General features: G+C 46.7%; 1 protein-coding gene across 1 annotated transcript; it reads right to left on the bottom strand.

The window, feature by feature from the left end:
• Nucleotides 1-39,691: 39,691 nt before the first annotated feature.
• Nucleotides 39,692-143,334, bottom strand: LOC132827713 (E3 ubiquitin/ISG15 ligase TRIM25-like). Its single transcript, XM_060844398.1, has 10 exons — nt 142,747-143,334; nt 140,089-140,184; nt 138,680-138,913; nt 132,284-132,458; nt 131,505-131,540; nt 131,279-131,320; nt 107,702-107,758; nt 52,390-52,446; nt 52,179-52,294; nt 39,692-39,865 (listed from the first exon to the last, which is right to left on the bottom strand). Exons 1-10 carry the CDS (start codon nt 143,332-143,334, stop codon nt 39,692-39,694), a joined length of 1,575 nt encoding a protein of 524 aa, XP_060700381.1.
• Nucleotides 143,335-144,179: the final 845 nt, after the last annotated feature.

Raw genomic sequence — 144,179 nt, 5'->3', positions numbered from 1 at the left:
AGGGCCTGTTTCCACACTGTAAGTCTAAGTCGTCTGATTATGATGCGGTGATCTGCATTGAATTCCGTGCTCACACAGATAGTAAAGAAGGGGGTTTTATGTATTTGGCATTTTCATCACTCCAGTTCTTGATCGGTTGTTTAAAGCTAATTATTCAACAAAATCAAGCAAGACATTCAAAGATGGAAGGCACTTCCGGTCTCATGGTTCGGTCGGATGGTGCTTATTAAGGTGAATATTCTCCCCCATTTGTTGCACCCTATACGGATGCTCCCCCTGATTTTCGATAAGCAAAAGTTCAGGAGACTGAATGGCTGGTTCAGCTCTTTTATTTGGCATTGTAAGCGGCCCCTTATTAAATAGATCGGGGAATGGATTTCCTGGACATTAAAAACTATCAACTAAGCTCACTTTTATCTTATGAGTGTGATTGGGCTTGTAGGGCCCCTTTTTCAATATGGTTAGATATTGAAGCCACCCAGGCAGGGTGCCCCCTTACTAGCTTGGTGTTTTTGGTCAAAATGAGGACAGTTATGGAATATTGCCATAACCCAATAGCTTTCAATACTGTTAAAGCATGGAGGGCAATTCGGTAGAGGAAAGGCAATATTGGCAAAACATCTTTTCTCAAACCTATATTGGGTATTCCGGATTTTCAATCAGGGATGATGGATTCTGAATTTAAACATTGGGCAGCTAGGGTGTCTTGCATGGGTGACTTATTTCAGGGAGACACAATGATGTCCTTTGATCAGCAGTTAGCATGGAATTCCGAGCTATCTAACAGGAGCCTCTTTCGTTTCTTTCAAGTTAGGGATTTTATTAAAAAGAAAGCTACACTTTTGACTGATCCCTACAAATCCGACATAGAGAGGACAGTGCTCAGTGCTAAGAGTACACTTTCTGTCAGTACTCTATATCATTAATCGGGCAGTGCCCCCTCAGATGTGTTTGATCGACTCTGCAGGGTGTGGGAGAGAGAGAGCTACGTGTTGAGGTCTCCTCAGAGGCATGGGGAAGATATTTGGGAAAACGCAAGAAAGATATCAATTTGCAATAGGACCCTTGCTTTACAGTTGGGTCCACTTGGCTCTGGATCATTTGTCAAAATTTAACCCAGGGGTATCTTCAGCATGTCCCAAAGTGCAAGGTTTGTACAGGCACTCTTACCCATTGTTTCTGGTCCTGTGGTAGGCTTCAAACATACTGGAGTGCTGTGGTGGGTGCAACAGAGGGGATTCTGGGTGTAAGGGTGGAGAAGGACCCAATCTTCTATCTTCTTGGCCTGCCCAGCGTGTTCCCAGTAGATGCGCATAAGAAAAAAACTTTTCAACATCCTCACTTTCTGCACAAGAAAGAATATCTTGTTTGGTTGGGGAAAATCCCCCGGGCCTGTTGGGTTGGCGGGAGATTGTTATGGAGCATATTCCCTTGGATTTTCTCACCAGTATGATACACCACAAAACTGAGAATTTCTATCAGGCATGGGGACCCTCTTTGGAATAGCTGGACACAGATTTGTCTGCCACATAATAAAGGCTTTTATATGGCTGTAACAATTGTGCTTTAAGAGTCCAGTATCCGGGGAGGGGGAGCTGTGAACGTATGAGTGTGTGAAAATTAATGCTCTCGATATTCAAGAGTTAGTGTTTTGTTTGGCTGAGCTGAGTTATTATTATTTATTAGTTTGTTGGTTATTATTTATTTAGTTAAGTAGTTGGAGTTTTTTATATATCTATTTTTCTAAACATATTTACACATTTGTATATGAGAGCAGTTTGGGTTTTTACTTTTTTTTGATGTTCTTTCTTTGTACTGTTTTGAATTGTATTGTTTTGAATTTGTTGTAATATTAAAAAATCTATTTTTCAATAAAACTATATATTTTTTTAAAAAGTTGCCATTAGTGCCAGTGACATGGGAGTTGGAGCTGTACTCCAACTCCTACAGGAAGATGAGGATGGGATTGAACTGCCAGCTGGTTACTTTTCGAAGAAACTCAACATCCACCAGAGGAAATATTCCACGATCGAAAAAGAACTGTTGAGTTGGTACTTTCCTAGCTTCCCACAGAGTTCTAGGGTATTAAATGCGAGCGATCGATGGTTATCGAATCGGCTTGCTCAGGGATGATATGTGGCAAATGAGTAGCTTACATTTGTGAAGGGTTTAAGAAAACTACTAGCTCACACAGTCCTTCTGATACAGTGGCCTAATCCAGTATTTGTCAGAAACAGGAACCATAGGAGGGTTAATCAAAAACTTGTTTCTCATCAGGATGGCCAAGGATTGATTTTTGGTTAGAAAACCCAAGAAATTAAAAGTTTTGGGAGTTCAGCGTAGGCCTAACTGGGATCAGAAGTAAATACAGAATCTCATCGAGAAAGGAGTACAGAACAGTTCGGACATTGTACAGTTACCTTAGTTTAAAAGCAGAGTATTAAAGGCTGAGAAAGTCTAAGCCATCAGATTTGTGACTATTCATGTACAAAGACTTCACAGTTCACAGGAAATGACTGGGGAGAATTAATTAAGAAAATGTAAGGTTTGGTACAGACGGGTCATTTTTATCGATTGGTTGCAGTCTCTATAACAGATTGTATGAAAAAAATGTGTGTTTAAGATATTTCAAACTCTTGTTGGGTTAGCATAGTGGCTTAGTGGTTAGCACTGCTGCCTCACAGCACCAGGGACCTGGGTTTGATTCCAGCCTCAGGCGACTGTCTGTGTGAAGTTTGCACATTCTCCGCATGTCTGCATGGCGTTCCTCCAGCTGCACAAGTTTCCTCCCACCATGTACAGGTTAGATGAATTGGCCATGCTAAATTGCCCATAGTGTTCAAGGATGAGTGGATTAGGTACATTGGTCAGGGGTAAATGTAGGATAATAGATTAGATTACTTACAGTGTGGAAACAGGCCCTTCGGCCCAACAAGTCCACACCGACCCGCCGAAGCGCAACCCACCCGTACCCCTACATATACCCCTTACCTAACACTACGGGCAATTTAGCATGGCCAATTCACCTGACCCGCACATCTTTGGACTGTGGGAGGAAACCGGAGCACCCGGAGGAAACCCACGCAGACACGGGGAGAACGTGCAAACTCCACACAGTCAGTCGCCTGAGGCGGGAATTGAACCCAGGTCCCTGGCGCTGTGAAGCAGCAGTGCTAACCACTGTGCCACCGTGCCGCCCGTTAGGGTAGGGGAATGGCTGTGTTACTCTTCAGGGGGTTGATGTGGATGTGTTGGGTCGAAGGCCTGATTCCACACTTTTAGGGACTCTATGATTCTTGGTATTTAGATAGCTTGGTTTGTTTTTGTCTTTTATGTAATAACCGTCTGTTCTGTTGTTAAAGAAGCTTTACCCTCATGTGACTATGTTTCAGTGACTGGCCAGCATGATAACAAAACTAAAGTGAAATGAAAAGCTTGATTTATCAAGCCAGATTTCATTCTGGGATCTAATTTGTCATCAACTAGGATCATAACAACTCCAATGATGTGGAAAAGACCATTTGTGTTTATAATCGCTTGCCGTACCTGAATGCTAACATTGCCTTCATTCTACCTGTGCACCCTAATCTGTCTCTGAACATTGGCTTTACGGATTTCACAGTTTTTAAAACATACTCTCATACTTTTATTCTTACAACCAAAGTGAAAATCCTGACACTTCCCCACATTATACTCCATCTGCCATCATGTTGCCCACTCACTTAACCTGTCGAAATCTCCGTGTCCTCACAGCTTGCATTCTCACCTAGCTCTATATCAACAGCAATCCTAGATACAATACACTCTGTCCCTTCATCTGAGCCGTCAGAGTTATAGAGATGTACAGTGTGGAAACAGACCCTTCACTCCAACCTTCCATCCCGACCAGATATCCCAACCCAATCTAGTCCCACCTGCCAACACCCGGCCCATATCCTCCAAGCTTTTCCTTTTCATATACCCATCCAGATGCCTCTTAAATGTTGCAATTGTACCAGCCTTCACCACTTCCTCTGGCAGCTCATTCCTTACATGTACCACCCTCTGCCTGAAAACGTTACCCCTTAGGTCTCTTCTTTATCTTTCCCCTCTCATCCTATACCTGTGCCCTCTAGTTCTGGACTCCCTCCCTCCCCCAGGGAAAAGACCTTGTCTATTTATCCTATCCATGCCCCTCATGATTTTACAAACCTCTATAAGGCCACCCCTCAGCCTCTAACACTCCAGGGAAAGTAGCCCCAGCCTATTCAACCTCACCCTATAGCTCAAATCCTCCAACCCTGGCAAATATCGATAGTAAGTAGCAGTGGTTAAATAGCACTGATCATTAATGATACTCCACGAGACACAGACTGTCGATTAGAAAATATTGCATTAATCCCTCCTCTCTACTTCTCCCCCGTTCATTACATCATTCGCTTTTAGTGTTTATCTCTCACCCCTAACTCCACAGACTGGATTTTACCAGGTATTATATTCCCTGCCCGTCAGACCAAGCCCTCGGTTTGGCAGCATTCCTACCTGGCTCCTCACTGATTGTTTCAGAGTGGGACTTCCACCCTCCCACCCTATTGGATACTCTGCTCTGGAGAGATGCCCGATACTCAGATAGGTGGCTGGGTCCTGGTTTGAGAGACTGGGCAAGAGGATAAAAGAGAAGATATGATCTTGTGAGTGTATGTGTGATGGGTTTAGAGATCCTCTTTAAGGCATCCTGACCCCCTTCCATGAAAGCTGCTAGGGTGACGTGCCTTGACTCCACACTTCTCTGTCATGTATTAAACAGTGGTGAAGGTGAAATTAATCCTTTCAGTGACCACATATTGGCCTCAATAGACTTTAAGATGGGCTGGCGCCTGATGCTTTTCCTGCTGACTGTAAGGTGGGAGACACGGTCTGTTGTGGTTGAGATAACAGTGAGAAGGCCACCTACTCTATTTTATGAACCTCCTCAATTCATGGGCATAATTTGATTTTGGTTTATTGTAGACACATGCATTTGAATACAGTAAAAAGCTTTGTTTTGAAAGCAATACAGGCAGATCCTAGCAAACACGGACATACTGATCATACGATGCTTAGACAGAGGGACACATACAAACTTACACCTGCACAGGAGATGCACAAAGTAAGATCAACATTAGGTTTGAAGTTGGAGAGGTCTATTCAGCAGTCTAATACAGGCAGAGAAGAAGCTGTTCTTGTACCTGTTGGTACGTGTGTTCTTACCTCTGTACCTTCTGCCTGACTGACGTCGTTGGAAGAGAGTGTTAAAAGGGCGAAGGGGCTCTTTGATGATGGTGGCAGCCTTTCTGCAGCAACAAGAAATGCAAACGGCATCCATGGATGGGAGATTGGCTTCCCTGATGGTCTGAGACAAAAGGGCTGCAGATGCTGGAATCCAAAGTAGATAGGCAGGAGGCTGGAAGAACACAGTAATCCAGGCAGCATCAGGAGCTGGAGAAGTCGACATTTCAGGTATAATCCTGTTTCAGGTCCTGAAACAGGGTTACACCCGAAATGTCGATTTCTCCACTTCCTGATGCTGCCTGGATTACTATGTTCTTCCAGCCTCCTGCCTGTCTTCCCTGATGGTCCACACAAGGCTGTCATAGAATCACGTCCTACATGGTCTTATCTTCTATATTCACCTCTTCTGTGGCACCTTTGTGAATTATGTTTGGTGATCTACTACATGTATTGGTTCCTCTTTAGTAACCCTATCAGTTATATCCTCAAAAAGCACTAACAAATGTGCCAAAAAGGTTTTCCTTTTCCCAAAACTTCATTGACTTGTTCTAACTATTCTATAATTTTCCAAGGGTATCCTTAAGATTTCCTTAAAACTGGGTTCCGGCATTTCCGAAACAACTGATGAAAGATTAAGTGGCCACAGTTTCCTGTCTTCTCTCTTCCTTCCTTCTGGAATAGCAAGATTACATTTATTAATTTCCAATCTGCTGGGACTTTTCCAGTTTCTAGGGAATGACCCTAATTTTATTATTATTCGTCCCTCGTTGACCTTTATATCCTCTTACAAAGACAAACACAAAATAATTGCTCAATGTCACTGCCACTTCCTTATTCCCCATGATGATTTCTTCTGTTTCTGCTTTTAATCAATCAACAGATATTTTAGCTACTCTCTTCCTTTTTTTCTATATTTGTCAGAACTCTCCAATCTGGTTCCAAATTCTGGCTAGTTTACTCTCATATTCTATTAGTTTCCTTTTCCTAAGTATAATGTTTCATTACTATGCCCCTTATTCTACTCTAATGCTATGTTCACCCTCTATCTAAGCCATAGATGGATCCTTCTTACCTAGTTTTGTTTCACAATGGAATTTATTTTTCTTGCATATGACAATAGACAACAGACAATAGGTGCAGGAGTAGGCCATTCTGCCCTTCGAGCCTGCATCACTATTCAATATGATCATGGCTGATCATCCTTAATCAGTATCCTGTTCCTGCCTTATCTCCATAACCCTTGATTCCACTACCCTTGAGAGCTCTATCCAACTCTTTCTAAAATGAATCCAGAGACTGGGCCTCCGCTGCCCTCTGGGGCAGAGCATTCCACACAGCCACCACTCTCTGGGTGAAGAGGTTTCTCCTCATCTCTGTCCTAAATGGTCTACACCGTATTTTTAAGCTGTGTCCTTTGGTTCGGCACTCATCCATCAGCGGAAACATGTTTCCTGCCTCCAGAGTGTCCAATCCTTTCATAATTTTATATGTCTCAATCAGATCCCCTCTCAGTCTTCTAAACTCAAGGGTATACAAGCCCAGTCGCTCCAGTCTTTCAGCGTAAGGTAGTCCTGCCATTTCAGGAATTGCCCTTGTGAGCCTACGCTGCACTCCCTCAATAGCCAGAATGTCTTTCCTCAAATTTGGAGACCAGAACTGCATACAGTACTCCAGGTGTGATCTAACCAGGGCCCTGTACAGCTGCAGAAAAACCTCTTTGCTTCTATACTCAATCCCTCTTGTTATGAAGGCCAGCATACTATTAGCCTTCTTCACTACCTGCTGTACCTGCATGCTTACCTTCATTGACTGGTGTACAAGAACACCCAGATCTCTCTGTACTGCCCCTTTACCTAAATTGATTCCATTTAGGTAGTAATCTGCCTTCCTGTTCTTGCCACCAAAGTGGCTAGCCATACATTAATCCACATTAAACTGCATCTGCCATGCATCTGACCACTCACAACTTGTCCAGGTCACCCTGTAATCTCCTAACATCCTCCTCACATTTCACCTGCCACCCAGCTTAGTATCATCAGCAAATTTGATAATGTTATTACTAATACCATCTTCTATATCATTAATATATATTGTAAAAAGCTGTAGTCCCAGTACTGATCCCTGCAGTACCCCACCGGTCACTGCCTGCCATTCCGAAATGGAGCCATTTATCACTACTCTTTATTTCCTATCAGCCAACCAGCTTTCAGTCCAAGTTAGTACTTTGCCCCCAATACCATGCACCCTAAGTTTACTCACTAACCTCCTATGTGGGACTTTATCAAAAGTTTTCTGAAAGTCCAGGTACACTACATCTACTGGATCTCCCTCGTCCATCTTCAGAATTACATCCTCAAAAAATTCCAGAAGATTAGTCAAGCATGATTCCTCCTTCATAAATCCATGCTGACTCTGACCTATCCTGTTACTACTATCCAGATGTGTCGTAATTTCATCCTTTATAATAGACTCCAGCATCTTTCCCACCACAGAGGTCAGACTAACAGGTCTATAATTTCCCGCTTTCTCTCTCCCACCTTTCTTAAAAAGTGGTACAACATTAGCCACTCTCCAATCCGCAGGAACTGATCCCGAATCTATCGAACTCTGGAAAATAATCACCAACATATCCACGATTTCTCGAGCCACCTCCTTCAGTACCCTGGGATGTAGACCATCAGGCCCCGGGGACTTATCAACTTTCAGACCTGACAGTCTCTCCAACACCAATTCCTGGCAAATATAAATTCCCTTAAGTTCAGGTCCTTCAGCCACTGTTACCTCAGGGAGATTGCTTGTGTCTTCCCCAGTGAACACAGATCTGAAGTATCAATTCAATTCTTCTGCCATTTTTTTGTTCCCGCAATATATTCCCCTGTTTCTGTCTTAAAGGACCCAATTTTAGTCTTAACCTTTTTTTTTGCTTCTCACATATCTAAAAAAGCTTTTACTATCCTCCTTTATATTTTTGGCCAGTTTACCTTTGTACCTCATTTTTCTCTGCATATTTCCTTCTTAGTAATCCTCTGTTGTTCTTTAAAAGCTCCCCAGTCCTCCGTTTTCCCACTTATCTTTGCTATGTTATACTTTTTCTCTTTTAACTTTATCTGTTTCTTAACTTCCCTCGTCAGCCACAGCCATCCATGCCTCCTCCAAGGATCTTTCTTCCTTTTTTGGAATGAACTGATCCTGCATCTTCTGCATTATACACAGAAATATCTGCCATTGTTCCTCCACTGTCATCCCTGCTAAGGTATTGCACCATTGAACTTTGGCCAGCTCCTCCCTCATAGCTCCATAGTTCCATTTATTCAACAGAAATATTGTCACTTCTGATTGTACCCTCCCCCTCTCGACTTGTAGATTGAAGCTTATTGTATTATGGTCACTACTTCCCAATGGCTCCTTCACTTCGAAGCCCCTGATCAATTCTGGTTCGTTGCACAATACCAGATCCAGAATTGCCTTCTCCCTGCTAGGCTCCAGCACCAGCTGCTCTAAGAATCCATCTCGGAGGCACTCCACAAAGTTTCTTTCTTGAGTTCCAATACCATCCTGATTCTCCCAGTCTACCTGCATGTTGAAATCCCCCATAACAACTGTAGTAACATCTTTGCGACAGGCCAATTTCAGCTCCTGATTCAACTTACATCCGACATCCAGACTACTGTTTGAGGGTCTGTAGATAACTTCCAAGAGGGTCTTTTTACCCTTAGAATTTCTCAGCTCTATCCATACTGACTCTACATCCCCTGATTCTGGGTCCCCCCTCACAAGGGACTGAATATTATCCCTTACCAACATGGCCATCCACCCCCTCTGCCCGTCAGTCTGTCCTTACGATAGCATTTCAAACTGTTCTTTAATATTTTCCCATTGCTTATTTAATGCTGTATGTTTTAGTAACTTACTTGATTAACATTAGTCAGCTCAGCTTTCATATATACATAAATGGCTTTGCTAAAGTTTAAGATTCTCGTTTGGAAGTGTTTTGTGTCATTTTCAGTTTTAATGTGGAATTGTACTTTGATCACTATTTCCATGTGGATCTTTTTAATTTGACTGCACTAATTAACCTTGTGTCATTTCACAACACTAGAATTAAAATAGATTTATTATTTTTTAAAATGTATTCATCTTTGGAGCTGTGGGTCTTGCTGGCTGGTCAGCATTTATTACTTGTCTTGAGTTGCTCTTGAGAAGGTGGTGGTGAGCTGTTATCTTGAACCACTACAGTCCACCTGCTGTGGGTTGACCCACAATGCCCTTAGGGAGGGAATTCCAGGATTCTGACCCAGTTTATATAATGATTAAAGTTATTCAAAACTATCACATTGTCTTTACTGCAATTTCCCTTTTTGTTTTGTTTAATGTTCTGTCCAGTGGTATAATTACAATTGGGAACCTATATATTACTCCCACCAGATTAGTCAGAAGTTGCTTTTGCAAATCGCCACAATTACTGATTGTAGCTCATGGTTTTTTGATCATAGCTCTGCCTTTTTTTGTCCCCCCTGTCCCCTGCATTCATTTTGTCTCCTTGAGAATTTATAGCACAACCTTGGTCATCTTGTAATCTTGTCTTTGCAACAGCAATCTGGTTCTAAACCTTTTGTCTCTATAACAAACTGTGTGTCATCCTTAGATTAGGAACTTGACAACCTTCAGACTTCAATAATTCAACACTTTCTGACCTCAGACACTGCCTTTGTTTTGATCCATACATTTTGCACATTTACCATTGTGTTTTACATTTTCATTTGCATTTAGACGATAGTGGTTTATTATTCCATCATTACCATCTTTATTAAGAACACCTTTTCTTCGGGCATAAGCCCTTCATCAGGAATCCCCCGAAATGTCGATTCTCCTGCTCCTCGGATGCTGCCCGACCTGCTGTGCTTTTCCAGCACCACATTCTCTCCGCTGATCTCCAGCATCTGCTGTCCTCACCTTCTCCTGGAAGTAATTGAAGTCAGTGAGAGGTGGAAAAGGAAAAACGAGTACAAAACTGAAGAGGTTAAATAACAAAAGAGATGCTGGTTCAGGACAAAGGGGAACTGTATGTAATAAGTAAGGAAACAAAAGAAGAAAACGTGTTCTTAATAAAGATGGTAATGATGGAATAATAAACCACTATCGTCTAAATGCAAATGAAAAGGTAAAACACAATGGTAAATGTGCAAAATGTATGGATCCAAACGAAGGCAGTGTCTGAGGTCAGAAAGTGTTGAATTATTGAATTCTGAAGGTTGTCAAGTTCCTAATCTAAGGATGACACACAGTTTGTTTCGCTTTAGTGAATTTCATTGAAACTATGCAGTCAGCTGTGAAAGTCAGTGTGAAAGTGAGGAAGGAACAAGATTAACCATAGAGCCTTTTGAATTCAACATTGACTTCAACAAGTTTAGATCATAACCTCAACCTCCATTTTGTTTCAGGCTGTTCTCCAGACATTCACACCCAAACTAGAGACATCTATACTTTACCCATTACCATTCTCTTTCACTTTTTGTATCAGCAGCATTTTGTCTCTTAACCTCACCTGCACTACACCATCCTGTTTTATCGCCCTCCTTCCCTTTCCCAAACCATTTCTATTTGCTCAAGACTCATTCCATTTCTATCTTCATCCATTCCAATCAAAGGTTATCACTTTGGAACATTAACTCTGTAATCCTCCTGAAATTGGCCAACACTTGTGGAGACAAGTGTGGGACTGTACATGGCACATTGGTATATTCAAGTGGGGGTAGGACATAGGAGTGTGGTTGTGGTAGTGACTGTATAATTACGAGGATAGAAATCATAGAATCCCTACAGTGTGGAGGCAGGCCATTCAACTCATTGAGCCTACACCAACTCTCTGAAGACCATCTCACTCAGAGCCCCCCCCCATATAAATCCACATTTTCCCATGGTTAACCCACCTAGCCTGCACATCTTTGCACTGTGGGAGGAAACTCACACAAACATGGCGCAAACGTGCAAACTCCACATAGGTGATCACCCAAGGGTGAAAGCAAACCTGGATCCCTGGAACTGTGGGATAGCAGTGCTAACCACTGAGCCACCGTGCAGCCCCAAGACAGATATTGTTCTGATTAGATTTCCTATGGAAACAGGCCATTTGGCCCAACTGACGTTCCAAAGAGTAACCCATCCAGACCCAATCCCCCTACCCTATATTTACCCCAGACGAATGCACCTAACACTATGGGCAATTATCATAGCCAGTTCACCTAACCTGCACATCTATGAATTGTGGGAGGGAACTGGAGCACCCGGAGGAAACTCACGCAGACACAGGGAAAATGACTCCACAGAGAGAATCACCTGAGGTGAGGAATCGAACCCAGGTCCCTGGCGTTGTGAGGCAGCAGTGCTAACCACTGAGCGACTGTGCCACCCATTGAGCAGGTAGTTATGCAGCCTAGCTGGTGCCAGGCTTAAGGACATCTCCTCAGGACTGAAGAGGAACTTGGATACAGAGGGGAGGGATCCAGTTGTCATCATCTATGTTGGTACTAGCGACATCTGGAGAACCAGGAAGAAGGTCCCGCTGAAGAATTTTGAAGAGTTAGGAGCTAAGTTGAAAATCAGAACCTCCAAGATAACAACCCTTGGCTTACCACCTGAGCCATAGGCAATTTGCAGAGGATAAATAAAGTTGAGGAGTTAAATGTGGGGCTCAAAGATTGGTTTGAATGCAATGGCTTTCATCTGTGGTAGGTAAGTTACTTCAGAAGATTTTGAGTAATGAGATACACATGCATTTAGAAAGACAGAATTTGATTAGGAATGGTCAGCATGGCTTCGCAAGTGGGAGATCATGCCTCACACATTTATCAGAGTTCTTTGATGAAGTGACCAGAAAAGTAATGAGGGCAGGGCGGTAGACATAGTCTTATGGATTTCAGTAAGGCCTTTGATAAGATTCCACATGGTCGGCTGCTCTGGAAGGTTAGATTATATGGAATACAGGAGGAGCTGACAAATTGGATACACAATTGGCTTAATGTTGGAAGCAGAGTGTAATAGTGGAAGGATGCTGTCAGACTGGAGGCCTGTGACTAGTGGAGTGCCTCAGGGCTCAGTGCTGGGCCCACTGCTGTTTGTGGTCTATATCAATGATTTGGATGAGAATGTCCAAGGCCTGATTAATAAGTTTGCTGATGACACTAAAATAGATGGTATCATGGACAGTGAGGAAGGTTCTCAGAAATTGCAACAGGATCTTGATCAGCTGGGGACGTGGGCTGAGAAACGGCAATTGGAGTTTAATATCGATAAGTGTGAGGGCTTGTATTTTGGAAAGTCAAATCAAGGTAGGAGTTTCATGGTGCATGGTAGGGCCTTAAGGAGTGTAGTGGAACAGAGGGACCTTGGAGTTCAGATGTACAGTTCTCTGAGAGTGGAGTCACAGGTAGACAGGGCAGGGAAGGTGGCTTTTGGTACACTGGCCTTCAGCAGTCAGGGCATTGAGGATAGAAGATGGGAAGTTATGTTGTAGTTATAAAGGATGTTGATGAGGTCGCACTTGGAGAATTGTGTTCAGTTTCTGTTACCTTGTTATAGGAAGGATGTTATTAAACTGGAAAGAGTGCAGCAGAAATTTACCAGGACATTGCCTGGACTCAACGGTCTGAGTTATAGGGAGAGGTTGGACAAGGAAGGATGTTTTTCTTTAGAGTGCAGGAGGCTGAGGGGGGATCTTATAGAAGTGTATAAGATCATGAGAGGCATGGATGGGGTGAATGCAATCAGTCTTTTTCCCAGGGTTGGGGAATGGAGAACTAGAGGCCATCAGTTTAAGGTAGAGGGGAAAGAATAGCAATTTTTTAAAGCAGAGAGTGGTATGTGTATGGAATGAGCTGCCAGTGGATGTGGTTGAAGCGAGTACATTAACAACATTTAAAAGGCATTTGGACAAATACATGGAGAGGATAGGTTTAGAAGGAAAGGATATGGACCAAGTGCAGGGAAATGGGGTTAGCGTGGATGGACATTATGGTTGGCATGGACTAGCTGGGACGAAAGGGCCTGTCTCCGTGCTGTGAGACTCTATGACTCCATGACTCCAAAAGGGGTTCAAACCAACCATGCGTAACAATTTGGATATCCTTACTTGACCCAGCTGAGGTCAGGCCTCGACTGTTCGTCATTTCCATTGCAGTGTTGTAAAGCCAGCCTGTCATTAGGGAACCTTTCCGAAGGGATATGAACTGAGGGTCTGTCTGCTTCCTGTAAAACATCCCACAAAACGTCTGGAAGAAGAAGAGGAGTTTATCTCTGAACTTAAATCAAAGAACAAGTCCTTGGAGAGAAGAAGGCTGAGAGATTTGATAGAGGTTTCCAAGATTATGAGCCGCCTGGACAGAATAGGTAGATCGGGAAGCTGTTCCTACTCATAAACCAGAAAATAATGAGAGGGCATAGTTTTAAAGTGATGTGAAGAAAACCTTCCTCACCCATCGAGTAGTTAAGGAATAAAATGAAGGGAAATGTGGTGGAGATAAGTTCAAATAAGGCATTGCAAAGGTTAGTGGATGATTTTTTGCATATTAACGGGGTTAATATGGGGAAAATGCAGGAGATTAGCACTAGGGGATAGAACCGATGCGAGGACAATAGACAATAGACAATAGGTGCAGGAGTAGGCCATTCTGCCCTTCGAGCCTGCAACTCCATTCACTATGATCATGGCTGATCATCCTTAATCAGTATCTTGTTCCTGCCTTATCTCCATAACCCTTGATTCCACTCTCCTTGAGAGCTCTTTCCAACTCTTTCTTAAATGAATCCAGAGACTGGGCCTCCACTGCCCTCTGGGGCAGAGCATTCCACACAGCCACCACTCTCTGGGTGAAGAGGTTTCTCCTCATCTCTGTCCTAAATGGTCTACCCCATATTTTTAAGCTGTGTCCTCTGGTTCGGTTTAAGCTGGGTCCTCTGGTTTGGATAGGCTGAATAGTCTTTTTCTGCACTGTGACATGTTGGTGACTCAGAGACTACCTTGTCACCTTTACACTGCTGCTTGAGGAGATTACTGTGTACAAATTAAATGCTGAGCGAGGACTCTGAGACATGTTGAGCATTTCCTGTCTCAAAAGGCCACCACTGAGGACCAGCTCTACTAACAACAGCATTGTGTGCTTAACAAAGATCTCCAGAAGTTAACAAACGTCCAAGTGTACCACCCTCCTGTACTGAAGTGGGACTTGAACTGGGTATCAGTGACATGTAAGAACATTGGAGAAATTCCATCAGCGTTATCTCCATCATATTATAGAATATAGAATCCCTACAGTGTGGAAGCAGGCCATTCAGCCCATCAAATCCATACCGATCCTTCAAATAGTATCCCACCCATGCACACCTCCCCTCCCCATATCCTATCCCTATAATCCTACATTTCCCATGGTAACATACCTAGCCTACATATCTCTGGACACTATGGACAATTTAGCATGGCCAAACCACCTCATCCACACATCTTTGGACTGGCATTCTCCGGATTCAATGGGAGGATTATTGATCCCTATCACATTCACGTATTTCTTGAAGCCAGATCATAGGCATTCAAACAAAACTGCAGGAGCAACTGTGATCCTGTCCGGATGACTAAAATGTGTGTCCTGTATTCTCAACTCTCAAATCGCCAGCATTCCAGGGTATGATAATGAAGAGGTTACAAAGATTCTCTGAAATAAACACAGACAGTGCTGGAAAAAGTCAGTCGTACTTGTAGAGAGAGAGAGACGGACAGAATTAGCATTTCGAGTCTGGATTGTCTCTGTCAGAGATGCTCTGTAGCTTTGCTTTGAAGCACAGCAGCATCAATATTCATGACTGGAAGGAGTTTGCCAATGATAGTTCAAAATGGTGACAACTTGTTCATCACGTTGTGTCTCAGTTTGTGTCTTCAATGATGAGGGGAGAATCTCAGCGGAGAATGAAAGAAGAGGAAGCAAATCCTGCTCTCAGAATCGCATGGCTTCATGGGATACCTTGCCTCATGTGCCAAAGAGCTGCAGGCCAGGAACAAGCACAAACACCCACCAGAGAAACTCGTGGCCCTGAGTCTACATTGTCCTCAGACTAAGAGACAATAGGAATCAGTGTGTCTTATATTACACCAGCAAAAGTACTCCATTAACAGCTAGAATGTTTTAAAGGTATTATATAAAAATATTAAATTCAGCTTCTGAATTGGAAGGAGGCCTTTGTTACTGTGGATTTCAGATCACTTCAAATCTCAAGCATGATAGAGGGAACCAAAAGCTTATCCATATTCAAATTATCTGAATTATGTTTAGATTTGAATGTAACAGTGAATAATTGAACAATCATTTTCACTAACTCAAGGCTGTTATCAATTAAACATGAATTACCTCTCCAGAGATAGAACTGGCAGAATTCCAAGAGAGGTGAGTAAGATCCCAGTGCAGTCCAGGTTTCTATGGTCTTAAAGAGACCAAACCTGGAGTTGAAACACCTTGTTGCTACTGATCAATTACAAGGGAAGCTGTCAAGTGAAAACAGTTCTTATTTCTGCCAAAGTACAGTGTGCCTGGAAACATCCCAGCTGGCCTTTCAGCAAAAAGAGGGTGACCTGCTGCGCTTTTCCAGCAACACATTTTCAGGTTCATTCCAATGAAGTCTGGCATAGGAAGGCACATGGATACCCTCCCCACTTTGTGACCAATTGAGAGTCTGAAGTGGGTAATTAGTGCACACTTAAAGGCTTCATCCCACACCCACTGGGTGAGACCTTGACCACATGGAAACCCACAATCAAACCCAGGCTTCCAAATCATTGCCAATCATTCAGTGTCTGATTGAGGGAACTAACAAGAGAGAGGACCACTGATAGTCACTTCCCGACACTTCTGCCACACCAATACTGCCCCCACCAACCCACACCCCCCCCCCCAAGTCAGTGACCCCCCTCCTTGTCATCCCCTCTTTGTAACCCCAGTGCTGCCCTTACCCTCCTGTCACCTGAGGCCTTTGTTGACCCTGTGATTCCAGAGGGTGCCGTTCTGGAACAGAGTCTGGCCTTGTCCCCTTACCTTCACCTGCATCTGACAGAGCTGGCACCAAGGATAAGCCTCTCGCTCCATTTAAAAACTGATCTAAAAGGAAGACTCATCCAATCCTGCTTTCTGGTGGCTTAAATTACCAGGAAAGCTTTGGAGGGTTTTAAAAGCTTAAATTCGCTCCCTGAAGAATGTCCAGTGGGGTCTCCAAATGGATAGCCCTGCCTGAATCAGTCAAGCTTGGTCAAACTGGCGTCCCATGTCAGTTAGAACTCTCCCTGGCATTGAACATCATTTACACTGTGCCTATTTGATGAGGAGTTGAGGTGTCCCAAACCAGACATCCCTCAAGGGATGATTCAGAACCAATCGGAAAGGCTTTGGAAAATGTCCCTTCCATCTTTGCGAAAGTTCGTCAGTCCATAATGTTGGCAGATCAAGTCTTCAAATTAAGCAAATCCCTGAACTTTGGCACAGCAACTAGCACTTACTGCCTCACAGCGCCAGGTACCCAGGTTCAATACCAGCCTTGGGCGACTGTCTGTGTGGAGTTTGCACATTCTCCCCGTGTCTGCATGGGTTTCCTCCGGTGCTCCGGTTTGATTAGATTAGACTCCCTACATTGTGGAAACAGGCCCTTCAGCCCAACAAGTCCACACTGCCCCTCCGAAGAACAACCCACCCAGACTCATTCCCCTAGATTTACCCCTGACTAATGCACCTAACATTACGGGCAATTTAGCATGGCCAATTCACCTGACCTGCACATCTTTGGACTGTGGGAGGAAACTGGAGAACCCGGAGGAAACCCACACAGACACGGGGAGAATGTGGAAACTCCACACAGACAGTTGCCTGAGACGGGAATTGAACCTGGGCCCCTGGCGCTGTGAGGCAGCAGTGCTAACCACTGAGCCACCGTTTCCTCCAACAGTCCAAAGATGTGCAGATTAGGTGAATTGGCCATGGGAAATGTGAGGTTACAGCAATAAGGTAAGAGGTGGGCTGGTCTTCAGTGGGTCAGTGTGGACTTGATGAGCAGATTGACCTGCTTCCACACTGTAGGGATTCTATGATTCTATGAACTCATGAAAAAGATTTGAGCTCAAAGAGCTCAATTGCTGAAACAGACCCACTGTAGAATTTAATGCCCTTTCCCAAAGTGGGGGCAGTTGGGAGGGGGTACCCTGCCACTTCCTGTCTTCATTCCAATGAAAAAATCTTCTAGGAGAAAGTGAGGACTGCAGATGCTGGAGATCAGAGCTGAAAATGTGTTGCTGGAAAAGCGCAGCAGGTCAGGCAGCATCCAAGGAGCAGGAGAATCGACGTTTCGGGCATGAGCCCTTCTTCAGGAATCCTGAAGAAGGGCTTATGCCCGAAACGTCGAATCACCTGCTCCTTGGATGCTGCCTGACCTGCTGCGCTTTTCCAGCAACACATTTTCAGGTTCATTCCAATGAAGTCTGGCATAGGAAGGCACATGGATACCCTCCCCACCTTGTGACCAATTGAGAGTCTGAAGTGGGTAATTAGTGCATATTTAAAGGCCTCATCCCACACCCACTGGGTGAGAGCTTGACCACATGGAAACCCACAATCTAACCCAGGCTTCCAAATCATTGCCAATCATTCAGTGCCTGATTGAGGGAACCAACAAGAGAGAGGTCCACTGATAGTCACTTCCTGACACTTCTGCCACACCAATACTACCCCCCCCAAGTCAGTGACCCCCCCTCCTTGTCATCCCCCCTTTGTAACCCCAATGCTGCCCTTACCCTCCTGTCACCTGAGGCCTTTGTTGACCCTGAGACTCCAGAGGGTGCATTACTAGCAGCTGCCACTGCACTCCCAGTAGCGCTGATGGCAATGACGAATTTCAGCCTCTGATTGGCTGGTAGATTTCCTCTTTGAAAATGTTTACTTATTTGCTGCCAAGTGCCTGACAGGCACTAATTCCAGTGGGCCTTCTGTAACCGCAAAAGGATTCTCTCCATCTACTCAGGTCAGGACAGCAGACACATGGATTAAATTCCACCCCTTGTGCTTCATGTGTACAGTATATTGAAAATAGCCTTTGCTGTGAAACATAGGCCTGCAACATTTATTTTCAGGGAAATTTATAATCTCCATGAAACCTATGACCTTGCAAGTCTGAAAACATCCAACCTTGACTGCTCTTAGTCGAGGGCTCTTGTGGTGCAGTGGTAATGTCCCTACCCTTGTCTAGAAGGTCCAGAGTCAAGTCTCTCCTGTTTCAGTGGTGTGACATCTCAATTCCAACTGTTTCCAATCTCTATGAAGTGTTTTGCATTGACTCTACGTGCTGCTATAAGACACTTGATGTCAGACTTTTCCAAATTCTAATGTCCTCTGTCCACAGAATCCCTACAGTGAGGAATGTCTGCACTCAGAAGAGCACCTCACCTCGACGCAGGCCTTTCCCCTATACCTGTAGCCCCACATTTCCCATGGCCAATCCACCTGACCCGCACATCTTTGGACTGTGGGAGGAAACCGGAGCACCCGGAGGAAACCCACGCAGACACAGGGAGAACGTGCAAACTCCACACAGACAGTCGCCCAAGGGTGGAATTGAGGCACCGTGAGGCGGTAGTGCTAACCACTGAGCCACCGTGCCATCCACATTCAGCATGGGCATTGGAACGGTCTGCTTCTCCTCATTTCACTTCTCCCACCAAGATGGCTCCTTTCTATTGTATCTTCCAGCTCTGCAGCCTATGTTCTGGAGATGCACCTACACTCTAATCAGCTCCACCATTCTAGTTCCCCAAATGTTGTGTCTTTTGCTATTTATATTACTCTGGAAGTAATGAGAGATTTTGTTAGTTTGGGAACAGCTGCTGCTGAGGACAGGTTGATTTCTCACATTCATTTCATGCAGTAAACATCCTGATAGGCAAGTCAGAGAGTGTGTGTGTGTGTGTGTGTGTGTGTTCAATGGTAGGAAGCTGGTGACTTTTAGATCCTCTTTGAGCTGAGATTAATGAAATCAATCAATCAATCCTGCCTCCCAAAACAAAACCAGAAAATCACAGAAACACTCGGCAAATTTAGTGGCATCTTGGAGAGAGAAGCTGCAGTAATCTTTCAGGATGAAAACTTCAGAATTGGGAGAATTTGCAAATTTAATAGTTTGCAAATGTGGATAGGGGCAGGGAAGGGAAAAGGGCAAACTATGAGGGCAGTGGTAGTGTGGAAGGCAGGAGAGGTCGAATAATAAGAGAGAGCAAGAAAACATCAAAATCCAGCAACTTGTGAACTGCTAAACTATAAATGCAGTTGGCTTGGCAAAAACCCTGTTTGGGTTTCCAGGGACCTTCTAGGATGAGAATCTCCCATCCTACGTTGACCAAAGTGTAAGTCACCTCATACTGTATAATGTTCCCCTCAGGTGTGCACAGTGGGATTTGCCTCACCAGTTTTACACATATCAGGAAATTCATTTCTCTTTGTCCCCAGTCAATAACTTTGTGTCCCTGGTTATCACTTTCTCCCTTCATTTGCCGAAAGTGTTATATTCCAGTTCCCTGTCGCTAGCCCCTTGGCACGGCCATCAGTGCCCAGTCTTCCCTGGTCAATCTCAGTGGGCAGAACATGTGACCATGAGCGTCCAATTGGATGATCTTTTGATTGTAGAGGCTAGTGGGATAGAAAGTGTGGAGAATGAGAACTCTCGGGTGTAGGTTTGCTCGCTGAGCTGTAGGTTTGATATCCAGACCATTCATTACCTGGCTAGGTAACATCATCAGTGGCGACCTCCAAGTGAAGGAGAACTCTGTTCCTGTTCTGGGAAGGAGAGAAAGGGGTGAGGGCAGAAGTGTGAGGGATGGGTTGGGTTATAGCTGAGGGTTCTCTCGCTGACAAATGATGGGAAATCTTTGAGGAAATCGAGGGTCATGTCAGAGGCAGCCCAATGGAAGGTGACATCATCAGAACAGATGCTAATGGATCTTCAAGCAGGCAAGCCGTCTCCCAATCAGAGCTATCTCTGAATCTGTACTGGTCCACCAGAGAAAGGATTAGTGCTTCAGAGTTACACTGTGAACGGCCAATCTCTTTTGGTGCTCTTCTGTTCAGAATGTTCAGAATGACATCTGATTAGATTGAGAACTTACTGAGAGGGAGGATATGATCCCAGCACACTCCCGCTTGGAGACCTCTCAGAGAATGGGAGTTCCTGCTTCCTGCTTCACTGCGAAGAGGCTTTTTTAGTTTGTTTGGAATCAGTAGGGAGGGAAACTGCCATCCGAAACGTCGATTTTACTGCTCCTCGGATGCTGCCTGACCTGTTGTGCTTTTCCAGCACCACTCTAATCTAGATTCTGGTTTCCAGCATCTGCAGTCATTGTTTTTACCTCATTGTTTTTACCTGCCATCCTTACCTGATCTGGACTACATGTGACTCCAGACTCACAGCAATCTGGGTGACTCTTAACTGCCCTCTGGGACAGGCAATAAATACTGACCTAGCCAACAATGCCCTTATCCTGTGAATGAATGTTTTAAGACATGAATCCCCCTGTGCCTGTTAAGCTCCTGCTGATTATCATCAAAGATGGGAATCTGATTGACCTGAAAACATTGTGAGGGAGAAAGTGAGGACTGCAGACGCTGGCGATCAGAGCTTAAGATGTGTTGCTGGAAAAGCGCAGCAGGTCAGGCAGCATCCAAGGAGCAGGAGAGTCAACGTTTCGGGCATGAGCCCTTCTTCATTCCTGAAGAAGGGCTCATGCCCGAAACATCGACTCTCCTGCTCCTTGGATGCTGCCTGACCTGCTGCGCTTTTCCAGCAACACATTTTCAACATTATGAGGGAGACAACTACCTCAACACCCTCCTTTCTCCTCCAAACTGAGAACCTCCCCATGGTGCCATTGACAAAGAGGTGAGTGGAGTGTGTGGGAAAGCAGTTGTGGGAGAGACTGGAACTAGAGGAATAAAAACAACCCAAAAGGACAGTGGATGAGGGAAATCAGAAATGAAAGAAACAATTGCTGGAAAATCTCAGCAGCTCTGTTGAGTCCATTCTGAGGAAGGGTCACTGGACCCGAAACATTAACTCTGCTTTCTCTCCACTGATGCTGCCGGATCTGTTGAGCTTTTCCAGCAATTTCTGATTTCCAGCATCTCCAATTTTTTTTGGTTTTTAATCCTTTAATGAAACAGTGCTCTGGGTTTGTCATAATCTGCGTTGTTGCCGTCCCCACATTCATCCATTTCCAATAGGTGTTTCCTGCCCTGATCTATTTTGCAGGGACACGGCATTCCTGCTTTTCCAGTTCATGTTTACAATTCAAGCCCACACTCGCCCATCAACAAGTCATTACAAATAGCAAGACTATGATTCACAATGGCACAGCTTGGCTGGATTGTAACATGGATCCAATCTTCAGGTTGCCACGGTAACACAAAATCATACATAAAGTCACTGTTATTCAGTTCCCAGTAGGTCTAAGAATCCGGTGGATGAGGTGAGCTATCGGAATTGCTAGATGAATGAAGAAGGGAGTGTGGGTAAGAGATCGAACGCCACTGCGGGGGGACACAGCTTCCTGTTCCTTTCTATTGCTGTACATTAGGAAACAATGAGAATGGAGAGCTGTACACAATGAGACAGCAATTATAGAACCTGTCTCCACTTTGTTTCCCCTCAGTCTTGCAATCAATCTTCTCTGGGTAAAAACAGAATTGGAGATGTTGTCGGGAGGTGTTTAATCTCTCTTTCAGCTGGGCTCCTCTGGCCAAACTTGCCCAATCTCGTTTGGAGAGTGATTTCTGTGCAGTGTATCTAATTCCATAGTTTATTAAATAAAAGGGCACACTTACAGCACTGTTTCCTAACTTAACCATGTAAACTCAAAGCAAATCCTCCCAGTAAAGAGAGTGTTGAAAATTCACAATAAATCTGTAGCGTGCCTAATTTTCACAGTGCTGTTGCACATTTCTCCAGTCCTGAATAATTCATGTTGCAAACCAATTACTGCCCCCCCCCGTGCTAAGCACTGACATTGTTAAGTGCATTGTGCCATTACAGTTTTACCAACCGTGCTATACGGGTACACAGTAATGGTGTGATTTATTATTTATGTTTGTCATGTGGTACAGTCCAATTTATCCAGTCTATGTTTTCGAATGAATGCTCAAAACCATGACCAAGATGTAAGAGGCTGCGGCAGCAATTGTTGCAAGATACACTCAACAGGTCACTTCATGAAACATTACCAAATGCTGCCAATCTGAAGCAAGCACAAAGAATGCTGGAGCAACGCAACAGTCAGAGTTAACATTGTGAGAAACATTTCGAGTCTGGTATGACTCTCCTTGAGTAGATGGGTGTGGTACCACGGCCCAGAGCTCTCCCTGAATTTCTCATTTTCTGTCAGAATCTCTGGGTGACCCCCTCCTCCTCCCACCTCCCACCTCATCAACGACTCTTCACAGCTGCCAGAGCATAGCCTGTGTTAAAATGCTGGAAAAACAGTAGCCAGGCTGTGCACAGCAAGATCCCACAAGCCAATAGATTAAATCACCAGAAACTCGGTTCTGGGTGTTTGTTTGAAGGATGGCTATCAGTGAAGGAGATCCTCTCTGCTGTTCTTCATCCCAGTTCTGCAGGAAAATGGAAACATTTTACTTCTGATGTCTTCATTCTCTCTCTTCCCTTGCTGTCTCTCCTTCTCACTTTTGTAGTCAGTTTTCTAATTTGACAGAGATGGTGTGAGATTTTTTTATTTGTAGGTGATGTAGGACCTTGTTTTAATATCATCTGAGAGATGTTGCCTCTGATAGCACAGCACCGGGTTCTCCAAGGTCAACATAGAACTCCTGCTCTAAACCCTTGAAGTGTAACTTCGGCCCACAGCTATCCCTACTAACATAAAGTAATTGATTTATACAGCATGGAGACAGACATTTCAGTCCAACTTGTCCATGCCAGCCAGATATCCTTGATTAATCTAGTCCCATTTGCCAACATTTGGCCCATATCTCTCCAAACCCTTCGTTTTTGTGTTTCCATCCAGATGCCTGTCAAATGTTGCAATTGTACCAGCCTCCACCACTTCCTCTGGCAGCTCATTCCATATACGCACCACCCTCTGTATGAAAAAGTCACCCATCAAATCTCTTTTATATCTTTCGCCTCTCACCTTACTCTATGTCCTCCAGTTTTGGACTCTCCACTGGGAAAAAGACATTAGCTATTCATGCTATCCATACCCCTCATGATTTTATAAACTTCTCTTAGGTGACCCTCGCCCTCCGAAACTCCAGGCAAAATAGCCCCAGTCTATTCAGCCTCTCCCTTTTGTTCAAACCTTCCAACCCTGGCAAGATCCTTGCAAAGCTTTGCTGAACCTTGCAAGTTTCACAACATCTTTCCTTTACCAAGGAGACCAGAACTGATCACAATATTCCAAAACTAGCCTAAACAACGTCCTGGACAGATATAGAAACCAGGAGCAGGTCATTTCTCCTGTAGGCTGTTCAGCCTCTTGCGCCTGCTCCAGTGCCAAGGACCCTGGTTCGATTCCAGCCTCGGGCGACTGTCTGTGTGGAGTTTGCACATCCTCTCCGTGTCTGCGTGGGTTTCCTCCCACAGTCCAAAGCTGTGCAGGTTAGTTGGGTTGGCCACGCTAAATTACCCATAGTCTTCAGGGATGTGTAGGTTGGTAGCATTAGTTAGTAGAGTAATAGGGTAGGGGAATAGGTCTGAATGGATTACTTTTCAGAGGGTCGGTGTGGATTTGTTGGGCCAAGTGGCCTGTTTCCACACTGTAGGGATTCTATGAAGATCATTGCTGACCTAATTATAGTCTCAGCTCCACTTCACTGCACACCTCCAAGAACCATTGATTCCCTTGTTGGACAAAAATCTATCTATCTGTCTTAATAAAAACGTTCCAAGACCCCTGACCCTTGATGAGAGAAGAAATCCTCACCTCAGTCTTAAAAACGAGCCTCCTGCCTTTTAAGTTGTGTCCCCCATTTTGAAAGTAAAAACCAAAACTCAGCAGGTCTGGCAGCATTCATGGAGAGAAAGCAAAGTCAATGTTTCAGGTCTCACGATCTTTCAGATTATTAAATTAGCCCTGAAGATCATTAATGAGCCCTTTTTTTTAATTTCATAATATTAGAATCAAAACAGCACGTGTTTCAGTTGGTTCCTCAATACACTGCTGCAGAAAACCATCCCTAAAATACTCCAGCTATTTCGTCTCCACAGCTTTAAGGTTCAGTTGGTTGACTCACCTTCAGAACAGACTGATTAAGGGGAGGGGATGATCTTGTGGTATTATAGCCGGATAGTTAATCCAGAGACCCAGATAATGTTCCGAGGACCCTGGTTCAAACCGTGCCACGGTAGAATTTACATTCAATAAATATCTGGAATTACAAATCTAATGATGACCATGAATCCATTGTCGATTGTTGGGAAAACCCATCTGGTTCATTAATGTCCTTCAGGAAAGGAAACTGCCATCCTTACCTGGTCGGGCCTACACGTGACTCCAGACCCACAGCAATGCGGTTGACTCTCAACTGCCCTCTGGGCAATTAGGAATGGACAATAAATGCTGGTCTGGACCAGTGACACCTTCACCCTGTGAATGAATAAAAATAAACTTGAAACAATAGTTCCACAAATGCTGCCGATCCTTTTGAGCTTTTCCAGCAATTTCTGCTTTTGGTTCTGATTTCCAGTGTCCTTAGTTCTTTTTTTTAAATTCCTGTAGTTCTGGTCTCTCCCACAAGGGGAAACCACCTTTTAGCTTCCATCCAACAGCTTGTAATCTTTAACACAGCTCCAGAAGTTTATTCAGTAAGCACCTGAAAAGCCTCATGACTAATCTCAAGCCAGTTCTCAACTGCTTTTCCCTATTTTTCCTCCCTAGGGATACTGAGGTCAACTGAACACGGAAACACCATTTTTTAGCTCCTTTGACATAGACACCATTGGTGAATCTATATAACTTTTGACACCAAACGTCAAATAAAAAGGGATACAAATCTGCCAATCTGGTCAGCTCCGATGTCCTGACATTAAAGTAAATCTTAACATTACCATACCATACGGATTACATGTCAAATCTGACAAAAACTTGAATTGATACAGTGTCTTTACAAAACCGCCAATAGGTGCCCAAAAGCTTAGTGTGTGGTGAAACAATTGTGGACCAGAAAAGGTGAGATTTGATGTATGATTGTCCACTTAGAGTCATAGAGTCATAGAGATATACAACACAGAAACAGACCCTTCAGACCAACTCATTCATACTGACCAGATATCCTCAATTAATCTAGTCCCTTTTGCCAACAATTAGTCCACATCCCTCTAATCCCTTCCTATCCATATACCCATCCAGATGCTTTTTAAATGTTGTAATTGTACCAGCCTCCACCACTTCCACTGGCAGCTCATTCCATATTTGCACCAGACTCTGCGTGAAAAAGTTGCCCCTTAGGTCCCTTTTATATCTTTCCCCTCTCAACCTGAACCTATGCCCTCTAGTTTGGACTCCCTCACTCCAGGGAAAAGGTTTTGTCTGTTTACCCTGTCCATGCCCCTCATGATTTTATAGACCTCTATAAGGTCACCCCTCAGCCTCTGACACTCCAGGGAAAACAGCCCCAGCCTATTCAGCTTCTCCTTGTAGCTCAAACCCTCCAACCCTGGCAACATCCTTGTAGAGCTTTTCTGAACCCTTTCAAGTTTCACAACATCACTTGAAAAGATTGACAAAAAAGAGAGGACAGTTGGGTGGGTGGAATGCATTGGGAACCAATAAAGAGAGACAGAGAGTTAGGGAGGGATAGGCTATGAGCAGCTATGTTGGGATAAGGTAGAGGTTATGGTGGGAGGAAGCTGGTACAGGCCCTGCAGTGAAACAGCAAGCCCACAGTACAGGCATGAATGTAATTTTAATTAGGAGCCTCAGAACAGGAGTAAACAATTCAGCCCCTTGAGTCTGTCCTACCATTAATTTGATTGGCGTTGATCCGTACCTGAATCTGCCTTCTCTCCACCTCCTTGCATAATATTACCAAGCGAAAATCTCTCAGCAAAAACAAATTACCGGAGAAACTCAGCAGGCCTGGCCGCATCTGTGAAAAAAGCGCAAAATCAATGTTCCTCTCTCAAAGTCAGGCCTTCCCTAAAGGACGTAGTGAACCTGATGAGGTTTTACAATCATCGGCATGGGGTCACCTAACAACAAGGCTTTTCATTCAACTTTCACCATCGACTTTGGTGGGATTTGAACTCAAGTTCCTCGAACATTATGCGCAGGCTCTGGATTACATTACCATGACCACTCTGGACTAACTGTACTCTGTCCCTCCTTCCTTGAAGAAAAGCATGAAGGCAGTTTCCTTCACATTAACCCTGCACCCCGAGGTTCCTTGGGGAATCAAACATGCAAATTAGAGCCCTATGAATCCACCATACAATGCACTGTCTGTGACATGGGTCAATACTCACTCATTCTCACAGAGCTAAAATCAAACTCATTACTTTGATTAAAAACCTGAGTTCAATTCACCCCTCTCTCAATCTTCCCTGTATAATATGCGGCTGCTTGTACCTACTCCAGCCAGGAGCTCTGCTGACACGGAGCTACAATTATCTATATTGTGCCATCTGCACTCTAGCTCATCTGTGATCACTCTAACTACGCCAAAGGCAACTCCTCGATTTACTGCTTGTTGTGCCTGTCTCATGGTCACTATATCTTTGAGAGACATGTGCATGATAGTATCATTGTGTCATAGCTTGTGACGTGAGGACATAAAGATCTCAGACTCCATCTTAACTCACATGACTTGAAGCATGACATGCTGATGAATGCATGCTCATCTGCTGTAACCAAGTAGCTAAATACTAGTGGAGATACTGATGTGCCTCTGAATAATGTAATAACTGCATGTAATATCCAGCGAAACCAACCTCTATTTGATCCTTTAACACCATGATATCCACCTTCAGTTTTTTTTTATGTTCCAAAGGATAACATAAGCATCGCCATGTCAGTCAAAATACCCTGCTGAAGGCAAAACCCACATCACTGCCCTTCACTTCATCCTCGAGAACAGATTGTTGCAGCTTTTCAGCTCTGAGCGAGTGGTTGAAATACTGATATTTTCTTTTCCAGCTGTCATTTTTTAAGAATTCTTTCTGCTCTTGTGACTTCAAGCACCTCTTCATTTATTAAATGCAATGTAAGGATTAGAGAAACCCAGTCTATTGTAGCCCCTTTGGGACATCAATCACCTTTCCCAAAATAGTAATTATATCATCTGGGTCGGTAATGATTTGGACCAGGCACACAGATCTGAAGTTCTTATTCCTGAAATCTTGAAATCCCAGGAACACCAGGTGGGAATTGTGGGAAGATTCACTCTTTAAGGTGACAGCATTGCCCCTGAGGGGATCAGTTGTTCTGCTCCTATTTTGTTTCTGACTGTCTGTACAATCGATTTGTTGTGTCTTCATAGAACCCCTACAGTGTGGAAACAGGCCCTTTGGCCCAACAAGCTGACATTGACCTTCTGAAGAGTAATCCACCCAGACTCATTCCCTAAGCTATTACTCTACATTTACCCCTAACTAATGCACCTAATCTACACATGCCTGAACACTATGGGCAATATAGCACGGCCAATTCACCGGACCTGCACATCTTTAGACTATGGAAGGAAACCCGTGCACTCACAGGGAGAACATACAAGCTCCGCACACAGTCACCCAAGGCTGGAATTGAACCCAGGTCCTTGGCGCTATGAGGCAGCAGTGCTAGCCACTGAGCCATAGTGCCACCCATCCACCATGCTGCCCATGTGTTGTTAATCATTGCATCTGTCACATAGCTGAGTCAGATGGTCAGTCCTCGCTCTGGGGTCTTCACAAATTGTGGGAGAACTGGAAAAACCTGTGCTGCCTGTGATAGCCTGGCACAAATCCTTGAATTTCCTCAGCCATTAGCATTGTAGACATTTACCAACAGCACCACACAGGCCAAGCTCCATCTACTTGCTTTTCCTTTTTCCTCTTCTCTGTGCGCTTCGGCGGGTCGGTGTGGACTTGTTGGGCTGAAGGGCCTGTTTCCACACTGTAAGTAATCTAATCTAATCTAATCTAATCTAATCTAATCTGTCCATTGTCCATTCTCTGTCCTGTTTCTCTCCCCTTCCTTCTTTTCACTCTGAAACTCAGTTGAGCACACTTTCATTGACAGTCCTCCAGCTATCTCTAATATCCATGACCCCTGATGGTAAGTGTTGATGCCTTGTTGGTCTTACTTACACATGCATTTCTGGCATGAACCATTGGATAAAGATTGGAAGGCAGTGTCCGAGGCTGAATTATTGCCACTCTAACACTAAAGCAGACACTGAGACCAATTGTGACAATCCCACCATTTTCCTGCTGCATCTAGTCGCCATTATGGTGGAAATCAAATGTTGTCAAGCTAGTTATTGAAGGAGGGTTTGAGCTATAGGGATAGACTGAATGGGCTGGGTCTACTTTCCCTGGTGCATCGGATGCTGAGGGGTGACCTTACAGAGGTTTATAAAATCATGAGAGGCATGGATAGGGTGAATAGGCAAGGTCCTTTCCCCAGAGTGGGAGAGTCCAGAGCTAGAGGGCATAGGTTTAGGGTTAGAAGGGAAAGATTTAAAAGGGATCTAAGGAGCAATATTTCATGCAAAGGGTGGTGTGTGTATGGAATGGGCTGCCAGAGGAAGTGGTGAAGGCTGGTACAATTACCGCATTTAAAAGGCATCTGGATGGGTATATGAATAGGAAGGGTTTAGAGGGATATGGGCTAAGTGCTGGCAGGTGGGACTGGATTAATGTAGGATATCTGCTCGGCAGGATTCGACCAAAAGGTCTGTTTCTGTGCTGTACATGACTCTAAGGGGAATCCAATAACAGGGAGTTACCATCGAAAGCTGCTGGAAGAAATTGAGTTGCTTCCTGTGCACCTGTGCAAGAGATTTTGCCCTCATTTTATTTCACACAACAGAAGGTAGTCAGGGTATATACTTTAAGAGGAAAGTACTGCAGATGCTGGAGATTACACTTGGTCAGGCATCATCCAAACATCAAACCATTAGCTTGCTCTCTCTCCATGGATGCTGCCTGACTCACTGTGATCTCCAGGGTAGATGCTAATTGGGTGAATAGAAGGATCTCATAAAGGCCATTTCACATGAGTATGTTTAATTGTAGTTCTTTCTCAGATCCCTTTAAATGCCCTGTTGTCAAATTCTGTACAATGACACTCTTATAAATGATCTTCAGACTTTTTACTATGCTGCCGTCTCACTGCAGGTTGTTGTTAAAGTTCACGATCTGACATTTCTTTTCTTTCTGCTTCCTTCTCATTGTCATGTGATTTATCCTCTCGAAAACTCAAGGTAAGCCTGGAAATCCACTTGTTCTCATGTTGTCTCTCATCACTTAAAAGATGCAATTATGAGGGACATGGATAGGATAAATAGGCAAAGTCTTTTCCCTGGGGCCGGGAATACAGAACTAGAGGGCATAAGTTTAGGGTGAGAGGGGAAAGATATAAAAGAGACCTAAGGGGCAACTCTTTCACACAGAGGGTGGTATGTGTATGGAATGAGCTGCCAGAGAAAGTGGTGGAGGCTGGTACAATTGCAACATTTAAGAGGCATTGGATGGGTATATGACTGGAAGGGTTTGGAGGGATATGGACCGGGTGGTGGCAGGTGGGACTAGATTGGGTTGGGATATCTGGTCAGCATGGACGGGTTGGACGAAAGGGTCTGTTTCCATGCTGTACATCTCTATGACTCTACGCAGTTAGGAAATGAAGGTGGACCAAGGATCTTTGTTGCAGTATCGAAATGGGGAACCCGACTTACCAACACAGTCATCTCCTGACCCCCCAAGAGCCTGTCCACCATCTGCACGTCAGCTGAGTGATGGAATATTCACCACTTGCCTGGATGGGTGCAGCTCCAACAACACTCAAGGTCATCCAGGTACCTTGACTGGTACCTCATTCTCCAACTTTCACATTCATTCCGTCCACCAGCACACATTGGCAGCAGTCTGTATTAGATACACTGCTGAAAGTGCAGCAGACATGATATTTTTATTATTGTTCCTATAATGTCCAACTTGAGCTCTTTTGTAATGTACTTCTACATAATTTATGAATAAAGCATATTTTTGGAAAACTATAAATATTGTAGCTGAAAGGACAGGAGCTGCTTGTAGCTGGGTAGTACATTAACACATCTTCAGACTGTCAGACTCAAGCCACTGCAGTCTTACCTGACCATGGGGCTGCTGTCTCATTACAGAGAGATGACTGGTGGTGGTTTAACCCGTTGGTCACCACTCCGCGGGCAAGCAGAGAGGTTGAGAAGGTGAATTCTTATGGTAACCTCAGCTGGTGTGGGGATTGAACTAATGTGTTGGTATGCAAACCAACCATCCAGCCAACTGAGCTCAACCAACCCCCAAAGGGCACATTGATATGCCAATATGAAGGGATGTGTACAAATGTTCCCTGTAATCTTTGTGATGCCTCTGTGTAGTCTACACAGCGCATGTAAATCAAAGCATCACTGAGTGGATGCTAAGCATCAATGTTTTCCCAGTTTATTAATTATTAGAGGTGTACATTAGTATTACTCCAAAGTTACAGGTGTTCATAGAGTCCCTACAGTGTGGTAACAGACCATTTGGCCCAACAAGTTTACACCGACCTTCCAAAGAATATCCCACCCAGTCCCATTCCCACTGACTAACCCACCTAACCTGCACATCCCTGAACACTATGGACAATTTAGCACAGCCAACTCACCTAACCTGCACATCTTTGGATTGTGGGAGGAAACCGAAGCACCTGGAGTAAACCCACACAGATTCGGGGAGAAAGTGCAAACTCCACACAGACAGTTGCCCGAGACTGGAATTGAACCCGGCTTCCTGGTGCTGTGAGGCAGCAGGGCTAATCACTGAGCCACTCTAACGTGTTCTACCCGCTAAAAGAAATAAACTGATTCACTCAGATCAGAAGTCTGCAGATTTGTTTAGTCAGGGCACTAAACACACCAAGGGCACTAAACACACCAAGGCCACTAAACACACCAAGGGCAATAAACACACCAAAGCCACTAAACAGCATAACAATGGCACTAATAATTTCTTCACTCCTTTCTCAACGGCTTTTTACATCTGTCTTTATTCATTGCCCAATAATTGTGCATTTATATTTTGTTCAGATTAAATTTTCCTTATACTCATTTGAGGAATGTGGGAGTCACTGGCTGGGCCAGTATTTTTTGCCCATCCCTATTTGCCCCTTTGGGAAGGTGGGGGTTAGCTGCCTCCTTGAACCCCTGCAGCCCACCTGCTGTGGGTTGACCCAGATTACCATTAGGGAAGGAATTCCTGGATTTTGACTCAGTAACAGCGAAGGAACAGTGATATATTTCCAAGTGAGGATGGTGGGTGGCTTGGAGAGGAACTTGAAGGTGGTGGTGTTCCCATGTACCTGCGGTCCTTTTCCTGCTGGTTGGAAGTGGTCATGGGTTCGGAAAGTGCTGTTGGTGAATTTCTGCATTGCATCTTGTAGCTAGTACACACTGCTGCTACTGAGTGTCAGAGGTGGAGGGAATGGATACTTGTGGATCTCATGCCAATCAAGGAAGGGTTGCTTTATCCAAATGGATGGTGTCAAGCTTCTTGAGTGTGCACCCACCCAGACAAGTGGGGAATATTCCATCACACTCCTGACTCGTGCCTCGTAGATGATGGACAGGCCTTAGGGTGTCAGGAGTTGCAGGATTCCTAGCCTCTGACCTGCTCTTGGAGCCATTGTGTTTTTGTGTGGTGAATCCAATTGAGTTTCTGGTCAATGATAATCCCCAGGATGTTGATAGTAGGAGATTCAATGACACCACTGAGTGTCAAGGGGTGATGGTTACATGTACAACTTAATTCACATTGAACTGTCCAAGAGATCTATTTCTAATCTCTTTCTGGATTAAGATTTAATTGAGCTCATTAGAGTAAACACACGCTCACAGGCAGCACTTGATGCTTGTGATGTTGCACATTATCCCAAAGAATGGATATTACTTGAAATGGATCAGCTTTTAGGGCATAGTGCACTAAATCACTCAACATCCAAATGGAACCTGTTGTGATGTTTTCTACAAGCACAGGCTTTTTTCTTTTTCTTGGACTTTTATTTGGATTTCAGTTTTATTGTCACATGTACTCAAACACAGGGACAAGAGTACAGTGAAACACCTACAATGTCGCTGAGGTATGAAATCTTCGTGACAGAGGGAGAAAAATAAGAGAGCAACGTTTTAAAAAGTTCAGCACTACAGTTTTCTGAGTATAAAAGTAGAATTTTTTTTAGATCAGACTACTTACAGTGTGGAAACAGGCCCTTCGGCCCAACAAGTCCACACTGACACACCAAAGTGCAACCCACCCATACCCCTACATTTTACCTATTACCTCACACTATGGGCAATTTAGCATGGCCAATTCACCTGACCCGCACATTTTTGGACTGTGGGAGGAAACCGGAGCACCCGAAGGAAACCCACGCAGACATGGGGAGAATGTGCAAACTCCACACAGACAGTCACCTGAGGCAGGAATTGAACCCAGGTCTCTGGCGCTGTGAGGCAACAGTGCTAACCACTAGAAGGAAATAAAGTTAAAAAGTATTAAATCCAAGTATTGTTCACATACCTTTGCAGTCACACTTTCTCCATATTTCTTCCATATGACTGAAATACTTCAGTATCAGTCACATCGCACAGTCATTTCCAAACTCACAATCTGTTGCCTTGGTGATTGCAGCCTGGTCAATTGCAGGCCATTCCCATAATTCCTCTGCTGGAAATCTGCTTTCCAGGTCACACCGCAACTGAACAAATGAATGGTTTGCAGCTGGGTCCACATCACTGTTGAGAACAGCAAGAAGCTTCTTCCCTTCATCTCTCCAATATGCAGGTTCACCTCCATACCTCGCCTTCAGTTTATTGATCTGGCCCTTTGTAAATTGCACAGCTTCAATTGTTGTCAGACAAAATCTCTGCAAGGATTTGCACAGAGATGCCAAGAACATCATTCAGAGCTGCAAACGCATTGTGCTTTGTGAGCACTTTAAGGCACCATTTTTAAAAAATATATACTTTTATTTAACAAAAAGGAATTTTCTCTTTTGAATATTACAATAAATACAAAACCAAACAATTCAAATTAATACTAAAACCAAACCTACTAATTGCATTAATAAACATCAACTAATAACTAAGCTAAAAAAGAAAAGTCTTAACAATAATAATAATAATGATAATAACCACAACACAGCTCTGCAAAACAAAGCAACAGCCCTCGATCATCGAGTGCATACGTTTATACATACTCATATGTTCGTAGTGCCTCCTCTCTGGATACCAGATTCACGATGTAGAATTGCCATGGCTATATAAAGGCTCTTATTAATATGACAGACAAATCTGTACTCAGGTACTCCAAAAAGGGCTGCCACGTCTTATAGAAATTCTCCGTTTTATGATGCACCATACTCGTTATGAAATGCTACATAACCAGCTTACCCGCCAGCCCACCAACCCCAGGATATTGTCTGATACCCACCCTCATAGAATGTTCTTTCTGGCACTGGACACCGAAAAGTCTTTTTTTTGTGTGCGCATCTAATGGACAAGAATTAAGAAAGGCAAGAAGAACAGATGCCGCATCTATCTCCACCTCATCCCCAAGGCCTTCCCTATTCTGCCTGCCACCGAGCTCCAGTATGCCCACAGTCATGTGGCAGGACCAAAGATAATGAGTAAGTATGCCCATGCCCACTTTACATTTAGGACACATTGGAGATGCTCCCGCTTAATATTTAGCGAGACGCTCTGGAGCCAGATGGACCCTGTGGAGAATCTTCAATTACGAGCTTTGGGTCCTGTTGTAAGTCAAGATCCTTCTTGCATTTTCCTAGATAGCCTCCCATATTTCAGAAGACATCTCAGTGTCCAATTCCCTCTCCCATACCCAATAGAGGCATTCAGTCTTGTCTGAGGGACCCTCTCCCAATGGTTGATAAGTGTTGCTGACAGAGAAGTACCCTCAGCACTCAACACACTCTTCTCCATGTAGAACCTATAAGGATCAGTTAGAAGCATGGTCTCTTTCTAATTTGAAAGAAGCAAAAGAGGTCCAAACTGGGCAATTCATATTTCTGAGCCAACTGGTCAAAGGGTATCAGTATGTCCCCTTTAAATAAATGACTCAGGCAAGACACACTCCTAACTGCCCATGTACAAACCGAGAATCCATCATCCCTGGCTGAAAGCACGGCATACCAACTATGGGTGTCAAAAATGATGCTTTGGCAATATTACCCTCACCCTGAAGCATTGCCTTCCTCGCGTTGACAGTATTGATGACCACTGGGCTATGGCAATATTCCTTAACTGTTCTCGCTTTGTCCAAGAACAGCAGGCAATAAGGGGGCATCTTCCTGAGATGCTTCGATGACCAACCAAAGTGAGGGAGGGTCTCCCTGATGGCAATGAGCTTAACTGATAGTTTCTGATATCTGGGAGACTCATTCCTCCCAGTCTGTAAGGGAACTGCAAGTTGGTCAATTTAATTAGAGGCCACTTGTGATACCAGATCAAAGAACTGAACCAGCTGTTCCATCTTCTAAATATTTGCTTAGTAAAAAGCAGAGGAAATATTCGCATTGGGTACAACGGTCATTTTTCTAGATTAGATTTCTTACAGTGTGGAAACAGGCCCTTCGGCCCAACAAGTCCACACCGACCCGCCCAGACACATTCTCCTACATTTACCCCTTCACCTAACACTACAGGCAATTTAGCATGGCCAATTCACCTAATCTGCATACTTTTGGATTGTGGGAGGAAACCCACGCAGACACAGGGAGAATGTGCAAACTCCACACAGAGAGTCGCCTGAGGTGGGAATTGAACCCTGGTCTCTGGTGCTGTGAGGAAGCAATGCTAACCACTGTGCCACCGTACCGCCCACAAATTTCACTGAGGGCTATCCAATCTAATTTTTCTCCCCGTGTCTGCGTGGGTTTCCTCCGGGTGCTCTAGTTTCCTCCCACAGTCCAAAAATGTGCAGGTTAGGTGAATTGGCCATGCTAAATTGCCCGTAGTGTTAGGTGAAGGGGTAAATGTAGGAGTATGGGTCTGGGTGGTATATGCTTCAGCGGGTCGGTGTGGACATGTTGGGCCGAAGGGTCTGTTTCCATACTTTAAGTAATCTAATCTAACCAAGAGAACAGAAACACCTCCCATCTATGAAGGTTCTGCTTGATTCTGTCAAATCGATGGGCAAAATTGGCTTTAAATAGCCAATCAAAAATGAAAGTAATAAATATACCTAAATAGGGAAAGCCCTCCTGTGACCATCTAAAGGGGAACCGAGATCCTCCCTCAGGATCAGGCATTCTTGGGAAACCACCGGGGGCATGGCCTCTGACTTCGCAAAATTGATCTCATAACCTGAGAAGCCACCAAATAAATTGCTGCACTGTATCAGGTGGGGCGCTGAGACTGCTGGGTTTGATAAGAAGACAAGCATGTTCATCCGCATACAGTGCAATCTTATGTGACTTTGTCCCCACTTCTGGAGCGGTTATATTGGGATGCTTACATACTGCCTCTGGCTCGATCAACAATGAAAAAAGCATCAGTGATAAGGGACAGCCCGGTTGACTGCACCTATCAATATTAAAATTGCATGACCTTACACCATTGGTGAGGACTGTGGGTAAGAGGATCCCTATACAAACCCTCCACCCGCCTGACGAAGGTCCCTCCCAGGGCAAACCACTTTAAAGTATGAAAAGATATGGCCACTCGACCCTGTCAAATGCCTTTTCCACATCTAAGGAGATCACCAATCTCTGTACCATTTGCTGTTGACACACTTGGATCATGTTAAGTAATCACCTGATATTTTCCATCGATTTACAACCTTTTACGAACCCCATCTGGTCTCCCTTAATGATGGAAGGCAGTACAGTTTCTAGCCTTCATGCCAGAGTCTTAGGTAGGATTTTGAAGTCAACATTGAGGAGTGAAATGGATCTATAGGAAGCACAGCCCTCCGGGGGCCTTCCATTCTTTAAGAATGAGTGTGATGTTCACCTCTCTTAGAGATGATGGGAGAAGCCCACAATTATTAGATTAGATTAGATTACTTACAGTGTGGAAACAGGCCCTTTGGTCCAACAAGTCTACACCAACCCTCCGAAGCGCAACCCACCCAGACCCAAGCCCCTACACGTGAGTCATTAAACATACTAAGCATTGGCCCTGACAATATACTTATAAATTCCGTATAGAACTCACTGGGGAGCCTGTCAGAACGCAGTTCCTTTCCATTCTGGAGCTGTCTCACAGACTCCTATACCTCTTGCTCTGACAACGGGGCATTGAGGAGAGACTCGTGTTCAGGGGTCACTCCTGGAGGCTCCAAATTCTTAAAAAATACACCATTCTAACACACCCACTTGCACAGCTTTCCAATTGGTATAATTCAGAGTAAAATGCTGCATTAATCCTTTCAGAATCCTAGGTCAAATTTCCAGTGTCCTCTCTGATCGAGGTAATGGGGGGGTTGGGGGGCACTCTTTTTTTTCTAAGAAGATATGCTATGTACTTGCCTGAATTATCCCCGTGTTCAAACAGCCTTTGACTTGCTGTCTATGTGAGCAGGGAGTTCAGTGCAGACCGAAGCACCGTGATCCTCTGCAGTTTAACCAGTGAGAGCCTGTCAAAGTTTGCCTTTTCAGTTACTTCCAGACCCATCTCGAGCAAGTGTTGCTGCTCACCTGTCTGCCACTTCTTCCTGACTGAATACTGTTTCCCATGAATGAATGGGCTACTGAGCGAGCCTGAATTAATATCCAAAAAAGCCCTGAACTCAGTAGAAAAGAAATCAACAAACTTTCTCACTTAAGCATGAAGGGGTCCAGTCACTAGTGCCTCGAGCTTACCACAGTATCCTTACTCTGAACCATTAAATACACGGGGGTGTGATCGGAAATAGGGAGATTACCAATTGTACGTGACATTACTAAGCCCAGATGTGCTGTGGGGGGGTTAGAAAAAGATCAATCCTGGTATACCAGTTATGTGGGTTCGAGAATAACGCGAAGTCCCTGCCATTAGGGTGAAGCTGCCTCCAAACATCTCCCAATCCCGGTTCAGCACACACATCCCTTAATAGTTTAGATCGCAAAGAAGGTATTGGCGGGCCTTTGGGAAATCTGTCTACCGTGGTGTCCATGAGATAATTGAAATCCCCTCCTATGATAATATGTTAAGATGCAATGTTAACCAGTCTAGAAAGGGCGTCTGTCAAGAGTTTAAGGGGGTGGGCCAGGGGACGGTAAACATTTAAGATCCCATGTTCTTCCCCATGTATCGAAGCTTTAAGGATTACAAATCTCCTGTGTGTGTCCTTAATGCACACTAATAACTTAAATGGGGGATTCTTTTGAACTAAAATGGCCACCCTAGATTAGAGTGGTGCTGGAAAAGCACAGCAGGTCAGGCAGCATCCGAGGAGCAGGAAAATTGACGTTTCGGGCATAAGCCCTTCATTAGGAATACTGATGAAGGGCTTTTGCCTGAAATGTCAATTTTCCTGTTCCTCGGATGCTGCCTGGCCTGCTGTGCTTTTCCAGCAACACTCTAATCTAGACTCTCGTTTCCAGCATCTGCAGTCCTCATTTTTGCCTAAAATGGCCACCCATCTACTCTTCATATTGAAAGATGAAAAACAAACCCAGTCAGACCCATTCTGTTGCAACTTCAAATGCTCTGCATCATCCAAGTGTGTTTCTTGTAATAAGGCAACGTCCACCCTCTCCCATTTAAGGCTGGATAGTACTTTCTTCCTCTTTACAAGTGAATGACTCTCCTTAATATTTCAGGTGCACCACTTAAACACACCCTGAGCCATAACCTTCTATAGCACCATTTAGACTTCAGCGAGGAAGAACCCACATTACAGCTTTAATGCAAAAGAGTCCACAAAACCAAAAACTACACAGACTAAAATAACAGCAGCCGACAAATCTGCAAAACTTATTAAAACAATATAGAACAAAAACAGAAAAACAAAAAATCGCAAACGGAGGAATTTACCCCCCCCCCATTCAAAGGGGGTACCTACACATTCCACAACCCTATTAACCATCCCAAACACCCTCTCAACTCCCACCAGCTAAGATTGCACCACATACACTGACCACAGAGAAAAAACACACCCAAGAGCAAAGCTAGTACTATAGACAAGGAGAAAGTGGGGACTGCAGATGCTGGAGTCAGAGCTGAGAGTGTAGTGCTGGAAAAGCACAGCAGGTCAGGCAGCATCCGAGGAGCAGGAGAATCCATGTTCAGGCCCTGGTGAAGGGCTTATGTCCGAAATGTCGATTCTCCTGTTCCTCAGGTGCTGCCTGCCTTGCTGTGCTTTTCCAGCACCACACTCCAGTACTATAGACAAGTAAATTAAAAAATAAATACGTCACCAATCCTTTAACATAACTTAGAGATTAAGGATAAATTCTCTGTCCATCCTGGACACCACTTCACACAAATTATTACCAGAAAGGAGATGCCACCAAGTTCTTTTTAAGGAAGAGCAAACCCTAACAACTCTGTCCTCTTCACCCATTCGGCTGTTGGACTTAAGTCAATGTGTCCACAAAGTTCTTTGCTTTCTCTGGTGAGTCCAACAAATGTATGGACACATTAAGATTGATCTGAAGCACCACTGGATACCTGAGAGAATACTGGATCCTGAGCTCTCTCAATCTGCTCTTGACTCCGTCGGAGGACTTCCTTTTCCGGATCACAGCCGCCGAGAAGTCCTGAAAAAACATGACTGTGGAGCCGCCGCATCCCAATGCCCCAGGACGCTCCCCTGGGATGTAGAGGCTTCCATAACTCCCTGCTTGTCTTTATAATGATGGAACCTCACCAGGGCAGGGCGATGGCACTGATCTACACCTGCCTTTCATGCCGCGATCTGGTGGACTCTTACAATTGTTATCCTTCCCTTCTCAACCGCTAAACCAAGGAATTCTGGGAACCACTTCTCAAAGAACTCCACCAGCCGCTCACCTTCCGTCCCTCTGGTGTCCCAACAATGCGCAGGTTCTTTATCTGCCTCTGTTTTCGAGATCATCTAACAGATCCAACTGACCACGGACCTGTATTTCCAGGGCTTCAATCTGGCTCTTTGAGGAGTCAGTCTCTGCCGCTACCCCTGCAGCCCAGTGCTCCAACTCATCCATCCTTGCTCCCAGGTCTTACAGTGTAGCAGATGCAGGAGCCAGCTTCTCCTTGATGTTTTTGTGGATCTGCCTTCCCAGGACTTCGCGAGATTTGGCCCGCCCCTCACCCAGGGTCTGGTGAGTAAGCAAGCCCGCTGCTTCAGAGGGCAGGCCTATGGCCCTGGCCCTGGGCAAGCTTCCTCCTTTCAGCTGCACGGACAAAAGGAAGTCGATTTTTTCAGGTTTCTATCTCCTTGACTGTGTTTTTACTCCCAGTAAAGTGTTTGGGATGGGTCATGGCTCTGTTGGGTTGGTGTTGAAGCGCAGAGCCCAGCAAAAACGATCCTACCAGGGTGCCACCATCTTGGATCCCCCAAGGCAATATTTGTTTATTGGATCATTGTCCTTATACACTCGCCCCATGCAATATTCGTTCTCGACATTCTAGTTTCACATTAAGGCACTGACTCCAAGGTATCTTTTTTTGAATTCACTCATGGGATGAAGGCATCACTGGCTAGGCCAGTATTTATTGCCCAACCCTAATTGCCCAGAAGCCCATGACGAGTCAGCCATGTTGCTATGGGCCTGCAATCACATGTCGGTCTTGACACCCACCCTTCATTCAGAGGTTAAAATGCCACTGTCCCACACTCTCTGACTTTGGCAAATACTTCAAATTGCCCTTTCTTCACAGTTGACTTGCTGAATATTGTACACACTGTTCTTAGAAAGATTTCAATATCTTGTATAATCGAGACCTGTCTCCAACTATCATCTCCCCCCCAGGTATTCTCTGTGAGGAACACAATGTTGTTCCAACAAATGTGTGATTTCATTTCATTACCAGTCCTCTGTTTTTCCATCTGAGCATAACAGAGGCTCTATCTGATATAAATCAAGGTTCCTGTGGGCATAGAAATTTTTTTTTTGACGTTAAAACATTTTACTTTGACAGTTCGAACAAATAACTCAGCCAGCAAACAGCCCAATGAAAGTTTTTGTACACCAGATGGGTAAGGCCACGGAACACCAACACCCTCCACCCCCAACCACAGAACAGCAACAACACCCTCCACCCCCAACCACAGAACAGCACCAACACCCTCCACCCCCCAACCACAGAACAGCACCAACACCCTCCACCCCCAAACACAGAACAGCAACAACACCCTCCACCCCCCAACCACAGAACAGCAACAACACCCTCCACCCCCAACCACAAAACAGCAACAACACCCTCCACCCCCCAACCACAGAACAGCACCAACACCCTCCACCCCCCAACCACAGAACAGCAACAACACCCTCCACCCCCAACCACAGAACAGCAACAACACCCTCCATCCCCCAACCACAATTTCTTCCAACCAGATCTCAGGGAAGTGAATCAGTAACCCCTCCACCAGCTCACCAGCGCCCAGTGGTACAAATAGTCTCACCTACCCCAAGGTGCTAACTTTTATCTTAGTGCTCCTTTCTTTAGAAGGTCTTTTCACTGGTGGCTGGCAAAGCTGTTGTTGTGTCGCCATAATCCTGCCAAACCATAGGGTTGCTCCCTCATTGGAGAGAGGGGATTGACTGCTGGTGATTTAACCTGAGGGTCACCACACCTCAGGCGAGGGGAAAAGTTGAGGAGGAGAGTCCCTCGTGGTAACCTCAGCTGGAGGTGGGAACTGAACCCACGCTGTTGGCATCACACTGCTTCCCAAACCAACTGTCCAGCCAACTGAGCGCCGGGTACAGAGAAGATCCCACACACAACATGACAACAAACTCACCCAAGACAGTTAGGTCCATGAGACCATAAGTCTTGTAAACAAGTTCAGATTCTGATGGACAGAATTAACATTTCCATTCCAAATGCCGCGCCTACTAACGGTGTATGAACAAACGATTTGTGCAATTGACCCCGGAACTGTTTGTACATGACGACCATAATGTGGAGGTGCTGGTGTTGGACTGGGGTCAACCAAGTCAGCAGTTACACCACACCAGGTCAGAGTCCAACAGGGTTACATGAAATCACAAGCTTTCAGAGCGCTGCCCCTTTGTCAAAGGTTTCTAACCTGGAGTGGTGTGACTTCCAACTTTGTGCAGGACAGAGTTAATGCACTTCACAAATTCAAAGGTGGAATACTGGCTGCACCAGCTCACAGTAATTACCACACTTTGTTAGGGGGGTTATGAATGTCCTGCACAGAAACAAGGCCAGGCTCCTCTTTATTACAAAGATGACCTTATCGTTTCGAACTCTCACCAGATTAGGATAGGGATTGGTCTTTCCTACCGCCCCTACCTCATCAATGTCCCATGTTAGCCTCACACAGCAACTGGGAAACCCCCCACACAGTCAGCCATCCTCCACTTCCGTTGACATTAACTCGGACTCTGCACGGGAGAGAAGAGAACTTAGGAGGACCATTGACCGGAATCTCCTGATCCCCTGGTGTTTCAGTAAGTGTTCCTCAATTTCCACCTTTGTGGTGATTTCATAAACATATAACATGTGCATTTTGTAATGTCCAATTTCTATTGTACCTCTTGGCAGCGCTGAACCCACATCCTGAGGAAACAGTGACTAGGAGTGGACTCGATGGGCCAAATGGCCTTACTTCCACTCCTATGTCTTATGGTCTTATGGTCTTAGGACATGGTCTGTTTCATGAGGAGGGAGAGCCTCACGGTTCGTACTTCCTGCTCAATGACATTCCAGTTTCAATGATCTTGCAAATTCATTCCTCTCTGAAATACACACAGGATTTCTCTTGGAGCTTGAAGGCTCCTTTGCTTTTCTTTGAACATTGTTTTCCTGAAAAATGTAACTTGCTGCTTGGGTCACTTCCCTTGGGAATGGCTGCTTGCTTCCAGAACCTGCTCCTCCTGATCCTCCTGGTCACTGCAGATGGTACTCTCCCTGCTCCTAGAATCTCTGAGTTGGGACCTGGCCTCTTGCCCATCCTTGAACCTACCTCCCACTGCTTCCCCATTCTGGGACTGGACTTAGTTTTAAGCTCTGATTCCATGGCTACATGGGCACTGTGTATGGAGCAATGGTTCAAAGGTGCCATCCTGGCCCATGATCATGGGGTTGTGCGGTGGATAAAGTTGGCGTGGGTGAGTCTCCTTTCATCAATTCACAGCTGTAACTGTCCATGGCCAACAAGGAATCTTGATGGGCACATGTGGATGGAAGGCACATTGCTGAACCAGTGTCAGTTGGGTGGTTAGTTGGCTGGTTGGGTGGAAGGTTAGTGGTTGGTCAGTGGTTGTTTGGTTGGGTGGGGGGATGGTGGTTGGTCAGTGGTTGGCTGGTTGGGTGGGGGGACAGATGGTTTGTGTAGTCACAGACTATCCAGGGGCTGAGACATTTCCAAACTGGGGAGTGGCTACAGTCAGTCAGGCAGCTACTTTAAACAAGAGTAGAGTGTTTCAGTAAAGAGATCAGTTGTGAGAGTTGAGCAAGATCAACCTGTGCCTTGCTGGTTGTTCAATCAAAGATGTTCTATAAGGTTAGTTCACGGACTGGGACTGAATCAGTTCAGGGACTGAGTCTCGGTCAGTTCAGGGACTGGGTCTCGGTCAGTTCAGGGACTGGGTCTCGGTCAGTTCAGGGGCAGGATCTCGGTCAGTTCAGAGACTGGGTCTCGGTCAGTTCAGGGAATGGGTCTCGGTCAGTTCAGGGACTGGGTCTCGGTCAGTTCAGGGACTGGATCTCGGTCAGTTCAGGGGCTGGGTCTCGGTCAGTCAGGGTCATTTTTGATTTTTGTACGCGTGCGTTTGTGTGTTTGTGCATGTGTGCATACACTCGCATGCATGCCTGTGTGCATGCGTTTGTGTGAGTGTTTGCATGTATGTGTGTGCGTGTGTTAGTGTGTGTGTGTTTGTGTATGTGTGTGTGCGTACGTGCATGCATGTGTGAATGTATGTGTACATGAGTGTGTGCATGTGTGCGAGTGTGTGCATGCATATGTGTGCGCGCGCGTGTGTGTCTGTGTATGTGTGTGTTCGTGTGTGTGTGAGTGTGTTGTGTATGTGTGTGCGTGCTTATGTGTGCATGCGGGTTTGTGTGTATGCATGTGCGTGTGTGTGTGCATGAGTGTGTTTGTGTGTGCGCGTGCTTGCGTGTTTGTGTATGTGCGCGTGCGTGTGTGTGTGTTTGTGTGTGTGTGTACATGAGTGTGTGTGTTTGTGTATGTGTGTGTATGTATGAGTGTGTGTGTTTGTGTATGTGTGTGTTTGTGTGTGTGAGTGTGTTTGTGTAGGTGTGTGTGTGCATTCGTGCGTGTGCATGCGTGTGCGTGTGTGTCCGTGTGCGTGTGTGTGTGTGCATGAGTGTGTTTGTGTGTGCATGTGTGTGTGTTTGTGTATGTATATGTGTGTTGCGTGCGTGTGTGTGTATGTTTGTGTATGTGTGTGCGTGCATGAGTGCATGTTTGTGTTTGTGTATGTGTGTGTATGTATGAGTCTGTGTGTGTATTTGTGTATGTGTGTGTGCGTGTGTGTGTGTTTGTGTATGTATATGTGTGTGTTTGTGTATGTGTGTGTGCATGTGTGTGTATGTCTGTGTATGTGTGTGTGCGCGTGCGTATTTGTGTATGTGTGTGTGTGCGCGCGTGTGTGTGTGTGTGTGTGTGCGTGTGTGTGCGTGTGCGCGTGTGTGTGCATGTGTGTGTACGCGTGTGTATGTGTGTGTGTGTGTGTGTGTGTTTGTAGGGTACGGTATGCTGATGACACCATGAAAGCTGTAAGCAGCTCAGCTCTGGCCAATGCCTGGCAAAGTATTGGCCCACTGAGGAAATGTTTAACCCATAGGAGGCAATGAAGGTTTGGATGGGATCTGATGGGATTGGGTGAGGGAATGTACTGTCTTGAAGGGTGTATACTCAATGGAATGGAAGCTGATTTGGCCTTAATCTAGGGAGCATCCAATCCAGGAACAGCGCAGGATGCTCAATTGGGAAGAGCTCCAGGGGAGGGCTAAAAGAAAGGCATTGATTGGATCAATCAAAATGGGGGAAGGGTGAAGGGTTATGGGGTAAACAGGGATCCCAGAATGCAGGGGTGGCTGGGTCATGGTGCTGATTGCAGGCTACAGTCAAGATGGGAGGAGTAGATATTGTTTATGTTCTGAAGGGGAGAGGATTTGATGGCTGAATTATAACTGCCAATTGTCAGGGCTCCATCGGTGACCAGGAGGTCAGAGATCATCCACGAATCAGCTTTAACCTTCAATTCCCATTGCAGTTGCGTGAAATATAAAACAGGAAGATGTACAGAGATATCCAGCGCGGAAACAGACCCTTCGGTCCAACTCATCCATGCTAGCCAGATATCCTAAATTAATCCAGTCCCACCTGCAAGCACCCGGCCCATATTACTCCAAACCCTTCCTATTCATATACCCATCCAGATGGCTTTTAAATGTTGCAATTGTACCAGCCTCCACCACTTCCTCTGGCAGCTCATTCCATACACGTACCACCCTCTGTGTGAAAACGTTGCCCCTTAGGTCTCTTTTATATCTTTCCCCTCTCACCCTAAACCTATGCCCTCTAGTTCTGGACTCCACCACCCCAAGGAAGAGACCTTGTCTATTTATCCTATCCATATCTCCAGCCTGAAAGACAACCCTCCACCACTACTCTCTGTCTTCTACCTTTGAGCCAATTCTGTATCCAAATGGCTAGTTCTCCTTATATGAGATCTAACCTTGCTCTACAGTCTCCCATGGGGAACCTTGTCAAACGCCTTACTGATGTCCATGTAGATCACATCTACTGCTCTGCCCTCATCAATCCTCTTCATTACCTCTTCAAAAAACTCAATCAAGTTTGTCAGACATGATTTCCCACGTACAAAGCTTTGTTGACTATCCCTAATCAGTCCTTGCCTTTCCAAATGCATGTACATCCTGTCCCTCAGGATTCCCTCCAACAACTTGCCCACCACCGAGGTCAGGCTCACCGGTCTATAGTTCCCTGGTTTGTCCTTACCGCCCTTCTTAAACAGTGGCACCACGTTTGCCAACCTCCAGTCTTCCGGCACCTCACCTGTGACTATCCCGTGTTCATCACCATGTCCTGAGTGCATCTGCCTTCTCTGTTAGGCCTCTTGCATTGAAATAAATGCAGTTTAATTTATTAGTTCTACCTTGTTCTCTGCTTTGCCCCTGCCTGCCCTGACGGTTTAACTCGCTGCTTTTCCCAACCGTACCACTCTCAGATTGATCTTTTTCCTCACTATCTCCCTCGGTCTCTCTCTCTCTCTCTCTCACAAGCACACACACACACGTCCAATCCGTCCTTCCTGTACAGGTCACTTCTACCCCAGAAGAGATTCCAATGATCATCTTCTCCCATACACCAGCTCCTCAGCCATGCATTCATCTGCTCTATCCTCCTCTTCCTCCCCTCACTAGCTCGTAGCATCAGGAGTAAACCAGATATTACTACCCTCGGGGACCTCCTTTTTGAATTCCTGCTTAACGTTCTATGTTCTCTCTCCCCTTTCTCATCCTTTTCCCTTTCTATGTCATTGGCTCCAATGTGTACAATGACCTCCTGTTGGTCCCACTCCACTTTGAGGATATTCTGCCCTCTCTCTCTGAGATACTGTTGCACCAGAGAGGCAACACATCATTCTGATTTCTCACTGTCTCCTGCAGAAACATCTCTCTGTGCCTTTGGCTGGAGAGTCCCCTATCACAATCGATTGCTTGGAACCTCACATTAGAGCCTGTCTCCATACCATAAGCTTGGCTGTTTGTGCTACATTCACCTGAAAGTCCATCATCCCCTATATTTTCCAAAACAGCATACTTGTTTGAGACTGTTATTGAATGGCAGATGAGAGTCAATGGGCTGAATGGCCTACTTCTGTTTCTGAGACTTGTGGTTAAACTGCAGCTCTGTCTCTATGCGCTCTTGGGGAATGTTTAGGAAGGACTTGGGAAGTCTCCTTTTTAATCCTGACCAACATTTATCCTTCAATCATTCCCTAAAACAGATGAACTGCTGATTCCTCGAGTAGCGGGATCTTGCTGTGTGTACAAATTGGCTGCTGCATTTCCTGTATTACAACAGGGACTTCGAATGTTATTGCTCGCACATTACCCTGTAGCTCAGGAAACACTCAGGCTCCCTGCGTCACTCCTGGCTTGCCTGTGTTGGGATTGTTGTGGTTGGCTACATCATCAGGCACAACAAATGCAGCAATTCCAAATATTGTTCTCCAATTCTAAACCACTATCTGTGACTCAGCGTCTGTGGACAGAGACACACTGAGATAACGTTTTGAGTCCAGTATGATTCTTTTTTCTTCAGAAGATGAAAAGTTAACTGTTTCTCTCTGCTGCCAAATCTGCTGAGTTTCTCCAGCAATTTCTCTCCTTGTGTGTCTGTATCATCAGCAGTTTGAATAAGTATAAGTTGCATGGCAAAGAAAGAGATGGTGGAAGTCTCTGTAAAAAGACCATGAAGTATCCAGGCAGTACCCACTAGACCAGCTGCTGGAGACCCCACGGGGATGGCATCGTCCTTGAGAGGGGTAATGCCCCTGGATTCAGTTAGGCTGTACTGCCCTCCACTGGTGAAGGTGCAGATGGCATGGAAGAGTAATCTCCCTCCCTGTACTACACCACACACACACACACACAGATACACACACACATTCACGCACATACTGATACACACACACACACACAGACAGACACACACATTCATACACATACAGATACACACACAGAGACACACATACTCAATCTCACACACACACACACACACACACAGACACACATAATCTCTCTCTCTCTCTCACACACACACACACACAGATACACACACACAGACAGATACACACATTCACACACATACAGATACACACACACAAGGACACACAAACTCAATCTCTCTCTCACACACGCACACACAGACACACACACATTCACACACACAGATACACACGCAAAGAGACACGTACTCAATCTCACACACGCATACACACAGACAGACACACACACATCCATACATATATAGATACACACACACAGAGACACACATACTCAATCACACAAACACACATAGACACACACACATTCATACACATACAGATACACACACACACACAGACACTCATACTCAATCTCTCTCTCACACACGCACATACACAGATAGAGACAGACACACACATTCACACACATACAGATACACACAGAGAGACACACCTACTCAATCTCACACACAGACAGACACACACACATCCATACATATATAGATACACACAAACAGAGACACACATACTCAATCACACACACACAGACAGACAAACACACATTCATACACATACAGATACACACACACAGACACACATACTCAATCTCTCTCACACACACATGCAGACAGACACACACACAGATACACACACAGAGAGAGAGACACACACACAGACACACACAGATACAAACACACAGAGACACAGATACTCACTCAGTTACACACAGACACACACACTCTCACAATTATACGCACACACTGTACTCTCACACACACATATACACACTACACACACGACAGGCAGACATACACACGCACACTGCACACACATACAAAAACAAATAACTGGTGACAGAGGATGAGGAGCAGTGACTGAGAGCAGCATCACAAGTGAGATGGAGTCACCCCAGGGGAACTTTGTGAGAGACAAACATAGAACTAAACATCAAGTTTGCTTTCATATAGTGTCTTTCTTGATATCAGAATATCTCAAAATGCTTTGACAGCTAATGGGTTCCTTTGGAGTTGTAGTCACTGTATCTATAGGTACAGATTCCAAAAACAGTATGTCAATTCAACAACCAGCTCATCTCTTTTAACAACGTTTATTTCGAGATTAATATTGTCCAGAAGCCATGGAGAGTGATCCTGTTGTTGTGCTGCTATAGGATCTTTACAGTAACCAACGAGAGACATATCTGTTAAATGATGGGGCTCCCTCTGGCCACACAGCATCATCTTCTGTACAGCACTGGAATATCAGCCCAGATTAGAGTCTTCACCTTCCCATCGAATTCAGAATGCCGAGAAACGCTCCTCCCCGGATCAGATGGGCAGCATGGGAACTGTTCACCTTCCTAACAGCTTTTGGGCCTGTCTTTCAGCACAGCACCCTTCATGATAGCTCCTTCATGACAGCAATCCTCGCAGGGAGAAGTGTGGAGGACCATTGTAGAAGAAATAGCTCCTTTTTAAGGCATTACCTGCTGTATGCTGGGAAGTGAACACAGTGTAAAGGTCCCAAACATCTTTGTGAAGAGAAGGGAAGTGTATAAAGTGCGTGGGTAAAGAAGTCAGATGGCAAATGGGTGGGTGAGGGGACAGATTGACAAATGGGTGAGGGGGTAAGGTAGCAGGTGGGTGAAGAGAGGGGCTCATTGTAAATGGGTAAGGGGTAGGATTGAAGGTTGGTGGTTGAGGAGGCTGGTAGGTAAAGGGGGTATGAGGCAGGTGGTATCTTGTAGATGGTGCACACTATTACCACTGTGTGGGATGGCATGAAGCTGATGGATGGTGTATCCATCAAGTGAATTGTTTTGTCTTGGATGGTTTTGAGCTTCTTGAGTGTTGTTGGAGTTGCACCCATCCAGGCAAGTGGGGAGCATTCCATCACACTCCCCTGACTTGTGCCTTGATGGTGGATAGGATTTAGAGAATTAGGAGATGGATTAATCCTTGCAGAGTTCCCAGTCTCTGATTCATTCCTGTCACCATGGTGGAAGCGCCCAGTCCAGTTTCTGATCAACGTTGACCCCAGCATGTTTTCTGCTGATGGATTCAGCGACGGTAATGTCACTGAATAGCACGGGGAGAGTGTTAGATTCTCTCCTGCTGGAGTTGGTCATTGGCTGTCGATTGAATGTCATGAATGTAACTTGCCACTCATTAGCCAAGGTCTAGATCCCGTGAAGGCCTTGCTGTTTAGGGTACTGACTTCTTCGATATCAGAAAGGGGAGCGAGAAACTATACATTGCACCAGCATCAGCTCTGTCCAGGCCTTGTCCTGCAGGGAACATGATGAAACAGCTGAAGTCAGTTAGACCCAAGGCATTGCCTTGAGAAACTCCTGCAGCAATACCCTGAGATGAAGCAGTGACAAGGCTTTGCAATTATAATGCACTTTTCAAAAGCACTAGATACTTAAAAGTACATTGAATATGGAATAGTTTTATTCTGAGCACTTCTACCGCGATTCCAGCAAAAGCAAAGCAATGCTGTGCAAAAAAAATTAAGCAGAAATGGTCCCAGGAAGTAATTTAGGAATTAAAGAAGGAATTCTCTTCTTTCACAATCTGATGATGTTTGAAAATGCTTTGCAGTCAGTTAAATACTTTTGAATTACAGTCGCTGTTATAATGCAGCTTGCACACAGCTATATCCCACAAATAGCAAATTGTTGTTGTGAATGTAATCTGTGTTTACGATGCTGATTGAGGGACGGATATTGGCTTAGGCATCCTGCTTTTCAAACCGAGTTACATGATTCGATTCCACCCACCGGTCACCCATCTGTGTCACAAGGGATGCTTCCATTGCAGCGGAGTGAACAAGATGTAACAGTAATCCATCTTCTGTGCTCGCTGATATTAAAGGCATGGAGTTCTCGGTGATAAGAGCAGTCTGATTATTGGTGTGCATTCTTCAATGACCTTACAGAACTCTCTTGCAGAGAGGTCTTGGAATCTCCCACAGGGATATTCTCTGGGACCGTGGGAGGTCAGATCCCTTTGTGAGCTGAAAATGTGTTGCTGGAAAAGCGCAGCAGGTCAGGCAGCATCCAAGGAGCAGGAGAATTGATGTTTCGGGCATGAGCCTTTCTTCAGGAATGAGGAAAGTGTGCCAAGCGGGCTAAGATAAAAGGTAGGGAGGAGGGACTTGGGGGAGGGGCTTTGGAGATGCGATAGGTATCCTTGTGAACCTGGGGTTGTGTGATTATGGCTGGGGCTGTTGACTTTATCATCGATAACTATCTGGCACCCTTAACCATTTCTGTGATAACATCTCAGGCAGGTCCTGCTGTGTCAAGTCAAGTCCATAGCCATAGACTTCAGAATTAATTGGCCAGAATATTCACTCAAGGGAATGGACAAGGAGAGGTTTATTTCAAACAGATTTAATATGAAGCATTCATAACTAAATCAGAATGGAAGCATCAATACAGGAATGCACTACAGTCAGCCACTCCGGTTTCATAACCCAGCACACCAGCCTTTGTACATTAATACACCTTGTCATCTCATCACCATGCTGTATATACGCTGTGTAATTGTACAGTACACAGCAGGTACACTGACACTCCATGTCGTACTGCATATCTGTGCAGCAAGCCACAATATACTGCACCACTGATGTTGTCACCAATTGAAATTTTGTACCGTCTGCGTTGGAGAATAGAAGCCAGAGGCAAATCCCCTCACCACTGTTAACCATTCATTAACCATTCATTTAAAACTGTAAGAAGGCTGAGTGCAAGAGTTTACGACAGAAGGTACAATCTCAATGACTGGCCAACTAGGGTCGGATGACATTCACTTAAAACACAGTGATACAGCTGAGGATGTGACGCTGACATTAGTAAGAGAGAAGACGCCAACCTAGAGTGAGCATGTGAGGAGAGAGGTCTTAGACACTTCACTAGCGAGTTATATTTGACATGTACAGATATAATATGTAAATAAAGGAGTGTTGCAGCCCATAAGGATGATGTTAATGATGGGGAGCAGTCATCCTTAGGGACAGGGTATGTATAGGCACCCACAGTCAGTGATACTGCAGCCTGGTATCTCAGTGTGTAGAGAGCAGTCTCGGTTTAAGGTACAGGATAAAGCTGACTGACAGAGGACTGGAGGAACACCTCCACAGCCAGGATCTGACATTCAAACAGAGTCCAAGAGACACAGCTGGCAAGGGAAGAGAAGGCAGAACAGGACGCTGGAAAAGGAGAAGGCTCCAAAGGCAGGGAAAATACCTCGGAAGACTTTAAAGCCTCATGACAAAGCAGCAATACTCTGGAGAGGGTCAAAAAAACACAATCAGATATTTCAACATGAGAGAACAGAAAACCCAAGTACTGACTCCACTCAGTCAGTCACTATTGTCCATAGGAATAGCAGCTCTGGGAGAGACCTTCCCATTATCTCAACCATTTGATAACTTGAATGCTGATTTATTGTCACTTGTTCTCTAAAATGAACAACATCGTAAAATACAGTGAAGAACTCCAACTGTCACCACAACCTGGCACCATTTGAATGCTTTAAGAATAAAAAGATAAAGTTGAAAGTCAATCCATCTCTTGTTCCACCAACTGCACCATGAGCCCTGAGCTGGATGACCAATGTTGGAGTCATCACTCTTCAGGTGTCATCGCTTCATCTCTGAGCCCACCTTGCCAATAGGACGTTGATGCCGGGACCCATGTCGGACCCACACTCATCCCGCAACCAAGAGACCCTGGCTCAAGACCTACCAGGACTAGGACACCCAGGTTCGGGCCTACCACAACCAAGCGAATCCGGCTCCTGACCACCACAACCAAGAGACCCAGGTCCGGGCCCACCACAACCAAGAGACTCAGGTCCGGGCCTACCACAACCAGGAGACCCAGGTCCGGGCCTACCACAACTAGGAGAATCTGGCTCCAGACCCACCATAACCAAGAGACGGAGGTCCGGGCCTACCACAAATAGGAGACCTTAGCTCCAGATCCATCACAACCAGGACACCCAGGTCCGGGCCTACAACAACCAGGGGACTCAGGTCTAGGACCACCACAACTGGGAGACCCTGGCTCCAGACCCACCACAACCAGGAGACCCAGGTCCGGGCCTACCACAACCAGGGGACTCAGGTCTAGGACCACCACAACTAGGAGACCCTGGCTCCAGACCCACCACAACCAGGAGACACAGGTCCGGGCCTACCACAACCTGGGGACACAGGTCCGGGCCTACCACAACTTGAAAATTCTGGCTCCAGACCCACCACAACCAAGATTCGGAGGTCCAGGCCTACCACAACTAGGAGAATCTGGCTCCAGGCCAACCACAACCATGAGACCCAGGTCTGGGCCCACCACAATCAGGAGACCCTGGCTCCAAACCCATCACAACCAGGAGACCCAGGTCTGGGCCTACAACAACCAGGGGAGCCAGGTCTAGGGCCACCATAACTAGGAGACCCTGGCTCCAGACCCACCACAATCAGGAGACACAGACCCAGGCCCATCACTGGGCGGCACGGTGGCACAGTGGTTAGCACTGCTGCCTCACAGCGCCTGTAGACCCGGGTTCAATTCCCGACTCAGGCGACTGACTGTGTGGAGTTTGCACGTTCTCCCCGTGTCTGCGTGGGTTTCCTCCGGGTGCTCCGGTTTCCTCCCACAGTCCAAAGATGTGCGGGTCAGGTGAATTGGCCAAGCTAAATTGCCCGTAGTGTTAGGTAAGGGGTAATATGTAGGGGTATGGGTGGGTTGCGCTTCGGCGGGTCGGTGTGGACTTGTTGGGCCGAAGGGCCTGTTTCCACACTGTAAGTCTAATCTAATCTAATCTAATCTACAACCAGGAGATCCTGGCTCTGGGTCTACCTCAACCAAGTGATCTCAGCTCCGTGCCTACCACAACGAGGAGACCCTGGCTCCAAGCCTACCGCAACCAAGAGATCTAGGTCTGGGCCCAGAACAACCAGGAGACTCCATCTTCAGGCCTCCCACAACCAGGAGTTATTGCTTGTTATGGTAGGCTGCATTGCTGATAACCAGGTGCCCCTGGTTTTCACTACCAAACCAGACCAGGCCAGACCATCGGCTCACCAAGAGTCCCACTCAAGTGGCTCTCTTCCACAGTGTTACACACATGGAATACTCACAGTGAGACCAGCAATAGGAATTCAGGAAATGGCAGTGCCAGCGTTACACCGAGCCTATGCTGTACATCCAATAGGTGATGATGTTCTGATAAGACAAGGCTGGAATATGGAGTATGATGCATTGATTAAAGCAGTCAAGCCAATTCAGTGCTCAGGCAGATGTTGGATAAGGCTAAAGATAACACAAAGGTAAGATAAACTGAGAAGAGGCCTAAGCTGGGCTGCTGTGTGAATAGAGTTACACTGAGTCAGTCAGATCTGCCAAGGGTTAAAACTGCAGGAAACCAGGCTCTATCAGATAAGGCATACAAGTGGACAATACATTCGCGATTGTCCACATGCATGGATAAGTCCAAATAAGAAATGCATTTGCACAAAACTCTCAGGATTAGTCACGTACATGCACAATTACAAATAAGGCACACACTTGGCACAGAGACGTGTGTATAAAGAGCCTGAAAAAATCCTTTTGTTCAACAACACTTTGAAGATTAACGTTGTAAGAGAGGTACCCTATGTCAGGAGGGTGTGGTGAAGACATCGAACAGAGTTTCCGCCTGGCCAGTTGCCAATTCTCCTGAGTAATGATGTTTAGATTGAAGTTACAGACATCAGGGTAGTGAAAGACAGTGATTAAAATAGCTCTAGAAGTTAAAAGGACGTGTTATTCGTTTAAGTACTTAATAGATATATTTTTATTTTCTAGAGCTCTAAGTGTGTCTGTTGTATCTTTGTCTATGTATGCATTGTTGTCTCTCAGAGACAGGCAACACAGACACTGGTCAGTGCTGTAGGGAAACACCATGGATTCCTCTGACACAGTTGGATGAGTTGGCATTGTCACCCTCATGAAAACCTGCTGCAATAACAAATGAGCAGGAGTCTGTGTCATTGACCGTACTAGGGTTTCGTAAGATGTGGGTTTGGAAACACAGGCACACGAATCACAGACACTAAAATAAGGACCACCGGCTGCGAGTATGAGCAACCTTCGAACATACTGCACATCAACAGCACCTTTGTCACCTCAAAACTAAGAAAAGGTTGTGCAAAAGTAACATTTCCAGAGAAATGGAAATCATGCAACAAGATAAAAGCTGGTGGTATTACAAAATACAGAACAAAAGGATGAAAGCTGTATTTTAGAGAGAGGCTAGCATGAGTTAACACAGATCCTGGAGCAGCATCATCTCGCAGGTACAGGGATTTGAAACAGAATTTAAATCCATTACTGGAGCTACTGTCCAGTATGGGGAGACAGATTGCAATGGGTTCCCATCTTTTGGGATAGTAATGGTGTGCAGCGATATGGGGGAAAGGCAGGAGACTGGCCCTCATTAACAATCCCAGACTAGATATTGGAACTGATGCAAGCAAAATGGGCTGAATGGCCTCCTCTGCATCACATCGACTCTGCGATTGGCTGAAGTCTGTGAGAGTCAGCACAGTAAATCTAAAACCTGCAGGTGGGTGAGCACATCATCACAAGCTTAACCACAGCAGGATGAAATGTCAGTGAAACATTCTCGAAAGAGGAGGCAGAATACCAGATTGTTGCACAGAAATGTATGTATTCATCTCGGTCTCTTCACTGAGAGGAGAGACAATCCTTCATAATGAGGATGTGAGGGAATTTCGACAAGAATTTCCAAAGCCACTCAAAGGTTGAGGCCAGTTAAAGCAGGAATATCACATTACGCTGCAGGAAGAAACTACAACCGTGAGCTCATACACTCACAGAAAAATTCCTGACCTTTGATGGGGAAATAAAATCTCAGGCAGTCTGATTGAAAGCTGGGGTCATGTCGCTAATGACAGAACTGAGACAATGGTGCTCCGAGCTTAAAAGTGTTCCCAAAGAACAAAGATTGTGTGTGGATCTCACCTCCATTCAACAAAGAGGGTAGAAGGAAACCCATCCGGTTGATAGCTTGTCAAAATTGGCGATAAGCAAGTTTTTCACAAAACTGGGTGTCAATGCTGAGCCCTTTTTAAATTGCATAATATTATATACAAAAGAGCTGTGTTTCAGTTGGTTTCCCAATATACTGCTGGAGGAAGCCATCCTGAACATTCTACAGAAACATATACTCTGAGATTGTTGACTCCAAGAATTACACCAAATGGATTACTGTGCTCAACAATTTGGGATCTCCTCTATGCCAGAGATTTTCCAAAGGACAAGGTCTAGATTCCTGAAAGGGAATTATTTGGCATCTTGACCAAATCCCAGTAAAAGTCCACTGTCCCAGAGGACCATAGTTCTGCTCTCTCATTAGACAGTATCAAATGGTAATAGTTTAACCTGAGGGTCACCATGCCTCAGGGGAGGAGAGAGATTGAGAAAGAGAATCCTTCCTGGCAATCAGGGCGGCACGGTGGCTCAGTGGTCAGCACTGCTGCCTCGCAGCACCAGGCTCCCAGGTTCAATTCCAGCCTCGGGTGACTGTCGGTGTGGAGTTTGCACATTCTCCCTGTGTCTGTGTTTCCTCCCACAATCCAAAGATGTGCAGGTCAGGTGAATTGGCTAAATTGCCCATAGTGTTAGGTGCATTAGTCAGAGGGAACTGGGTCAGGGTAGATTACTCCTTGTAGGGTTGGTGTGGACTGGATGGGCCGAAGGGCCTGTTTCCACATTGTAGGAAACCTAATCATCTCATAATGTGGGATTTGAACTCATCAGCTCTCCAGCAACTGAGCTAACTAACCCTGTTGCTTTGATAAGACTGAAGAGAAGTTTCTTGATATTTTAATGCATTACAAATGAGTGGAATTCGTTACAGTAGCAATGAATCCAGCATCCATGGAACTAGAAGTTGTCTTTATTCAGAGGATGGACCAAAATTTTCAAGTTTGCACAGCTGGATGGGAGGGAGAATTGTGAAGGTATTGGTTGAAGTTATTTATAAGATGCCAAATTGCACTGATAGTGTGGAGTGCTTTTGGGCTCCATATAAACTGGGTAACCCAACTGAGCAATAAAGCTGTGGAGAATATGTTTCTGTAGAATGTTCGGGATAGCTTCCTCCAGCAGTATATTGGGAAACCAACTGAAACACAGCTCTTTTGTATATAATATTATGCAATTTAAAAAGGGCTCATTAATAGTCTTAAGGGTAATTACTAATCTGAACGGTCATGGGACCCGAAACGTCGACTCTAATTTCTCTCCGCAGATGCTGAGTTTCTCCAGCAATTTCTGTTTTTGCTTTAGAATTAGAGGACGTGGTTTACAAATCAGGAAACATCTTTTTTAAGACTGAGATGGGGATTTCTCCACTGGTTGAGGGTTGTGAGTGTTTGATACTGTTTTCGCCAGAAAGTGGTGGAGGCAGGGCCATTGAGTTTTCTTCAGAGTCGTCGACCTTTTTTTAAGGCTGAGGTGAACAGACCCTTTACCAACAAGGGAGTCAGGACGCTGCCGGACCTGCTGAATTTCTCCAGCAATTTTTGCCTTTGTTGCTGATTTTCAACATCTGCAGTTCTTTATTTTCATTTTCATTAATAACCTTGTCATGGATGAACTTTTAGGGTTGAGTGACCATAACATGATAATATTCTCTGAAGCAATGGAGCTAAATTTGAAAAAGGGAGGTAGTTGTGAAAATACAGTAAAAGACACGATTGCACATGGGCAATGGATAAAGCTTAAAGAATTATTCTCTGGCTGACAGCAACTATATAATCCTTCCAGGTGTCACAACCCCAAAGAAAGGTCATATAGCGGTGACTGACAAAGGAAGTTCATAATCATAGAAGATTAAAATAAAAGACCTATAAAAGTTGCCAAACTAACTGTAGGATTGGGAGGTTTTTAGAATAAAGCACAGGAAAACTGAGAAATTATTAGGAAAGAGAGGTTGGATATGAATGCAATCTTCGAGTAAAAAATGAGGTCTGCAGATGCTGGAGATCACAGCTGAAAATGTATTGCTGGTTAAAGCACAGCAGGTTAGGCAGCATCTCAGGAATCCTGCTGTGCTTTAATCAGCAACACATTTTCAGCTATGAATGCAATCTGACAAAAACTTAAAACAGGACTGTAAAGGCTTCTATAGGTATGTAAAAAAATCTTTTTTTTAGCAAAAGATAAACATGGATCCATTAAAGGCAAAATCAGGAGGATTAGTAATGGGGGATAGAGAAATGACAAAGAAGCTAAATAATTGTTTTGTATCTGCTGTCACTAAGGACGATGTGAGAAATCGCCGACATTTAGAGATCCAAGTGACTAGAGAGAATGATGAGTTGAAGGAAATTAGTGATTGGAAGAGTATATTGGATAAATTAGTGAGGCTGAAACATGATAAATCCTTTGAAGCTGATAGCCTTCAGCCAGAGCATTGAAAGGAGTGACGATAGAGATAGCTGATGCATTGGTGATTATCTTCTGAATTCTATAAATTCTGCATGAATCCCTGTTGACTGAAAGTTGGCAAATGTCACCCCACTATTTAAGAAGGAACAAGGAAAAAAATAAAGAGGGAATTATAGACATATTATATTAGGAGTAAGGAAAGTGCCTGAATCCATTAGAAATGATGGGATAGACACTTAGATGACATTCATCTGACTTGGGATAGTTGATGTGCATTTGTGAATAGGGGATCATGCTTAACACACTTATTGGAGTTTTGTGAATTTGTCCCAAAATTGCCAGGGGTGGAGGGTTTGAGTTATAGGGAGAGGCTGAGTAGGCGGGGCTACTTTCCCTGTAGCACTGGAAGCTGAGGGGTGACCTTATAGAGGTTATTAAAATTTATATTAAAAGGTTATATAAAAGGTTATATTAAAATAACCTTATAGAGGTTATTGTGAGTGGCACGGTGGCATAGTGGTTAGCACTGCTGCCTCACAGCGCCTGAGACCTGGGTTCAATTCCCGACTCAGGCGACTGACTGTGTGGAGTTTGCACGTTCTCCCCGTGTCTGCGTGGGTTTCCTCCGGGTGCTCCGGTTTCCTCCCACAGTCCAAAGATGTGCAGGTCAGGTGAATTGGCCATGCTAAATTGCCCTTAGTGTTAGGTAAGGGGTAAATGTAAGTGTATGGGTGGTTTGCGCTTCGGCGGGTCAGTATGAACTTGTTGGGTCGAAGGGCCTGTTTCCACACTGTAAGTAATCTAATCTAAAAAAAACACGAGGGAGTAAAAACAGAGTAAATAGGCAAGAACTTTCCTTGCAGGTTAGGGGAATCCAAAGCGATTAGATTTATGGTGAGAGGGGAAAGATAGAAAAGAGACCTGAGGGGCAACTTTTTCATGTGTGTATGAAAGGAGGAAGTGGTGGAGCCTGGTTCAATTACAACATTTAAAAGGCATCTGGATGGGTATATAAAGAGGGAGGATTTCGAGGGATGTGGGCCAGGAGCACGCAGGTGGGATTTAGTTTATCTTGGGATTATGTTCGGCATGGACTGGTTGGACCGAAGGGTCTACTTCCATGCTGTATGACTCTTTGACTCTACGACTATGGCTCTATGAATAGGAAGGGTTTAGAGTGATATGGGCCAATTGCAAGCAAATGGGACTTGACTAAGATCTGGATCTGTTTCCATGCTGTACATTTCTATGACTCTGTGAGAGCTGATGGATGTCATTCATTTATATTTTCAGAAGGTTTTTAATAAAGTCCCTGACAGGAGGCGAGTTGGAAAGATTAAAGTTCACGTGACAGGTGATAAAGTACTGCCATGGATTAATGATCGGCTAACAGACAGAAAACAGACAACAGGAACAAATGGACTATTCTCGCGTTGGCTGGCTGTGACTAGTGGGGTCACAGTACTTGGCAAGGATCAGTGCTGGCTCTCAGCTGTTCACAATATACATCGACAGTTTGGAATAAGTGTTATGGCAAAAATGTTAAGTGTCTTCAGGAGGATTCGGACAGGCTTCATGACTGGGCATGAGCACAGCAGATGGAATCATAGAGTCCCTACAGTGTGGGAGCAGGCCATTCAGCCCACCAAGTCCACACCTACCCCATGAAGAGCATCCCACCCAGACCCACACCCCCGACCCTATCCCTGTAACCCTGCATTCCCGATGGCTAACCCACCGAGCCTGCACATCCCTGAACACTGTGGGTAATTTCCCATGGCCAATCCACCTAAACTGCATATCTTTGGACTGTGGGAGGAAACTCCCAAAGTAAATCCACGCAGACACAGGGAGAATGTGCAAACTCCACACAGGCAGTTGCCTGAGGATAGAATATAATGTGGTAAAATGTGAGGTTATCCACATGTGTTCCTTACATGGGAAGTGTTTGGACAGTGTAGACGTACAGACGGACCTGGATGTCCTTGTCAATAAATCACTGAAGGCTGACAAGTTGGTGCAGCAAACTATTAGGAAGACAAATGGAATTGTCACAACCTTTGTTGCAAGAGGAATTGAGGACAGGAATAATGATGCCTTGCTTGAGTTGTGTAGGAGTTTGGTTAGACTGGAGTATCGGTGCAGTCTGGTCTCCCTATCTCAGGGAAGATGCCATTGCCACAGAGGGACTGAGACAAGGCTTCGCCAGACTGCGCCCCCTGCAGTTTGGAGCTCTCTTACAAACCGAGGTTAGGCAAGCCGGGTCTGGACTCGAGAAATGAGAGGTAGCCTGACTGAAAGCTACAAAACACTGAAAGGCATAGACAGGATCGATGCAGGTAAGGTGTTTCCCCTGGTCAGGGAGTCGAGAATCACAATTTAAAAATAAAGAGATTCTGTCGGGGTTCACAATTGTGGGTGGCACGGTGGCACAGTGGTTAGCACTGCTGTCTCACAGCGCCAGAGACCCGGGTTCAATTCCCAACTCAGGCGACTGACTGTGTGGAGTTTGCACGTTCTCCCCGTGCCTGCATGGGTTTCCTCCGGGTGCTCCGGTTTCCTCCCACAGTCCAAAGATGTGTAGGTCAGGTGAATTGGCCATGCTAAATTGCCCCTAGTGTAGGGGAATGAGACTGGGTGGGTGCGCTTTGGCGGGTTGGTGTGGACTTGTTGGGCCGAAGGGCCTGTTTCCAAACTGTAAGTAATCTAATCTAACAATGAGGAGGATGGTCTGCCACAGAAAGCCTTTGAGTTGGTTGAAAGGAGAGATTGATTGGTTTCTGCTGACCAGTGGCATGCTAGGTTATAAGGATGTGTAGGTAAGATGTGGATAGAGGTCAGTCCCTATTGGGCCATTTATCACCAGTCAGGAGAATTGTGTATCGTCAGGCAGGGAATTGCAAACACAGCAGTCAGGGTCTCGCCAGGTATGTGTGGGAGCTGCTCACAGTGTCAGCCAGAGGTTGGAATGAAAACAGTCAGACAGTCATCGTGTCTGACAGCACAGAGACAGGCCCTTTGGCCCAAACTGGTCCACACTGTCCACGCTAACCCCATTTCCCTGCACTTGGCCCATATCCTCCTAAACCTTTCCTAGCCGTGTATTTGCCCAAATGCCTTTTAAATGTTGTTAATGTACCCACCTCAACCACTTCCACTGACAGCACATTCCATATGCCTACCACCATCTGTAAAAGAAAAAGGTTGCCCCTCAAGTTCCCTTTTATTCTTTCCCCTCTAACCTTAAACTGATGCCCTCTAGTCCTCTATTCCCTAACTCTGGGAAAAATACTAAATGTATTCACTGTATCCATGCCTCTCATGATCTTACACACCTCTATAAGATCCCCCCCACAGTCTACTACCCTCTAAAGAAAAGAGTCCTCACTTGTCCAACCTCTCCCTATAACTCAAACTCTTGAGTCCAGACACATCTTTGTAAATTTCTGCTGCACTCTTTCCAATTTAATAACATCCTTCCTATAGCAAGGTGACCAAAACTGAACACAATACTCCAAGTGCCACCTCACCAACATCCTGTATAACTGCAACACACCTTCCCAACTTCTATCCTCAATGCCCTGACTGCTGAAGGCCAGTGTATCAAAAGCCACCTTCACTGCCCTGTCTACCTGTGACTCCACTTTCAGAGAACCGTACACCTGAACTCCAAGGTCCCTCTGTTCCACTACACTCCTTAAGACCCTACCATGCACCATGAAACTCCTACCTTGATTTGACTTTCCAAATACAAGCCCTCACACTTATCGATATTAAACTCCAATTGCCGTTTCTCAGCCCACGTTCCCAGCTGATCAAGGTCCTGCTGCAATTTCTGAGAACCTTCCTCACTGTCCATGATACCATCTATTTTAGTGTCATCAGCAAACTTATTAATCAGGCCTTGGACATTCTCATCCAAATCATTGATATAGACAACACACAGCAGTGGGCCCAGCACTGAGCCCTGAGGCACTCCACTAGTCACAGGCCTCCAGTCTGATAGTCCTTCCACTATTACACTCTGCTTCCAACATCAAGTTAATTGTGTATCCAATTTGCCAGCTCCCCCTGTATTCCACATAATCTAACCTTCAGGAGCAGCCGACCATGTGGAATCTTATCAAAGGCCTTGGGGGCAGGGTTGGGGGTAGGGGATTTCATTCAGGAAGTTTCAAGAAGTATTCCTATAGGGGCTGCAGAGCGACCACGCCCAGAAGGGGTGGGATGAGTATATATAGAGTTGGGACAAGGAAAGTGAGGGGGGAAATTCAAAGTGTGTGTGAAGGGGGAACAGCATTGGAGGGCGCATCAGGCAACAGGGTGGGTTTAGTGGCAGAGATCACCCTCATGGTCTCCACAGGGAGTACACAGAGGAACAGGTGGGCGTCATCAAGGTATAATGCCAGGGCACATCCGCAGGGAGGTCAATGTGATGGCTCTCCACATGGGTCGATGGATTGGAATGGGATGATGGGGTCATGTGAGGTAAGAGGTGACATGGAGACTTGGGTAGGGCAGCACCTGGCAACTGGGAGGAACCGGTGCTATTGGTCAAAAAATGTGGTGCTGGAAAAGTACAGTCAGGTAGCATCCAAGGAGCAGGAGAATTGACCTTTCGGGCATAAGGCCTTCATTAGGCTGTGCTTTTCCAGCACCACACCTTTTGACTCCGATCCCCAGCATGTACAGCCTTCACTTTCTCCCAGCGCTAATGGTGCCTGCCTTGAGCTGCCATCACATTCTGGACCCAGGGTGCTGCTGGGGAATGGCTGGAGCAGAGTGGAAGGGCAGGATTCACGTTTGCCGGATGCAATAACGCTGCACGAAGCAGCCATCGGCAAAGCCCAGCAACATTAACTCTTCAATCAATTCCGTCGCCCATGGGCTGTGCAGGCAGAGTGACGGGGCCTCCAGCTCAGATGCTGGTCCGTGTTCTACATGTGATTGGTGAGTGCAGATTGAACCGGTGGAGGTGAGCAGCAATGACATGAGAAAATGTATCAGAGTTGCTGCAGTGAGTGAGGACCTTGGTGTTAGTGTGGAGCCGAAACGATCTGCATCATCACTTCAGTGTGAGGCAAGCTGCAGATGGCACTTGCAGTGTGTCAGCCCAATGCCCGCGGTAAACCAACAGAAAGAAATGAACAGCATTGACACAGAGCTCAGTCCACAACGAAACTCCAAACAGGCTTTCAGGCAAGGCAATCACACCGCCCATGATTCCGTGACAGTAACTATGCAGCACTCACATTCATCAACAACATGAAAAACTGCTCCATTCACAAAGGGATTCATAAAGGCAGGGATTCAGAGTATCAGCCAGTCAGACAGTGCAGAGGCAGTGAGTGTGAGGACAGTGAGTGTGGGGACAGTGAGTGTGAGGACAGTGAGTGTGGGGACAGTGAGTGTGGGGACAGCGAGTTGGAGTCAGTGAGTGTGCGTCAGTGAGTGTGAGTCAGTGAGTGTGGGGTCAGTGAATGAGCATCAGTGACTGTGAGTCAGTGAGTGTGGGGTCAGTGAATGTGAGGTCAGTGAGTGTGAGGTCAGTGAGTGTGAGGTCAGTGAGTGTGAGGACAGTGAGTGTGAGTCTGTGAGTGTGGGGTCAGTGAGTGTGAGGACAGTGAGTGTGAGTCATTGAGTGTGGGGACAGTGAGTGGGCGTCAGTGACTGTGAGGTCAGTGAGTGTGAGGACAGTGAGTGTGAGTCAGTGAGTGTGGGGTCAGTCAGTGCAGAGGCAGTGGGAGGGGTTAGTGAATGTGGGGACAGTGAGTGTGGGGTCAGTGAGTGTGAGGTCAGTGAGTGTGAGGTCAGTGAGTGTGGGGTCAGTGAGTGTGAGGTCAGTGAGCGTGGGGTCAGTGAGTGTGGGGTCAGTGAGTGTGAGGTCAGTGAGTGTGGGGTCAGTGAGTGTGGGGACAGTGAGTGTGAGGTCAGTGAGCATGGGGTCAGTGAGTGTGGGGTCAGTGAGTGTGAGGTCAGTGAGCATGGGGCCAGTGAGTGTAGGGACAGTGAGTGTGAGGTCAGTAAGTGTGAGTCAGTGAATGTGGGGTCAGTGAGTGTAGGGACAGTGAGTGTGGGAACAGTGAGTGTGAGATCAGTGAGCGTGGGGTCAGTGAGTGTGGGGTCAGTGAGTGTGAGGCCAGTGAGCATGGGGTCAGTGAGTGTAGGGACAGTGAGTGTGAGGTCAGTGAGTGTGGGGTCAGTGAGTGTGAGGTCAGTGAGTGTGAGTCAGTGAATGTGGGGTCAGTGAGTGTGAGGACAGTGAGTGTGGGTCAGTGAGTGTGAGTCAGTGAGTGTGGGGACAGTGAGTGTGGGGACAGTGAGTGTGAGGTCAGTGAGTGTGAGGACAGTGAGTGTGAGTCAGTGAGTGTGGGGTCAGTCAGTGCAGAGGCAGTGGGAGGGGTTAGTGAATGTGGGGACAGTGAGTGTGGGGTCAGTGAGTGTGGGGACAGTGAGTGTGGGAACAGTGAGTGTGGGGACAGTGAGTGTGAGGTCAGTGAGTGTGAGGACAGTGAGTGTGAGTCAGTGAGTGTGGGGTCAGTCAGTGCAGAGGCAGTGGGAGGGGTTAGTGAATGTGGGGACAGTGAGTGTGGGGTCAGTGAGTGTGGGGACAGTGAGTGTGGGAACAGTGAGTGTGAGGACAGTGAGTGTGGGTCAGTGAGTGTGAGTCAGTGAGTGTGGGGACAGTGAATGTGGGGACAGTGAGTGTGAGGACAGTGAGTGTGGGGACAGTGAGTGTGGGGACAGCGAGTTGGAGTCAGTGAGTGTGCGTCAGTGAGTGTGAGTCAGTGAGTGTGGGGTCAGTGAATGAGCATCAGTGACTGTGAGTCAGTGAGTGTGGGGTCAGTGAATGTGAGGTCAGTGAGTGTGAGGTCAGTGAGTGTGAGGTCAGTGAGTGTGAGGACAGTGAGTGTGAGTCTGTGAGTGTGGGGTCAGTGAGTGTGAGGACAGTGAGTGTGAGTCATTGAGTGTGGGGTCAGTGAGTGGGCGTCAGTGACTGTGAGGTCAGTGAGTGTGAGGACAGTGAGTGTGAGTCAGTGAGTGTGGGGTCAGTGAGTGTAGGGTCAGTGAGTGTGAGGTCAGTGAGTGTGGGGTCAGTGAGTGTGGGGACAGTGAGTGTGAGGTCAGTGAGCGTGGGGTCAGTGAGTGTGGGGTCAGTGAGTGTGAGGTCAGTGAGCATGGGGCCAGTGAGTGTAGGGACAGTGAGTGTGAGGTCAGTGAGTGTGAGGTCAGTGAGTGTGAGGACAGTGAGTGTGAGTCTGTGAGTGTGGGGTCAGTGAGTGTGAGGACAGTGAGTGTGAGTCATTGAGTGTGGGGTCAGTGAGTGGGCGTCAGTGACTGTGAGGTCAGTGAGTGTGAGGACAGTGAGTGTGAGTCAGTGAGTGTGGGGTCAGTCAGTGCAGAGGCAGTGGGAGGGGTTAGTGAATGTGGGGACAGTGAGTGTGGGGTCAGTGAGTGTGAGGTCAGTGAGTGTGAGGTCAGTGAGTGTGGGGTCAGTGAGTGTGAGGTCAGTGAGCGTGGGGTCAGTGAGTGTAGGGTCAGTGAGTGTGAGGTCAGTGAGTGTGGGGTCAGTGAGTGTGGGGACAGTGAGTGTGAGGTCAGTGAGCGTGGGGTCAGTGAGTGTGGGGTCAGTGAGTGTGAGGTCAGTGAGCATGGGGCCAGTGAGTGTAGGGACAGTGAGTGTGAGGTCAGTAAGTGTGAGTCAGTGAATGTGGGGTCAGTGAGTGTAGGGACAGTGAGTGTGGGAACAGTGAGTGTGAGATCAGTGAGCGTGGGGTCAGTGAGTGTGGGGTCAGTGAGTGTGAGGCCAGTGAGCGTGGGGTCAGTGAGTGTAGGGACAGTGAGTGTGAGGTCAGTGAGTGTGGGGTCAGTGAGTGTGAGGTCAGTGAGTGTGAGTCAGTGAATGTGGGGTCAGTGAGTGTGAGGACAGTGAGTGTGGGTCAGTGAGTGTGAGTCAGTGAGTGTGGGGACAGTGAGTGTGGGGACAGTGAGTGTGAGGTCAGTGAGTGTGAGGACAGTGAGTGTGAGTCAGTGAGTGTGGGGTCAGTCAGTGCAGAGGCAGTGGGAGGGGTTAGTGAATGTGGGGACAGTGAGTGTGGGGTCAGTGAGTGTGGGGACAGTGAGTGTGGGAACAGTGAGTGTGGGGACAGTGAGTGTGAGGTCAGTGAGTGTGAGGACAGTGAGTGTGAGGACAGTGAGTGTGAGTCAGTGAGTGTGGGGTCAGTCAGTGCAGAGGCAGTGGGAGGGGTTAGTGAATGTGGGGACAGTGAGTGTGGGGTCAGTGAGTGTGGGGACAGTGAGTGTGGGAACAGTGAGTGTGAGGACAGTGAGTGTGGGTCAGTGAGTGTGAGTCAGTGAGTGTGGGGACAGTGAATGTGGGGACAGTGAGTGTGGGGTCAGTGAGTGTGGGGACAGTGAGTGTGGGGACAGTGAGTGTGATTCAGTGAGTGTGGGGTCAGTGAGTGTGAGTCAGACAGTGTGGGGTCAGTGAGTGAGCGTCAGTGAATGTGAGATCAGTAAGTGTGAGGTCAGTGAGTGTGAGGACAGTGAGTGTGAGTCAGTGAGTGTGAGGACAATGAGTGTGGGGCCAGTGAGTGTGGGGCCAGTGATTGTGGGGCCAGTGAGTGTGAGGATAGTGAGAATGTGGAGAAAGTGAGAGTGGGGTCAGTGAGTGTGACTCAGTGAGCGTGCATCAGTGAGTGTGTGTCAGTTAGTGTGGGGACAGTGAATGTTGGGTCAGTGAGTGTGAGGTCAGTGCGTGTGAGGACAATGAGTGTGGGCCAGTGAGTGTGGGGCCAGTGAGTGTGAGGATAGTGAGTGTTGGGTCAGTGAGTGTGAATCAGTGAGTGTGAGGTCAGTGAGTGAGCATCAGTAAGTGTGAGGACAGTAAGTGTGAGGACAGTGAGTGCGGGGTCAGTGAGTGTGAGGTCAGTGAGTGTGAAATCAGTGAATGTGGGGACAGTGAGTGTGAGGTCAGTGAGTATGAGGTCAGTGAGTGTGAAGTCAGTGAGTGTGACTCAGTGAGTGTGGGGTCAGTGAGTGTGAGGACGGTGAGTGTGGGGACAGTGAGTGTGAGGTCAGTGAGTGTGAGGACAGTGAGTGTGAGGTCAGTGACTGTGGGGTCAGTGAGTGTGAGTCAGTGAGTGTGAGGTCAGTGAGTGAGTGTCAGTGAGTGTGAGGACAGTAAGTGTGGGGTCAGTGAGTGAGAGGATAGTGAATGTAGGGTCAGTTAATGTGAGATCAGTGAGTGTGAGGTCAGTGACTGTGAGGACAGTGAGTGTGAATCAGTGAGTGTGAGGTCAGTGAGTGAGAAGTCAGTGAATGCGGGGACAGTGAGTGTGGGGTCAGTGATTGTGACTCACTTAGTGTGAGGATAGTGAATGTGGGCACAATGAGTGTGAGGTCAGTCAGTGTGAGGACAGTGAGTGTGGGTTCAGTGAGTGTGAAGTCAGTGAATGTGGGGACAGTGAGTATGAGGTCATTTAGTGTGTGGACAGTGAGTGTGGGAACAGTGAGTGTGAAGTCAGTGAGTGTGAGGACAGTGAGTGTGGGGTCAGTGAGTGTGACTCAGGGAGTGTGGGGACAGTGAGTGTTGGGTCAGTGAGTGTGAGTCAGTGAGTGTGACTCAGGGAGTTGGGGACAGTGAGTGTGAGGTCAGTGAGTGTGGGGACAGTGATTGTGTGGTCAGTGAGCGTGTCTCAGTGAGTGTGCGTCAGTGAGTGTGAGTCAGTTAGTTTGAGGAGAGTGTGTGTGGGGGCAGTGAGTGTGAGTCTGTGAGTGTGAGGCAGTGACTGTGGGGACAATGAGTATGGGTCAGTGAGTGCGGGGACACTGAGTGTGAGTCAGTTAGTGTGAGGACAATGAGTGTGGGGACATTGAGTGTGAGTCTGTGAAGGTGGGCCAGTGAGTGTGAGGACAGTGAGTGTGAGGACAGTGAGTGTGAGGACAGTGAGCGTGTGGACAGTGACTGTGAGTCAGTGAGTGTGTGTCATTGAGTGTGAGTCAGAGAATGTGGGGTCAGTGAGTGTGAGGTCAGTGAGTGTGAGTCAGTGAATGTGGGGTCAGTGAGTTTGAGGTCAGTGAGTGTGACTCAGTGAGTGTGCATCAGTGAGTGTGAGTCAGTTAGTGTGAGGACAATGAGTGTGGGGAAAGTAAATGTGACTCAGTGAGTGTGGGGTCAGGGAGCGTGGGGTCAGTGAGTGTGAGTCAGTGGTGTAGGGACACTGAGTGTGAGTCAGTAAGTGGGGGGAAAGTGAGTGTGGGGTCAGTGCGTGTGACTCAAAGAGTGTGGGGACAGTGAATGTGGGATCAGTCAGTGTGAGTCAGTGAGTGTGGGGACAGTGAGTTTGGGTTGAGTGAGTATGACTCAGTGAGTGTGCATCAGTGAATGTGAGTCAGTTAGTGTGAGGACAGTGAGTGTGGGGACAGTGAGTGTGAGATCAGTGAGTGTGGGGACAGTGAGTTTGGGTTGAGTGAGTGTGAGGATAGTGAGTGTGCGTCAGTGAATGTGAGTCAGTTAGTGTGAGGACAGTGAGTGTGGGGACAGTGAGTGTGAGATCAGTGAGTGTGGGGACAGTGAGTTTGGGTTGAGTGAGTGTGAGGATAGTGAGTGTGCGTCAGTGAATGTGAGTCAGTTAGTGTGAGGACAGTGAGTGTGGGGACTGTGAGTGTGAGGTCAGTGAGTGTGGGGACAGTGAGTGTCGGGGCAGTGAGTGTGGAGTCGGTGGGTGTGGGGTCAGTGAGTGTGACTCAGGGAGTGTGGGACAGTGAGTGTGAGGTCAGTGAGTGTGAGTCAGTGAGTGTGGGTTCAGTGACTGTGAGGAAAATGAGTGTGGGGTCAGTGAGTGGGGATAGTGAGAGTGAGTCTGTGAGTGTGAGTCAGTGAGTGTGGGTCAGTGAGTGTGAGCCAGTTAGTGTGAGGACAGTGAGTGTGGGGAGAGAGAGTGTGAGTCAGTGAGTGTGAGTCAGTGACTGTGAGGACAGTGAGTGTGGGGAGAGTGAGTGTGGGGACAGTGAGTGTGAGTCAGTTAGTGTGAGGACAGTGAGTGTGGGGATAGTGAGTGTGAGTCAGTGTGAGGACAGTGAGTACAGAGAGTGTGGGGATAGTGAGCGTGAGTCAGTGAGTGGGGGACAGTGAGTGTGAGTCTGTGAGTGTGGGGACAATGAGTGTGAGTCAGTTAGTGTGAGGACAGTGAGTGTGGGGACAGAGAGTGTGAGTCAGTAAGTGTGAGTGTGAGGACACTGAGTGTGTGGAGAGTGTGTGTGGGGACAGTGAGTGTGAGTCAGTTAGTGTAAGGACAGTGAATGTGGGGATAGTGAGTGTGAGTCAGTGTGAGGACAGTGAGTGTGGGGATAGAGAGTGTGGGGACAGTGAGTGTGAGTCAGTGAGTGTGTGGACAGTGAGTGTGGGGTCAGCAACTGTGAGGGCAATAAGTGTGTGGTCAGTGAGTGGGGGACAGTGAGTGTGATTCTGTGAGTGTGAGTGTGTGAGTGTGGGTCAGTGTGTGTGAGACAGTGAGTGTGAGGACAGTGAGTTGAGACAGTGAGTGTGGGGTTGATGAGTGTGATTCAGTGAGTGTGCGTCAGTGAGTGTGAGGGCAGTGAGGGTGGGGAGGGTGAGTGTGGAGACAGTGAGTGTGAGTCAGTTAGTGTGAGGACAGTGAGTGTGGGGACAGTGAGTGCGACTCAGCGAGTGTGGGGTCAGTGATGTGATTCAGTGAGTGTGGGGACTCACTGACTCACACTCACTATCCTCACACTCACTGGCTCACACTCACTGACTGACACTCACTGTCCCAACACTCAACAGTCCCCACAATCACTGAAGCACACTCACTGACTCCAGACTCACTGGCCCCACATTCACTGACTCACACTCACTGTCTCCACACTCACTGTCCTCACCCTCACTGAGTCCAGACGCAGTGAGTGTGAGTCAGTGAGTGTGGGGACAGCGTGTGTGGGGACAGTGTGTGTGATTCAGCGAGTGTGAGTCAGTGAGTGTGAGTCAGCGAGTGTGGGATAGTGAGTGTGGGGACAGTGAGTGTGAGTCAGTGAGTGTGGCGACTGTGAGTATGGAGTCAGTGAGTGTGAGGACAGTGAGAGTGGGGTCAGTGAGTCAGTGAGTCAGTGAGAGTGAGTCCGTGCTTGTGATGTGAATGCGTGTGGTGACAGTGAGTGTGAGTCAGTGAGTGTGGGGACGGTGAGTGTAAGTCAGTGAGTGGGTGAAAGTGAGTGTGAGGACAGTGTGTGTGAGTCAGTGAGTGTGAGTCAGTGAGTGTGGATCAGTGAGTGTGAGTCAATGAGTGTGGGGACAGTCAGTGTGGGGTCAGTGAGAGTGAGTCAGTATGTGTGGGGACAGCGAGTGTGCATCAGTGAGTATGGGGACAGTGAGTCTGGGGACAGTGAGTGTGGGGTCAGTGAGTGTGAGTCAGTGTGTGGGGGATCAATGAGTGTGCAGACAGCGAGTGTGAGTCAGTGAGTGTGGGGACAGTCAGTGGTGGGACAGTGAGTGTGAGTCAGTGGGTGTGCAGACAGTGAGTGTTAGTGAATGTGAGGACAGTGAGTTTGGGACAGTGAGTGTGAGTCAGTGAATGTGCGTCAGTGATTGTGGGGACAGTGAGAGTGGGGACAGTGAGTGTGGGGACAGTGAGTGTGGGGACAGTGAGTGTGAGTCAGTGAGTGTGGGGACAGTGAGTCTGGAGTCAGTGAGTGTGCTTCAGTGATTGTGGGGACAGTTGAGTGTTGGGACAGTGAGTGTCAGTCAGTGAGTGTGAGCCAGTGAGTGTGAGGATAGTGAGTGTGAGTCAGTAACTATGGCGACAGTGAGTCTGGAGTCAGTGAGAGTGAGGACAGTGAGACTGGGGACAGTGAGTGTGGGGACAGTAAATGTGAGTCAGTGTTTGGGGGTCAACGAATGTGCGGACAGTGAGTGTGAGTCAGTGAGTGTGGGGACAGTGAGTGTGAGTCAGTTAGTGTGAGGACAGTGAGTGTGGGGACAGTGAGTGTGACTCAGTGAATGTGGGGACAGTGAGTGTGAGACAGTGAGTGTGGGGTCACTGAGTGTGATTCAGTGAGTATAAGTCAGTGAGTGTAGGTCAGTGAGTGTGAGCCAGTGAGTGTGAGGATAGTAAGTGTGAGTCAGTGAGTAAGGTGACTGTGAGTCGGGAGTCAGTGAGTGTGAGGACAGTGAGAGTGGGGACAGTGAGTGTGCGGTCAGTGAGTGTGAGTCAGTGATTGTGGGGACAGTGAGTGTGGGACAGTGAGTGTCAGTAAGTGAGTGTGAGACAGAGAGTGTGAGGATAGTGAGTGTGAGTCAGTGAGTATAGTGACTGTGAGTCTGGAGACAGTGAGTGTGAGAGTGCGTCAGTGAGTGTGGGGACAGTGAGTGTGAGTCAGTCAGTTTAGAGACAGTGAGTGTGAGGACAGTGTGTGTGAGGACAGTGTGTGTGAGTCAGTGAGTGTGGGGTCTGTGAGTGTGAGTCAGTGATTGTGGGACAGTAAGTGTGGAGTCAGTTGGTGGGGGACAGCGATTTTGAGGCAGTGAGTGTGAGTCAGTGAGTGTGGGGACGGTGAGTGTGAGTCAGTGAGTGGGTGAAAGTGAGTGTGAGGACAGTGTGTGTGAGTCAGTGAGTGTGAGTCAATGAGTGTGGATCAGTGAGTGTGAGTCAATGAGTGTGGGGACAGCGAGTGTGGGGACAGCGAGTGTGCATCAGTGAGTATGGGGACAGTGAGTCTGGGGACAGTGAGTGTGGGGTCAGTGAGTGTGAGTCAGTGTGTGGGGGATCAATGAGTGTGCAGACAGTGAGTGTGAGTCAGTGAGTGTGGGGAAGCGAGTGTGCATCAGTGAGTATGGGGACAGTGAGTCTGGGGACAGTGAGAGTGGGGTCAGTGAGTGTGAGTCAGTGTGTGGGGGATCAATGAGTGTGCAGACAGTGAGTGTGCTTCAGTGATTGTGGGGAATGTTGAGTGTTGGGACAGCGAGTGTCAGTCAGTGAGTGTGAGCCAGTGAGTGTGAGGATAGTGAGTGTGAGTCAGTGAGTATGGCGACAGTGAGTCAGGAGTCAGTGAGAGTGAGGACAGTGAGACTGGGGACAGTGAGTGTGTGGACAGTGAATGTGAGTCAGTGAATGTGGGGTCAGTGAGTGTGAGGGCAGTGAGTGTGGGGAGAGTGAGTGTGGGGACAGTGAGTGTAAGTCAGTGAGTGTGGGGACAGTGTGTGTGGGGACAGTGTGTGTGAGTCAGTGAGTGTGAGTCAGTGAGTGTGAGTCAGTGAGTGTGGGACAGTGAGTGTGGGGACAGTGAGTGTGAGTCAGTGAGTGTGGCAACAGTGAGTATGGAGTCAGTGAGTGTCCGTCAGTGAGTGTAAGTCAGTGAGTGTGGGGACAGTGTGTGTGGGGACAGTGTGTGTGAGTCAGTGAGTGTGAGTCAGTGAGTGTGAGTCAGTGAGTGTGGGGCAGTGAGTGTGGGGTCAGCGACTGTGAGGACAATAAGTGTGTGGTCAATGAGTGGGGGACAGTGTGTGTGAGTCAGTGACTGTGAGTCAGTGAGTGTGAGTCAGTGAGTGTGGGACAGTGAGTGTGGGGACAGTGAGTGTGAGTCAGTTAGTGTGGTGACAGTGAGTATGGAGTCAGTGAGTGTGAGGACAGTGAGAGTGGGGTCAGTGAGTCCGTGAGTCAGTGAATGTGAGTCCGTGGTTGTGGTGTGAATGAGTGTGGTGACGGTGAGTGTGAGTCAGTGTGAGGACAGTGAGTACAGAGAGTGTGGGGATAGTGAGCGTGAGTCAGTGAGTGGGGGACAGTGAGTGTGAGTCTGTGAGTGTGGGGACAATGAGTGTGAGTCAGTTAGTGTGAGGACAGTGAGTGTGGGGACAGAGAGTGTGAGTCAGTAAGTGTGAGTGTGAGGACACTGAGTGTGTGGAGAGTGTGTGTGGGGACAGTGAGTGTGAGTCAGTTAGTGTAAGGACAGTGAATGTGGGGATAGTGAGTGTGAGTCAGTGTGAGGACAGTGAGTGTGGGGATAGAGAGTGTGGGGACAGTGAGTGTGAGTCAGTGAGTGTGTGGACAGTGAGTGTGGGGTCAGCAACTGTGAGGGCAATAAGTGTGTGGTCAGTGAGTGGGGGACAGTGAGTGTGATTCTGTGAGTGTGAGTGTGTGAGTGTGGGTCAGTGTGTGTGAGACAGTGAGTGTGAGGACAGTGAGTTGAGACAGTGAGTGTGGGGTTGATGAGTGTGATTCAGTGAGTGTGCGTCAGTGAGTGTGAGGGCAGTGAGGGTGGGGAGGGTGAGTGTGGAGACAGTGAGTGTGAGTCAGTTAGTGTGAGGACAGTGAGTGTGGGGAGAGTGAGTGTGGAGACAGTGAGTGTGAGTCAGTTAGTGTGAGGACAGTGAGTGTGGGGACAGTGAGTGCGACTCAGCGAGTGTGGGGTCAGTGATGTGATTCAGTGAGTGTGGGGACTCACTGACTCACACTCACTATCCTCACACTCACTGGCTCACACTCACTGACTGACACTCACTGTCCCAACACTCAACAGTCCCCACAATCACTGAAGCACACTCACTGACTCCAGACTCACTGGCCCCACATTCACTGACTCACACTCACTGTCTCCACACTCACTGTCCTCACCCTCACTGAGTCCAGACGCAGTGAGTGTGAGTCAGTGAGTGTGGGGACAGCGTGTGTGGGGACAGTGTGTGTGATTCAGCGAGTGTGAGTCAGTGAGTGTGAGTCAGCGAGTGTGGGATAGTGAGTGTGGGGACAGTGAGTGTGAGTCAGTGAGTGTGGCGACTGTGAGTATGGAGTCAGTGAGTGTGAGGACAGTGAGAGTGGGGTCAGTGAGTCAGTGAGTCAGTGAGAGTGAGTCCGTGCTTGTGATGTGAATGCGTGTGGTGACAGTGAGTGTGAGTCAGTGAGTGTGGGGACGGTGAGTGTAAGTCAGTGAGTGGGTGAAAGTGAGTGTGAGGACAGTGTGTGTGAGTCAGTGAGTGTGAGTCAGTGAGTGTGGATCAGTGAGTGTGAGTCAATGAGTGTGGGGACAGTCAGTGTGGGGTCAGTGAGAGTGAGTCAGTATGTGTGGGGACAGCGAGTGTGCATCAGTGAGTATGGGGACAGTGAGTCTGGGGACAGTGAGTGTGGGGTCAGTGAGTGTGAGTCAGTGTGTGGGGGATCAATGAGTGTGCAGACAGCGAGTGTGAGTCAGTGAGTGTGGGGACAGTCAGTGGTGGGACAGTGAGTGTGAGTCAGTGGGTGTGCAGACAGTGAGTGTTAGTGAATGTGAGGACAGTGAGTTTGGGACAGTGAGTGTGAGTCAGTGAATGTGCGTCAGTGATTGTGGGGACAGTGAGAGTGGGGACAGTGAGTGTGGGGACAGTGAGTGTGGGGACAGTGAGTGTGAGTCAGTGAGTGTGGGGACAGTGAGTCTGGAGTCAGTGAGTGTGCTTCAGTGATTGTGGGGACAGTTGAGTGTTGGGACAGTGAGTGTCAGTCAGTGAGTGTGAGCCAGTGAGTGTGAGGATAGTGAGTGTGAGTCAGTAACTATGGCGACAGTGAGTCTGGAGTCAGTGAGAGTGAGGACAGTGAGACTGGGGACAGTGAGTGTGGGGACAGTAAATGTGAGTCAGTGTTTGGGGGTCAACGAATGTGCGGACAGTGAGTGTGAGTCAGTGAGTGTGGGGACAGTGAGTGTGAGTCAGTTAGTGTGAGGACAGTGAGTGTGGGGACAGTGAGTGTGACTCAGTGAATGTGGGGACAGTGAGTGTGAGACAGTGAGTGTGGGGTCACTGAGTGTGATTCAGTGAGTATAAGTCAGTGAGTGTAGGTCAGTGAGTGTGAGCCAGTGAGTGTGAGGATAGTAAGTGTGAGTCAGTGAGTAAGGTGACTGTGAGTCGGGAGTCAGTGAGTGTGAGGACAGTGAGAGTGGGGACAGTGAGTGTGCGGTCAGTGAGTGTGAGTCAGTGATTGTGGGGACAGTGAGTGTGGGACAGTGAGTGTCAGTAAGTGAGTGTGAGACAGAGAGTGTGAGGATAGTGAGTGTGAGTCAGTGAGTATAGTGACTGTGAGTCTGGAGACAGTGAGTGTGAGAGTGCGTCAGTGAGTGTGGGGACAGTGAGTGTGAGTCAGTCAGTTTAGAGACAGTGAGTGTGAGGACAGTGTGTGTGAGGACAGTGTGTGTGAGTCAGTGAGTGTGGGGTCTGTGAGTGTGAGTCAGTGATTGTGGGACAGTAAGTGTGGAGTCAGTTGGTGGGGGACAGCGATTTTGAGGCAGTGAGTGTGAGTCAGTGAGTGTGGGGACGGTGAGTGTGAGTCAGTGAGTGGGTGAAAGTGAGTGTGAGGACAGTGTGTGTGAGTCAGTGAGTGTGAGTCAATGAGTGTGGATCAGTGAGTGTGAGTCAATGAGTGTGGGGACAGCGAGTGTGGGGACAGCGAGTGTGCATCAGTGAGTATGGGGACAGTGAGTCTGGGGACAGTGAGTGTGGGGTCAGTGAGTGTGAGTCAGTGTGTGGGGGATCAATGAGTGTGCAGACAGTGAGTGTGAGTCAGTGAGTGTGGGGAAGCGAGTGTGCATCAGTGAGTATGGGGACAGTGAGTCTGGGGACAGTGAGAGTGGGGTCAGTGAGTGTGAGTCAGTGTGTGGGGGATCAATGAGTGTGCAGACAGTGAGTGTGCTTCAGTGATTGTGGGGAATGTTGAGTGTTGGGACAGCGAGTGTCAGTCAGTGAGTGTGAGCCAGTGAGTGTGAGGATAGTGAGTGTGAGTCAGTGAGTATGGCGACAGTGAGTCAGGAGTCAGTGAGAGTGAGGACAGTGAGACTGGGGACAGTGAGTGTGTGGACAGTGAATGTGAGTCAGTGAATGTGGGGTCAGTGAGTGTGAGGGCAGTGAGTGTGGGGAGAGTGAGTGTGGGGACAGTGAGTGTAAGTCAGTGAGTGTGGGGACAGTGTGTGTGGGGACAGTGTGTGTGAGTCAGTGAGTGTGAGTCAGTGAGTGTGAGTCAGTGAGTGTGGGACAGTGAGTGTGGGGACAGTGAGTGTGAGTCAGTGAGTGTGGCAACAGTGAGTATGGAGTCAGTGAGTGTCCGTCAGTGAGTGTAAGTCAGTGAGTGTGGGGACAGTGTGTGTGGGGACAGTGTGTGTGAGTCAGTGAGTGTGAGTCAGTGAGTGTGAGTCAGTGAGTGTGGGGCAGTGAGTGTGGGGTCAGCGACTGTGAGGACAATAAGTGTGTGGTCAATGAGTGGGGGACAGTGTGTGTGAGTCAGTGACTGTGAGTCAGTGAGTGTGAGTCAGTGAGTGTGGGACAGTGAGTGTGGGGACAGTGAGTGTGAGTCAGTTAGTGTGGTGACAGTGAGTATGGAGTCAGTGAGTGTGAGGACAGTGAGAGTGGGGTCAGTGAGTCCGTGAGTCAGTGAATGTGAGTCCGTGGTTGTGGTGTGAATGAGTGTGGTGACGGTGAGTGTGAGTCAGTGAGTGTGAGAGTGCATCAGTGAGTGTGAATCAGTGAGTGTGGGGACAATGAGTGAGGGTCAGTGAGTGTGAGTCAGTGAGTGTGAGTCAGGGAGTGTGGGGACGGTTAGTGTGGGGAGAGTGAGTGTGAGTCAGTGAGTGGGGACAGTGAGTGTGAGGGCAGTGTGTGAGTCAGTGAGTGTGGTGACAGTAAGTGTGAGGATCAGTGAGTATGAGTCAGTGATTTTGGTGACAGTGAGTGTGAGGATCAGTGAGTGTGAGGACAGTGAGTGTAGTGACAGTAAGTGTGAGTCAGAATGTGTGAGTCAGTGAATGTGGGGTCAGTGAGTGTGAGGGCAGTGAGTGTGGGGAGAGTGAGTGTGGGGACAGTGAGTGTAAGTCAGTGAGTGTGGGGACAGTGTGTGTGGGGACAGTGTGTGTGAGTCAGTGAGTGTGAGTCAGTGAGTGTGAGTCAGTGAGTGTGGGACAGTGAGTGTGGGGACAGTGAGTGTGAGTCAGTGAGTGTGGCAACAGTGAGTATGGAGTCAGTGAGTGTCCGTCAGTGAGTGTAAGTCAGTGAGTGTGGGGACAGTGTGTGTGGGGACAGTGTGTGTGAGTCAGTGAGTGTGAGTCAGTGAGTGTGAGTCAGTGAGTGTGGGGCAGTGAGTGTGGGGTCAGCGACTGTGAGGACAATAAGTGTGTGGTCAATGAGTGGGGGACAGTGTGTGTGAGTCAGTGACTGTGAGTCAGTGAGTGTGAGTCAGTGAGTGTGGGACAGTGAGTGTGGGGACAGTGAGTGTGAGTCAGTTAGTGTGGTGACAGTGAGTATGGAGTCAGTGAGTGTGAGGACAGTGAGAGTGGGGTCAGTGAGTCCGTGAGTCAGTGAATGTGAGTCCGTGGTTGTGGTGTGAATGAGTGTGGTGACGGTGAGTGTGAGTCAGTGAGTGTGAGAGTGCATCAGTGAGTGTGAATCAGTGAGTGTGGGGACAATGAGTGAGGGTCAGTGAGTGTGAGTCAGTGAGTGTGAGTCAGGGAGTGTGGGGACGGTTAGTGTGGGGAGAGTGAGTGTGAGTCAGTGAGTGGGGACAGTGAGTGTGAGGGCAGTGTGTGAGTCAGTGAGTGTGGTGACAGTAAGTGTGAGGATCAGTGAGTATGAGTCAGTGATTTTGGTGACAGTGAGTGTGAGGATCAGTGAGTGTGAGGACAGTGAGTGTAGTGACAGTAAGTGTGAGTCAGAATGTGTGAGTCAGTGAATGTGGGGTCAGTGAGTGTGAGGGCAGTGAGTGTGGGGAGAGTGAGTGTGGGGACAGTGAGTGTAAGTCAGTGAGTGTGGGGACAGTGTGTGTGGGGACAGTGTGTGTGAGTCAGTGAGTGTGAGTCAGTGAGTGTGAGTCAGTGAGTGTGGGACAGTGAGTGTGGGGACAGTGAGTGTGAGTCAGTGAGTGTGGCAACAGTGAGTATGGAGTCAGTGAGTGTCCGTCAGTGAGTGTAAGTCAGTGAGTGTGGGGACAGTGTGTGTGGGGACAGTGTGTGTGAGTCAGTGAGTGTGAGTCAGTGAGTGTGAGTCAGTGAGTGTGGGGCAGTGAGTGTGGGGTCAGCGACTGTGAGGACAATAAGTGTGTGGTCAATGAGTGGGGGACAGTGTGTGTGAGTCAGTGACTGTGAGTCAGTGAGTGTGAGTCAGTGAGTGTGGGGACAGTGAGTGTGAGTCAGTGACTGTGGGGACAGTGAGTGTGAGACAGTGAGTGTGCGTCAGTGAGAGTGGGGTCAGTGAATGTGCGGTCAATTAGTGGGGGACAGCGAGTGTGAGTCAGTGAGTGTGAGACAATGGGTGTAGGGACAGTGAGTGTGGGTCAGTGAGTGTACATCAGTGAGTGTGAGCCAGTGAGTGTGAGGATAGTGAGTGTGAGTCAGTGAGTATGGCGACTGTGAGTCTGGAGTCCGTGAGAGTGAGGACAGTGAGAGTGGGGACAGTGAGTGTGTGGACAGTGAGTGTGAGTCAGTGAGGGTGGGAACAGTCAGTGTGGGGACAGTGAGTGTGAGTCAGTGAGTCGGGGACAGTGAGTGTGAGGGCAGTGAGTGTGGGGACAGTGAGTGTGAGTCAGTGAGTCTGGGGTCAGTGCATGTACGGTCAGTTAGTGGGGGACAGCGAGTGTGAGTCAGTGAGTGTGAGTCAATGGGTGTAGGGACAGTGAGTGTGGGTCAGTGAGTGTGACTGTGAGTCAGTGAGTGTGCATCAGTGAGTGTGGGGACAGTGGGTGTGGGGTCAGTGAGTGTGAGTCAGTGAGTGTGTGGACAGTGAGTATGGAGACAGTGAGTATGGTGACAGTGAGTGTGAGTCAATGAGTGTGGGGACAGGCAGTGTGGGGTCAATGAGTGTGAGTCAGTGAATGGGGGGTCAGTGAATGGGGGGTCAGTGAGTGTGGGGACAGTGAGTGTGGGGTCAGTGAGTGTGAGTCATTGTGTGGGGGTCAATGAGTGTGCAGACCCTGAGTGTGAGTCTGTGAGTGTGGAGACAGTCAATGTGGGGACAGTGAGTGTGAGTCAGTGGGTGTGGGGACAGTGAGTGTGAGTTAGTTAGTGTGAGGACAGTGAGTTTGGGGACAGTGAGTGTGAGCCAGAGAGTGTGATGATAGTGAGTGTGAGTCAGTGAATATAGTGACTGTGAGTCTGGAGTCAGTGAGTGTGAGGACAGTGAGAGTGGGGTCAGTGAGTGTAGGGACATTGAATGTGAGTCAGTGAGTGTGCTTCAGTGATTGTGGGGACAGTTGAGTGTTGGGACAGTGAGTGTCAGTCAGTGAGTGTGAGCCAGTGAGTATGGCGACTGTGAGTTTGGAGTCAGTGAGAGTGAGGGCAGTGAGACTGGGGACAGTGAGTGTGAGGACAGTGAGTGTGAGTCAGTGAGTGTGGGGACAGTGAGTGTGGGTCAGTGAGTGTGAGTCAGTGAGTGTGGGGACGGTTAGTGTGGGGAGAGTGAGTGTGAGTCAGTGAGTGGGGACAGTGAGTGTGAGGACAGTGAGTGTGAGTCAGTGAGTGTGGGGTCTGTGAGTGTGAGTCAGTGATTGTGGGGTCAGTAAGTGTGGGGTCAGTTAGTGGGGCCTGCGATTTTGAGGCAGTGAGTGTGAGTCAGTGAGTGTGGGGACAGTGAGTGTGGGTCAGTGAGTGTGAGTCAGTGAGTGTGAGTCAGTGAGTGTGGGGACGGTTAGTGTGGGGAAAGTGAGTGTGAGTCAGAGAGTGGGGACAGTGAGTGTGAGGACAGTGTGTGAGTCAGTGAGTGTGGTGACAGTGAGTGTGAGGATCAGTGAGTGTGAGGACAGTGAGTGTAGTGACAGTGAGTGTGAGTCAGAATGTGTGAGTCAGTGAGTGTGAGTCAGTGTGTGTGGGGACGGTGAGTGTGGGGACAGTGAGTGTGAGTCAGTGAGTGGGTGAAAGTGTGTGTGAGGACAGTATGTGTGAGTCAGTGAGTGTGGGGTCAGTGAGTGTGAGTTAGTGAGTGTGGGGACAGAGAGTATGGAGACAGTGAGTGTGGTGACAGTGAGTGTGAATCAGTGAGTGTGAGTCAATGAATGTGGGGACAGTCAGTGTGGGGACAGTGAGTGTGGGGAGAGTGAGTGTGAGTCAGTGAGTGGGGACAGTGAGTGTGATGACAGTGAGTGTGAGTCAGTGAGTGTGGGGTCTGTGAGTGTGAGTCAGTGATTGTGGGGTCAGTAAGTGTGGGGTCAGTTAGTGGGGCCAGCGATTTTGAGGCAGTGAGTGTGAGTCAGTGAGTGTGGGGACAGTGAGTGTGGGTCAGTGAGTGTGAGTCAGTGAGTGTGAGTCAGTGAGTGTGGGGACGGTTAGTGTGGGGAGAGTGAGTGTGAGTCAGAGAGTGGGGAGAGTGAGTGTGAGGACAGTGTGTGAGTCAGTGAGTGTGGTGACAGTGAGTGTGAGGATCAGTGAGTGTGAGGACAGTGAGTGTAGTGACAGTGAGTGTGAGTCAGAATGTGTGAGTCAGTGAGTGTGAGTCAGTGTGTGTGGGGCCGGTGAGTGTGGGGACAGTGAGTGTGAGTCAGTGAGTGGGTGAAAGTGTGTGTGAGGACAGTATGTGTGAGTCAGTGAGTGTGAGGTCAGTGAGTGTGAGTCAGTGAGTGTGGGGACAGAGAGTATGGAGACAGTGAGTATGGTGACAGTGAGTGTGAATCAGTGAGTGTGAGTCAATGAATGTGGGGACAGTCAGTGTGGGGACAGTGAGTGTGGGGTCAGTGAGTGTGAGTCAGTGAGTGTGGGGACGGTTAGTGTGGGGAGAGTGAGTGTGAGTCAGTGAGTGGGCGGTCTGTGAGTGTGAGTCAGTGATTGTGGGGTCAGTAAGTGTGGGGTCAGTTAGTGGGGACAGCGATTTTGAGACAGTGAGTGTGAGTCAGAGAGTGTGGGGACAGTGAGTGTGGGTCAGTGAGTGTGAGTCAGTGAGTGTGGGGACGGTTAGTGTGGGGAGAGTGAGTGTGAGTCAGTGAGTGGGGACAGTGAGTGTGATGACAGTGAGTGTGAGTCAGTGAGTGTGGGGTCTGTGAGTGTGAGTCAGTGATTGTGGGGTCAGTGAGTGTGGGGTCAGTTAGTGGGGACAGCGATTTTGAGGCAGTGAGTGTGAGTCAGAGAGTGTGGGGACAGTGTGTGTGGGTCAGTGAGTGTGAGTCAGTGAGAGTGGGGACGGTTAGTGTGGGGAGAGTGAGTGTGAGTCAGTGAGTGGGGACAGTGAGTGTGATGACAGTGAGTGTGAGTCAGTGAGTGTGGGGTCTGTGAGTGTGAGTCAGTGATTGTGGGGTCAGTAAGTGTGGGGTCAGTTAGTGGGGCCAGCGATTTTGAGGCAGTGAGTGTGAGTCAGTGAGTGTGGGGACAGTGAGTGTGGGTCAGTGAGTGTGAGTCAGTGAGTGTGAGTCAGTGAGTGTGGGGACAGTTAGTGTGGGGAGAGTGAGTGTGAGTCAGTGAGTGGGCGGTCTGTGAGTGTGAGTCAGTGATTGTGGGGTCAGTAAATGTGGGGTCAGTTAGTGGGGACAGCGATTTTGAGGCAGTGAGTGTGAGTCAATGAGTGTGGGGACAGTCAGTGTGGGGACAGTGAATGTGGGGTCAGTGAGTGTGAGTCAGTATGTGTGGGGACAGTGAGTGTGCATCAGTGAGTATGGGGACAGTGAGTGTGGGGTCAGTGAGTGTGAGTCAGTGTGTGAGGGGTCAATGAGTGTGCAGACAGTGAGTGTGAGTCAGTGAGTGTGGGGACAGTCAGTGTGGGGACAGTGAGTGTGAGTCAGTGGGTGTGGGGACAGTGAGTGTGAGTTAGTGAGTGTGAGGACAGTGAGTTTGGGGACAGTGAGTGTGAGTCAGTGAGTGTGCGTCAGTGATTGTGGGGACAGTTGAGTGTGGGACAGTGAGTATCCGTCAGTGAGTGTGAGCCAGAGAGTGTGAGGATAATGAGTGTGAGTCAGTGAGTATGGCGACTGTGAGTCTGGAGTCAGTGAGTGTGGGGACAGTGACTGTGAGGACAGTGATTGTGGGGACAGTGAGTGTGGGACCAGTGAATGCGAGTCAGTGTGTAGGGGGTCAATGAGCGTGCGGACAGTGAGTGTGAGTCAGTGAATGTGGGGACAGTGAGTGTGAGTCAGTGAGTGTGCGTCAGTGAATGTGGGGACAGTGAGCGTGGGGACAGTTGAGTGTTGGGACAGTGAGTGTCAGTCAGTGAGTGTGAGCCAGTGAGTGTGAGGATAATGAGTGTGAGTCAGTGAGTATGGCGACTGTGAGTCTGGAGTCCGTGAGAGTGAGGACAGTGAGAGTGGGGACAGTGAGTGTGTGGACAGTGAGTGTGAGTCAGTGAGGGTGGGAACAGTCAGTGTGAGGGCAGTGAGTGTGGGGACAGTGAGTGTGAGTCAGTGAGTCTGGGGTCAGTGAATGTACGGTCAGTTAGTGGGGGACAGCGAGTGTGAGTCAGTGAGTGTGAGTCAATGGGTGTGGGAACAGTGAGTGTGGGTCAGTGAGTGTGACTCTGAGTCAGTGAGTGTGCATCAGTGAGTGTGGGGACAGTGGGTGTGGGGTCAGTGAGTGTGAGTCAGTGAGTGTGAGTCAGTGAGTGTGGGGACAGTGAGTATGGAGACAGTGAGTATGGTGACAGTGAGTGTGAATCAGTGAGTGTGAGTCAATGAGTGTGGGGACAGGCAGTGTGGGGTCAGTGAGTGTGAGTTAGTGAATGGAAGGGTCAGTGAGTGTGGGGACAGTGAGTGTGGGGTCAGTGAGTGTGAGTCTGTGAGTGTGGAGACAGTCAATGTGGGGACAGTGAGTGTGAGTCAGTGGGTGTGGGGACCGTTAGTGTGAGTTAGTTAGTGTGAGGACAGTGAGTTTGAGTCAGTGAATGTGGGGACAGTGAGTGTGAGTCAGTGAGTGTGCGTCAGTGATTGTGGGGACAGTTGAGTGTTGGGACAGTGAGTGTCAGTCAGTGAGTGTGAGCCAGAGAGTGTGATGATAGTGAGTGTGAGCCAGTGAGTATGGCAACGGTGAGTCTGGAGTCAGTGAGAATGAGGACCGTGAGAGTGGGGACGTTGAGTGTGGGATCAGTGAGTGTGAGTCAGTGTTTGGGGGGGTCAATGAGTGTGCAGACAGTGAGTGTGAGTCAGTGAATGTGGGGACAGTGAGTGTGAGTCAGTGAGCGTGCTTCAGTGATTGTGGGGACAGTTGAGTGTTGGGACAGTGAGTGTCAGTCAGTGAGTGTGAGTCAGTGTATGTGGGGTCAGTGAGTGTGCGGACAGTGAGTGTGAGTCGGTGAGTGTGGGGACAGTCAGTGTGGGGACAGTAAGTGTGAGTCAGTGTGTGTGGGGACAGTGAGTGTGAGGACAGTGAGTGTGGGGACAGTGAGTGTGAGTTAGTGAGTGTGAGGACAGTGAGTGTCAGGACAGTGAGTGTGAGTCAGTGTGTGTGGTGACAGTGAGTGTGGGGACAGTGAGTGTGAGTCAGTGTGTATAGGGACAGTGAGTATGGGGTCTGAGTCTGAGTCAGTGAGTGTGAGTCAGTGAGTGTGGAGACAGTGTGTATGAGTCAGTAAGTGTGGTGACAGTGAGTGTGGAGTCAGTGAGTGTGTGTCCGTGGGTGTGTAACACTTATCCTCACACACTTACCACCCCACACTGTCACCATACACGTGTATGAATCTACCAGATATCTTCCCTCCTGAGCTGCCCCCCAATCTGTTTCGATGCTCTCCTCACCCAGCGTAATCTCCACACCCCCCCACCTCCCTCCACCCCCAACCCCGTCACCCATGCATTCACTCTCACACAGCGACAAGTCCTGGGCCATTTCAACTTAACGTACTGCCATTTGGCAGCGAGTGCTGTGGGAAAGGTGAGTTTTCCGAGTAGGTTCCCTGCACTGCTCCCTGTGAGGACTCCTGCCCAGGGTTCGTTCTGGACTATTTTCCAGCAGAGGATGGCTCAGAAACATTCCAAGGAAAGGAAGCTGATTTTTCTGATAAGGTTCGGGTGAAAGCTTCTCCAATTCTCATTCAAAGTTCTCGGTCTTTATGTTTTAATGTTGGTAGATGAGAAATGAAACATTGTCAGGGAGTTTTGCCAATGGAATTGTTCACATCCATGAGAGTTGTATAAGTTGCCTGGCCACGTATGCCTTTCCAACCCCACACCTTTTGGCTGTGAGGAGTAGCAGAACTTTGGTTTAAAATTGTACCTGATTTACAGCACATCTTCAATGGATCAGCCTCGATTCGGGCTCACATACTTGGAGCTTGATAATAATCTCTTTAAATGATAGAACAGGCTCAAGGGGCTGAATGGCCTACTCTTATTTTTGTATTCGTAAAAGTTTGGGTGGGATTTGAACTCTCAACTTTTCTTCTTTAGGTAAGATTGGCAAAACAGGCACTGCTGAAAGTAGCAATGAATGTCCATAACTTTTCCAAAGCTCAGCAAAATAAGGTTCAATTCGTCTGATGAGAACACACACGCATGCACATACACACATGCACATACATATACTCACACAGAACACACATACAGAGACAAACATATACTCACACAGACACACACATGCAGAGACAAACACACACACATAAATATATACACAGACACACACACAGTGACAAACACACACACATATACACTCACGGACAGAGACAAACACACACATATATACATACACAGACACACACACATACAGCGGCAAACACAGACATACACATATACACAGGTCTACACACGAACAGACACACTCACATACAATCACACAGACATATACAAACACAGCTGCTAACTCAATTGCTAAGCTTTCACCAGATCATCGCTCCATCAATAAAATGAAGCACTTGTCAACTTCAAACAGAAAAGTAATCTGATCTGGGATCAAAGAATTCTGGTTAAGCTTTTCATCAGAGATGTACTCTGGGGTCTCATTAGAATGCGACAAGAAAGCTCCACACATTTGTGGCAGATTAGCGTCGGATGATGGGATGAGCTGCGGAGTTACAATTTAAACACAGCGATCATTAAGAGATTACCTGAGGAGATGTTAAAATTGTAAGAAGGATACTGCAGACACAGGGATTTGATGTTCTCCTCTCATTTTCTCTCTCATTGTTCTGCTGTTTCGATACTGTCAGGATCCCACTGAATTGTCACCATGGTTGCCCCGGGTGACAGAGGCATGTCTTGGCACATTGCAGTCCATAGGTTGATGGTGCCCCTCAGGGTGTTCCTTGTTCTTGCTGGAGGGAGCATGGGTTCGGGTGTGATGTCAGTTGCCTTGCATCAGTCTCGTTGTGACACGAAGTTACTGAGAATCTGTGGCTCCTCTGGTGAATCCCTGCTTCCATTGCAGTGGGAATGGTTATGAGGGTGGCTTGTGTATTAGATACTGCAGAGTACTCGGAGGGAGAACAGAAAGGAATTCTGTCTTCCAAGGAGAATTACCTGACATGGGGGCAAGGTCAGGTTGTAAACGTAACAGCTGGAGGAAGCAGGTCTCATTTGAACTTTGTTAAATCTGTATCCTGGATTAGTGCTGCTGGAAGAGCACATCCTGATGAAGGGCTTTTGCCTGAAACGTCGATTTTACTGCTCGTTGGATGCTGCCTGAACTGCTGTGCTTTTCCAGCACCACTCTAATCTAGAATCTGGTTTCCAGCATCTGCAGTCCTTGTTTTTACCCTTTGTTAAATCCGTGTTAATGTTCGATCTGTGACTTCACGAATGCTTCTTCACGCGGAGCAGTGATGGTCAGGGATAGTAGTAGCCAATTAAACAACTTACTGGAGGAGGAGGCTCCATCCTTAATGATGGAAGAGCCTAACGCCTCAGTACAAACGAGGATGCTGAAGGATACCCAGCCAGAACTGGCAAGTGGATGATGCATCTCAGCCTCCTCCAGTGGTCCCCAGTATCACAGATATCAGTCTTCAGCCAATTCCGTTCATTCCATGTGACATCAAGAAACTGTTGGAGACCCTGGAGACTGCAAAGGCTCCAGGCCCTGACAATATTCCGGTAACAGTCCTGAAGATGTGTGCTCCAGAACTTGCCGCTCCCTTAGCTAAGCTGTTCCAGTACAGTTGCAATACTAGCATCTACCCAACAGTGAGGAAAATTGTCCAAGTATTTCCAGTATATAAAAGGCAACCCAGGCGACTATCACCCCATCAGTCTATTCCTGATCTTCAATGAAGTGTTGGAATGTATCATTGACAGTTCTATCAAGCATTAAACATTCAGTAACAACCTGCTGATTGGCACACACTTTGGGTTTCGCCAAGGGACACTCCACCCCCCACCTTGTTACGGCCTTAGTCCACATTTGGGCAAATAGCAGAACTCAAGAGGGGAAGAGAGAATGGCTGCCCTTGATAACAAGGCCTCAATTCACCGGGTGTGCCATCAAGGAGCCCTAGGGATATCAGGGGGGCAAATTCTCCACTGGTTGGATTCCTCCTGACACATACGAAGATGATTGTGATTGTTGGAGGTCAGTCATCTCAGCTCCAGAACATCTCTACAGGAGTTCGAGAGGGTAGTGTCCCAGGCCCAACCACCTTCAGCTGCTTCATCAATGACCTTCACTCCACCATAAGGTCAAAAGTGGGGATGCTCGCCAATGGCTGCATTATGTTCAGCACTATTCCCAATGCCTCAGGTACTGAAGCTGTGACCACAATCAGGCTTGGGTTGAGCAGGAGGAGTAAGTGAGGACTGCAGATGCTGGAGTACCAGAGTTGAAAAATGTGCTGCTGGAAAAACACAGCGGGCCAGGCAGCATCCGAGGAGCAGGAGAGTCGACGGTTCGGGCATAAGCCCTTCTTCAGGTTGGGTTGAAAAGTGGCAAATAACATTTGACCCACATGAGCGCCAGGTAACTTGTAACTGACCAGTTGATGTCCCACAGCCTCTCACCATCTATGAGGCACAAGTCAAGAGTGTGATGGAACAGTCTCCACTTGGTTGGATGGCTGCAGCTCCAATAACACTCAGGAAGCATTTATGACAAAGTAATCCCCTCCATTCCTATACCCTACAGCATTCACCCCCTCCCCCACCGACGCTCAGTAGCAGCGGTATGTACCATCTGCAAGATGTCCAGCAGCAATTCACCAAAGATCCTCAGACAGCACCTTCCAAACCCACAACCACTTCCATATGGAAGACAAAGATGGCACAGCAATGGGAACACCACTGAAATAACCCCATAGAGGCCAGTATCCTATCACCCAATACTTACACATAGAGAGACCTTGACACTGACCTAGCTCCCTCAGAGCCAACTCTCAGAGTGAACCCAACCTCTGACACCCCTGTTTATTTTTTTTTTAGTGTTTATTTCTCCTCCGCACCCATGTTGTGTGTGTGCAGGTGTAGGACTCAGTGCAGAACAACAAATGTGTAAATCTTTATTTATATTCCCACCCCCAGGAAGAAAGGAAACACCCGAGTGGCCAGTGACAAGCAGTGCCCTTCACATCAAAGGGCAATGCTGTATGATCAAACAGTGAAGGGGAGGGCAGGGATTAAATCACAACAGAGTTGGCAGGGGAAATCATTGTACACTTGGAATTCTGGTTGGACGAATGTACTTATGGGTTTAGAGATTGAGGGCAACTATGGAAGAGAGTCCTGCACCATGATCTGGTCTACCCTGAATCTAAGGCGTGCTTAGTCCCAGCTCCCTTTGTGTCGATGCAGTTGGTTCTCAGAGGAACCATTTTTGAGACAAAGCGCAGAAACACGAGCCAAAGCAAGTAGAATCTCCACAGACCCATTAATGCAGGTGGAAATCTAGACATCTATTTCCTGCTGGGATCAGTGCACATTCCCAACCCCAGCAACAAATGGGGGAGTGGGGAGTGTGCTTGCTCCTGGAATTGTCCTCAGCCTGAAGACCTCACCCCCAGGGAGCGCTATCAGTTGGCTCTCTGGCCTTCGTACAGTGATATTGAGTTCCCTGTGGTTTAATAAAGCTGCTGTTGGGTTGACCATGAGTTTGTGACATTCCACCATTTGCATCTTGGTCCCCAGAGTCATTTCACTATGATCTACTCAGCAACCAACACTGTTCAAATTGGAAGGCATCCGTATTTTACTGCCGCCTTCTCCAATCTCACCCTGTTATTCCCTCATCCCTCTGTGATAATTCCCGATCCCAATGATTCCCTGTGATTCCCTCATGTTGCCCCTCACTCTATGATAACTCCCAATCCCAGTCTCACCCTGTGATTCCCTCATCTCCTTCCTCACTCTATGACAACTCCCAATCCCAATCTCACCCTGTGATTGGCCAGGAATGTTCAAAACACTATGGTCTTTAGGACATCATGGGTTTCACGTGATGGCGAAAATTCCTTCTGCTACATTCCTACCAGGTCAACAACACAGCAACACGGTGAATTTGACTAGCACCTGCAAATCACATTGTTCCAGATTTTCCAATTACCATTCAAATAGGTCCAACTGACAGAAATCTGCTCCCCTCTTAGAGTTATAGAGTCATAGAGATGTACAGCATGGAAACAGACCTTGCAGTCCAACCCGTCCATGCCGACCAGATATCCCAACCTAATCTAGTCCCACCTGCCAGCACCCGGTCCATATCCTTCCAAACCCTTCCTATTCATATACCCATCCAGATGCCTCTTAAATGTTGCAATTGTACCAGCCTCCACCACATCCTCTGGCAGCTCAATCCACTCACTGTGTGAAAAAGTTACCCCTTTTTATATCTTTCCCCTCTCACCCTAAACCTATGCCCTCTAGTTCTGGACTCCCCCACCCCAGGGAAAAGACTTTGTCTATTTATCCTATCCATGCCCCTTATGATTTTATAAGCCTCTATAAGATCACCCCTCAGCCTCCGACACTCCAGGGAAAACAGCTCCAGCCTATTCAGCCTCACCCTAGAGCTCAAACCCTCCAACCCTGACAAAATCCTTGTAAATCTTTTCTGAACCCTTTCAAGATTCGCGACATGGTCTTGTCCCATTCTCCAGGGCTGCTGGATTCATTCTGGGTGACATCAGTGTTTAATTTATATTTTTTTTCAATTTAGAATATCTTTAGCCACTCTGAGCACACTAGACAAGACATAGTGTTTAAGAGCAGGGGGGTTATGCTGGAAAGTGTATCAAACTTTGGTTGGGTCACAGCTAGAATATTGTGTGCGTTTCGTGAATCCACATCATTGGAGGGATGTGACAGCACTGGGGGGAGTGCAGGATGTTACCTGGGCTGGAGAGTTTCAGTTATGAAGAGTTGATTTCCTTCAAGGTACAGGAAGGGGATGAGCAGAGGTGTAGATTTAAGGGAAAAGGCAGGGGATGTGAGGAGAAATGAGTTCACCCAGAGGGTGGCAGGAATCCAGAACTCGATGACTGAAAGGGCAGGAGAGGCAGAAATCCTCATCACATTCAAGAAGTGTTTAGTTTGTGCTTTGCACAATTTGGCCAGCTTCCATTAAACTTGTTTTCCTCACATATGTTACTTGGGAGGTGAGCAAAAGGGTCCGAGTTGACTTGCAGTTCTACACAATTTTATTTACAGAACAAACTAAAGACATAAAAGGGGCAGTATGACTGTATTATCTAAAATACAACACTTTCATGAGAAAACTCCTGATTCTTACATTAATTACTTTTACCAATCGCAACATTAACTCTTTGCCACAATCCTTATCTAACTACTCCTGGTTACCAGCCTATGAGCAGGTATGACCCATTTAGTTAAACCTGGCCAGCCTGTGTTGTCAGTTCTGCTGGACTTGCTGACAGCTGGTCTTCTGTCTTTCTCTGCTGCTGGGCCAGATCCAATCTTCACTAACGGGATGGATGCCCTTCTTATCCCTTCCTGCTGCATCCTTCCAGAATGTTCTCTGGTCCTCAACCAATCCATCTTCCAGGTTCAGGTCACAGCATCCAATGGGATCCCCAATGTCACGAATGGAAGGCCGTGGGCTGTTTCAGTGTTCAGCCCACATGGTCAGACATGGTCATGCTGAATGTCCCACAATGGCACCAACGAGTCTGCTCACTGTACTTCAATATACAAACTCGCTTTCTAGGAGTAAGTCCAGAATTGTCCTCATATTGCCTTTGTCTTGTGTGGGTGCTTTGTTGTTGACATATCCTGAAAGTCCCATCAGGCCTGATATTCAAAGATTGTCCATTCTGGTTTCAGGCCTAGTCATTCAGGCTGTGGGCTATCTGGCCACAATGTGCTCTTATGATACTAAGGTATAGAAGGCTATTGGCCAAGTGCGGGAAATGGGATGAGAAAAGTTAACTGGTTGCTAATGACTGACACGGTTTTGATGGGCCTTTTTCCATACTGCAGACCTCTATGACTGTTTACAATACAGCCTGCTCTACACTGGGGCGAGGAATGCACACGGTGTGCTCACTTTGGGGAACAAATTCATCCAATCTGTAAACCTGGCCTCGAGCCATGTGCCATTTTAAATTTTTGCTGCAATTTTATCTGCCCTCCTTGTCCTCAGATATTGTTCCAATAAATATTAAAGCAAGATCAAGGACCTGCATCGTCCTATGAGGCACTTTAGGCCGTATTCCTCATTTCGAGTTGTCATCTTCACATTATTTTAATTGAAAGCTGTTAGATTTTGAGAGCCTGATTCTCGGAGTTCACGTGTCTAGTTTGGGTTGTGTGTTGTGCATCAGTGTCTCAGAATTATCCGACATTGAATCCCTGAGTGACACCAACAGAGAGGGAGCAGGCAGACTGAGGGGTCTGGGGGTGAGAGAGGGAACAGACAGACTGATGGGTCTGGGGGTGAGGGAGGGAACAGACAGACTGATGGGTCTGGGGGTGAGGGAGGGAGCAGACAGACTGAGGGGTCTCGGGGTGAGGGAGGGAGCAGACAGACTGAGGGGTCTCGGGGTGAGGGAGGGAGCAGACAGACTGATGGGTCTGGGGGTGAGGGAGGGAACAGACAGACTGAGGGGTGTGGGGGTGAGGGAGGGATCAGATAGACTGATGGGTCTGGGGGTGAGAGAGGGAACAGACAGACTGAGGGGTCTGGGGGTGAGAGAGGGAGCAGACAGACTGAGGGGTCTGGGGGTGAGAGAGGGAGCAGACAGACTGAGGGGTGTGGGGGTGAGGGAGGGATCAAACAGACTGATGGGTCTGGGGGTGAGAGAGGGAACAGAGACTGAGGGGTCTGGGGGTGAGAGAGGGAACAGACAGACTGAGGGGTCTGGGGGTGAGGGAGGGATCAAACAAACTGAGGGGTCTGGGGGTGAGGGAGGGATCAAACAAACTGAGGGGTCTGGGGGTGAGGGAGGGAGCAGACCGACTGATGGGTCTGGGGGGTTAGAGAAGGAACAGACAGACTGAGGGGTCTGGGGGTGAGGGAGGGAGCAGACAGACCGAGGGGTGTGGGGGTCAGCGGGGGTCAGAACCCCCAGGTCCTCTCACCGTTTCCTCTCGTGCTGCTGAGAGACTGCCTGGTACCTGTGCCTTACAACATCTGTTCAAACAAAAAACAAGGAAAGATATCTTCTTAAAGTTACAGCATCATCACATTAGTCAGGACATTCATATTTAACTTGTTAATCCTGTTTTCTTTATTTTTCTGCTTTGTATCAGAATCTGACCCTCAGTCCCATGTACCTATATGGCACCATAAGCGACAACTTATAAACGCTTCACTGACCTCGCATTAATACATGTGACCATGAAGGTAATTCAATTCATGAACTCCAAGTGCGTGTCCCTGGCAATTTTCATATTCCTCAACACTCTTGCTTCTTCAAAGGAACCTGAGGAGCAATTTTTAGCCACTCGATAAATTCACCTTTTGGTAATAGCTGCAGTAAGAACCCAAAGTTGAATTTGGAATATGTTTAGTAGAATCTGACTTCATACAGTGTGGACTCAGGCCATTTTGCCCATCAAGTCCACACCAACACTCTGATCAGCAGCCCACCCAGACCCACATTCCCCATATATCTTACATATCCCTGAACACTATGGGCAATTTAGCATGGCTAATTCACCCTAACCTGCACATCTTTGTGACTGTGGGAGGAAACCGGAGCACCCGGAGGAAACCCACACAGACACTGGGAGAATGTGCAAACTCCACACAGTCAGTCACCCAAGACTGGAATCGAACCTGGGAACCTGGCGCTGTGAAGCAGCAGTGCTAACCACTGAGCCACCGGGTCACCCTAACGATCAAAGGCTGGTCTCCGCTGGGAAAAAGGATGTGAAGAAAGCTCAGGAACTAGCAATCCAGAGCCTGAAGCTACTGGTCTGAGGGTGTAGGTTCAAATCTCACCACTGATGATGATGATAAACTTTAAATTCAGTTTAAAAAAATTCTGGAATTGACTATTGCCAATTCTTATAAAAATGTATCTGGTTCATCAATGACCTTGCGAGAGAGGGAAACCTGCCTTGCTTACCCGGTCTGGCTTACACTCCACACCCCATGGTGATGTGATTGAATCTTGGACTGCCCTTTCTGACTGATTATAGCCCACATCCCATAAATGAATAAAGAGTAATGATGGCACAGGGATCGGGAGCAAGTGATGGGGTGGGGCCTTAAATTATTAACCCTCTTGCTGAAGGCACTGGGATGCAGTGGCTGTCCGATCCTGGTGTCAGTGTCAGCCCCCAGCTCCCTGGTCTTTCTCAAGCTGGTGCCTTGTCTCCACATGGAGTGTTGCTGCCACCTAGCAGTCACTGTTGGCCTAGCAATGAGAAGGTCAGGTCATGCATTGTCCAAACTCAGGAGCAAGCATCTCGATGACCCCAGTTCACAAGAGACATGGCATCACAGTTTGTTCCACGAGTCATTAATGATAGTGAGCAGGTTTCTGTTGGCGTGGACAGGGCTAATTTTGTCCATAGTGCAGCAACCTGGGACAACTTGAAGTTAAAAACAGCTGTGATGAAACCTAGGTAGACAAGAACAGTTACACCCGAAACATTGACTTCTCCAGCTCCTGATGCTGCCTGGCTTTGCTGTATTCTCCCAGCCTCCTGCTCGTCTACCTTGGATTTCAGTATCTCCAGTTCTTTTTGTCACAGAACATAGAACATTACAGCGCCGTACAGGCCCTTCGGCCCTCGATGTTGTGCCGACCCTAGCTACTCTAAGAACAAACTAATCTACATATCCTACATTTTACTATCATCCATGTGCCTATCCAAGAGTAGCTTAAATGTCCCTAATGTATCTAACTCTACCACCACTGCTGGAAGTGCATTCCACACTCTCTGTGTAAAGAACCTACCTCTGATATCTCCCCTAAACCTTCCTCCAATCACCTTACATTATGCTCCCTCATGATAGCCATTTCTACCCTGGGGAGAAGTCTCTGGCTATACCGTCTACCCATGTCTCTCATCATCTTGGACACCTCTATCAAGTCACCTCTCATCCTTCTTCGCTCCAATCAGAAAAGCCCTAGCTCTCTCAACCTTTCTCCATCAGTCATGCCCTCCACTCCAGGCAGCATTCCGGCAAATCTGAGCTGCTTTTGTTTTACAGATAATGCCAATTACTGGATTACGATGGAAAATAGGATTTTCAAAACCGCAGAAAGTTTACAAGGGCACTGGGGGTCATTGAATGCAGCAAGATGGATTATAGCAACAACAACAAAGTGTTGGAGAAACTCAGCAGGTCTGGCTGCATCTGTAGAGAGAGACAAAACAGAGTTAATGTTTCAAATCTGATGACTTCTATTCAGAACCAGGCTGGGTCAGTACGGTGTTGACACAGGCATATGGAATATCTGTCTTTATAAGGCACAGCGTTGAACAGATGAGCAATGAGGTTATGATGGAGATGTACATAACGTTAGTAAAGGTCACAACTGGAGTACTGCGTGCACTTCCGGTCACCCACATTGTAGGAAGAATGTGATTGCACTACAGAGGGTGCTGAGGAGAATCACCAGGAGGTTGACTTAGTTGGGAGACTGGCTACACTGGGCTTGTTCTCCTTAGAGCAGAGAGGGCTGGGGTGGGGGGGCGATCTAATTGAGGCATTCAAAGTTCTGAGATCCATAGGCAGGGTAGGTAGTCTAGATACCCCTTAGTAAAGGGGTCAGTAACCAACGGGCACAGTTCATGGTAAGGACGAGGAGGTTTGTGAGGAAGGATTTTTTTTTACCCAGAGGGCTGCTGGGTAATTGGGACTTTATATCTGGCGGGTTGCTTTACCCGAAACACTGCTTAGTGTCACCCATCCATCCTCCTCCTCTAACCAAACAAAACAGGCCTGTGCACCAGATTGATAAAGTGACTAGTCTGCTTTTTCCCCTCTCTGTTAGTTTTTAGTGGGCTCATTGTGAGTTTAGAACAGTGGGAATGGAGGTGAGGGCAGTTGAATGTTCCCCCTGCAGAATGTGGAAGGTAAGGGTCACCACTAGTGTCCCTGTTGACTGCATCTGCGGGAAGTGCCCCCAACTCCAGCTCCTCGAAAACCGCGTTAGGGAACTGGAACTGGATGAACTTTGGATCATTCGGGAGGCAGAGGGGGTTATTGAGAGGAGTTACAGGGAGGTAGTCACACCTCAGGAACAAGAAAAAGGCAAATGGGTTACAGTCAGGGGATGGAAAGGCAGGCAGTGCAGGGATCCCCTGAGGCTGTTCCCCTCTAGAACCAGTGTACCGTTTTGGATACAGTTGGCGGGGGTGGGGGGGGGGAGCTGGGGTGGGGGGTGAAGTTTACCAGGATAAGCAATGGGGCACAGGTTTCTGGCAGAGTCTGTCCCTGCTACTCAGGAAGGAAAGGGGAAGAGGAGCAGAGCCTCAGTCATTGGGGACTCCATAGTTAGGGGGACAGATAGGAGGTTCTGTGGGAATGAGAAACACTCATGTTGGGCGTGTTGCCTCCCAGGTGCCAGGGTTCATGACGTCTCTGATGGTATTTTCAGACTCCTTGAGGGTGACGAAGACCAGCCCTAAGTCATGGTCCACACAGGCACCAATGACATAGGGAGGAAGAGAGAAGGGGATTTAAGGCAGAAATTCAGGGAGCAAGGGTGGAAGCTTACAGCTAGGACAAACAGAGTTGTTATGTCTGGTTTGTTGCCCGTGCCACATGCTATCGAGGCAAGGAACAAGGAGAGAGAGGAGTTCAACATGTGGCTACAGGGATGGTGCCAGAGGGAGGGTTATGGATTCCTGGATAATTGGAGCTATTTCTGAGGAAGGTGGGATCTCTACACACAGGATGGTCTTCACCTGAATCAGAGGGGTACCAATATTCTCGGGGGAAGATTTGCTAACGGTCTTCCGGGAGTTTAGACTTATGTAGCAGGGGGAGGGGAACCTGAATTGTAGTATGAGTGTACGGGAGGGTTGAGAGTAGTGAGGTCAGAACTAAGATTTCAAGATCGCAAGAAATTGAAGTGTGTTTACTTCAACACCAGGAGCATCTGGAATAAGGCGGGTGAACTGGCAGCGTAGGTCAGTACCTGGGATTTCGATGTTGTGGCCATTTGAGAGACATAGATAGAGCAGAGGCAGGGATGGTTATTGTAGGTTCCAGGATGTAGATGTTTCAGTAAGAACATAGAAGATGGTAAAAAAGGGGGCGATGTGGCATTGTTAGTTAAGGACAGTATTACAGCTGCAGCTAGGACGTTTGAGGACTCATCTATGAGATAGTGTGGGCTGAGGTTATAAACAGGAAGGGAGAGGTTACCCTGTTGGGAATTTTCTATAGGCCTCCAAATAGTTCCAGAGATGTAGTGGAAAGGATAGTAAAGATAATTCTAGATAGGAGCGATAGTAACAAGGTAGTTGTTATGGGGGATTTTTATTTTCCCAATATTGACTAGGAATACTACAGTTCAAGTACTTCAGACGGGTCAGTTTGTGTCCAGTGTGTGCAGGAGGGTTTCCTGATACAGTATGTAGACAGGCCAACAAGGGGCAAGGCCACATTGGGTTTGGTACTGGGTAATGAACCCGGCCAGGTGTTAGACTTGGAGGTAGGTGAGCACTTTGGTGATAGTGACCACAATTCTATTATATTTACTTTCGCGATGGAAAGGGATGTGAATATACCAGAGGACAAGAGCTACAGCTGAGGGAAAGGCAATTGCGATGCGATTAGACCAGACTTAGGATGCATAGGATGGGGAAGGAAACTGCAGGGGATGGACAGAGTTGAAATGTGGAGCTTATTCAAGGAGCAGTTACTGTGTGTCCTTGATAGGTATGTACCTGTCAGGCAGGGAGGGAGTTGTACAGCACAGGTGCCATGGCTACTAAGGAAGTTGAATCTCTTGTCAAGAGGAAGAAGAAGGCTTATGTTAGGATGAGATGTGAAGGTTCAGGGCGATTGAGAGTTACAAGTTAGCCAAGAAAGACCTAAAGAGAGAGCTAAGATGAGTGAGATGGGGACATGAGAAGTCATTGGCAGATAGGATCAGGGAGAACCCTAAGGCTTTCTATAGATATATAAAGGATTGATGAGAGTAAGATTAGGGCCAATCAGGAACAGTAGTGGGAAGTTGTGCATGGAATCCAGGGAGGAAGTGGAAGTGCAAAATGAATATATTTTGTCAGTATTCACACTGGAAAAGGACAATGTTGTTGAGGACAACGGTGAGATACAGGCTCCTAGACTAGATAGGATTGGGGTTCACAAGGAGGAGGTGTTAGAAATTCTGGAAAGTGTGAAAATAGATAAGAATAGGCGTAGAAGGATGGGTTAGTAAATTTGTGGATGACACTAAGGTCGGTAGAGTTGTGGATAGTGCTGAAGGATGTTGTGGGTTACAGAGTGACATCGATAAGCTGCAGAGCTGGGCTGAGAGGTGGCAAATGGAGTTTAATGCTGAAAAGTGTGAGGTGATTTACTTTGGAAGGAGTAACAGGAATAGGGAATACTGGGCTAATGGCAAGATTCTTGGTAGTGTAGATGAACAGAGAGATCTCTATGTCCATGTATATAGATCCCTCAAACTTGCCACCCAGGTCGAAAGGGCTGTTAAGAAGGCAGACGGTGTGTTAGCTTTTCTTGGTAAAGGGATTGAGTTTTGGAACCACAAGGCCATGCTGCAGCTGTACAAAACTCTGGTGCAGCCGCATTTGCGTATTGTGTACAGTTCTGGTCACCACATTAGAGAAAGGATGTGGAAGCTTTGGAAAGGGTTCAGAGGAGATTTACCAGGCTGTTGCCTGGTATGGAGGGAAGGTCTTACAAGGAAAGGCTGAGGGCCTTGAGGCTGTTTTCAGTAGAAAGAAGAAGGTTGAGAGGTGACTTGATCGAGACATATAAGATAATCAGAGGGTTAGATGGGGGGACAGGGAGAGCCTTTTTCCTCTTACGATGATGCCTAGTATGAGGGGGCATAGCTTTAAATTGAGGGGTGACAGATATAGGACAGGTGTCAGAGGTAGTTTCTTTACTCAGAGAGTAGTAGGGGCGTGGAATGGCCTGCCTGAAACAGTTGTAGACTAGGAGAAGGTGAGGACTGCAGAAGCTGGAGATCAGAGTCGAGAGTGTGGTGCTGGAAAAGCACAGCAGGACAGGCAGCATCCGAGGAGCAGGAGAATCAATGTTCTGGTCAGGAGCCCTTCCTCAGGAATGAGGGTAGGAGCCTCAATGCTGGAGTGATAAATGGGAGGGGGGTGGGGCTGGGGGGAAGGTAACTGAGAGTGCAATATGTCGTTTACTGTATCTGTTGCTCCTGATGTGGTCCACTCTATGTTGGAGAGATTGGAGGCGTTCTCACAGAGCGCCTCAGAGAACATCTCGGGGACACCCACACGAACCAACCCCACTGTCCCCTGGCTGAACATTTCAACTCCCCTCCCACTCTGCCGAGGACATGCAGGTCCTGGGCCTCCTCCACCATCACTCCCTCACCACCCGACGCCTGGAGGGAGAACGTCTCACCCTCAGAGGGTCGGTATGGACTTGTTGGGCTGAAGGGCCTGTTTCCACACTGTAGGGAACCTAATCTCTAATCTAATCTCTCTAATCTTCCACCTCGGTGCCCTCCAACCTCAGGGCATCAATATGGATTTCACCAGCTATCTTAGATAAGCACATGAATAGGAAAGGTTTCCTCCCCCCACCCCACCTTACCCCAGTTCCAACCTTCCAGCTCGGCACTGCCCTCATGACCTATCCTACCTGTCAATCTTCCTTCCCATCTATCCGCTCCACCCTCCTGTTTAACCTGTCACCTTTACCCCCACCTCCATCCACCTACTACGCTCTCACCTCCCTTCCCTCCAGCCCCACCCTCCTCCCATTTATCTCTCCACCCTCTGAGGCTCCCAGTCTCATTCCTGACGAAGTGCTTTTGCCCGAAATCTCGACTCTCCTGCTCCTCGGATGCTGCCTGACCGGCTGTGCTTTTCCAGCACCGCACTCTCTTGACTGTAGTAGACTCACCAACTTTAAGGGCATTTAAATAGTCATTGGATAGGCATATGGACATGAATGGAATAGTGTAGGTTGGATGGGCTTCAGTTAGTTTCACAGGGCGGCGCAACATCGAGGGCCAAAGGGCCTGTACTGTGCTGGAATGTTCTATGTTCTAGGGTGATGTGTACCTGGAACTCGCTGCCTAAAGAGGTGGTAGAGACAGAAACCCTCCAAATATTGATGAAATATTCAAGGTGATCACTTGAAACAGGCTACGTGCTGCCAAATTAGATGTTTGGGGTGGTGTAAAATCTTTACGATTCAGTAAATAAGGTTGGAATCAATGAACAGCTGTATTTCAAATGTCAAATAAACTGAAAACTTCTGGAGAAACTCAGCAGCTGTGGAGAGAGAAACAGAGATAATGTTTCCAGTCTGGAATTACTTCTTCAGAATTTAAACTCGCATCCATCATCAAACAGGAAAATGAAATCAGCACCTACTTGACTGTTGACCACATATGTGCTTTCTTCGACCTCTAACCCTGTTCTAGCTGGTTAGCTCAGTTGGCTGGATGGCTGGTTACCATAAAGGTCACTCCTCAACCTCTGCCCTGGCTTGAGGTGTGGTAGTCCTCAGGTTAGATTCTCAAAGCTGAGAGTGGCCCAGTGAGACTGTGGTGACTTTATCTTTACACTGTGAGTCCTAAGGCCTCAGATACTATCTACTACCTGATCCCTTTGCTCGCTGGCCACTTGGTGTGCAGCACCTTCCCAGCTCCCTCACATTCCTAGCATCCCTCGTTGCTTCTCCCAATCCCTTAGATGTGCCTTCGTTTCTCCTTTCTGCTACCTGCTGCTGTTGTGGAAGAATCACGCAATGTTCTGAAAAAAAAATTACCAGTAGACACAGAAAATGCTTCACGAAAATTAAACTTTAATCTTGCAAAATCAAAGCTGTGAGAGCGAGCAAAATGTCTTTCCTGGCTCCCAAAATTTCTTTGTTCTCCTCGAGTTTATACAATTTGTTGGTCCCGCGCTTATCAGATAACATTAGCATAGCCAATCATGTCGGCTTGCTTTATCTGTCTAAACCAATCAGCGTCTGCCACAATGGTTCCCTCCATCACCCTTAACCTACCACATCATCATCTTCAGCATTAGCTCATCTCCCAGTGATTTAACTAACCTATCACAATGCACTACCATTATCTGTCACTGGAGCCCTGTAACATGATCCTGGGCATACGTTGCAACACTAAGTTATTGACGTGACTACCATAATAACTTCCATACTGCAGAAAAGACCAGGGAGCAAAGGGAGCAGTGAGCGGTGATGGGGTCAAACCAGAGCAGTGTTGTGTTTTCTTTAACGTCTCTGTCCACTTCACTGCAGGCAGTTACCTGGCCAGTCACCATCCACAATATGCACAAGCTTTGCACCCGTGCAGGAAATGCTCCCTGTATGTTCCATCACAACTAAACACAGCTTCTGACTAATGCTAGTACTCAATTGTTAACTGATATTTCTAACAAATCTCGTCAAGCCATTCATGTTGAATTTAGTCTTTGAGCGTTCACTTTGGGTCCCATTCTTCCTTATATTTGTCTTAATATAATCTGTCACGTTACCTCACGTGACGTTTTCCAGAGTTACGCAAATGCCAAACTGGATAAAATCATTACCCTGAGGTTGAGTGCGACTTAATTTGCTGAAAATGTGTTGCTGGAAAAGCGCAGCAGGTCAGGCAGCATCCAAGGATCAGGAGAATCGACGTTTCAGATATGAACCCTTCTTTAGGAATGCCCAAAACGTTGATTCTCCTGCTCCTTGGATGCTGCCTGACCTGCTGCGCTTTTCCAGCAACACATTTTCAGCTCTGATCTCCAGCATCTGCAGTCCTCACTTTCTCCTTGCGATTTAATTTGCTTTTATTAGTTAATGCAATATGGTTAGGAGTTGGGACGTCATATTGTAACTGTATCGGACATTGTTTACGTCACTTTAGGAATGCTGCATTCAATTCCAGTCTCCCTGCTACAGGAAGGATGTTGTGAAACCTGAAAGGGTTCAGAAAAGATTGCCAAGGAGAGTTGGAGGGTTTGAACTACAGGGAGAGGCAGAATAGGCTGGGGCTGTTTTCCCTGGAGCTGTCAGAAGCTGAGGGGTGACAGAGGTTTGTAAAATCATCAGGGGCATGGATCGGGTGAATAGTCAAGGTCTTTTTCCCAGGGTAGAGGCGTTCAAAACTAGAGGGCATAGGTTTAGGGTGAGAGGGGAAAGTGAGGTCTGCCGATACTGGCAATCAGAGCTGAAAATGTGTTGCTGGAAAAGCACAGCAGGTCAGGCAGCATCCAAGGAGCAGGAGATTCGCGTTTCGGGCATAAGTCCTCCTTCAGGAATCAGGGTCAGAGGGGAAAGGTATAAAAGGGGCAAAATCTGCAGTCCTCACATTCTTCTGAACAATAAACTTGCTTGACCATTCTACACACGGACACATTCCATTCCCAATAGGTCCTAGTCTGCAACTCAAACCAGGGGCTATCTGGCCTTGCACTGCACCACCATGACCCCTTACCTTAGAGACACAAAATCATTGAGTCAGCCAACACAGAAACCGACCTTTCGGCTCAACCAGCCCATGTTGACCATAATCCCAAACTAAGCTGGTCCCCCCTGCCTGGCTTTGGCCCAAATCCTTCCAAACCTTTCCTATTCCTGTGCTTATCTAAGAGAAAGTGAGGGCTGCAGATGTTGGAGATCAGAGTCGAGTGTGGAAAAGCGCAGCAGGTCAGGCAGCATCCGAGGGGCAGGAGAGTTGATGTTTCAGGCAAAAACCCTTCATCAGGAATGAGGCCACGTACTTACCTAAACTTATCTACTTATGTAAATACTCATCGAAATGTGCTTAGCTAAATGCATTTTAAATGTTGAAACTATTCCCAAATCCACCATTCATTCTACTCATGAACCACTCCGTGTAAAAAAGTTGCCTCTTATGTCCTTTCTCTCCTCTTGTCTCAAAAATGTGCCCCGAATCTTGAAATCCAGTGAAAGGGGTCCTGATGAAGGGCTCATGCCCGAAACGTCGATTCTCCTGCTCCTTGGATGCTGCCTGACCTGCTGCGCTTTTCCAACAACACATTTTCAGCTCTGATCTCCAGCATCTGCAGTCTTCACTTTCTCCTCGAAGATTTTAACCTACTGCGAATCCTCTTACAAGGATGCCTTCCTTGAAGAAGCTCTCTTCCTCTCTCTACAAGGATTTCAGTGAGTCCCTCTCTCACTGCACACCCCAGGTCATCTCCTCTGCCTAGAAGCTCTTCAGTTCCATCGCCCCTCCCCCAAGTCCCTCTTCCCTACCTTTTATCTTAGCCTGCTTGGCACACTTTCCTCATTCCTGAAGAAGGGCTCAAGCCCGAAACGTTGATTCTCCTGCTCCTTGGATGCTACCTGACCTGCTGCGCTTTTCCAGCAACACATTTTCAGCTCTGAGCTCCAGCATCTGCAGTCCTCACTTTCTCCATTTATATTGCATCCAAAGATGTGTCTTCTCTTCCTGTGTTTTTATAAGTTGGGCAATTTTTAACACCTTCATAAACTATGAAACCAGCAGACGTTCGTTACCACTGGATCTTTTATGCGGGTAGGAAGGTTGGTGCTGGTGGTGGGATCACTGCCATTTTCTATTTTCTTGATTAACTGTCTCTTACAACTTTTATTTTTATTGCTCAGCACGTAACTATTGCACTGGAATTGAATTTTGTCAAGCAGGTCAAAATTGAAGGACGTGCCAAATCAAAGATTTTCTTGCGTGAAGGAGAATAAAGTTTTATCAGCTACCACCCCCAAAATTAATAAAATACAGCTCAACCATACTCACTAATGCAGGTAAGAAACTTACTGAGAAGAGTGGGGGAAGACACGGGGTGGGAGGGGGTCGAATACACACAGGAAGGTAAACAGTTGGGTGGATCTGTTTAACTAGTGTTTAGCAGTGGCACCATTTCCAGACCCTGAGTTCCTAAAGAGCAGTGATTTATCAAAGTTGCATTTTCACCACCGTTGAAATTGAGTAAGAGCTTTCAGTATCCTCGCTGCTCTCAGTCCAGGCTGTGTTCTCTCTCCTTTTGCTTGAAGATTGCTGTTGATGTCCCAGCCCTTCGTGGGCACTGGGCTCCGTGTCACTGTTTCATGCAACGCTTTATTTCTCTCTGTGAGCTGGTGTCTTGTGAGTGTGGGTAAAATAAGAGATGCAAGTTTCTGGAGGCCACATGGGGCTTCTTAAAGAAAATGGTAATTCAGAAACTTTGTATATTCCTTGACGGTTGCCAGGCCTTGTCTGATAATCACAACAGTCATCTTAGGTCAGTAGTGTACTTTTGAAAATGATCATTAAACCACGAAAGTCTAAGATATTAAAGTGAAAGGATGCAAGTTGAATATCGATAATCTGTTTCCATAATGAATACAACCAGTTGAATGACAAAAAATGAATTAAAGCTGGGAGGAGGAGCCCCCTGTCAGCTGCCAGCATCGTCACCAAAACTACCCATAAGGAAATAGAGACCCGACCAAACAATGGCCTGTAAATCCAAGTGAGGAAATAGAACTTGGGTCTTACAGAAGGAGAGGAGAAAGTGAGGTCTGCAGATGCTGGAGATCAGAGCTGAAAATGTGTTGCTGGAAAAGCGCAGCAGGTCAGGCAGCATCCAAGGAGCAGGAGATTCGATGTTTGGGCATAAGCCCTTCATCAGGAATGAGGGAAGTGTGTCCAGCAGGCTAAGATAAAAGGTAGGGAGGAGGGACTTGGGGGAGGGGCGATGGAGATGTGATAGGTGGAAGGAGGTCAAGGTGAGGGTGTAGGCCGGAGTGGGGTGGGGGCGGAGAGGTCAGGAAGAAGATTGCAGGTTAGGAAGGCGGTGCTGAGTTCGAGGGATTCGACTGAGACAAGGTGGGGGGAGGGGAAATGAGGAAACTGGAGAAATCTGAGTCCATCCCTTGTGGTTGGAGGGTTCCCAGGCGGAAGATGAGGTGCTCTTCCTCCAACCGTCGTGTTGTTATGGTCTGGCAATGGAGGAGTCCAAGGACCTGCATGTCCTTGTTGGAGTGGGAGGGGGAGTTAAAGTGTTGAGCCACCTTTTCCTCTGCTACATCGATGACTGTATCAGCGCTGCCTCGTGCTCCCACTAGAAGGTTGAACAGTTCATCAACTTTACCAACACCTTCCACCCTGACCTCAAATTCACCTGGACCGTCTCAGACTCCTCCCTCCCCTTCCTAGACCTTTCCATTTCTATCTCGGGCGACCGAATCAACATAGACATCTACTATAAACTGACTGACTCCCACAGCTACCCGGACTACACCTCCTCCCACCCTGCCCCCTGTAAAAACGCCATCCCATATTCCCAATTCCTTCGTCTCCGCCGCATCTGCTCCCAGGAGGACCAGTTCCAATACCGTACAGCCCAGATGGCCTCCTTCTTCAAGGACCGCAGATTCCCCCCAGACGTGATCAACGATGCCCTCCACCGCATCTCCTCCACTTCCCGTTCCTCCGCCCTTGAGCCCCGCCCCTCCAACCGCCACCAGGACAGAACCCCACTGGTTCTCACCTACCACCCGACCAACCTCCATATACAGCGTATTATCCGCCGTCATTTCCGCCACCTCCAAACGGACCCCACCACCAGGGATACACTTTAACTCCTCCTCCCACTCCAACAAGGACATGCAAGTCCTTGGACCCCTCCATCGCCAGACCATAACAACACGACAGTTGGAGGAACAGCGCCTCATCTTCCGCCTGGGAACCCTCCAACCACAAGGGATGAACTCAGATTTCTCCAGTTTCCTCATTTCCCCTCCCCCCACCTTGTTTCAGTCGAATCCCTCGAACTCAGCACCGCCCTCCTAACCTGCAATCTTCTTCCTGACCTCTCCGCCCCCACCCCACTCCGGCCTATCACCCTCACCTTGACCTCCTTCCACCGATCACATCTCCATCGCCCCTCCCCCAAGTCCCTCCTCCCTACCTTTTATCTTAGCCTGCTGGACACACTTTCCTCATTCCTGATAAAGGGCTTATGCCCAAAACATCGAATTTCCTGTTCCTTGGATGCTGCCTGACCTGCTGCGCTTTTCCAGCAACACATTTTCAGCTCTTACAGGAGGAGAAAAACATTAGAGAAGTTGAGAGTATTCCACAACTGTTGATGATAGAGTTGATTTTTCCAAGCTTTTTATTGTGGGGAATGTTGAGTGTCACTGGGAGGGACAGCAATTTTGTTGACTGATCTCTCACTTCTACAGAGAGGGCGATGTGAGCTGCCTTCCTATAAGCCCCATGACCCATTCTGCTCTTTAATGGTTGACAAGAAACAGCATTCATTGCCCCAGCGTTCCCAGCTTCAAAATGAAAAACTAACAACAGGTGTAGAATCCAAACCTTCTTCAACCTCCCAGATGGTCTCAACAAGGAATCACCTTTCTGTCTAAAGATGTTCAACATGAGACTCCCAACACACATGATCAGCAAGTCCTCATTGAGGTTGACAAAGAGTCAGCGCCGTCCCATTCCCAATTCGGAAAGCAGGATGGGCTTCCTTACAATTAACATTTGAGAATTTGTGGATTAGATTCATTGTATCTGTCACACCATAAAATGACAAGGTATTGGCTTCCAGGGACATTCCAATTCTGTTGTAGGTTACACGTGGTACTTCAGACTCTACCCCATTACCAAAAACCAAGAAGGTGTTATGCGGTGTTAGGTACAAATCTAAACACCAGGACTGGTTATATCTACCAAGGATACAGGAGGAGTCGATCCCTTTTCTTTTGATGCAGGGAGACGTGATGCCGATACAGATATGGCTAGTCATCTGAGATTTATACACCTCCACTTCACAATAGTAGTGATTCGTGTTGAACCAACGATTCTCACACAGGACTTGTGGTTGGAATTCAAATCTCAAAGGGTCATTAGGGTATCCCAGGTTGGTTAAACGTGACACAGTCTGATAATGATTGGAGAAGCTAAGTGAACAATGTGCAGAACGCACATCAAATTGGAGACTTTCAGCATCTATGGAGAGAACAGAGGAGTGAGATCCTTTTGTCAAAATATTCCAAACAAGACACTAGAAATGGGTGACATAGTGGCAATTCCCAGATAACTCAATTCCAACGGGATGCAAATCACACTCCAAAGAGAAGCCTTGGCTGGAAATTTACTTCAGAGATGGAGAAAAAGTCAAAGAAGATTCCCTGTCAGCTATGTATCGTGACTTTGTCTTTCACTCCTGTGGGAAATTGCAGTAGCCAGTTTACACATGGCAAGCTCCCACACATGGCAACGCAATAACGGATACGCTACACAGTGCACCACAGGTGGCATGGTGGCTCAGTGGCGAGCAATGCTGCCTCACAGTTTCAGGGACCTGGGTTCGATTCCACCCTTGGGCAACTGCCTGTGCGGAATTTGCACATTCTTCCCGTGTCTGTGTGGGTTTCCTGCGGGTGCTCCGGTTTCCTCCCACAATCCAAAGACGTGCAGGATTAAAGGGACAGGGTAAGGGGTGAGTCTGCATGGGATGCTCTTTGGTATGACCTGCTTCGAAACTGTACAGACACCATGATTATATTCCCTGGTAACTGTGCAGGAAACATTGCTAGGATTCAGAGAGCTTATCATTGCCTTTTTCATGGCACCTGGTTGATAGCCCAGTTGGCTATGGGAAGGTTACTGCACTGTCAAAGGTGAAACTTTAAACTGAGGCCTTCCCCATCCTCTTAGGCAGATGTACAAGCTCCCTCCACTGAGGAGAAGCAGGGCAGCTCTCCCTAGATTCCTGTCGGAGATTTATAACCCCCCAAAAACATCACAAACTCATCCATTATAACATTACCACGTTTGGGAGCTGATGACTGTGATTTCCCACAAGAGTGAAAGGGAAAGTTACCACCATCCCATAGTGCTGCTCGCTTACTGCAGGTGAGTTTAACCCAAGGGTCACTTCCCTGATGTGGCTAAAGAATCATTCTGGGGTTTTCGGAACACCCTCCATCCACAAAGTGATTCAGTGGGAGGGAATCCATCAACAGAGACATTGAGATGCTGCTGTTTCTGATTTCTTACTTGCTGCCAGAGTGGATCTTACGGCTGTTATCCCTCTCCTTACCCTCCCAATCCAGTTGCCTTGGGGTTAATATTTTCACACAACTTTGAAACCTCCTGAGGTTTCTGTTTTGTGGTAGTCTATCAGTGCACTGTTGATATATCTTCAGCTAGTCGAGTAAGGTGAGCCATTGTCCCTTTGCCATATTTTATGATCCGAATAACTCCAGCCTTCTTCAAAATCTGTCCTTTGCTGCCACCATTTTATATGATTTGGTCCTTTACTGTGGGACTGATACAGGAGTCACAGGAATGCAAGCAATATACAGCAATTACCTGGAGTATTTATTGTAACTGAAACTAAAATTACACAGACAAGCCTCTTACCCCTGGTCACATTGGGAGGGCCATGGATGGTCGTGTAGAACAGGTGAATTGGCCATGCTGAATTGCCCATAGTGTTAGGTAAGAGGTAAGAGTAGGGGTATGGGTGGGTTGCGCTTCGGCGGTTCGGTGTGGACTTGTTGGGCCGAAGGGCCTGCTTCTACACTGTAAGTAATCTAACCTAATCTAACAGGGGGTCCTAGAGGTTCATGTACATAATTCTTTGAGCCTTCCATCATCTATAGGCAGGGTGAATAAAAAGCATGCTTGTCTTCCTTGCTTAGCTCTTTGAGTAGAGGAGTTGGAACAGTATGTTGAGGTTGTATAGGACTTTGATGAGGCCTCTTCTGGAGTATAATGTCCAGTTCTGGTCACCCTGTTATGGGAATGATATCATCAAGCTGGAGAGGGTTCAGAAGCGATTTACCAGGACGCCTCTGGGACTGGAGGGTTTAACTTATAAGGAGAGACTGGATAGGCTGGGACCTTTTTTTCACTAGAGGGTAGGAGGTTGAGGGGTGATCTTAAAGAGGTTTATAAAATCATGAGGGGTATAGACAGGGTTAATGGTAAGTGCCCTTTCCCTAGGATGGGGAAAGATTTTATAAAGACGCAGGAGTCAAAATCTTTTACACAGAAAGTAGTTTGTGTGTGGCATGAACTTTCTGAGCAAGTGTTGGATGCAGATACAGTTACAACATTTAAAAGACATGTGGATAAGTACACAAATAAGAGACATATGGAGGGATATGAGCCAAAGGCAGGCACCAGGGCTAATTTGGCTTCGGATTATGTTTGGTATGGTTGGACCGAAGGGTCCATGCTGTATGACTCTCTGCGAGACAATTCCTTCAGCCGAAGTGTGCCGCCCTCTTTTTCTCATCAGTCTGGACTGAGTCGAGTTGGTGGAAATCCTGCTTCCCTGGCCAATTGGGAAGGTCTATCTGACCCCATCGTTGAATGTAACACAGAACTCAACAGGAATACTCACAGCTTAACAATTCCATTCTGTGCCCTGACTGGGGGGCTTCCACGATGCTTGGAGCGGCTGAAAAAGTAAATGGAATAAAACAGAATGAATAAAGACTTACAGGGAGCACAGAAACTCACAGCATGTGAAGAATTTTGACTTATTAGTCCAATAGAACTTAGATGTGTGATTGAGTTTTTTGAAGCAATACTGAAATAGTTGGATTGAGAGGTGCTGGAGAAGTAACAGCCCAGTGGTACTCCCACTGGCCTGCTCATCCAGAGACCCAGGTAATATTTTGGGGGCCCGGGTTCAAATCCAGCCACAGGTAGAATTTAAATCCAAAAAGAATCTGGAATTACAGATCTAATGATGACAGTGCCAATTGTCGGAAAAACCTATCTGGTACACAAATGTCCTTCGAGGGAGGAAACTGCCAGCCTTACCTGGTCTGGAATACATGTGACTCCAGACCCACAGCAATGTGATTGACTCTTAACTGCCCTCTGGGCAATTAGGGATGGGCAATAAATGCTGGCATAGCCAGTGATGCCCTTGTCTCATGAATGAATAAAGATCCAGGTGGATGGGCACTTTGCACTTTGGACTTGAGCACTGAAAGAATACAATTCATCTCATAGACCCACTCTGAGGTGAGATCAGTTGTGATCATGAGCTAGTGTGTTCCTCGTGTTTTAGTGAATCACTTCCCAATTCTTGTCTTTCCCTTGGTATGGCCCCCAACTCTGTCTTCAATTCCAAAACGTGAACATCTACTGTCTGGGAGGACTACTGTGCAGACAGAAGTAAGGGAGTGGGTGAGTGAATCTTCAGTAATCACACCTCGCTGTAATCACAGTGGCACATGTGCACTGTTGCAAGGCTCATTACTTCAGGCTCTCATTCCCAGTTCACGTTAGACCACCTAACTTCCCACATGACAGTGCAAACCATTCACTTTTCAGATACGGTCCTCCTCTCCTTCAAATCTGTACCACTCACCCCTCTCGTTACCACTCCAACCCCTGGCCCCAATGCTTTTGCAAATTAATATCACTCTCTCCAAACATCCCTTCCCTTTGCCACCTCCCAAATCCATGCTCATTCCTTCCAATGACATCCAGGTTTGAGCTCTCCTAACAGATTTCTACCCATGGCAAAAGTGAGGACTGCAGATGCTGGAAATCAGTGTCTAGATTAGTGGTGCCGGAAAAGCACGGCAGGTCATTTTCCTGCTCCTCGGATGTTGCCTGACCTGCCGTGCCATTCCAGATTTCTACCCAAGCCGCGATAATTCCTATTAAAGTGACTAAAGGCATGGTTGTGGGATTGTGAGAAAGGTAAGGGATTCTTTCTCGTCCGTTGTAACCCCACTATGTCTTTGACATGATGTTGACCACTTCATCTCCTCCATTGTCTCACGACAGTTGTTCAGCCAAATGGGTTTCACCCTGACCCTCAACATCATCCTGACCCTCAGCCTCTCCCTGACCCTCAGCCTCTCTCTGCCCCTCAGTGTCTCCCTGACCCTCAGCGACCCCCTGACACTCAGCCTCTCCCTGACCTTCAGCCTCTCTCTGCCCCTCAGTGTCTCCCTGACCCTCAGCGACCCCCTGACCCTCAGCCTCTCCCTGACCCTCAGCCTCTCTCTGCCCTTCAGTGTTTCCCTGACCCTCAGTGACCCCTGACCCTCAGCCATCTCCCTGACCCTCAGCCTCTCCATGACCCTCAGTGTCTCCCTGACCCTCAGTGACCCCCTGACTCGACAAAGTCAGCAAGTGCAGGGCCTTTTCAATATGCTTCCAGAGAATGTCCTGTCAATGTGGAAAATCCCACATACAGATAGTAATCAATGCCGGACAAAATACTGCACTATCAGAATACTCACAACGTAGAAAGTCTTCCTTGGCCATGCCTGTCTTTAGATTGTCAGTACAAGGTTAACAAAGGGCAACATGAATGAAGATGTAAGTTCCATTTGTATCTGTTTGAACTGGTTTATATTTACATTCCCCCATTCTGGAATTTCCTCCTTAAACCTCTCCACCTCTCTACCGTCAAACCTGCACTTTCAGCCAGGTTTAGGCTCTCTGACCTCCGGGCCATGTTTGCCTTTATAACCTCTGACCCACACCTGATGGTCAAAATTGAAAATACTGTCTCCCTGCAGCAAGTACAGACAGCAGCAGAGATACAGTTCACACACCGGCATGTGAGTGAATTTATATGAGTGGGTGTGTGTCTCTGTGTGTCTGTGTGTACATATGTATGCCTCTGTGTGTCTGTCTGCCTCTGTGAGTATCTGTCTGTCTATGTGTATATATGTATGTCTGTGTGTCTGTGTGCCTGTCTGTCTGTGTGTATACATGTATGTCTGCGTGTGTATCTGTCTGTTTGCATATATGTATGTCTGGGTGCGTGTCTGGGTGTGTGTGTGTGTCAGTCTGTGTGTATATATGTATGTCTGAGTAAGTCTGTCTGTCTGTGTATATATGTCTGTGTATGTATATATGTATTTGAATGTGTTTCCATCTGTGCATGTGTTCGTCTGTGTGTGTCAGTGGGTGGGTGTTTTTGTGGGCCTGTGTGTGTGTGTTTGTGCGTCTGCATGTGTTTCTGTGTGTCTATGTTTGAGTCAGCGCATGTGTCTATGTATGAGTCTGCATGAGTGTCTATGTGTAAGTCTGCGTGTGTGTCTATGTGTGAGTCTGTGTGTATGTCTGTGGGTGTGTCTATGTGTCAGTCTATGTGTGCGTCTATGTGTGAGTTTGCGTGTGTGTATGTGTGTGTCTATGTGTGAGTTTGCGTGTGTGTCTGTGTGAGTTTGTGAGTTGCCTTGTGTGTCTATGTGAGAGTCTGTGTGTGTGTCTGTGTGTGCGTCTGTGTGTGTGTGTCTGCATGTGTGTCTATGTGTGAGTTTGCGTGTGTGTCGATGTGTGAGTCTGTGTGTATGTCTATGTGTGTGTCTATGTGTGTATCTATGTGTGAGTCTGTGTGTGTGGCTATGTGTGTGTCTATGTGTGAGTTTGTGTGTGTATCTGTGTGTGTCTATGTGTTTGTTTGCATGTGTGTCTATGTGTGTGTCTATGTGTGAGTCTGTGTGTGTGTCTATGTGTGTGTCTATGTGTGAGTCTGTGTGTGTGTGTCTATGTGTGTGTCTATGTGTGTGTGTCTATGTGTGAGTCTGTGTGTGTGTCTATATGTATGTCATTTTGGTACTGCTTGTATGTCTATGGGTGCATCTATGTGTGAGTCTGCGTGTGTGTCTATATGTGTGTCTATGTGTGAGTTTGTGTGTGTGTCTGCATGTGTGTCTATGTGAGAGTCTGTGTGTGCGTCTGTGTGTGTGTGTCTGTTTGTGTGTCTATGTGTGTGTCTGCATGTGTGTCTATGTGTGAGTTTGCGTGTGCGTCGATGTGTGAGTCTGCGTGTGTGTCTATTTGTGATTCTGTGAGTGTGGCTGTGTGTGTCTGCGTGTGTGTCTATGTGTGTGTCTATGTTTGAGTTTGCGTGCGTGTCTATGTGTGAGTTTGCATGTGTCTATGTGTGTGTTTATGTGTGGGTCTGTGTGTGCGTCTGCGTGTGTGTCTATGTGTGAGTTTGTGTGTGTGTCTATGTGTGTGTCTATGTGTGAGTCTGTGTGTGTGTGTGTGTCTGTGTGTGTGTCTATGTGTGCATCTATGTGTGTGTCTGTGTGTGTGTCTATGTGTGAGTTTGTGTGTGTGTCTGCATGTGTGTCTATGTGTGTGTCTATGTATTTGTTTGCATGCGTGTCTATGTGTGAGTTTGTGTGTGTGACTGCGTGTGTGTTTATGTGTGAGTTTGCGTGTGTGTCTATCTGTGAGTCTGTGTGTGTGTCTGTGTGTGTGTCTATGTGTGTGTCTATCTGTGAGTCTGTGTGTGTGTCTATATGTGTGTCTCTGTGTGAATTTGCGTGTGCCTATGTGTGTGTCTGTGTGTGTTTCTATGTGTGCGTCTGCGTGTGTGTCTATATGTGTGTCTATGTGTGAGTTTGCGTCTGTATCTATGTGAGTCTGTGTGTGTGTCTGCATGTGTGTCGTGTGTGTGTCTATGTGTGAGTTTGCGTGTGTGTCTACATTTGAGTTTGCGTGTGTCTATATGTGTGTCTACGTGTGTGTTTGCGTGTGTGTTTATGTGAGGGCCTGTGTGTTTGTGTCTGCGTGTGTGTCTATGTGTGAGTCAGTATGTGTGCCTATGTGCATGTCTATGTGTGTGTCTGCGTGTGTGTCTATGTGTACATCTATGTGTGAGTCTGCATGTGTGTCTGTGTGTCGGTCTATGTGTGTGTCTATGTGTGAGTTTGTGTGTGTGTCTATATGTGAGTCTCTGTGTGTGTCTGCGTGTGTGTCTATGTGTGTGTCTATGTGTGAGTTTGCGTGTGTGTCTGTGTGTGTTTGCGTGTGTGTCTGTGTGTGAGCCTGTGTGTGTCTGCATGTGTGCCTATGTGTGAGTTTGCGTGTATGTCTATGTGTGAGTTTGCGTGTGTCTATGTGTGGGTCTGTGTGTGTGCCTGCAAGTGTGTCTATGTGTGAGTCTGTGTGTGTCGATGTGTGTGTCTATATGTGTGTCTGCCTGTGTGTCAATGTCTGATTTTCCGTGTGTGTCTATGTGAGTTTGCTTGTGCGTCTATGTGTGTGTCTATGTATGTGTCTATGCGTGAGTCTGCGTGTGTGTCTTTGTGTGAGTTTGCATGAGTTTCTATGTGTGTGTCTGCGTGTGTGTCTATGTGTGAGTCTGTGTGTGTGTCTATGTGTGTGTCTGCATGCGTTTCGGTGTGTGTGTGTGTGTCCACGTGTGTGTCTATGTATGAGGGTGTGTGTGTCTATGTGTTGGTCTGCATGTGTGTCTATGTCTGTGTCTCTGTGTGTGTCTGCGTGTGTGTCTATGTGTGTCTGTGTCTGTCTATGTGTGTGTCTATGTGTGAGTTTGCGTGTGTGTCTGCATGTGTGTCTATGTGTGAGTTTGTGTGTGTATCTATATGTGTGTCTGCCTGTGTGTCAATGTCTGAGTTTCCGTGTGTGTCTATGTGAGTTTGCTTGTGCGTCTATGTGTGTGGCTTCGTGTGAGTTTGCGGGTGTATCTATGTGTGAGTCTGTGTGTGTGTCTATGTGTGAGTCTGTGTGTGTGTCTATGTGTGTGCCTATGTGTGTGTCTTTGTGTGAGTTTGCGTGTGTGTCTATGTGTGAGTTTGCGTGTGTGTCTATGTGTGAGTTTGGTTGTGTCTATGTGTGTGTCTATGTGTGAGTCTGTGTGTGTGCCTATGTGTGTGTCTATGTGTGTGTCTGCATATGTGTCTATGTGTGTGTCTATGTATGAGGGGGGGTGTGTGTGTGTCTATGTGTGTCTGTGTGTGTCTATGTGTGTGTCTATGTGTGGGTCTGTGTGTGTGTCTATATGTGTGTCTATGTGTGTATCTGCATGTGTGTCTGCATGTGTGTCTATGTGTGAGTTTGCGTGTTTGTTTATGTTTGAGTCTGTGTGTATGTCTATGTGTATGTCTATGTGTGAGTATGCGTGTGTGTCTATGTGTGAGTTTGTGTGTGTGTCTGCGAGTGTGTCTATGTGTGTGTCTGCTTGTGAGTCTGTGTGTCTGCATGCATGTCTGCGTGTGTGTCTAAGTGTGACTCTGTGTGTGTGTCTATGTGTGGGTCTGTGTGTGTGTCTATATGTGTGTCTATGTGTGTGTCTGCATGTGTGTCTGCATGTGTGTCTATGTGTGAGTTTGCGTGTTTGTTTATGTTTGAGTCTGTGTGTGTGTCTATGTGTGTGTCTATGTGTGAGTATGCGTGTGTGTCTATGTGTGAGTTTGTGTGTGTGTCTGCGAGTGTGTCTATGTGTGTGTCTGCTTGTGAGTCTGTGTGTCTGCATGCATGTCTGCGTGTGTGTCTGTGTGTGTGTCTAAGTGTGACTCTATGTGTATGTCTATGTGTGTGCCTGCGTGAGTGTCTATGTGTGTGTCTACGTGTGTGTCTGCGTGTGTGTCTATATGTGTGTCTATGTGTGAGTTTGCGTCTGTATCTATGTGAGTCTGTGTGTGTGTGTCTGCGTGTGTGTCATGTGTGTGTCTATGTGTGAGTTTGCGTGTGTGTCTACGTATGCCTTTGCATGTGTCTATATGTGTGTCTACGTGTGTGTTTGCGTGTGTGTCTATGTGAGGGAATGTGTGTTTGAGTCTGCGTGTGTGTCTATGTGTGAGTCTGTGTGTGTGCCTATGCGCATGTCTATGTGTGTGTCTGCATGTGTGTCTATGTGTACATCTATGTGTGAGTCTGCGTGTGTGTCTGTGTGTGGGTCTATGTGTGAGTTTGTGTGTGTGTCTATATGTGAGTCTCTGTGTCTGCGTGTGTGTCTATGTGTGTGTCTATGTGTGTGTCTATGTGTGAGTTTGCGTGTGTGTCTGTGTGTGTTTGCGTGTGTGTCTGTGTGTGAGCCTGTGTGTGTCTGCATGTGTGCCTATGTGTGAGTTTGCGTGTATGTCTATGTGTGAGTTTGCGTGTGTCTATGTGTGGGTCTGTGTGTGTGTCTGCACGTGTGTCTATATGTGTGTTTGCATGTGTGTCTGTGTGTGAGCCTGTGTGTGTCTGCGTGTGAGTCTATGTGTGGGTTTGCGTGTGTATCTCTATGTGTGAGTTTGCGTGTGTCTATGTGTGGGTCTGTGTGTGTGTCTATATTTGTGTCTATGTGTGAGTTTGCGTGTGTGTATGTGTGTGTCTATGTGTGAGCTTGCGTGTGTGTCTGTGTGAGTTTGTGAGTTTGCGTGTGTGTCTATATGTGAGTCTGTGTGTGTGTCTGCATGTGTGTCTATGTGTGAGTTTGCCTGTGTGTCTTTGTGTGAGTTTGCGGGTGTATCTATGGATGAGTCTGTGTGTGTGTCTATGTGTGAGTCTGTGTGTGTGTCTATGTGTGTGCCTATGTGTGTGTCTTTGTGTGAGTTTGCGTGTGTGTCTATGTGTGAGTTTGCGTGTGTGTCTGCGTGTGCGTCTATGTGTGAGTCTGTGTGTGTGCCTATGTGTGTGTCTATGTGTGTGTCTGCATATGTGTCTATGTGTGTGTCTATGTATGTGGGTGTGTGTGTGTGTGTGTGTGTGTGTCTGTGTGTGTCTATGTGTCTCTATGTGTGTGTCTATGTGTGTGTCTATGTGTGAGTCTGTGTGTGTGTGTCTGTGTGTGAGTCTGTGTGTGTCTATGTGTGGATCTGTATGTGAGTTTGTGTGTGTCTATGTGTGTGTCTATGTGTGGGTCTGTGGGTGTCTATATGTATGTCCATGTGTGTGTCTGCATGTGTGTCTGCATGTGTGTCAATATCTGAGTTTGCGTGTTTGTCTATGTGAGTTTGCTTGTGCGTCTATATATGTGTCTATGTATGTGTCTATGCGTGAATCTGCATGTGTGTCTTTGTGTGTGTCTATGTGTGAGTTTGCGTGAGTTTCTATGTGTGTGTCTGCGTGTGTATCTATGTGTGAGTCTGTGTGTGTGTCTATGTGTCTATGTGTTGGTCTGCATGTGTGTCTATGTCTGTGTCTCTGTGAGTGTCTGCGTGTGTGTCTATGTGTGTGTCTATGTGTGAGTTTGCGTGTGTGTCTGCATGTGAGTCTGTGTGTGTATCTGCATGTGTGTCTATGTGTGTGTTTGTGTGTGTCTCTATGTGTGAGTTTGCGTCTGTATCTATGTGTGAGTCTGTGTGTGTGTCTGCATGTGTGTCATGTGTATGTCTATGTGTGAGTTTGCGTGTGTGTCTACGTATGAGTTTGCGTGTGTCTATATGTGTGTCTATGTGTGTGTTTGCATGTGTGTCAATGTGAGGGCCTGTGTGTTTGTGACTGCGTGTGTTTCTATGTGTGAGTCTGTGTGTGTGTCTGTGTGTGTGTCTATGTGTGAGTCTGTGTGTGTGTCTATGTGTGTATCTATGTGTGAGTCTGTGTGTGTCTATGTGTAAGTCTGTGTGTGGCTATGTGTGAGTCTGCGTGTGTGTCTATGTTTGTGTCTCTGTGTGTGTCTGCGTGTGCGTCTATGTGTGTCTGTGTGGGTCTATGTATGAGTCTGTGTGCGTCTGCGTGTGTGTCTATGTGTGAGTTTGCGTGTGTGTCTATGTATGAGTCTGTGTGCGTCTGTGTGTGTGTGTGAGTCTGTGTACGTGTCTATGTGCATGTCAATGTGTGAGTTTGCGTGTGTGTCTATGTTTGAGTCTGCGTGTGTGTCTATGTGTGTATCTATGTGTGAGTCTGTGTGTGTCTATGTGTAAGTCTGTGTGTGACTATGTGTGAGTCTGCGTGTGTGTCTATGTTTGTGTCTCTGTGTGTCTGTGTGGGTCTATGTATGAGTCTGTGTGCGTCTGCGTGTGTGTCTATGTGTGAGTTTGCGTGTGTGTATATGTATGAGTCTGTGTGCGTCTGTGTGTGTCCATGTGTGAGTCTGCGTACGTGTCTATGTGTGTGTCTATGTGTGAGTTTGTGTCTATGTCTATGTCTCAGTCTGCATGTGTGTCTATGTGTGTGTCTGCGTGTGTGTCTATGTGTGAGTCTGTGTGTGTATCTACGTGTGTGTCTATGTGTGAAGGTGTGTCTGTGTCTATGTGTGAGTCGGCGTGCGTGTCTATGTGTGTGTCTATGTGTGAGTTTGTGTGTGTGTCTATGTTTGAATCTGCGTGTGTCTATGTGTGTGTCTATGTGTGAGTCTGTGTGTATGTCTATGTGTCAGTCTGCGTGTGTGTCAATGTGTGTGTCTGCGTGTGTGTCTATGTGTGAGTCTGTGTGTGTATCTACGTGTGTGTCTATGTGTGAAGTGTCTGTGTGTCTATGTGTGACTCTGCGTGTGTGTCTGCTGGTGTGTCTATGTGTGAGTTTGTGTGTGTGTGTCAATCTGTGAGTTTGCGTGTTTGTTTATGTTTGAGACTGTGTGTGCGTCTATGTGTGAGTCTGCGTGTGTGTCTATGTGTGTGTCCATGTGTGAGTCTGCGTGTGTTTCTATGTGTGTGTCTATGTGTGAGATTGCGTGTGAGTGTATGTGTGAGTTTGCGTGTGTGCCTATGTGTCTGTCTACGTGTGAGTTTGCGTGTGTGTCTATGTGTGAGTCTGTGTGTCTGCATGCACGTCTATGTGTGAGTCTGTGTATGTGTCTATGTGTGAGTTTGCGTGTGTGTATGTGTGTGTCTATGTGTGAGCTTGCGTGTGTGTCTGTGTGAGTTTGTGAGTTTGCGTGTGTGTCTATATGTGAGTCTGTGTGTGTGTCTGCATGTGTGTCTATGTGTGAGTTTGCCTGTGTGTCTTTGTGTGAGTTTGCGGGTGTATCTATGGATGAGTCTGTGTGTGTGTCTATGTGTGAGTCTGTGTGTGTGTCTATGTGTGTGCCTATGTGTGTGTCTTTGTGTGAGTTTGCGTGTGTGTCTATGTGTGAGTTTGCGTGTGTGTCTGCGTGTGCGTCTATGTGTGAGTCTGTGTGTGTGCCTATGTGTGTGTCTATGTGTGTGTCTGCATATGTGTCTATGTGTGTGTCTATGTATGTGGGTGTGTGTGTGTGTGTGTGTGTGTCTGTGTGTGTCTATGTGTCTCTATGTGTGTGTCTATGTGTGTGTCTATGTGTGAGTCTGTGTGTGTGTGTCTGTGTGTGAGTCTGTGTGTGTCTATGTGTGGATCTGTATGTGAGTTTGTGTGTGTCTATGTGTGTGTCTATGTGTGGGTCTGTGGGTGTCTATATGTATGTCCATGTGTGTGTCTGCATGTGTGTCTGCATGTGTGTCAATATCTGAGTTTGCGTGTTTGTCTATGTGAGTTTGCTTGTGCGTCTATATATGTGTCTATGTATGTGTCTATGCGTGAATCTGCATGTGTGTCTTTGTGTGTGTCTATGTGTGAGTTTGCGTGAGTTTCTATGTGTGTGTCTGCGTGTGTATCTATGTGTGAGTCTGTGTGTGTGTCTATGTGTCTATGTGTTGGTCTGCATGTGTGTCTATGTCTGTGTCTCTGTGAGTGTCTGCGTGTGTGTCTATGTGTGTGTCTATGTGTGAGTTTGCGTGTGTGTCTGCATGTGAGTCTGTGTGTGTATCTGCATGTGTGTCTATGTGTGTGTTTGTGTGTGTCTCTATGTGTGAGTTTGCGTCTGTATCTATGTGTGAGTCTGTGTGTGTGTCTGCATGTGTGTCATGTGTATGTCTATGTGTGAGTTTGCGTGTGTGTCTACGTATGAGTTTGCGTGTGTCTATATGTGTGTCTATGTGTGTGTTTGCATGTGTGTCAATGTGAGGGCCTGTGTGTTTGTGACTGCGTGTGTTTCTATGTGTGAGTCTGTGTGTGTGTCTGTGTGTGTGTCTATGTGTGAGTCTGTGTGTGTGTCTATGTGTGTATCTATGTGTGAGTCTGTGTGTGTCTATGTGTAAGTCTGTGTGTGGCTATGTGTGAGTCTGCGTGTGTGTCTATGTTTGTGTCTCTGTGTGTGTCTGCGTGTGCGTCTATGTGTGTCTGTGTGGGTCTATGTATGAGTCTGTGTGCGTCTGCGTGTGTGTCTATGTGTGAGTTTGCGTGTGTGTCTATGTATGAGTCTGTGTGCGTCTGTGTGTGTGTGTGAGTCTGTGTACGTGTCTATGTGCATGTCAATGTGTGAGTTTGCGTGTGTGTCTATGTTTGAGTCTGCATGTGTGTCTATGTGTGTATCTATGTGTGAGTCTGTGTGTGTCTATGTGTAAGTCTGTGTGTGACTATGTGTGAGTCTGCGTGTGTGTCTATGTTTGTGTCTCTGTGTGTCTGTGTGGGTCTATGTATGAGTCTGTGTGCGTCTGCGTGTGTGTCTATGTGTGAGTTTGCGTGTGTGTATATGTATGAGTCTGTGTGCGTCTGTGTGTGTCCATGTGTGAGTCTGCGTACGTGTCTATGTGTGTGTCTATGTGTGAGTTTGTGTCTATGTCTATGTCTCAGTCTGCATGTGTGTCTATGTGTGTGTCTGCGTGTGTGTCTATGTGTGAGTCTGTGTGTGTATCTACGTGTGTGTCTATGTGTGAGGGTGTGTCTGTGTCTATGTGTGAGTCGGCGTGCGTGTCTATGTGTGTGTCTATGTGTGAGTTTGTGTGTGTGTCTATGTTTGAATCTGCGTGTGTCTATGTGTGTGTCTATGTGTGAGTCTGTGTGTATGTCTATGTGTCAGTCTGCGTGTGTGTCAATGTGTGTGTCTGCGTGTGTGTCTATGTGTGAGTCTGTGTGTGTATCTACGTGTGTGTCTATGTGTGAAGTGTCTGTGTGTCTATGTGTGAGTCTGTGTGTGTATCTATGTGTGACTCTGCGTGTGTGTCTGCTGGTGTGTCTATGTGTGAGTTTGTGTGTGTGTGTCAATCTGTGAGTTTGCGTGTTTGTTTATGTTTGAGACTGTGTGTGCGTCTATGTGTGAGTCTGCGTGTGTGTCTATGTGTGTGTCCATGTGTGAGTCTGCGTGTGTTTCTATGTGTGTGTCTATGTGTGAGATTGCGTGTGAGTGTATGTGTGAGTTTGCGTGTGTGCCTATGTGTCTGTCTACGTGTGAGTTTGCGTGTGTGTCTATGTGTGAGTCTGTGTGTCTGCATGCACGTCTATGTGTGAGTCTGTGTATGTGTCTATGTGTGAGTTTGCGTGTGTGTATGTGTGTGTCTATGTGTGAGCTTGCGTGTGTGTCTGTGTGAGTTTGTGAGTTTGCGTGTGTGTCTATATGTGAGTCTGTGTGTGTGTCTGCATGTGTGTCTATGTGTGAGTTTGCCTGTGTGTCTTTGTGTGAGTTTGCGGGTGTATCTATGGATGAGTCTGTGTGTGTGTCTATGTGTGAGTCTGTGTGTGTGTCTATGTGTGTGCCTATGTGTGTGTCTTTGTGTGAGTTTGCGTGTGTGTCTATGTGTGAGTTTGCGTGTGTGTCTGCGTGTGCGTCTATGTGTGAGTCTGTGTGTGTGCCTATGTGTGTGTCTATGTGTGTGTCTGCATATGTGTCTATGTGTGTGTCTATGTATGTGGGTGTGTGTGTGTGTGTGTGTGTGTGTGTCTGTGTGTGTCTATGTGTCTCTATGTGTGTGTCTATGTGTGTGTCTATGTGTGAGTCTGTGTGTGTGTGTCTGTGTGTGAGTCTGTGTGTGTCTATGTGTGGATCTGTATGTGAGTTTGTGTGTGTCTATGTGTGTGTCTATGTGTGGGTCTGTGGGTGTCTATATGTATGTCCATGTGTGTGTCTGCATGTGTGTCTGCATGTGTGTCAATATCTGAGTTTGCGTGTTTGTCTATGTGAGTTTGCTTGTGCGTCTATATATGTGTCTATGTATGTGTCTATGCGTGAATCTGCATGTGTGTCTTTGTGTGTGTCTATGTGTGAGTTTGCGTGAGTTTCTATGTGTGTGTCTGCGTGTGTATCTATGTGTGAGTCTGTGTGTGTGTCTATGTGTCTATGTGTTGGTCTGCATGTGTGTCTATGTCTGTGTCTCTGTGAGTGTCTGCGTGTGTGTCTATGTGTGTGTCTATGTGTGAGTTTGCGTGTGTGTCTGCATGTGAGTCTGTGTGTGTATCTGCATGTGTGTCTATGTGTGTGTTTGTGTGTGTCTCTATGTGTGAGTTTGCGTCTGTATCTATGTGTGAGTCTGTGTGTGTGTCTGCATGTGTGTCATGTGTATGTCTATGTGTGAGTTTGCGTGTGTGTCTACGTATGAGTTTGCGTGTGTCTATATGTGTGTCTATGTGTGTGTTTGCATGTGTGTCAATGTGAGGGCCTGTGTGTTTGTGACTGCGTGTGTTTCTATGTGTGAGTCTGTGTGTGTGTCTGTGTGTGTGTCTATGTGTGAGTCTGTGTGTGTGTCTATGTGTGTATCTATGTGTGAGTCTGTGTGTGTCTATGTGTAAGTCTGTGTGTGGCTATGTGTGAGTCTGCGTGTGTGTCTATGTTTGTGTCTCTGTGTGTGTCTGCGTGTGCGTCTATGTGTGTCTGTGTGGGTCTATGTATGAGTCTGTGTGCGTCTGCGTGTGTGTCTATGTGTGAGTTTGCGTGTGTGTCTATGTATGAGTCTGTGTGCGTCTGTGTGTGTGTGTGAGTCTGTGTACGTGTCTATGTGCATGTCAATGTGTGAGTTTGCGTGTGTGTCTATGTTTGAGTCTGCGTGTGTGTCTATGTGTGTATCTATGTGTGAGTCTGTGTGTGTCTATGTGTAAGTCTGTGTGTGACTATGTGTGAGTCTGCGTGTGTGTCTATGTTTGTGTCTCTGTGTGTCTGTGTGGGTCTATGTATGAGTCTGTGTGCGTCTGCGTGTGTGTCTATGTGTGAGTTTGCGTGTGTGTATATGTATGAGTCTGTGTGCGTCTGTGTGTGTCCATGTGTGAGTCTGCGTACGTGTCTATGTGTGTGTCTATGTGTGAGTTTGTGTCTATGTCTATGTCTCAGTCTGCATGTGTGTCTATGTGTGTGTCTGCGTGTGTGTCTATGTGTGAGTCTGTGTGTGTATCTACGTGTGTGTCTATGTGTGAGGGTGTGTCTGTGTCTATGTGTGAGTCGGCGTGCGTGTCTATGTGTGTGTCTATGTGTGAGTTTGTGTGTGTGTCTATGTTTGAATCTGCGTGTGTCTATGTGTGTGTCTATGTGTGAGTCTGTGTGTATGTCTATGTGTCAGTCTGCGTGTGTGTCAATGTGTGTGTCTGCGTGTGTGTCTATGTGTGAGTCTGTGTGTGTATCTACGTGTGTGTCTATGTGTGAAGTGTCTGTGTGTCTATGTGTGAGTCTGTGTGTGTATCTATGTGTGACTCTGCGTGTGTGTCTGCTGGTGTGTCTATGTGTGAGTTTGTGTGTGTGTGTCAATCTGTGAGTTTGCGTGTTTGTTTATGTTTGAGACTGTGTGTGCGTCTATGTGTGAGTCTGCGTGTGTGTCTATGTGTGTGTCCATGTGTGAGTCTGCGTGTGTTTCTATGTGTGTGTCTATGTGTGAGATTGCGTGTGAGTGTATGTGTGAGTTTGCGTGTGTGCCTATGTGTCTGTCTACGTGTGAGTTTGCGTGTGTGTCTATGTGTGAGTCTGTGTGTCTGCATGCACGTCTATGTGTGAGTCTGTGTATGTGTCTATGTGTGAGTTTGCGTGTGTGTCTCTCTGTGAGTTTGCGTGTTTGTTTATGTTTGAGTCTGTATGTGTGTCTATGTGTGAGTCTATGTGTGTCTATGTGTGTGTCGATGTATGTGTCTATGTGTGAGTCTGTGCAATTTTCTATGTGTGTGTCTGCGTGTGTGACTATGTGTGAGTCTTTGTGTGTATGTGTCAGTCTGCGTGTGTGTCTATGTGTGAGTCTGTGTGTGTGTGTGTCTACAAATGTGTATATGTGTGAGGGTGTGTGTGTCTATGTGTGAGTCTGCGTGTGTGTCTATGTGAGTGTCTGTGTGTGTCTCTGTGTGTCTGTGTGTGTCTCTGTGTGTGTCTATGTGTGAGTTTGCGTGTGTGTCTATGTGTGAGTCTGTGTGTGTCTGCGTATGTGTCTATGTGTGTGTCTATGTGTGAGTCTGCGTGTGTGTCTTGTGTGTGTCTATATGTGAATTTGCGTGTGTGTCTACGTATGAGTTTGCATGTGTGTTTATGTGTGCCTATGTGTGCGTTTGCGTGTGTGTCTATGTGAGGGCCTGTGTGTTTGTGTCTTGTGTGTGTCTATGTGTGAGTCTGTGTGTGTGTCTATGTGTATGTCTATGTGTGAGTCTGTGTGTGTGTCTGTGTGTCAGTCTGCGTGTGTGTCTATGTGTGTGCCTGTGTGTGTATTTACGTGTGTGTCTATGTGTGAGGGTATGTGTGTATCTATGTGTGAGTCTGCGGGTGTGTCTGCGGGTGTGTCAATCTGTGAGTTTGCGTGTTTGTTTATGTTTGAGTCTGTGTGTGCGTCTATGTGTGAGTCTGCGTGTGTGTCTATGTGTGAGATTGTGTGTGAGTCTATGTGTGAGTTTGCGTGTGTGTCTATGTGTGCGTTTGCGTGTGTGTCTATGTGTGTGTCTATGTGTGAGTCTGTGTGTGTGTCTATGTGTACGTTTCTGTGTGAGTCTGTGTGTGAGTCTGTGTGTGTGTCTATGTGTGAGTCTGTGTGTCTATATTGTCAAGGGAGGTTGAATGTCTTGTAAGGAGGAAGAAGGAGGCTTACATAAGGTTGAGGAAACAAGGTTCAGGCAGAGCAGTGGAGGGATACAGGATAGCCAAGAGGGAGCTGAAGAAAGGGATTAGGAGAGCTAAGAGAGGGCATGAAAAATCTTTAGCGGGTAGGATCAAGGATAACCCCAAGGCCTTTTATGCGTATGTGAGAAACATGAGAATGACGAGAACGAGGGTAGGTCCGATCAAGGACAGTAGTGGGAGACTGTGTATTGAGTTGGAAGAGATAGGAGAGGTCTTGAATGAGTACTTTTCTTCAGTATTTACAAATGAGAGGGACCGTATTGTTGAAGAGGAGAGTGTGAAACAGACTGGTAAGCTAGAAGAGATACTTGTTAGGAAGGAAGGTGTGTTGGACATTTTGATAAACTTGAGGATAGACAAGTCCCCCGGGCCTGACGGGATATATCCTAGGATTACGTGGGAAGCAAGAGAGGAAATTGCAGAGCCGAAGGCAATGATCTTTTCATCTCCACTGTCAACAGCGGTGGTACCAGGGGACTGGAGAGTGGCGAATGTTGTGCCCCTGTTCAAAAAAGGGAATAGGGATAACCCCGGGAATTACAGGCCAGTTAATCTTACTTAGGTGGTAGGCAAAGTAATGGAAAGGGTATTGAAGGATAGGATTTATGAGTATTTGGAAAGACACTGCTTGATTAGGGACAGCCAGCACGGATTTGTGAAGGGTAGGTCTTGCCTTACAAGTCTTACTGAATTCTTTGAGGAGGTGACCAAGCATGTGGATGAGAGTAGAGCAGTGGATGTAGTGTACATGGATTTTAGTAAGGCATTTGATAAGGTTCCCCATGGTAGGCTTGTGCGGAAAGTCAGGAGGCATGGGATAGTGGGAAATTTGGCCAGTTGAGAACTGGCTAACCGGTCAAAGTCAGACAGTGGTGGTAGATGGTAAATATTCAGCCTGGAGCCCAGTTACAAGTGGAGTTCCGCAGGGATCAGTTCTGGGTCCTCTGCTGTATGTGATTTTTATTAATGACTTGGAAGAGGGAGTCGAAGGGTGGGTCAGTAAATTTGCAGATGATACGAAGATTGGTGGAGTTGTGGATAGTGAGGAGGGCTGTTGTCAGCTGCAAAGGGACTTAGATATGATGCAGAGCTGGGCTGAGGAGTGGCAGATGGAATTCAACCCTGTCAAGTGTGAGGTTGTCCATTTTGGAAGGACAAATAAGAATGCGGAATACAGGGTTAACGGTAGGATTCTTAGTAAGGTGGAGGAGCAGAGGGATCTTGGGGTCCATGTTCATAGCTCTTTGGAAGTTGCCACTCAGATGGATAGAGCTTGTAAGAAGGCCTATGGTGTATTAGCGTTCATTAGCAGAGGGATTGAATTCAAGAGTCATGAGGTGATGTTGCAGCTGTACAGGACCTTGATTAGGCCACATTTGGAGTACTGTGTGCAGTTCTGGTCGCCTCACTTTAGGAAAGATGTGGAAGCTTTGGAGAGGGTGCAGAGGAGATTTACCAGGGTGTTGCCTGGAATGGAGAATAGGTCGTACGAGGATAGGTTGAGAGTGCTCGGCCTTTTCTCATTGAAATAGCAAAGGATGAGGGGTGACTTGATAGAGGTTTATAAGATGATATGGGGAATAGATAGAGTAGACAGTCAGAGACTTTTTCCCCGGGTACAACAGAGTGTTACAAGAGGACATAAATTTAAGTTGAAGGGTGGAAGGTATTGGGGAATGTCAGGGGTAGGTTCTTTACCCAGAGAGTGGTGGGGGCATGGGATGCACTGCCTGTGGGAGTGGCAGAGTCTGAATCATTGGTGACCTTTAAGTGGCAATTGGATAGGTACATGGATAAGTGCTTAAGCTAGGACAAATTTTCAGCACAACATCGTGGACCGAAGGGCCTGTTCTGTGCTGTATTGTTCCATGTTCAATGTTCTATGTGTGTGTTTGTGTGTGTGTCTATGTGTGAATCTGCATGTGTGTCTATGTGTGTGTCTGCGGGTGTGTCTATGTGTGAGGTTGCGTGTGTGTCTAGGTGTGAGTCTGTGTGTGTGTCTATGTGTGAGTTTGCGTGTGTGTCTATGTATGAGTCTGCATGTGTGTCTATGTGTGTGTCTGCGTGTGTGTCTATGTGTGTGTTTGCGGGTGTGTCTATGTGTGTGTCTGTGTGTGTGTCTGTGTGTGAGTCTATGTGTGAGTCAATGTGTGTGTCTGCGTGTGTATCTATGTGTGTGTCTATGTGTGTGTCTATGTGTGTGTTTGCGAGTGTGTCTATGTGTGAGTTTGCGTGTGTGTCTATGTGTGAGTCTGTGTGTATGTTAATTTGTGTGTCTATGTGTGAGTCTGTGTGTGTGTGTCTGCGTGTGTGTCTATGTGTGAGTCTGTGTGTGTGTCTATGTGTGTGTCTATGTGTGAGTCTGTGTGTGTGTCTATGTGTGTGTCTATGTGTGAGTCTGAGTGTGTGTCTATGTGTGTGTCTATGTGTGAGTCTGCGTGTGCGTCTATGTGTTAGTCTATGCGTGTGTCTATGTGTATGTCTATGTGTGAGTATGCGTGTGTGTCAATGTGTGTGTCTATGTGTGAGTCTGCGTGTGTGTGTATGTGTGAGTCTGTGTGTGTCTATGTGTGAGCCTGCGTATGTGTCTATGTGTGGGTCTGTGTGTGTGTGTGTCTACGTGTGAGTCTGCGTGAGTGTCTATGTGTGTGTCTATGTGTGTGTCTATGCGTGAATCTGCGTGTGTGTCTATGTGTGAGTCTGTGTCTGTGTCTGTGTGTGTGTCTATGTGTATGTCTATGTGTGAATCTGTGTGTGTGTCTGTGTGTCAATCTGCGTGTGTGTCTATATGTGTGCCTGTGTGTGTATGTACGTGTGTGTCTATGTGTGAGGGTATGTGTGTATCTATGTGTGAGTCTGCGGGTGTGTCAATCTGTGAGTTTGCGTGTTTGTTTATGTTTGAGTCTGTGTGTGCGTCTAGGTGTGAGTCTGCGCGTGTGTCTATGTGTGAGATTGTGTGTGAGTCTATGTGTGAGTTTGTGTGTGTGTCTATGTGTGTGCCTGCGTGTGTGTCTATGTGTGTGGCTGTGTGTGTGTCTATGTGTGAGTCTGTGTGTGTGTCTGTGTGTGAGTCTATGTGTGAGTCAATGTGTGAGTTTGCGTGTGTGTCTATGTGTAAGTCTCTGTGTGTGTCTGCGTGTGTATCTATGTGTGTGTCTATGTGTGTGTCTATGTGTGTGTTTGCGAGTGTGTCTATGTGTGAGTTTGCGTGTGTGTCTATGTGTGAGTCTGTGTGTATGTTAATTTGTGTGTCTATGTGTGAGTCTGTGTGTGTGTGTCTGCGTGTGTGTCTATGTGTGAGTCTGTGTGTGTGTCTATGTGTGTGTCTATGTGTGAGTCTGCATGTGTGTCTACGTGTGTGTCTGAGTGTGTGTCTATGTGTGAGTTTGAGTTTGTGTCTATGAGTGTGTCTATGTGTGAGTCTGCGTGTGCGTCTATGTGTTAGTCTATGCGTGTGTCAATGTGTGTGTCTATGTGTGAGTCTGCGTGTGTGTCTATGTGTGAGTCTGTGTGTGTCTATGTGTGAGCCTGCGTATGTGTCTATGTGTGGGTCTGTGTGTGTGTGTCTACGTGTGAGTCTGCGTGAGTGTCTATGTGTGTGTATATGTGTGAGTCTGCATGTGCGTCTCTGTGTGTGTCTATGTGTGTGTCTATGCGTGAATCTGCGTGTGTGTCTATGTGTGAGTCTGTGTCTGTGTCTGTGTGTGTGTCTATGTGTATGTCTATGTGTGATTCTGTGTGTGTGTCTGTGTGTCAATCTGCGTGTGTGTCTATGTGTGTGCCTGTGTGTGTATTTACGTGTGTGTCTATGTGTGAGGGTATGTGTGTATCTATGTGTGAGTCTGCGGGTGTGTCTGCGGGTGTGTCAATCTGTGAGTTTGCGTGTTTGTTTATGTTTGAGTCTGTGTGTGCGTCTAGGTGTGAGTCTGCGTGTGTGTCTATGTGTGAGATTGTGTGTGAGTCTATGTGTGAGTTTGCGTGTGTGTCTATGTGTGAGATTGTGTGTGAGTCTATGTGTGAGTTTGCGTGTGTGTCTATGTGTGCGTTTGCGTGTGTGTCTATGTGTGTGTCTATGTGTGAGTCTGTGTGTGTGTCTATGTGTACGTTTCTGTGTGAGTCTGTGTGTGTGTCTATGTGTGTGTCTATGTGTGAGTCTGTGTGTCTATATTGTCAAGGGAGGTTGAATGTCTTGTAAGGAGGAAGAAGGAGGCTTACATAAGGTTGAGGAAACAAGGTTCAGGCAGAGCAGTGGAGGGATACAGGATAGCCAAGAGGGAGCTGAAGAAAGGGATTAGGAGAGCTAAGAGAGGGCATGAAAAATCTTTAGCGGGTAGGATCAAGGATAACCCCAAGGCCTTTTATGCGTATGTGAGAAACATGAGAATGACGAGAACGAGGGTAGGTCCGATCAAGGACAGTAGTGGGAGACTGTGTATTGAGTTGGAAGAGATAGGAGAGGTCTTGAATGAGTACTTTTCTTCAGTATTTACAAATGAGAGGGACCGTATTGTTGAAGAGGAGAGTGTGAAACGGACTGGTAAGCTAGAGGAAATACTTGTTAGGAAGGAAGATGTGTTGGACATTTTGAACAACTTGAGGATAGACAAGTCCTCCGGGCCTGACGGGATATATCCTAGGATTACGTGGGAAGCAAGAGAGGAAATTGCAGAGCCGAAGGCAATGATCTTTTCATCTCCACTGTCAACGGCGGTGGTACCAGGGGACTGGAGAGTGGCGAATGTTGTGCCCCTGTTCAAAAAAGGGAATAGGGATAACCCCGGGAATTACAGGCCAGTTAATCTTACTTCGGTGGTAGGCAAAGTAATGGAAAGGGTATTGAAGGATAGGATTTATGAGTATTTGGAAAGACACTGCTTGATTAGGGACAGCCAGCACGGATTTGTGAAGGGTAGGTCTTGCCTTACAAGTCTTACTGAATTCTTTGAGGAGGTGACCAAGCATGTGGATGAGAGTAGAGCAGTGGATGTAGTGTACATGGATTTTAGTAAGGCATTTGATAAGGTTCCCCATGGTAGGCTTGTGCGGAAAGTCAGGAGGCATGGGATAGTGGGAAATTTGGCCAGTTGAGAACTGGCTAACCGGTCAAAGTCAGACAGTGGTGGTAGATGGTAAATATTCAGCCTGGAGCCCAGTTACAAGTGGAGTTCCGCAGGGATCAGTTCTGGGTCCTCTGCTGTATGTGATTTTTATTAATGACTTGGAAGAGGGAGTCGTAGGGTGGGTCAGTAAATTTGCAGATGATACGAAGATAGGTGGCGTTGTGGATAGTGAGGAGGGCTGTTGTCAGCTGCAAAAGGACTTAGATATGATGCAGAGCTGGGCTGAGGAGTGGCAGATGGAATTCAACCCTGTCAAGTGTGAGGTTGTCCAGTTTGGAAGGACAAATAAGAATGCGGAATACAGGGTTAACGGTAGGATTCTTAGTAAGGTGGAGGAGCAGAGGGATCTTGGGGTCCATGTTCATAGCTCTTTGGAAGTTGCCACTCAGATGGATAGAGCTTGTAAGAAGGCCTATGGTGTATTAGCGTTCATTAGCAGAGGGATTGAATTCAAGAGTCATGAGGTGATGTTGCAGCTGTACAGGACCTTGGTTAGGCCACATTTGGAGTACTGTGTGCAGTTCTGGTCGCCTCACTTTAGGAAAGATGTGGAAGCTTTGGAGAGGGTGCAGAGGAGATTTACCAGGGTGTTGCCTGGAATGGAGAATAGGTTGTACGAGGATAGGTTGAGAGTGCTCGGCCTTTTCTCATTGAAATAGCAAAGGATGAGGGGTGACTTGATAGAGGTTTATAAGATGATATGGGGAATAGATAGAGTAGACAGTCAGAGACTTTTTCCCCGGGTACAACAGAGTGTTACAAGAGGACATAAATTTAAGTTGAAGGGTGAAAGGTATTGGGGAATGTCAGGGGTAGGTTCTTTACCCAGAGAGTGGTGGGGGCATGGGATGCACTGCCTGTGGGAGTGGCAGAGTCTGAATCATTGGTGACCTTTAAGTGGCAATTGGATAGGTACATGGATAAGTGCTTAAGCTAGGACAAATTTTCAGCACAACATCGTGGGCCGAAGGGCCTGTTCTGTGCTGTATTGTTCCATGTTCAATGTTCTATGTGTGTGTCTGTGTGTGTGTCTATGTGTGAATCTGCATGTGTGTCTATGTGTGTGTCTGCGGGTGTGTCTATGTGTGAGGTTGCGTGTGTGTCTATGTGTGTGTCTGCGTGTGTGTCTATGTGTGAGTTTGCGTGTGTGTCTATGTGTGAGTTTGTGTTTGTGTCTATGTGTGTGCCTGCGTGTGTGTCTATGTGTGTGTCTGTGTGTGTGTCTATGTGTGAGTCTGTGTGTGTGTCTGTGTGTGAGTCTATGTGTGAGTCAATGTGTGAGTTTGCGTGTGTGTCTATGTGTAAGTCTCTGTGTGTGTCTGCGTGTGTATCTATGTGTGTGTCTATGTGTGTGTTTGCGAGTGTGTCTATGTGTGAGTTTGCGTGTGTGTCTATGTGTGAGTCTGTGTGTATGTTAATTTGTGTGTCTATGTGTGAGTCTGTGTGTGTGTGTCTGCGTGTGTGTCTATGTGTGAGTCTGTGTGTGTGTCTATGTGTGTGTCTATGTGTGAGTCTGCATGTGTGTCTACGTGTGTGTCTGAGTGTGTGTCTATGTGTGAGTTTGAGTTTGTGTCTATGTGTAAGTCTCTGTGTGTGTCTGCGTGTGTATCTATGTGTGTGTCTATGTGTGTGTCTATGTGTGAGTCTGCATGTGTGTCTACGTGTGTGTCTGAGTGTGTGTCTATGTGTGAGTTTGAGTTTGTGTCTATGTGTTAGTCTATGCGTGTGTCTATGTGTGTGTCTATGTGTGAGTATGCGTGTGTGTCAATGTGTGTGTCTATGTGTGAGTCTGCGTGTGTGTCTATGTGTGAGTCTGTGTGTGTCTATGTGTGAGCCTGCGTATGTGTCTATGTGTGGGTCTGTGTGTGTGTGTGTCTACGTGTGAGTCTGCGTGAGTGTCTATGTGTGTGTATATGTGTGAGTCTGCATGTGCGTCTCTGTGTGTGTCTATGCGTGAATCTGCGTGTGTGCCTATGTGTGAGTCTGTGTCTGTGTCTGTGTGTGTGTCTATGTGAGTCTACATGTGTGCCTATGTGTGTGTCTATGTGTGTGTCTATGTGTGAGTCTGCATGTGTGTCTATGTGTGAGTCTGCGTGTGTGTCTATGTATGAATCTGCGTGTGTGTCTATGTGTGAGTCTGTGTCTGTGTCTATGTGTGAGTCTGCGTGTGTGTCTATGTCTGTGTCTATGTGTTAGTCTGTGTGTGTGTCTATGTGTGTGTCTCTGTGCATGTCTATGTGTGAGTCTGCGTATGTATCCATGTGTGTGTCTATGTGTGAGTCTGTGTGCGTGTCTATGTATGAGTCTGCGTGTGTGTCTATGTGTGTGTCTATCTGTGTGTCTGTGTGTGTGTCTATGTGTGAGTCTGCGTGTGTGTCTATGTGTGTGTCTGTGTGTGTGTGTCTATGTGTGAGTCTGTGTGTGTGTCTATGTGTGTGTCTGTGTGTGTGTGTCTGTGTATGTGTCTATGTGTGTGTCTATGTGTGTGTCTGTGTGTGTGTCTAAGTGTGAGTCTGTGTGTGTGTGTCTATGTGTGTGTCTATGTGTGAGTCTGCGTGTGTGTCTATGTGTGTGTCTGTGTGTGTGTCTGTGTGTGTGTCTATGTGTGTGTCTATGTGTGTGTCTGTGTGTGTGTCTGTGTGTGTGTGTCTATGTGTGTGTCTATGTGTGTGTCTGTGTGTGTCTATGTGTGTGTCTGCGTGTGTGTCTATGTGTGTGTCTATGTGTGTGTCTGTGTGTGTGTGTCTGTGTGTGTGTCTATGTGTGTGTCTGCGTGTGTGTGTATGTGTGTGCCTGTGTGTGTGTCTATGTGTGTGTCTGTGTGTGAGTTTGCGTGTGTGTCTATGTGTGTGTCTGTGTGTGAGTCTGCGTGTGTGTCTATGTGTGTGTCTATGTGTGTGTCTATGTGTGAGTCTGCGTGTGTGTCTATGTGTGTGTCTGTGTGTGAGTCTGCGTGTGTGTCTATGTGTGTCTATGTGTGTGTCTGTGTGTGAGTCTGCGTGTGTGTCTATGTGTGTGTCTATGTGTGTGTCTATGTGTGAGTCTGCGTGTGTGTCTATGTGTGAGTCTGCGTGTGTGTCTGTGTGTGTGTCTATGTGTGTGTCTGTGTGTGAGTCTGCGTGTGTGTCTATGTGTGTGTCTATGTGTGTGTCTATGTGTGAGTCTGCGTGTGTGTCTGTGTGTGTGTGACAAGAAGGCAAGATATTGAGGGAAATTCATGCTGGGGCTCCCTGGTCCTGATGAAATCAACAAATAGTAATCGCTCTTTAACACATTTCAGTAGAGTAGTGAAACAGCATTGGAGAAAACAGTGCTCTGTCTGAATACTTACAACATTGCAAATCATTCTTGATCATGGTTTTCTTTAGTTTAACTGTACAAAACAAATGGTGAACAAAATGAATGAAGATGTGAACTACATTTTCACAATTCTTTCAATAAGTCACATTGTTTGGTTTGTTCTATTTAGCACCTTAATAGCGACAGATAAAGGGAGCGATATATCCACAAACGGAGTGCTCCAATAGTTGAGTTGACTCCCAGATGGAAATACTCACCCGGCCTGATATGCTTGGTCCTGGAACAGGTTCTTCCTGGAGCCAGAGAGAAAGTTAGCATCAGTTCAGTGATCTAGCACAATGCCCCTACTGTATGGCTATCTTCAAAACTAACTTCAAGTCAGTCAGGCCCTCAGAAACCTGCTGTGATTAGGGCTAGGGTCATGGTCACAAGGAGGACCGTGGGAGAACTGACCATATGCATGAGCATTCCAAGTGTATTTCAAAATCTACATAAATATACTTACCATTTTATTCCCACCTGAAAACCATTGTAGGAATCAGCCCAAAGTCCAGACAGTTTGGTCCTAATTCAGTGTTAGGCCCCTGCATTAATCAATGGTTGGATTTAAAGACCCATCTTAGATGGCTACCCCAAGTGCTAAAAACATGTGACCTACATCCACTGAGGATGCAAACTTAGTGGGCTGGGAGTTTGGGGTTCGATCGGGTTGCAGGTGTTCGACATGCTCCTGAACATAACAGATCCAGGCTCAGTGGTGTGATTGTGCTGTTACCAAATGACAGACTGCCGTTGATCCCAGAGATTAGATATGTGAAACATCGCATTGTGGACTTGTGACATTCTATATGGCAAAGAATCCACACAGTTCATCTTCCTAATGCTGGTGGTCAAGCCTAACTCAGCAGAGACACAGGGGAATCTGTGCATTTGCTGCTGGAACACTCATTGACAACACCCAGAGCATGTTGCTGGAAAAATAATACGTCAAAGCAAAAATGCATGACTGACTTTTGAGAAGTCTAAAATTACTAACCAATATTTTGCTTGTCTTGGATTTGCTTGCAAAATGAGATCACTTGCTGTTTAATCGATGTGCCAAGATCATTGACAGAGACTTTGACACAAGCCATTGTGGACTGGGCATCTGTTTGTTGTTTGAATTGTGGGATCTCCAAAGGCTGGGCTCCTGTTTGTACACAACGGGATTCCTATTGGGGAGTAAAGCACAATGAATTACTTAAAGTTCTGAAAATACACCCCACCATTGGCCGAAGTTTGATTTGTGAACTTTACACACTGGTCGCACTGTGTTTCTCTCTTTGTTTCTTTGCAGGAATTGAGCCATGCTAATTCATCCTGAATGCCCTCAGGACATTGAGTCATCCACCTCATGTGGACCTGGACTCACGGACAGAGCCTGATTAGGTAGGATTTGCAGCCAACACGACCCTAAACTTCATTAATGAACTGCACGACATACTCAGAGTGGAAGAGAATTAAAAATGTGACATTTCTCATTATAATTCTATTTTCTGGTGGTTTCTCTAATTGATTGAGTTGCAGACATTGTACTAAACAGAAATAACTAAGTGCTGTGTACTAATATCCAAGTTCCCTTCTGGACATTTCACTCTTAGAGAACATTTCAACACACATGGTTTATTTATCAGAAAATACTTGAGGAACCCAACCATTCAGATCAAACACACCAAATTTTCTTATTCCTGGATTGCCTTTGTGTTTAAATATACACGGTTCTGGCATTTGGATTTTGAAAATATTTGTCTATCACCTTGGACGTTGGGATCTGTGAGTTGGGTCATTTCCCAATGCCACATTCCTGACTTCTTGCTTGCCTAGTATTAGGTCTGTGAGTGTCAGGGGGCGACAGTGCACTCATCCCCAAAGCAAGGCCAAGGTGGCAATGGAGGACAGCAGGTTAGAAAGCCCATTTGTATTCACTAGGGCACAGACCCTGTTCATGGTCATTAAGCCCTCGAACTCTCACTAAACCACCCTCCTCCACCTCCATGATCACCTATGCCCCTCCAACTCAGTATCTACATGTGTAGAACCAATGAGTCACATAATATCACTGGCTGGTTTTTCTAATTCACGTGAGTTACAAAAAAAGAATAGCCATTAAATATTTCCCTTGAATAATATTTAATCTTAACGCAAGTCGACACAGACATTGAAAAATTACTTTGGAAATGTGAGGCATTGCATTTTGGTAAAACAAGCAGGGCAAGACTTATACCATTAATGATGGGGCCCTGGGTACTGCTGTAGAACAGAAAGACCCATAGGTTCAGGTCCATAATTCCGCAAAGTTTGTGTCACATGTCGATAGGGTGTTTAAGAAAGAATTTCGCATGCTCGCCTTCATCGTTCCGACCTTTGAGTATAGGAGCTGGGATGACATATTGAGGTTGTACAGGACATTGGTGAGGCCTCTCCTGGAGTGCTGTGTACAGTTCTGGTTGCCCAGTTATAGGAAGGATATTATTAAGCTGGAGAGGGTTCAGAAAAGATTTACCAGAATGTTACTGGCAATGGAGAGTTTGAGTTATAAGGAAAGTCTGGATAGGGTGGAACATTTTACACTGGAAGGTCAGAGGCTGAGAGGAGACCTTATAGAAGTTTTTAAAATCATGAGGGGGATGGATAAGGTGAATGGCAATGGTCTTTTCTCCAGGGTGGAGGATTACAAAACTAAGATGCATTTTTATAAGGAGAAAGATTTAAAAAGGACATGGGGGCAACCTTTTTACTCTGAAAATGGTTCGTGTGTGGAATGACCTTCCAGAGGATGTTCTGGATATAGGTACAGTTACAATGTTTAAAAGACATTTGGATAAGTACATGAATAGGAAGAGTTTGGAGGGAAATGGGCCAAATGCAAGCAGGGGTGGGGCAAGTTTAGTTGCAGATTATGGTTGGTGTGGAGTGGTTAGACTGAAGGATCTGTTTCTGTGCTGTAGGGCTGTATGAGTCTATGGCTGTAGGGCTGTATGAGTCTATGGCTGTATGACTGTTGTGCTGACAGTGAAATAATGCTGGCACTCCCCTTCGAAAGCCTTGTAACCAAACCCTGCCAGGTTGGGTCCATTTATCTCCCTTGGAGTCCGGCCTACCTTTCATAATGAGGTCATCTAGGCCCTGCACCACAGGAGCAGGCAGAACAAATGGGCAGATGTCACGAGGCAAGGAAATGTACAAAATTCCCGACAACCAGTGAACCAGGTCTAACTGGTGTCCTACAACATCAGTTGTGAACAAAATATCATAAATCACAAATATCCCTGTTCTCAAGAATGGAGGATGCCAGCACATTATTGCAATAATAAGACTGAAGTATACATATCCATCTTTAGGCAGATGGTCCGAGTGAGTGTTTCATTTCAGTCTCTTCTAGTGGTCCCTAGAAACACAGGTGCCTGTCCTCAGCAAATTCAGCTCAATCCATGTGATATCGAGAAATGGCTTGGGAACTGTAAAGATTACAACATTCCAGCATTAGTACTGAAGATTGGTGTTTCATAACCGGTTCCATCCTGAGCCAAACTGTCCCAGTTCATCCACAACACTAACATCTACCCAACCATGTGGAAAATTGCCCAGATATATCCTGTACACAATGAAACAGGACAAATACAACTCATCCCCTCCCCTCACCCCATTATTCTACTCTTGATCAATGGTAAAGTGATGCATTATCAGTGCTATCAGATGGCACTTTCTCAGCAATAATCTGCTCACTGACACAAAGTTTGGTTTCTGCCCAGGGCCATCGATCTCCTGATCTCATTACAGCATCGGTTTAAACATGGGCAGAGCAGCTAACCTCCAAGAGCAGCTAAGCTCCACAGGTGAAATGAGGATGGCTACCCTTGACATCAAGGCATCATTCAATAGAATGTAAGTAAGAGGAGTAAAGATTAGATTACTTACAGTGTGGAAACAGGCCCTTCGGCCCAACAAGTCCACACCGACCCGCCGAAGCGCAACCCACCCATACCCCTACATTTACCCCTTACCTAACACTATGGGCAATTTAGCATGGCCAATTCATCTGACCCGCACATCTATGGACTGTGGGAGGAAACCGGTGCACCCGGAGGAAACCCACGCAGACACGGGGAGAATGTGCAAACTCCACACAGTCAGTCGCCTGAGGCGGGAATTGAACCTAGGTCTCTGGCGCTGTGAGGCAGCAGTGCTAACCACTGTGCCACCGTGGTGTACACACCAGGGAGTACAACCGGGGTGTAGGGGCATCCTGGGCAAATCTCTCCTTTGGTTGAAAACATAACTAGCACAAGCAAAGATGTTTATGATTTTTGGAAATGATTGATCTCCGCTCCAGCCTGTTTCTGCAGGAGTTGCTCAGGGCAGTACCAAAGGCCTGACCATCTTCAGCTGCTTCATCAATGAAGCAGCATCAGCTTCGGCGACATCGGTGAGGTGGGCCCAAAGTGGACCCATGGAGAGTGAGGTGCCCCCAGCGGCATTGGAGGCAACTGCATTGGCGAGATCCAGTGAGGGCTCATCATGGCAAGAGCGTCGGCAGAGGCAAGATGGTGACAAAGAGTAGCAACTTTCATTCCAACGATGTTGGCACGGTGAAGGGGACCCATGCCTGGCCACCTGTCCCACGGCCCATGACGGAGTGCTAAATAAGACGGTAAAGTTGAACACTTTTTTCTTTATTTCTTCATTCTTCCGCCTTTTTATTCTACGTTTTGGTTTCTTTTCTTGTGTTATAAGTTGGCAGTGGAGAGTGGTGACACTGTACATCACTTCTCACTGTACTTTGTAACAAGGTACATGAGACAATAAATGAATCAAATCAGTGACCTTCCCTCTGCCATAGGGTCAGAAGTGGGGGATGTTTGCCCAAGATTGCATAATGTTTAGTACCCTTCATGACTCCTCAGATACTGAAACAGTCCTTGTTTAAATGCAATAGGATCTGGACAATATCTAGGCTTGGGCTGATACGTGTAAGCCACATTTATACTACACAAGAGCCAGGCAATGATCTTGTCCAAAAAGAGAGAGTGCAACTACCTGCCTTTGATATTCAATGGCATTACTATCCATGAATCCACTACCAACATCCTGGGGTCTTACTGTTGACCAGAAACTGATTTGGACCTGTTATATAAAACTGTGGGTGTGAGGCAGGATGAAGACTGGAAATTCTACAGTGAGTAACTCACCTTCCTTCTCCCCAAAGTGCTTTCACCATCTACAAGACACAAGTCAGGAGTGTATTGGAAAGGACTTTTCATACCTGGATGACTGTAGCTCCAACAACACTCACCCACCACTTCCTCTGGAAGTTCATTCCACACCCAAACTACTCTCCCTCCCACCTTGGCAATACTCTCTCCAATTTCTTCCGTCAGGCAGAAGATCCAGAAGCTTAAACATTCAGACCAACAGGTTCAAGAACAGCTTCCTCCCTGCTGTACATCTCGATAACTCAATGACTCTAAGTGTAACAAGTGTGAAATGGATTTAAAATTTCTTCAAAGGGACTTTTGTTGCCAGTGTTTGATTGAGAGGTTTATGAGAGGGTAGGAGGGGAGATTTTGAATGGCTGCTTTTTTTTAAATTAGTTGAGCATTTCAAATATTTCTCAGTGCTATTTCACAGCACATTGATTGTGTAGTTAGTACATACTTGGTGAGTGGGCATGAAGGAGTGCATGCTTCAGAATAAATACCAATCTTTTATTTTGGTTTGAAGATCCTTTAAGAAGTATAATTGTCTGAAAGTGATGCATGTGAAGTCACCTGGCTCCCAGGTGGAAATGATCATGTGACCAGGTTGCCTGGAAGATAAACAATAGAGAAAAAACGATCTGAATAAAATAATTACGTATTGCGAGGAAGTCCCATTATATGTTCGCTCAGTTTTGTTTTCAAGATTGAAAATGAGTAGACTGCAAAAGAGAAAACATGGCTCTTCAACAGAGTTCAGTTGATTTTTCTGATGCTGTGCTTTGAAGAATGTAATTTCTCAAAAGATTCCTGATAATGCGATTTTTACCTATTCAGTCAGAGATGTGGGCATCACTAATTAAGCCAGCATTTGGTGCGCATTTCTAATTAACACAATTTCTTGTAGCCAAGTGATGGGAGAATGCTTAGGGTCGAAATCTCCAGAGCTAAGGAATATTGGAGCTCTGATCTGAGGTGCTATATATAAGACCCAAGAGACATTTATATTGAATTGGGAATCTGAAATCAGAGGTATTTGGAGGAGAATTAAAAGGCCATCCTTGCACATAAACAAGAGGCACAAGAAATCTTGCCCCATGTGCAAACCTCACAACTCAAATCAAGTGCTTAATTTTTCAATTTTTGATAAGTATCTGATTTCAGTTATTTGGAAATACCTCAAATGGTGTGAAAGTAAAATGGGTGAAGAAAGACTAAAAGGAATTGAGTTCAATGTATGTTTATTATAGAATCACACCATCATACAGCACGGGAATAGTCCCTTCAGTCCAACTAGTCCATATCAACCATAATCCCAAACAAATTCTTCCCAACTGCCTGCACTTGGTCCATATCCCTCGAAATGTTTCCTATTCATGAACTTATCCAAATTTCTTTTAAACATTGTAACTGAATCCTCAGCCACCACTTCCTCTGGAAGTTCATTCCACACACAAATCACTCGCTCTCCCGCCTTGGCAATAATCTCTCCAGTTTCTTCCATTAGGGAGATGATATATAAGCTTAAACACTCATACCAACCAGTTTAAAGAACAGCTTTTTTGCTGCCATTGTTAGCCTGCTGAATGGACCTCTCAAATTTCACACTTAATGTTAATCTTGCTTTTGCACATCTCCTGTGCAGCTGTAACTTTGTATGCCTCACTCTGTCGAAACAGCCCATGATCCATATGGCCTTGTTTGCAATGATCTGCCTAGATTTAACGCAAAACTTTTCCCTGTGATTATGTGCATGTGATAACAATAAATCAAATCAAATTAAATCTTTTGTCTTAAGAAAGTGTGCATTTATTACTATTGCTTTTTTTTGTGTGATTTAAATTGTTTTCATTTAATCTGGAACATCAAGGCTTCGCTGTTTTCGTAAATGTTGGGTTTTTAGATTTTAAACCAAAATGTTGCTGGTCTCCATGGAGATGACAATATGGAAATGGAATCACAGATTCCCCATCCCCCACCTCTCATCTCTCTGATGACAATCTGGTCGTTATTAATAATGCTGTCCTGCCCCAGTTTACAGAGATCCCAAGTTAACAAACAATACAGTCAGAAGCTGAAACTAGCTCTTAACTGCAGCCTTCAGTACAAGAATATGAGTTACTGTGCACTTTTCCTTGCTGTTATAAATATGGAATTATTTTTAACATTTCTATTACAAGAGTGTAAATAGTTTTTACCTGCAGAAATATCAGGTTGTCATTGATCTTCAGCAGTTTTCTCAGTTGGTCTTCACCAGCAGTGAGCTCAGTACGCCTCTGCTGCAGCTGGGTCCTCACACTCTTGGCTTGGCCCAGTGTCACTTGCTCGTCGTTATTAATCTGCGCAATCGCTTCTTTGTGGGCTTCTTCGATGAGTTTGACCATGACTGTGAATTTCTGGATGATCTCACTTCTCACCTCCTGTGAGGAATTCTATTAACAGCAGAGGAAGTCAGTTATTGCTCTGCTTCAGGGCAGACTACGCAGACTGGGTTATTATAGAAGATTAAATGGTTAACTTATTGAGGTTGTGTTTTATTCATTCACAAGATGAGGGCACGACTGGCTAGGCCAGCATTTACTGCCCATCGATAATTTCCAAAAGGGCAGTTAAGAGTCAACCATACTGCTGTGGGTCTGGAGTCACATAAGTGAACTAGATGGGGTTTCCTGACAATCGACAAGGGGTACATGGTTATCATTAAACTCTTAATTCCCGATACATATTGAATTCAAATTCTACCATCAGCTGTGGCAGGATTCAAACCCAGATCTCCAGATCATTATCCGGGTCTCTGGATTAAAATTCTGGCTTATTCCTGATGAAGGGTTTATGCCTGAAACATTGACTCGCCTGTTGTTTGCTTTGTTATAGAGGTTGTTCCTCATTACAATCATCTCCTTTTTCAGCTTTTATCAGTCCATGGATATAGGATAGAATAGCTTTTACTTGTTATTTCCAGCATACACAACTGATACAGGAAAAACACCGACAGCGTTCCTCCAGGACTGAGGGTACACATGGACAGCACAAACTACACAATCATACACAGCATAAAGTGCTTAAGAACTGCAAAACACACAAATTACAGTGTAATAAAAGAATGACAATTACATGCATCGCAAAGCATCCCCTCCGTGTCAAAGAGTCTGTGAGTTAAATTCTACTTCTGGTTTTAACAGTGCTATGGCAATTCCTGCAAACTCAGAGCTCACAAAGAGAATACATCTCCACTGTCCAAAACGGGGGGAAAAAATCAGATCTGAAAATGTGTTGCTGGAAAAGCACAGCAGGTCAGGCAGCATCCAAGGAGCAGGAGAATCGACGTTATAGGCATGAGCCCTTCTTCAGGAATGATTCCTGAAGAAGGTCTCATGCCCGAAACGTCGATTCTCCTGCTCCTTGGATGCTGCCTGACCTGCTGCGCTTTTCCAGCAACACATTTTCAGCTCTGATCTCCAGCATCTGCAGTCCTCACTCTCTCCCCGGAAAAAATCAGATCCCAATCTGTTTGCAGACAGATGGTGAGAATCGAGGGGAGATGAGCTTTAAAGCTCTTGATCTGTCTGAGGTCATGACTGACACCCTCACAACACAAAGAGCTTACCTTGACTGAATCGACATTGACCTGCAGGTCACTGATCTCTGCCAATGTCTTTTGCAGCTGTTGTTTCAGAGTTGATGAGTTACGCAGAATCAGTTCCTATAAGAAAACCGCATGCAGTTAATGAAGAATTTATAACATCAGTGCATGACCCACAATCAGACATTTTGATCCGACTCTCACGCCTTGGCATAGGTCAGACTTCATGAACATAGAACATATAACATTACAGCTCAGTACTGGCCCTTCAGCCCTTGATGTTGCACCAACTTGTGAAACCAATCTGAAGCCTATCTACCCTGCACTATTCCATTTTAATCCATATGTCTATCCAATGACCATTTAAATGCTCTTAAAGTTGGCGAGTCTACAACTGTTGCAGGCAGACTGTTCCACACCCTTACTACTCTCTGAGTAAAGAACTACCTCTGACATCTGTCCTATATCTATCACCCCTCAATTTAAAGCAAAGTCCCCTCGTGCTATCCATCACCATTCGAGGAAAAAGGCTCTCACTGTCCACCCTATCTAACTCTCTGGTCATCTTATATGTCTCAATTAAGTCACCTCTCAAACTTCTTCTCTCTAATGAAAACAGCCTCAAGTCCCTCAGCTTTTCCTCATAAGACTTCCCTCCATCCCAGGCAACATCCAAGTAAATCTCCTCTGAACCCTTTCCAAAGCTTCCACATCCTTCCCATAATGCAGTGACCAGAACTGCACACAATACTCCAAGTGCAGCCGCACCAGAGTTTTGAACAATTGCACCATAATAGCAAGAGTTGAAAGACAGCAAAAACTTCTGTTAATTCTAAATTTCATTGAAAGAATGATCTCTAAGAGCTTCATACATGGCTTCAGTTTCTAATGGTCATATCCATCATCAAAATGACTTTGTTTAACCTTCTTGAATTCAACATAGGTTTGCCCAGGTGGCTTCCTGACATTCTAGATCTTCTGCTGGGATGTTTCAGGCATTATTTCATATTCAGCCAATTTACTTCCTTGTTACGTTATCATAGCCCTGAGAATTCTCCTCTGAACAGTGAAGCATATGTTTCTACACCTGTCAACTTACTCTATATGAACAATGTCCAGTTCTCTTTTGCCCAATCATCTGTTTCGCTATTTTCTCGAATGAAGAATACCTCCACATCCTTTCACTCAAATTTAGGGAGTGCCAATGCAAACTTAAAATTTTCCTGCTGGACTTGAAATGATAACTGAGATTCGCCCCAATTTAAAGACTTTGTTCATATTGTTCCACTTATCCATCTACTTGCCTTTTATCTGTGGGTTCGAATGTCTGGGTACATAGCCCCTCCTACGCTAGAGATGTGTCATATCAAGGAATAAGATAACTATACAGTACAGAAGAGGTTCTTTGTCCCGTCAAATCTGCACCAACAATTAACAACTCTCAACTTACATTATTCCCACTTTCCATTCAACCCTTAAACTCAAATGTCATGATACATCAAATAAGTGGAAATGAGGACTGCAGAGGCCGGAGATCAGAGTCGAGAGTGTGGTGCTGGAAAAGCACAGCAGCTCAGGCAGTGTCCGAGGAGCAGGAGAATCGATAAAAGTGGTTAGCACTGCTGCCTCACAGCACCAGAGACCTGGATTCGATTCCAGCCTCGGGCGACTGTCTGTGTGGAGTTTGCACATTCTCCCTGTGTCTGCGTGGGTTTCCTCCGGGTGCTCCAGTTTCCTCCCACAGTCCAAAAATGTGCAGGTTAGGTGAATTGGCCATGCTAAATTGCCCCATAGTGTCAGTCTGCGGGAAATGGGTCGGTGTGAACTTGTTGGGCCGAAAGGTCTGCTTTCACACTGTAGGGAATCTAATCTTATCCAGCCTCCCTTCATCGCTGACGTGCTCCATCCTGGTAAATCTCTCCACAACCCCCTCCAGTGCAATTATGTTCTTTCTGTTCTGTGGGATCAGACAGTACTCCAACTGGGACCCACCCAAAGTCCTATACGGCTCTAACATGATCCCTCTGCTCATATAATCTACGTCCTATATGCCTTCTTAACCAACCAATTGATATGTCTCATTGTGTTCAGTGATCTTTGGGCAAATACTCCCTCTGTTCCTCTAAGCTTTCTGGTGCCCTGCCATTCATTGAGCCCTCCTTCATCTTGTCACCTTTTCCAAAGGTGACCTCACACTTTTCAGGGTTACATTCCATCTGCCAGTAATCTGCCCATCCGATCAGTCCATTTTTATCCTGCTGTAGCCTAACACCTACCTGTCATTATCAGCCACTGGCCAATCTTCGTGTCATTGACAAACTTACTTGTCATTCCTCCTCCCACATCCTCATCTCCATCGTTCGTGAATATCACAAACAATAAGGGAGCCGGCACTGATCCCTGTGGTAGGTCACCGCACACCCGACTCCAGTCACACAACAGCCTTCTACCACCACTCTCGGTCTCCGCTCAGTTCACCAACCTCGGACTTATCTTGCCAAGTTACCTTGCTTTTCTTGTCTTTATCAGTTTTCCATATAGGACCTTGTCAAAAGCTTTGCTGAAATCATGTCCAAGAAAGCTAATTTTCAAAAAATACTCTAAACAATAGAGCTATAAACCATTCTGGATGCCATCTCTCACTATAAATTATTTCTTTCCCATCTCGAAAAGTCGCCTTACCTGTTGTTGAGCCACTTCCTCTGGTACGGTCACCACGTCATGGATTATGTGCTGCTCCGCAACACATAACCTGCAAATACTCTCCCCCTCGGTCCGACAGAACCAGTCCAAGGGCTCCCCATGAGCTGCACAGTCTCGTTGGGTGTGGAGATGCTTGATGGGGTCAACAAGGACATGGTCCTTCAGAGCTGCCTCCTGGTGATGAGGCTGCAAGTGGGGCCCGCAGTACGTGAGCAGGCAGTCCAAGCAACTTTTCCCGCCTTTCACCTTGGTCTTGGTGCAGATATCGCAGGTGACATCCCCCGGTCCAGCTGGATGAGAGCCAGAAGAGATCTCAGCACTGGCCTGGAGGTCTTCCAGGATCTCACATAAAGTGAGGTTCTTCTGCAGTCTGGGTATGGGAGTGAAGGTGCGAAGACATTGAGGGCAGTTAGCCTTTCCTGTGTCAGACCTCAGCTCCCAGTACCTGGCAATACATGGCAAGCAGAAACTGTGCCCACATGGTATAGTGGCTGGGTCACTGAACACATCCAGGCAGAGGGCACAGACAAATTTCTCCTGGGAGCTGGCTCTGGCTGAAGAAGACATGGAGGCGGGAAACAAGAGGCAAATAAAAGAAAGTGAAAGTGTTTCAGAGGTCAGTAAGAGATGGGCCGGACAAATACTGAAGTCTTCACAACTGCTCGAGGGGTGGGTGCACTCGACGGAGAAATGCAAACTGTTTTCTGATCTCTGTGAGAGGGTTCGTCCCTCCTGTTTGCAACAGCCCTGGGATTCACTTATTATTATCGCCAGAAATCAACATCGTTTTCTCATCGGCACAGATGGAATTCCCTCGTCGCACCGGTTAATGTAAGAGACACCAGATGCTAGCTCAATCCCACTGAAGATTCACGGATTTTCCTTGGCAGCTTCCGTGAAATGGCTTGGAGACTCCGAAATGCGGAAATCCAATGGGAAGGATCGGATGCGGGGTGGGGGGAGCGCATTGGATGATCTCATATTCCTGCTGCTGTTGTGCAGCTACACCCTGCTGACAGTGTCTGCTGAGGGAGGGAACACCATTTGTTTCCAAAATACAATCTTCCCCCAAGGGCTGTCACTCAGTACAAAAATATTTACACAATACGAATACTGGAGATCTGAAATATAAAAATATACTTAAGTTGACAGACCTAGAACTCTTTCCTTTCAGTAGCTGCATTAAACCAGAATATACTGGGGAAAGTCAGCAGTCTGAGTTTTGAAGAAAGCCTGAAGAACTCAAAACATTAACTTTGCTTTGACTCTCCTCAGATGCTGCCAGGCATGTACCCACACTTTGGGATTTCAATTCACATTGGGACAAATTGACAAATCTGATGAAATTCATTAGGAACGTATTGAGCAGGTTAGACAGACGAGAGTTGGTGGACTTGATCTATTTGGATTTT

The sequence above is a fragment of the Hemiscyllium ocellatum genome, chromosome 25 (genome assembly GCF_020745735.1).
Source record: "Hemiscyllium ocellatum isolate sHemOce1 chromosome 25, sHemOce1.pat.X.cur, whole genome shotgun sequence".
Taxonomy (NCBI): domain Eukaryota; kingdom Metazoa; phylum Chordata; class Chondrichthyes; order Orectolobiformes; family Hemiscylliidae; genus Hemiscyllium; species Hemiscyllium ocellatum.
This window is presented reverse-complemented; position numbering and strand designations above follow the sequence as displayed.

What these genes read in the sequence shown, in the direction of transcription:
- LOC132827713 (XM_060844398.1), bottom strand. Translation starts at nt 143,334, where the DNA reads ATGTCTTCTTCAGCCAGAGCCAGCTCCCAGGAGAAATTTGTCTGTGCC. An exon ending in TCAATGTCGATTCAGTCAAG is followed by an intron (nt 138,914 to 140,088) that starts GTAAGCTCTTTG and finishes TGCTGTTAATAG; the next exon opens with AATTCCTCACAGGAGGTGAG. An exon ending in CAAGAATGATTTGCAATGTT is followed by an intron (nt 107,759 to 131,278) that starts GTAAGTATTCAG and finishes TTACTTTTTCAG; the next exon opens with CCGCTCCAAGCATCGTGGAA.